At 48.9% G+C, this 141,327-nt stretch overlaps 3 protein-coding genes and 2 long non-coding RNA genes across 8 annotated transcripts in view; 3 read left to right on the top strand and 2 right to left on the bottom strand.

The window, feature by feature from the left end:
* The window catches only part of LOC148052273 (uncharacterized), a 19,954-nt gene extending 15,185 nt beyond the window's left edge, over positions 1 to 4,769 (top strand). The window contains exon 4 of the long non-coding RNA XR_015698707.1: positions 4,638 to 4,769. This is a non-coding gene — a long non-coding RNA (uncharacterized LOC148052273). The remainder of the gene's footprint in view (positions 1 to 4,637) is intronic.
* A 9,531-nt stretch (positions 4,770 to 14,300) lies between these two features.
* On the bottom strand, positions 14,301 to 24,602 carry LOC148052272 (uncharacterized). The gene is made up of 4 exons (XR_015698708.1): positions 24,283 to 24,602; positions 20,324 to 20,465; positions 16,680 to 18,952; positions 14,301 to 14,437 (listed from the first exon to the last, which is right to left on the bottom strand). It is a non-coding gene; the product is annotated as an uncharacterized LOC148052272 (long non-coding RNA).
* Positions 24,603 to 28,074: 3,472 nt separating this feature from the next.
* NDUFA10 (NADH:ubiquinone oxidoreductase subunit A10) lies at positions 28,075 to 72,810 on the bottom strand. The gene is made up of 10 exons (XM_087731343.1): positions 72,673 to 72,810; positions 71,394 to 71,562; positions 70,559 to 70,774; positions 69,647 to 69,733; positions 65,957 to 66,078; positions 63,277 to 63,356; positions 58,469 to 58,523; positions 51,339 to 51,424; positions 43,063 to 43,171; positions 28,075 to 28,536 (listed from the first exon to the last, which is right to left on the bottom strand). The coding sequence occupies exons 1-10, from the start codon at positions 72,751 to 72,753 to the stop codon at positions 28,468 to 28,470; spliced, it is 1,074 nt and encodes a 357-aa protein (XP_087587469.1). The 5' UTR covers positions 72,754 to 72,810; the 3' UTR covers positions 28,075 to 28,467.
* Positions 72,811 to 80,728: 7,918 nt separating this feature from the next.
* Positions 80,729 to 111,623, top strand: LOC104009124 (uncharacterized). 4 transcript variants are annotated; one of them, XM_087733010.1, is made up of 10 exons: positions 80,729 to 80,828; positions 85,090 to 85,277; positions 99,480 to 99,598; positions 103,309 to 103,398; positions 105,246 to 105,360; positions 105,880 to 106,022; positions 106,162 to 106,352; positions 106,746 to 106,855; positions 107,239 to 107,380; positions 107,787 to 111,623. In XM_087733010.1, exons 1-10 carry the CDS (start codon positions 80,788 to 80,790, stop codon positions 109,633 to 109,635), a joined length of 2,988 nt encoding a protein of 995 aa, XP_087589136.1. In that variant the 5' UTR covers positions 80,729 to 80,787; the 3' UTR covers positions 109,636 to 111,623. The 4 variants fall into 4 exon arrangements, with proteins under 4 accessions (XP_087589136.1, XP_087589137.1, XP_087589138.1 ...); XM_087733012.1 differs by lacking the exon at positions 80,729 to 80,828 and adding an exon at positions 81,458 to 81,561; XM_087733013.1 differs by lacking the exon at positions 80,729 to 80,828 and adding an exon at positions 81,523 to 81,625.
* A 1,299-nt stretch (positions 111,624 to 112,922) lies between these two features.
* Positions 112,923 to 137,759, top strand: LOC104009135 (aryl hydrocarbon receptor). Its single transcript, XM_087731196.1, has 11 exons — positions 112,923 to 112,998; positions 113,141 to 113,328; positions 125,732 to 125,838; positions 130,391 to 130,480; positions 131,450 to 131,573; positions 131,855 to 131,985; positions 132,844 to 133,046; positions 133,172 to 133,281; positions 133,620 to 133,761; positions 134,454 to 136,074; positions 137,604 to 137,759. Exons 1-11 carry the CDS (start codon positions 112,958 to 112,960, stop codon positions 137,757 to 137,759), a joined length of 2,913 nt encoding a protein of 970 aa, XP_087587322.1. The 5' UTR covers positions 112,923 to 112,957.
* Positions 137,760 to 141,327: the final 3,568 nt, after the last annotated feature.

Below are 141,327 nucleotides of genomic sequence, written 5' to 3'. Positions count from 1 at the left end.
AAAGGCCGGGTTGTAAATCATTTTCACACATGTTAATGCAATGGTTTTTGCCAGGGAGGCTGGGAAAACAAGGAAGTACATGTATATTGTCCCCACCCTTTTTTAACTTAAAGAAACCTCCTCCCCCTCTCTCCCCAAAATACACAGAAGCAGAAGGGTGCAGGCTCGCCCCCATGTCTCAGCCAGCCTGACCTAAAAGACCTAAACCCCAGCTTAGATCCTCTCTGCAAAAATACCCTACGGCTGGGACAGGATATCCTCCTTGTTACGTTTTAAATGAGGCCTTCCTCCCAAAAACCACAACAAACTCCTCCAAACTGTAATCCTAATCTGGCCTCTTTGACCCACTTCAAAACCATCTCTGAGCTTCATCACGCTGCCGAAACTATGTCCCGAGGGAACATCTCTGAGCTCTGGGTGCATCCTCTACTGAAGCAGACAAACACAAATGCAGAAAAGATGTACAGTCCATCGCTCCTCTCCTCACAGCAGCCCAGATGTAAAACATTTCTTGTGTATCAGCAAAGGCTGTCCCACCAAAGAGAATACAAACACAAGATTCCTCTAGAATGGAGCCAACGAATGTCCCTACCAGTCTGTCTGTTACTGATGCCACATCTGGAAAGAGAAAAGTGGCTATGTAATTGCATGCAAGATATTTTCTGGAGCATCAGCTGAATTTACTTCATCTATCCCAAACCCATTTTAAAAACTCCAACAGCAAAATCAGAGGAACTGAACAGAGGCTTTTTGGTGTGAGAAACAAAAACAAGAAACCCAAGTCAGCTTATTTGAAGACTGATAGTAAAAGCTTATATGTTTTGAGAGTTCGACAGGGGACATGAAAAGAGGAGATGAAATTGTGGAAGGGAAAATTTAAGAGGGAAACTGGTGACAGGTATATTATTGCACACTGAGCATTGATAAATGATAATCGTCAGAGACAGAAACACACCAGCCTTCCTCTTCTGACTTGGGCTAGGCAAGAGGCATGGGTGACTGTTAGACATGCACCAACCAACCCTATCTCTGGCTCACGACCAAGGTGGGTAAGGTGGCCACCACCCCTTGGGCTTGCTGCTGGGGATGAATATTGCCTCTTCCTTGCACTTGAAGGGCCTCAAAGGGACAGGCACAGTGTGCACCAAGTGAGTCAGAGTGGCCTGTGTTCCTGCAAGCTTCTGAGCTCCAGGAGGCCTTCCTTTTCAGGCAGGGTCTGCACTTGCCATGGATGGGAGCAGTTCTCCCTGGACTAGCTTCTTAAAGGACATCAACTAGTGCAGCTACCCTGCTCTCCCACAGATGGGAATTCAGCCCAGCTCATTTCAGTGGAAGTCTCATTAAGGAGGAGGTAGAGTTAAGTGACAAAGAAATCAAGCTTATCAAGGTCCAGCTAGGGATAGTCAGAGGAAATTCAGCAGCCAGAGCACATGCCAATATTGTTAATGCCTTTTTTGTCTGTATCTTAGAGAGAGTTTATTTTGGCAGCTGCAAAGTGTGTTAAAAAAACATGTCCTTCTTGTATAGATTTCACAGACCATTGGAAAGAGCCAAAGCTACTAGAACAAGGCAGCACAGGGATGCTCTGACAACAGAGTCAGATCCTCACCTGGCAGAAGTCCACCCAGCTCCAGCAAATCCAATGGCACTGCCCTGCTTTACACCAACTGAGCATCTGGCCCCAATTCGTTGTTTGGTCTGTTCATTGTTTGTTTTTCTGACATCTCCTTTGGGCTTCTCATGCTTCATCTACAAAACAGTGGCTTTTTAGATGCCGCATTGCTATGTGACTATCATCAAACCCAGCCAGGTTCCATAGCAGTTCAGCAAGTCATGATAAGCTCTTCAGGAGCCAAGCCTTCCTTTTAGTATCAGTATGGTTTTCTCGGCTCTGATATCCCCAAGACTCAGAAGGGATCAGGCAGTTCAAACAATTCCAAGAGCAAGCTTGGAAGTGAGAGGTCTCTGTTTGCCAATGGCCACGTGAGCAAGTTTCTTCCCCTCTCCCAGCACTTCTTCCACAAAAAGCGTTGCTATAGAAGGCTAAAACCCTGAACCAAGCAGGCCTGTGTTCTGGTTCATGGCCAATGGATGTCAGTGACATTGACTAATCGAAAACAATGACAGATTTGAGTTGCTAGCCAAATCTCAACCATACATACGTCTCTTGCATGCTAAAGATCGCTCTGGATGCATGGTGTCCTTTCCAGTGCCCACACACAGCAGATTGGAGTCCGTGAGCCATCAGTGATGGCGTCCTGGAGATATTAGCCTCAGCAGGTCTGTCCCTGCTGGAGAGGTCATATGGATGGGAAGCATGTGCTATGGATGCCATGCTGTCCCTCATCAGTCTGTCAGAAAGCTTTGGTCCTAGCTACTTTCATCCAGGAGATAACCAGCTTATTTCCTGACAAGCTAACCAAAGGGACAACTGCCATAGTAGCACAGGTAGATAAGCACCTTTGTGAGCTCATGGGTGGGTGGTTACAGGAGCCTTCCCTCCATGTGAGCTGGGGATATCATGGTGTACATGATTTTGGGGGTGAGGTGCCATTGCCATGCTGTGGTTCATCAGTCCTACTGCAGGTGGGAATCTCTGCTCACAAAACTCTTCCCTAGGAGGGCCAAACACATCCCTCTGACTGCAAAAGGAAACACCAAGTGTGACCAAAAGCAGCTCCTTACAGGATGTAAATTAGCCTTTAAAGAGAGCAAACTGTTGAGAAAACAAAAAAAACCAGCTTGGTCAGCAGTAAATCGGACATCCTTGGCGCATGTCTCAAGCCACACACAGCTAGGACCATCTGGTGGCAGCGGGCAGGCTAATACATCCAAAGGCAGCTTGCTCTGGCCAGCAGCATGTGACACAAGCTCTTATGTCCCTGTACAAAAGGGCCCTGCAGGTGACACTGATGAGGGTAAGCAGTACTGAAGATACCCTTCACAAGCAGCTCTCATAGCTCTTGCTGCAAAATCATCTCTCTCCCACCTGGGACCCAGACCATTACTCAGCCAACTGCAAGATCCACCTTGTGTCTTCAGATTTGCTGCTGCCTGGTCCTTCCAATTCTCCTCAGATCTTCTGATGAGCCTAACACAGCCACTGCCTTATGAGTCCAAGGCCAGCTTTGGCCTCATAGCAGGTGACTGCAGAGGGCTTCCTACACCTTGACCATACAGTCCAGCACAAAGATGGCTTTGGTGACACATACCCCTTTGCATTTTAGCTTTAGGATGCCTCTTTCAGCTCTGCAATTGCAAGGATCCCACCTATAGCAGGGGAGCAAGGATTCCCTTCACTGCATTTTCAGCACACACATCTTGGGCTTTCTGATTTCAGCTGTGGAAGCAGCAAAAGAGCTGAAATTGTATCCATCATTTTGCTATTGGTTGCTCCATCTTCTCTCCCCCCACTCTTTCTCCTGCCGCCCCCACTTCATTCCACATTTTTCACATTTCTGGGGATTGTTTTTCACCTCCCAATGCTTTCTGGAGCTTGCCCAATAGAAATAAATGCAGCCTGACCATCGCTGGTGGGGCAAGGGGTGGGAGGTTACACTCTCGGTAAATTTAGCCTCTCACTGACAGATTTATCTTCCTTAATCAGAACCAAGTGTAGTTAGCGAGGTTTGTTTTTGTAGACTCAACTTCCCCAAAGTCAGTGCACGCACACCTCCCCCTCCCTCCCCAATTACATAAATGCTTTTAGTTAAGAGCTAATTTCCTGGAGTGTGTGCCAGTGCTCTCTCCAAGCAAACAAAACAAAGACGACACATAAAAAAACCCCTGTGTTTTGCATTGAGAAGGAAGCTTGTCCTAATAAAAGTCCAGCAATTACAAGGTGTCAAAGGGTCTTTTCCCCATTTTTTCTCCCTCCTTTGCACATGTAAGGCAAAGCAGAGATGGGGAGAACCTTTCCAGCCTAAAAACATAGGTTGTCCTAGTAGACCTTGAAAAGCCTTGTATAACAGCATGGAGAGGTCAGTGTGCTGAGGGCTGTTCTGTTAACTGGCTCTAGATGAACTCATCTGGACTTCACCAGACCTTGTCTCCACCCAGGATGACCCAGAAAGTCCCTTTTAGCAAGCACAACCTCAGGATCTCACAACAGCTGGCCACGTGTTGCCTAATGCAGGTACCAAGCCTTCTCAGATGCTGTGATTTGTTTTTTCTCCTTTTGCAAAATGCCATTTCACTCAGTCAAAGGGAACTGAAGTTTTAGTCAGAAACTAAACATGCCTTTCATTAGGGAGGTGAGCCTGGCAGATTCACCAGGACAACCACACAGCTTCTCCATTTAAATCAAGACTGTCTGCTCTTGTCCTTTCCTCACTCTACATTCACATGTTGGCACCATGAAAGTATCCCATCCTGCCACAGCTTGGATCAGCAGGGGGGCTGATCTCGCTAGGCCTTGGCTCCACAGTCCTCTGCTGGGAACAATTTGGAGGCTGTGTGGTAGGAAAGACTTTGTGGACATCTTCCTTCATGGGGCTCCTCCTCTACATCTGTCCACGATCTTGCATTAACATTTCCCTTTCATTTTTCTTCCCATCGTGCTATTAATTAAGAACATTTCTAACATGTGCCAGCCTGGAAAGGAATGTGTTGTAATGACCATTTTTCTTCTGTTTCAGTTTAAAGGATTGTTTTTATTGAGTTCCTGAAATGCAACCAAGCCCATAAAGAACAGATTCGAAGAGGAAAAACTTGAATTCAGACTCCAGTAAGGTTTCATAAACTTCCATTAGGTCTCAGACAGGTGGATCACATGAAGGGCAACCATGACTTCAGTGTCTCTTCGCTTCTGTGTGTCATGCATGAGAAGCCTGGCTAGTGTAAATGAGTAATGTTTCTTCCCTGCTTTCTACAGGCCATGCTGGTTTCCAGTTAGAAGAAAAAGCAAGAAACAGAGAGGGAAGCCCAGGGTATCTCTGCTCCCATTACAATGTCCCCATAGTCATCAAACACTCCTACGGATGTGTCAGCACAGGCCAGCTCAAGATGACCCGTAACAAGATGAGATACTGCAGGCAGCGGCACCCAAAAAGATCAGATCTAATCATGGTCTCTTTTGGCTTTCACACTTACAATTTGTCTGGGATCCGTCTAGACAGAGGCCATAATTAGAAAAGTAGTTTGCTCAGACTTAGTCCATGGAAGCCATCAGAAAGGGTTGCTTTGCTGTTGTGCACTGTTAATGTGTTCCCCTTGGTTTGCTTTCTTTTCTCTCTGGACACAGGAAATGAAGAGGGTCTGGGAGAATAAGATAAGGCATGTAATAAATTGACTTCTTATAAGTCTCTTGGTCTTGCCACTGTTGTCTTGGTTTTTTGCTGTAACAGGGTGCAGATGAGTTTCAATAGCTTGGTTTCTGACATTCATCAGCTCCAAGGTCTGTGGCAAATCCCAGGCAGGTTCCTTGTTCCTTATGCTTATCTGGGGAGACTTGTCTTTTGAATGGTACAGTGGTGGATAACTGCATACCGAGAGATCCAGTGCCTCCCATTGCATCTGATCTGCCTGCTGCAATACAGCTTGACATGGCCAGCTGCACCACTGAGACACAGCCCTCAGCCTCCTGCTGTCACAGCACAAGCATCACTGCAACAACAAGCCAAAATCTGCTTTCCCAGGACCACTGCCCAATCTTGCCCCGCCAGACTGCAGAGTTAAATACAAAGACAACTGGATGTTAAGTCTAGGCCTTTGAAAGAGCAAGAGTCAAATGGATGAATGAGTCTCAGCCAATCTTTTAGCCCTGTTTTGTGCAACAGACTGGAGAATTTACCAGGGGAGCCACAAAGGTGCAGATTTAAGTCTCAACTCCTGCCCTCTGTTGAGCAAGGAGGTGGCAGAGAAAAGTCCATTTCATTCGGTACTCAGACAATAAAAAGAGACTGTCACCCTTCCCAGGAGTCAGCTTTGCCCACGCACAAAGCCGGGAGGATCCTCTGCACTCACCTGCTCCCAGCTAACATTCCTTCCCACCTCTGATTAATGGGAGCACTGCCCTTGCACACATTTGCCCTTGAAGGGCTCAGCATGGGTGTTTAACACTCTCTGTTGCTGGCTGGAATTGATTTCCTGAGCCCACCAAAACTGCCCAAGGGTTATTCTGCCCTAGAGCCAGCTGGCACTGTTGCATCTGGTCCTGTGGGAATCAGCATATCAAAAAGGTCTTGAAAATCTCAGCTGGAGGCACTCCTGTTAAACTTGAGCACGATGACACCTGGCCCTTGCTCTATACTCCAGGGTTTTGCAGGAAGGAGAAGGGGGCTCCTGGGCAGTTGAGGGGGTTGTCTTGTTGCAAGATCTCACTCATTTTTTTACATTTTTCTTTGGGGGGTGCTAGCCTCAAGCACTCAGCTCTCAGCATGTGGCAGAGGTCTGCTCAGGAGCTACTGTGTAGAGGGAACAGGAGAATGATTCTTCTCCAGCATCAGCCAAAGCCAATGCCATACACGAGGCTCCTTCCATGGACACATTACTTGGGACAAGAGCCAGGACAAGGCACAGTTGCTGCTTTTCTGGTTTTGGGTTTGTTCTCACTGAGTTTAACCAGCCAAATCCACCCCCGCTCCCAGCAAACCCCTTGTTCTGTGGCATTTCCCCATCCCAGTGCCTGGGGGCTGTACCTAACCACCTAAGGTTGTAGTCCCCAGGTTGAAGCACTGCTTCCCCAGTGAGTCTTCACTTTCTATACTTTTAACGCATCATTATCGTACACTGTGTGGCATGTTGAGGCCAATGTTGCTCCCCCAGCTTCAATGCATCTGATTGATTTCCACCGAACAGGCTTGCGATGGGACCCAAGTACCTATGAAGAAGTTGGAGGCATCTGCATCATACCCAGGGCAAGAAGAGCTCCTCCACAGCTTGTATTGGGAAAGACCGTGATTTAGGACACTCAGGGTATCCCCACAACTCACTGCCCAGCCCATCTGGGCCTATGAGGATTGCTGTGTAATAAAAATACCTAGGAAACAACATATGGAAAAGCAAAATGCAAACCAGCAGTCCTGGCAGAACTAGCCTGCATGGATCTCAGACGGGAACTCTGCCTGGATTTTTTTAATGCCTTACTGGTGTCAGTACGCAGAGATGAGCCTTGTGCAGCGGTCACAGCCCCAGCTGGCAGCTCCTATAGCCCAGGCAAGGGCTCACGCAGCCCAGCTTTGTATGCCTGGGTCTCCCAATGCAGCAGGGCTGTGTACAAATCTAGGTGGGGTTCTGTTGCCGTTGTAATACCATTAATGTTTTCTTTTCCCATTGGTGCAATTGAGGATGAATCCGTATGTTTCATTTTTGTATACAAAAAAGTTAGGTCAGCCCAGAGGCATTGTTCAAGCACAGGACAGCTTAGCTGGGCAAAAAGGAAGGTTACAGCAGCTAAGAGAAATTGCAAAAGAGGGAAGAAGTAACGCAGAGGGGAGAGGTGCATTTACATATTTTGTGAATTAGCACAGGCTGAGATGGAGTCCCTACCCTGTGACATCTTTAATCCAGACTAGGCATCCTCCTATGTGAAACTCCCAAGACACCATCCCAGATTTTTAGCTTAATAGCAGTTTTTTTCCACCTTGCCCTATTTGGGTGAGCAATAACTCTGTATTCAGGACAGAGCAGCATTTGCTGGATTTCAAAGCTCAGCCTGCAGCTGTCTGGAGCTACAGCAGAACTTGAGCAAACTGCACCCAAGGTTGGGCCCATGAGCTGCCTTTCACCACAGCCACAGCAGTGGGGAATGCTCTCAGGTGCACCGGGGACCAGCAGCGCTGCACGGGGGTGCCTGAGACAGCTCTCACTGGAGCTTCTCTCTTTGTCTCTTAAACAGAAGCAGTTACCTGGTGGTGCAGCCGATGCCAGGACCTGCCAGCCCCAGCTCCAGCTGGGGGCTGCTCCCTCTGCCCCGCAGACAGGCTCTCCACAGTGGTGGAGGTGCCTGTGCAGCCCACCTCTGTGCCATGAACATCAACCCAGAGCGTGTGGGTGCAGCTGGGGCAGCTCCCCATGTGCAACGACAGTCGCTTGATTCAGCTGACGTTGCCCGCTTCTGTCCATCTTCCAGGGGCTATACCAGACCAAAGCACTTCTCCCCCAGCCGGAGACGGGCCCCGGCTTCCAGAGAGTGAGCTGGGAGAGTAAACTTCACTCTCATTTTTTGCTTAATGTCAAAATTCCCTTAATTTCCTGTAGAAAGCAGGTACACATGGGACTATTTTTACCCTGGTTTATTCTTACTTAGTCTTTTCTATATTGCCTCTCACATGGCTGTAAAGAGAGCACCTCCACCCCAGAGCCATGTGAGAGACCGATGGCAGCAGCTGGAAGGGTGCTTTCTCCCTCCACAGCACAGCAGGGCTGGGCGCAAATGCACTGCTGGTAATTACAGCACAGCATCGTTAAATCAATTGCTGCTTGCAGCCCTGCTCCCAGGCCCTCAGGGTGCAGCTCCAGGACAGCGGGGTTGTTCCTAGCCAACACCACTGCCCATACCAGCCCCATTGCTTGGGATACCTCCAGCCAAACATGCTCCCATCCCAACAGCACTGCCCCAAGGGACCTGATGCGTGCTGTCCCTCTCTTACACCACAGAGCAGTTTGGCCCCAGGAAGGCAATAGGGTGCTGGAGCAAGCTGATGGCCCCCAGAGCTGCATTCAGAGCTGAAGCCCAGCCATAGCCATCAACAGGGCAAGAACCAGAGCACTGCACGGCCTTTCTGGGACAAGGTCTCCTCTGCCTGTCTCTGCCTTCAAGCAAAGCCTGCCAGGCAGGTGGCTGGGGAAGGGGATTAGGATGATCAGGAGCTGCTTTGGCCAGGGATGTAAACGCCTCTGGCCAGGATGAATGCTGTGGGTGCTTGCCCAGAGGGTGTTGCAGGCCAGTGGATTTTTTTGGTTTGGATGAGCAATGTGTGAAGGTCTGGGTTTCACTCCTTGGGGGAATTAAAACATAGCCCAAGCCTTGGTGTTTTTTCACAAAGGGGAATCACTGCTTCCCACCAGCATGACTAACCTCACTAATTGTGGCCTTTGTGGTCAAGCAGCAGCTGGGTAGAAAGGCGGCTGCGCTGCAAGGCTGGTCTGGAAGCGGCACTGGGGCTGCGGCCGAGGCTTTGGCTCCTTGTTAGCGCAGCAGTGTGGATGCGAAGCAAGACAGGAGGGGACACAGAGGAGGCCAGACTCTGCCCAAGGGACCGTCGTTTCCCAGAGATGCCTCTCACCCTGCCATTGCCTCCCGGAGCATCTTCCCAATGCTGCTGCTGGCTTCCCCTGGGGAAATCACAGCCTCTCCATCCCACCAGCCCTCTGCAGCCCGGATAACAGCGTGCCATGCTGCCCACAGTGCCAGCCTGCAGCATTTGCTGGCAGGTCCCCCGTTACCATGGCAATGCTGTCAAGGTTCAGATAACATTTCCCTCCATCCCAATTTCTGCTGCCGCTTTATTTTTCCCCCCACTCAGTACTTCGCTAGCCACGCCAGCGCAGCCTGCCTCGCGAGGCAGGCGGGAAAGGGTTAGGATGCTGCTCTGCCATCAGTGCTGCGGTCACATTGCATGAAGTCCTTGCTCAGGAATAACAGCATTAGATCTTCTGTCACAACAGAGGTAAAGCTGAAATCAGCAAGCAGATACTAATAAATCCTCTGCTGTCTCTTCTCGTTAGACTTAATCACAGGGAAAAACCCAAAAGGCCTAAAACACTTGTTAAGTGACAGAGATTTTTTTTTTTTTTTAAAAAAAGAAAAGCACACCGTGAAGAGGGGACAGCCATAGGTACAGCTCCTTGTCAGTGCTGGTCTTGCTATGGGCGCTGCTGCCATGCTCAGGCCCACTGACAGCTCCTCTGCCTGCCTGTCCGCTCTGCTCAGTGCCCCCCATCCACAGCCCTCCTCTCTGGAGAGGCAGCAGGGGAGGTGACACCAGCCTGCATCGCACTTGCATGGGCAGCCCTGCCCTGGTGGTCCAGCCCACCCCAGTGTCCAGCACAAGGCACCTGGGTGAGCAGGAAGCCCCACAGGACCATCTCCCTGGGGCCACGGTCCCTTTTCACCCAGGTGCTGTTTCCTAGTGGCCTCTATCCAGCTTCTCCATAGCAACATCTAGACATTAAATATAGATGCATCCCCAAACCGCCTTTGCAAAAATGCCACCTCTCCCTACTGCAGACAGGCATTTTCAGGGAATATCACATTTCCCCCTTACCCATCTCCAAACGGAGAAGATGGGAAAGCAGCTAATTAGGAGTGGTCTTGCATCATCTGCATCCCAAGCTGTTAGCTAGCTGATGAGCTGCTAAATTATTTTTTTCTCCTTGCTGGAAGAGATTTACCTATGGCTTCAAATGCAGAGGGACAACGTCTGCTCCCCAGAACAGCCAGGCAGTGCCAGAGACCCCACTACCAGAGACTGCTCACACTCAGGGAGGGAGGCAGGGCTGGGGACAGTCGGGACCCCCAGAGGCAAGGGGCTGCTGGCACTGGGTGCAGGGAGGCAGTGGTACCCATCTCACTGCCCTTGGAGGATGGACAAGGTGGCTTCTTCAGCAGGTGCATGGGAATGGATCCTGCAGCAAACCTCAACACAGAGGATGCTGCTCAAATACCTTCCTGAGGATCATTAATCAGTTAATGCTTGTAGAGAGGGGAAGAAGAAAGATGCCCCACAAAGAGAGGAGGACAGCTGGGACTGTCAAGAAGGGCTGAAGAGAGCCCAGCACCCGGCTCTCATTGCCAGGCAGCAGAGAAAATATGAGGCCAGAAAATTAAGAACCATAGAGGCAGGCTGCAGTTGCTGCGCTGGGCAGGATGCTAACGGAGCATAGCTTAGCACTGTACAAAAGAGAGGGTGCAGCATCACCCTCCCATAGCTGCAGTCCCCACCATGTCCTGAAACTTTCACAGAAAAATACTGGGACTTTTCACTCACCTTTTCTGCTCAAGCCTGGGCATTTCCGAGAAAGCACGATATGTGGCCACGCCGTGCTCACCTGCTTCGCGACTCCCCACACCATCCCCAGTGATGCATCTCCAGCAAGTTCAGCAGCAGGGTACGGTAGCTCCTGATTCCTGCCAGTTTTGTGAAAAGCAGACAGCAGGAGTGAAAGGAAAGAAGTGGTTGACTCCCCAGCTGAGGAAGGAGTCAAATCTTCATTGGACACTGCTGGCAGGAAAAGCTGTGATCACATCCATTAGGCACCTGGTGACATGTCCCAAGCCTCCTTGACCCCAGCCCAGGAAGGCTGTTCATGGAATGACAGCAGTGTCACCTTTAGCTGGTGTTTCCAGGCTCTTTCCTACAAAGACACTGCTACCTGATCCTTGTGCACCTCAGTCCTTTAAGCCTGGGGTATGATAGGATAGGGGTGAGGGACCTTTCTGCAGCGAGCGTGGGCAGGAGCTGGTAAAGAGAGGGCACTGGGGATGGTTACCCTCACCGCAGGGTGTGTGCAAACATGGGCATGGAGCGGCTGCTGGACTGCAGAGTCCCATAAGGGGAGGCTGAAGGCACCACGTACTCAAACAGGCTCGGCGGGCATCTGGGCACGACAGTGACGCTTCAACTGCAACAAACCCTCTTTCAGAAAGCCCAAACCTACTCACTGGCAGCATGAGGTGGAAAATCTCCAAAATGGTAATGCGTTCCTCATGCAACCCACTTTGCAACTGAGCCCAGCCTGTGCTCTCAGCACCGGGGATTCAGGAGCCCAGAGACTTCCCAGACCACAGCCCGCACTCCAGTTTCTCACAGCCCCTGCGGGATTTTCCTACCATGCATCAGTCAACTCATTTTTTGAAGCCCTGTAGCTGTTCGGCACCCACAACATCCTACAGCAAACAGGTCTGCTGCTTAATGGCACTCTTTCTGTTACCAAAGCCAGGGAGTCACCTTTTCTGCATGCAATGGCTGGCTGCAACCAGGTATTGGTATTCAGTTGCATGAAGCGTGGCCTGACTCCTCTGGCAGGTCTCCGAGTCAGGCCAACAGGTGATGCTACTGCTCAGTACAAATAGAGTGGTAGAGCAGCACTGTGAGCAATTACAATTGAGACAGCCCTGAATTAAATGGAGAGCTCAGACAAGCGAAGCGATCCCTTATCCAAGCACTGAACCCCATAGAGATGGGGAGATTGGTGCTTGGGTCACCGTCCTGCCTCCAAGCAAGCCCTGTGCTGCTGGCGCTCGGGGTTTTTCTCCTTGCCATCCTTGATTTACAAGAGTAGTATTTTGGCAATCACGCTGAGGATACTGATTAGCTGATGTTGGGACATCGTTCCAGGAAAGGCAATCCATTTATCAAAGTGCTTGCAGCTCCCGGTTCAAGGCAGGTGCAGTACTAATAAATATCGAGCAAAGCAAGTGAATCAGACTCCAAAGTAGCTTAATAAATAAAAGGCTATTAAAAAAAAAAATATCTGCAGATGCTTGTGCCAACCTTTCTTCTCCAGCAGCAGCTCTGGGTGCAGGTACTTCACATTCCTATTTCATGGGGACAACTCACTGGAAGGAACTCTTTCTTTACATTGCGAAATCCAATCTGCAGAAATCTCCAACTGAGATGAAATTGCAGATAGTTGTTTTACTGGGCAAAAACCTGCACAGAGTCCCATCCAGGTCTCAATAACAGCTAAGCACGCCCAGGTCCATCCTCCCAAGCTGACATCCTGAAGGCTAAAGGTCCAACGCATGCTGCAGGCTGCACAGTCATGGGCCAAATGAAAAGTAAGTGCTGTCTGGCAAAGAAATGAGCTGCTAATTTATTGAAACGCTCTGCAAAATAATTGCATTTGGAACCCTTCAGCTGTCCTGGGTTTGTGCCTTCGTGCAGGAGTGCAACTTCAAGAGATGGGACATAAAAAGGAGCAGAAAACCAAAGAGATCTTTGAAGCTGGGGCAAAAGAGCACACAATCAAACAGAGCAAAACTCCCAGCTCCCACCTCACACAGACGAAGCCTCGCAGCTCCTGTGGACAAGTAATTAAGAAACAAATCAGCCCTGTTTGTTTTCATGGAGGCGAGAAACACCTCCAAACCTGGCAGCTATTTCTGCTCCTTCAGACAACTTGCTCACAGCAAGCAACGCGCAGGGATGAGACGCAGGGAGGGAAGAGCGACCACTCCATCCGCTTTCCTCCTGGTACATGGGGTGGATCACATGCCACAGCGAGGTCCTGCCCCACACATTTCTTTTTGTTTCAGGGCTGACCAGTTCTCACTGGGATATTCCTTGGTGGGTGCCTGCTCTTCTCCACCTAGTGTGGGAACAGGGGGCTGGTTTGGAGAGGGTTGTGGAGGTGCTGAAGTCAACTGCAACACAGATCTGGTGTCTGAAGTATACTGGTCAGACCTATTTTTGCAGGATCCTTGTGGTATCAGCACAAACTACGGAGGAACGGGTTGCTTTCAGCTTTCCTCTAGAGCTGCCACACAAGGAAGATGTGATTCCTACTGTGATTACAAAAGCGTTAGGGAGCTGCAAGATAAAAAAGAAAAATCAAGCAAACATAAAACAAATCCCCAAAGATCAAAAGTATTGAAGAGTTTTACCTGGATGCTTTTAAGGAAAAAAAACAACACAAAACCAAAAAAACCTCACAAGCAGATAACTACATAAACACAAAACCTACCTTCCTGAGCAAACTGAGACCCACACAGGCTCCCAACACTTAGATCACAACACTATTTGCCAGGGTTTACCCAGAAACATGAACCTGCCTTTTTCCCAGCCCTCACTTTTAGGAGGACATTTGGCTGTTTCTTTGCCCCAGCTCCTTCAGCAAGAAGGGGAGATCAGCCGTGTGACAGCCACCAAGTTATTTGCTTCTCCTGCTTATAGAGGAGCAGTGCAACGTGTTGCCTGCTCCCTGCCCGCTGTGCCCTTTCTGTTCAGAGCCGTGAGTTTTGACAGGTTTGGGTCCTGGAGCTCCAACAAGAGGGGGAAAGCCCAAAGGCAATGAAAGTGTCCAGCAGCATCACCTCCCTGCTCAGCATCTCCAGTGCACGAGTCCTCTCCCAAGCTAAATCTCTCTGGCAGCATCTGCTCCTGCAAAAGCTGCGGCTGGGCTGTGCAGCCTGGCCCCAGCTCCTTGGGGCTCTCTCCTTTGCTCCTCCTCAGCTTGGCTGGCTGTCCAGGTGAGGAGCGGCCTCCGGGGCCCAGCCAGTGCAGCAGTGACCTCTAGTGACACTTAGGGGACACTTTTCAGTCCCCGCATCTGGGGGGTGACGTGGCCGCAGACTACCATGAAGGATGCTGTCCTTGCAAAGCAAGTCCCAGCTGAGTTGGTGGGGGGGGATCGCCGCTCCTGGGTGGCACTGCCAGGCCCTGATGGGGAAGTGGGTCCCATCACGGTGCCCTGGCTTGTCCCCCAGCCTCCCTGCCACCGAGCTGTCCCTCACAGCTGCGCTGGAGCATTTCTTCTCCTGATGCCCAGGTACCTGTTAAAGTCAAAGGGATGGAAAATTTATCAGCCATATGTTCCTCCCCCGAGTAATCGCCCTTTGCTCCTGTTTCACTGGAAGGCAGGCTTCCCTTTCTGCTCAGGCGAGTCAGCCACGGCTCTAGAAGGGATTTCCTCCTGGAAAACTCTCTACTGAGCAACTGTTGCCTCCCCAGAGCATCCCGACCTGTGCAGGAATCCTCCAGACAGGAGCACAGGGGTACACAGAGCCCAGGGACACTTAGGCTCTTGTGCAACTGCCACAGCCCTTGCTAAGCACCCAAGGACCGTGTCAGGAGACACGGTGTGCTTTGAGCCATAGGAAATCAGCACAGGCAAGAGCTGCACTGCAGCAGGATGGAGCACCTCAGTCAGAGCAGCCATCTCAGCAGCAGAGAGCAGCTATGGGGATGCACCAAAGAATGGGGCCAGGATGTGTGTGGAGCAGGCTGCGTGCCCCAGGGAGCATCCACGCTGCAGGGCTCTGCTGGGGTGCTCAGGGGCTCCTGCCTCAGTATGCCAAGGGAGCACAGCTGGACCTCGGGATCACAAGCAGAGAGCGCTCAGGCTTCCAACTGGATGAAGAGATACAACACAATGAAAAGCAAATGGGAGAAAGCAGCTTGGGCTGAGGAGGAGGAAAGGACTGAGGAGGGAATGAGCGTAATATCAGCCCCGTCATCCCCAGCCCCTGCTCTGCCACTGGTTCCCAGGCACTTTTGCAGCACTTGCAGTCACGCGAGGGCAAAGGAAGGACGGGGTCACTGCTACACGAGTCCAGCAACACAAAGAAGGGTTCAGAGCTCTTCTTGCTAGGGCTGGCTGGCTTCCCTCCCCCCTCCAAACGGGTCTTCTCTGTGCCTCTGTCTCCATCTTCCTCTTGGGCCCTCTCCTGGATCAAGGTTGTTGCACAAAGCCAGAGTAATTGCTCTGCCTTGGAGGGCTCTTCTGAAAATCAGCACATTCAAGAAAACACGTCTTTGAGGTCTTCTGGTGCCCAGCTTTTGGGGCCATCCTGGTCCCAGGGACAGAGCTTGTATTCACGCTCTGCGAACAACAGGGCATTCAGCAGAAATGAAGAGACAGTAAATTCAGAAGTGATGAAAAAAAAAAAGCATCTTTTCACACAATTCGCCTTGGGGAACTCAATGTCATATGATGTGGCCAAGGGCAGGGACTTGTAGGATCAAACAACTGCTGAGCTGACCCTGGGTATTTCTGTTATTCATACCAAAAAATAAACTACATACAAATGGGGAAAGTCTGCTGAGTGAAGCACATGCAAGCACCAAAAGTCACTCTAGCTGTTCTGCTCATAAAGCACCACACTGGAGAAGACTTCCCAAGGAAAGACCACCTTTTCAGGGAACAGGTTCTGGGGACAGCCTGGATGCAGGCTGCAGGACTTCTTGCAGCTTTCCCTGAGGTTCCTGGTACCAGCTGATGCCATCCTGCCTGAGTCAGAAGAATCCTTTGCTAGTGACAGTGGCAACCAGCACTCCCACCACAAGGATGTGTATCAGGACTCGCTCCTTCCAGCCACTCCTGGAAGATTTTCCTTGAATGCAGCTTGATTCCCCAAATCCCCATTCCATTGCCAGGAAGATCTTGGCTCGTCATCTCTGCACTTGCCCTGCAAGGAGCTGCAGCCAGCATTCGAACCAGGTGCTGGGCTCGGGTGTAAGGGCACCTGCAGTTCCAGCCCATGTCCCAGCCTCTCTGGATGGCACCATCAGGTGTGGCTCAAGGTCATGGCCTGGTTCGGTCCTTCCCTTTACTGCAGTTGAGGCAATAAATGGGTCTACAGCAGTAATGTGGTTGATTATCAAAAACAGCGCTGGAAGAGGTGTGAAAACATGCAAAGATGTGAATACACAACAATGGTCAGGATAAAACTAGGGCTTGGAAAGACCAACCCTTCTTTTTCGCAGTCCCAATTTATATCAAGAGTTTGACCTTTTGCTTGAGGTGCAATGGTTTCTGAGATCCTAAGGCATGCCCAGATTTTTTAATAAAAGTACAGTCAGTGAGAGAGACGGAGGTTTGCACTGGGAACTTGTAATAAAACACATGTTGTTTCCCTTTTAAACTGCAGAGGGAGAATACAGGGAAAGGTTTAGAGCAGAGGCTTGACCCTGGAAGAGCGGGTGCAGTAAAATGTTACCTGCAAAAAATCATGTCAATAAAAGCCCCCCAAATACCTTCAATTATTGAAGCTTTCCTATTAGTACTTACAGTACCTTGACACTTTCCTCAGGTGCCAGTGCTGCAGACTTCGGGTACCCAAGAGCACAGCCTGGAGAGCACAGGGGACGCGGACAGAGCTTTCCTCACTGGGTTGAGCCGTCCTGCAGCGTGCAGGGCTGTGTGGTCCCAGGCCGAGGGGCAGGCAGAGGCTTTTCGAGCTGTATTACCTTGACTCCCCTGCACTGCAGAGGAGCTGGGGAAGCAAGAGCAAGGGGAGGTCATGTAAACCAGCTCTGAATCACTGCAGGTTTGTTTTTTTTTTTAAAGCTGGTCAGATAAATGTTTTGAGAAGACACATTAAAGCCATAGCTGCTTTCTCCAGGGAACTATCAGGATGATTTTATTTGGCCAGAGCATGGTAACAGGGTCAGGCTGTCAGCTTCTATTAAGGTTTGGATGTGCGTCACTGAATGGAAAGTGCTTGGCTATATTGCTTCTCATTAGATTGCTTTATGATAAATCTAATCATTAACTTACTACACTTGGCCAATCTGAAGGTTGTAAGCTCTGCAGCTGCCCCAGCAGGCTGCAAACCAAATGCCTTCCCTGGGGAAGGGCAGTTTCACCACGGCAGTGCCCGGTTCGCAATGGCAAATGTCTCGGCAAAGCTGCCGCCAGCTCACAGCATTGACATGGCCTCTCCAGCCAGCGAGGCATTGCCCCCCTTCTGTCCTTGTCCCAGTGGGATACATCTGCCCCACACTTTCACCCAGGGGGATGGTTTCTGGTAACTAAGGGCTACTCGGGTGCTTGACAGCTCGGCCACATGCTGCTGCTTCACACCTCCTTCTGCAGCCCCTCACACATGGGGCACAAGCCTTGGCTTGGCTCCTGCGCTGCTCCAAGGGCATTGCTGAAACCAGAAGTGAAAGCTTCCCCCTTTTTTTTAAGTCAAGCTGAGCAGATGGCTCTTGCCCAGGTTTAAAACTAAGAGCTGGCTTTTGGGGAAGCGCAAGGCATTAGGTCAGTCCCACTAGACAGGCCAGGTTATTCAGTACTTCCAAGCACAGCCCGGTTATCTCATGTCCCCACCAGCAAGGAGGGTGCAGTGTATCCCGAGCTCCTGTGTGGCTGGAGGAGCAGCACCGCATGATACAGCCCTGGAAATGCAACGGCAGGGTTGTTGGCCTGCATTTCCCCAGCTTGTGGATTTGACTTCTCCCCTCCAGCTTCACAGATCAAGCTGCTTGTGACTCCTCCTACACCACATCCAGGCATTGAAACCCCACTGCAGCTGGTACCCACATGTGTAAATGGGGCTGCTGGGAAGCCACACTGGGACTGACCCATTCCAGCACAGCAAGCACTTGCTGCTGCATGAGAAAAAGCAGATGAGACCAGGGTGCCACAATCGGATTTGGGCTAGTGGCTTTCTTCCTGGGAGTTTGGGCAGAAGGTCTGTCTCTCATGCTTTAACACATCCAGATCAGGGACTCACATCCCCCTGCCCCTTCACCTGAAGTAACAGCGCAGTTCTTAAAACTCCTCCAACCACCTCCTCAGTGGGCATATGGGCAGAGAGGTCCAGACCAGCCACAGACACAATTCCTCCCTCCTCCTTCCCCGAGGGCACCCAAGACGACAGCCAGCGCTTTCCCCAAGGACACAGGAGCACGCTGCAGACCTCTGATCTCTGATCGGAGATGAGGGTGACTCAGCTCCTCCAGGGACAGGCGAGGGACCAAGCCACACGGCTGCCGGAGGGACCGCGTTAACACCACGTGGCAAACGTGTGGGACCTGTGCTGGAGCTCCCCAGCCCTCGGCTCCCACAGCAGGCTTGGAGGGGTACAACGCACCACCAGGTAACACTGCGGAGCTGGGGGGCTTACTCTCCACATCTTTTGAGTGCATGTTTGTTTGGCCAAGGCGGGGGCCCTCCCTGCCTCTGCAGTTCCTCTGGATGCTGAGCTTAATCCACTCAGGCCAGTTCCAAGCGTGTCTGCCTTGCATCGGCAACAAGGGCTTTCCCATCTTCACTTGTTTTTATGATGTCATTAATTTATCAAAGACAATTAAGCTGCTCCTGGTTGAGGCATCCCAGACAAGCTGCTGGAGTCCTCCTGCTCTTCTAGAGCAGCTTCTCCAGGACGGGAAGGGCTCCTCCACACAGGGCTCGGTACCGTCAGCCCAGGCAGACCCTCTGGCTGGGAATCCAGCAGCCACTCGGCCACGAGCCATGGGGTGCATCGCAGGAGTCCGTGCCACGTTCCTCAGCCTGGGCTGCACAGGACACCAGGCTGTACCATCGCCATGGTCGCTGCTGGCTAGAGATAAAAGATGCAAATGCGAAGTAAATGCAAACAAGTGCTAAGTGTATTCTACAAGGTATTCAGGGAGCTGCAGCAGGAGGGGTCCTGCTGGGAAATGCAGAGCTGTATTTTGAGCTGTTTGTTATCCCTGTCTCAAAAGGGCATCAGTGGCTCCTGCACACGATCAGATCACCAGGTCTTTGCTGAATCCCAGCACCAGCCAGCCACCTTCTAACATACACAATTGAAAGATAAGGCAGCTTAGCTGAATTTTCTCTCCCAACAAGCTGGGTGAAGTTTCACAGACCTGGATTAACTTGCAGAGTAACTTGGGAAGACCTGGGGACAGCAGCATACACTCAAAGCCTGCGAGGCAGCTGCAGGGGACTGGAGGCAACATGCAGCCTAGGGCACGCACCCCTCCAGCTGCAGCAGACCGAGGAGCAAGTTCTTCCCACCCGCAAGCCCAACACCTCGGGGGTGCGTCAGGATATATCTGAGCAGAGAATACACCCAGGGAGGAGCCGAAGGCTCTCCTGGGATGCTGTGGTAGTTTCCCATGCCTGGGGCTCTCCCTTTTAGGGATTAATTACAGTCACAGCTAACAACCTCTGTCTTTGTTTACACTGGAGGCTGGGCACCCACAGCTGGCACACCCACCATCAATGGGAACCAGGCTGGTTTGGGCCACACTATCACATCTAAAACCACACACAGAGCTGCAGCCACAGACAGAAGGAGCAGCCTCCCTGCTCTGGCTGGGCTGCTCCCCTCCCAGACAACAAAAGGTCTGGTAACACGGTTCAAAGTTCTCCCCGGTACAAAAATGGTCTTTGAGGGTAATTTGTTTCAGCTCGAAAGCAGCTGAAGTTAATTACACAGCAATGAAATATCACGCATTAATATTACTTAACTCCCCTAGGCCGGGCTGCTGTGAAATGCTGCTCTGTTTGAGATCCGGACCCAAGTGCTTTCTGATCTCTAGATAACGTCTTAGTTAAACAAGGGAGAGGCAGGTAATAGGATGCACCACCCACCAGAGACTGGGAGAAGGGGTGACAGAGCATGGGGGCACCCGCCATGCACAGCCTGTGAGCTGGGTGGTGACTGGGGTGTTCAATGCATCCCCAGCCCCTGACAGGTCTTTGAGTCCCTTGTGCTTTCCCTGGGGGGACCCATGCAGCCTCTAGCCCCATGCTTTGATCCCAACTCCTGTTTGAAATTCAGGCACCTCCTTGCCACCAATGCACAGGGCACTTACACAGGTGGATGCTCTTTGTGCTCCATAAGTAATGCTGCTGTCTGGCCTAGCGGTCACCCTGGGAAGTCCCCTGGCCGCAGTCCAGCATGCCTGTCAGCACTTGGCCAGATGAGCTCTTTACTCACCCGTTTTTGAGCAAGAGCTTGAGTGCCCTGGCCAAGAGCATTGCAGGTGTCTCCCTCCATCCTCTGTAGGCCCAGGAAAGTCTGATGAGAAGGATGGAGAGCAGAAGCCATGTCCCGTCTGAAGCTCGAGCTGGGGCAGGGTCTGTAAGGCAGGCAGGCTGGCAGTCAGATGAACAAGAGTTGCCCCGCTCGCTGGTCACCCCAGAGAAGATGCTCTGTGCCCCTCTTGCCTGATGCCACTTGGGCACGTTCTCCTGTTTCCCTGCTTGGAGGTGACATAGGATAAGGCAACAGGGAACACCAGGCTTGTGGACACAGAGGCCAAAGCACTTGCAAAGAGAACCTGTATAGCCCACGCAAGGGACAGGGCTGGCCCAAGGATCACCAGAGCCACCATGTGAAACAGGGCACCTCAAAGCCAGGAGGATGGGAAATCCCAGGGTTGTTCTTAATGTTGGCAGCCAAAGCCAAAATAAAAGCACAGAGTTAAGTGCCCTTCCTATGTGCTCAGAGCCTTGGCTGCCCCAGCGTACCCCACAGCAGTCTGCAGGCCCCAGTCTGACGCTTAGCTGCCCCCAGGCAGGCTGAAGCCCTGTGCTCGCTGCCATCATCCTCTGGTGCTGAACAGAGGAACAGGCTGCATTGCCACCTAATGGGATGTGCTGGGAAAGCCCTGTGCATCCTACTGGAAACCAGCAAGACCAGCATCCTGGAGGCTCTGCAAGAGGTGGAGTTGCTTACCCAGCTCCCTTGCGCCAGCAGAGATCTTCTGGTCGGGGTGTCCCCGGCACTGTAATATTAAACAGTGCAGGGGGCACAAATCGAAGCAGATGGGGAGGATGCCAGCATGTTTGTGTACTCAGAGCTGTGCCAGGAAACACCAGCGTGAGGCAACCACTTGTGACCCAGCGGTATCACAACCCAGATCTGAGCACATAGGCAAAAGGTTTACTGGGTAGCAAAGTCATTTTCCCTTCACTACCTCCACAGTTCGTAAAAGCTGTTTAATATTAAGCTCTTTGGAGGGAGCGGTTACATTGTCCAGTTAAACATGCCTCCTTGCCAAAATGCTGCATGCAGACAGACACCAAGGGGAAAATCAGACCTGCAGGGACTCCAGCAACAGATGTTGAGTCCACGGGGTGGCAACCAGCACGGCTAGGAGAAGAGGAAGCAGTTGTGCCACGAAAGCATGGGACCAGTTGCGCAGAGACTGATGGTCTGTGTCTGCTGCAATCCCAGATTTGCTGCGTGGCTCCAGGCAACTTGCTTCATTTTACTCCACCATGGAGGAGGAAAACCAGTCCTGCAGGAGGCAGACGAAAGCAGCCCTCCCGCTGAGCTCCTCACTGGGAGATGCAGCAAGCCAGCCATGTCTCAAAGCAAAGAGCCGCCAAAACGTTTCCTGGGAAAAGTCCCCACCACTCGCCTTCAACAGCCTTACTGCATGAATGCCTCATGAGAAGGAGCCTGTGGGTGCAGAGCCTGCCACCCCTGCCTGCCCCCTTTGCCTCCCACTAGAGACCTGCACTGGAAATAGCAGGGCTGTGCTTCACCCAGTCTCAGCAGCCCAAAGGGAACCTGAAGGTTACGTGGGAGCAGCCCCAGGACTCACCAACCTGACCTTGCTTCGCACAGGGAAAATTCAGGGTTATCCATGGAACTGGTGGCAAGGTCTGAAGCCACCAACAGGATTTGGGAGCTACTCTTCTCATAGATGCCCAGTGGTACATGCGGATCAGCAGAGAGCTGTCAGACATGCTGGCGCATGTAAGGAAGCCATACTCGCAAAACTGACACACCATCTCCACCCCACTGCTCTCCATCACCACCTGGAGGGCAACACGGCAATGACCTTTCATGGTCCTTCATGGAGAACTGTTGCAAGCAGCAAGGATTCCATCTCTTGAATTAATACACTGGACAAAGTCACCTGAAAGCAATGCTTGAGCTGAATGCCCTGCCAGAAGCGTCTGCTCATCTCCCTAGTCCTGCCTAGGGACTGGTGGTTGGTCTGTATCACCAACTTACAACCTAGCACAACCCAGACCGTGATCAGGAACCAGCAATTAGAGCATCAGCTTTGATGCCTCACTCCAGTTTAATCCTTCACCTCCCTTCTGCTCTGTCAAGCTGCAGTATCTCTTTCTCACTGATGCTCAAAGCAAGCACCCTAGGGGGAAGTCAGCAGGGACTTGTGAGACCTCTCAGACCATGTTGTCTTTGGTTTCTCATTCTCATTGAAGGTACAGCCCCTGCCCCACACCAGCCTGACTTCCAGGACCATTTCAGCTGGCAGGACAAGCCTGGCTCATCCACCTCACCTCCCACAAAGCACTGCACAACACAGGGAGTGGACAGAGTGCATCAGGGCTGGAGCAAAGATTAAAGCCGTGCCATGGTTTTGACGATGGTCCTACCACACATATCACAGGCCAGAAGTCCAAAACCTAGCTAACGCTGCACTAACCCCGCACCTCGCTTCCACCCTGTCCTGCCATGAGTAAGTCAGGCCACCTCAGCCAACCCCCCAAAAGATGCCGTAACTGCTGATAATCTGCAGAGATCTCTCTCCCTCCCAGTTCCCAGCAATGACCCCAGCAGCAGGCAGCTCTTTCAGAACAGAAGATCAAAACCACATCTAGGTATCAACATTAATCCTAAAAGGAAAACAGATCAGCTGAATAGCTATGGCTTTAAGTGTTGCAACCAGGACCAGGACTTTATTCCAGGAGTAGGAAACAGCTTCTGCAGCAGCCAGGGCTTCTAGGAAGGCAAAGCCTTCACGCTCCTGTCTTGGCCGCTGAGGACAACAGGAGGCTGAGTTTTACCTGCATCCGACAAAGATAAAAGCGGCAAAGTATTTCGTCAAGTTCATTCTTTCTTCCCCCTTCAGTGGCTTGGGTCTCCCCTGTAAGCAGGCAGAAGCCAGAACCCAAAAGCAGCAAATGGTGTCTCTGTCACAATGGCAAATCCCACCCTGCTCAGCGGTGGCTCCACCAATTTCTGAACACCCTTACCTCTTACGGGATGACAAAAATCAACCTTGCCTCCCAAAACACCCAGAGACTATGGCAGGGACCAGCAAGTGGGCACAGCCTGGGGGCTGATGTGGGCCATGCCAGGGCTGGACAGGTCATGCCTACTTTATCTTAGCACTGTTTTGTGCATTTTTTTGCATGCATCAACTCCCTTTATACAACAGAAACTCTACTGTGAACTTTATGTGTAAGAATTTGATTCCCAAAAAGGAAATAAGCTTCCACACAAAGTAGCAATCTGGACCGGCCTTCTTGTAAGCAAGAAGAGGACCCAGAAAAGAGCAACCCTGCACATCGGTGGCTCAATAAATCATGCTTACATCACATTTCTTGAAATGCAGAGTGGCATTGCTGTGCTATTCTGGCACCATAATGCAGCACAACCCTGTCCCCCAGAAGAGCTGGTTCCCCACAAGCACTGAGAAGAGGACACCCGCAGCAACAAGATAAGGAACCCAAAGAAACCAAAACCCTTGTTCTGTCACAACTTTTGTCCCGTAGTTGGGAGAAGCACACTCCCATTTAGCGTGCCTGTGACCCCACGCCCAGCCAGATTCACCAGCGATCCTTCCGTGGCTGCATGCTCACGTGTCTCTGCCTTACGCCTGTGTGCAGAGACACAGCTGAGGGCTGGGAGGGCTCTCCTGTAGGTGCAGCAGCCCACATGCCAACCAGCGGATGCAGTCTTTATCCCCCATGCAGCACCACTGTCTGGGATTGTGTCTCCAGGCCATGCTCCATGAACTGCTGATCCACGAGCAGGTGGAGGAATGAGGTGTGGTGTCTGCCTCGCCCGGAGGGAACCACAGCAGCTGCCACAGATTTCCATGCCCAGCTATCTTTGAAGACGCTTGGTACCCAGTAAGCTAACTGAGACAAAGTTTTCTCAAGCATGCAAGATCTAGGTATCATTTGTACCTGGAGTTTTTGTTTGGGAGGGTGGAGAACAACAGCAGGAATCAAATAGTCAGGAGTGGTCCCATCAGATAGAAGCAGCTAGGCTGGGCTCCAGCACCTGCAGAGGAATTACACAGCACCAATAGGCAACATGCTTGTTTTGATCTCGCTGTGAACATGTATTTGGCAAATAAAGACTTAAAGCTGGGAACCAGAGCAGAACCTGCAAGTTTCATGCTGTCCTGCTGCCTGCGATGCTCACAGGATGACGCTATCTCAGCAGCAGCTATGTAAAGAATGCTGCCCTCTTATCAGGATTAAAAGCAAATTAAGTGCTTCTCACTGAGTGACTACAAGGGGAAATAGTTTCCCTTTCTCAGGAAAGCTCTCTAGCATGAGCTCCTTTCTCTAGGGTGATAGATATCTCCAACACCAAAACTGGAGCAAAGCAGTCTCCTGGGTGGCCAAGGCTTTGAGCATCACTGCAGCAAGACTGAGACATGGCACCTTCTCACCAGTGTGGCAGAAAGACAAGCTGGGACCACAGAGCTGCGCCTTTCTGCCAGGGAAACCTAGACCCTACCTCCCTTGGGCCCCGAGGAAAGCATCAGAGAACACAATTTTGAATGCCTATCCCATCTTGCAATCAGTGTTTTTAAAACACTCATTTTGCATACAAGCTAAGCAGGGTCATGGGAAGCAACACTGTCAGATGGGCTCAGTTTTGACCAACATGGATGGGAGCTCCCAGGGCCATGCACCTCCGAGAAGCTTGCCCAAGATCACATGCAAGTCAACAGGACAGGAACATAAGGAAGAGTCAAACCTTTGCATTGACCTTTGGACCTCCTTTTCCTCCAAGGTCTCCTTTAATGCAGATGGCTTTTGAGGTTCTCCATAAATGCTCAGCTCACACTAAACCTGAGCAGGCATATTTCCAGAGAGCAACCTGTCAGGTTACGATGTGCCATCCCACCTCCTCTCTGCTCTGGTTGTTTCCATTAACTTTTGCACAAATGATTCATTTTGCCCAGTCTTTTGTAAACAGCATTCGAAGTCAGCTGGAATTTGTTGTGCACCTAAATTACAATTGCTCAGCGAGCTCTTCCACAGAAGGGATTCATTTCAATCTTTGCCTGTGGGTTGGGGGCACAGCAATACACATCCTTCTCTTGCACTGCAGCAGCTCTTTCCTTTCACAGAACTGGAGTAGCATTGTTAACATCCAAAACTCACCGTTATTAAAACATGAAAGTTACACCTTGAAGGAGGAAGGGGAAGAAGAAACTCACTGGATTTCTTAATTGCAGCCCTGGGCCAAATGTCACTGCTGAAGAGCACAAGGCGGGTAGGGGCAGGTGAGGAGTCAATACCTCAAGCTGAAGTGCAAAGCACGAGGAGGCTCAGACACGTGCAGAGACGCTGATCTCGTCACACCCCAGTTTCAGCTGTCCCCCAGCTGACGAGGAAGCTATTAATGGACACATTGGGAAAGCACAAACGCTCACCCGTCAACCACAGCAAAGGCTAGAGGGGGATGGTTGAGAGACCAAATCTGAAATACGGTAAGCAGAGTTTTTAGAGTGGGACAGGTGTTGGCATGAAATCACAGGTTCCTGAGGCTGAGAGGCAATCTTCAAAACCTCATCTGAGGCTGCAGCGTGTCAAGCCTTCATTTTGGTGGCAGGACCCATTCCCACCCACCTCTTCTTTCCTTTCACCCCTCTTGTGCAACTGAAAAGTGAACCCAAGGGGGGGAGATAGTCGCTGGACTACTGGACTGACCAACTGCAGCCATCAGGAAAGCCGGTGGTTCTGCCCATAAAACACAGCCGATGGCTCTAAGCATAACACCACCATTCCCAGGGAATCTGCCTTTGTAAAGCAGGCAGAATCAAGCATAGGACATGACAGGCAAGAGGCAAGCTTCCCTATGCATTAACATAGGCAATGGGAACTCAGGGTAAGAGGACAGACTGCAGATAATATCACATGCGCACCTACACAGAAGCATGGAGAGGACTTGAGCCATTTTACCTTTTCCAATCTAATAAAGAACTGGAGATAAATTCATCCAGCTGGCATGGCTAGTCTTCAAAAGCCAAAAACTTTACAGCTGGTTTGCTAAGAGATGTTTTTTTGAGGTGTTGGAGTGGGAAGTAGGGAAGAGAAAAATACAGCTAACGCTCCTTCCTACAGCAAGGGGAAGGAAAGTCATTTCCTTCACAGATTTAGTTTATAAACAGTTTTACTTTTAAAGCAGAGTTAAAACCAGGATAATAAAGTATGCTTAACATGCATTTTGTCATACCACACTGCTTGCCATACAAGCCAACACTGCTTTTCCTGACTGGAATTAAACTCCTTTACATCCAAAGCTCAGCTCAGCTCTCAGTGTGCTGCCGGAGCAGGCAGTGAAGCCTCCTAGAAATGTTCTGCGCCCCGTGTGTCCCACTATGGCAAAGCTGAACACAACAGCTTCACCAGCACTACTCACAGCACAAAATGCCTGTCTAGGAGATCCGACACCAGGTTGCATGCACATTGCCAAGTGAATTACAGCACCTGGAGAATGCAGCAATACGGAGATGAAGGACACCTGTAAAACCAGATCTGGACTACTCCAAAGGGAACCTAAAGCCATAGCAGATGTTCTTTTCATCTCCACACACATTACGGACTGCTGCAAGATGGCACTCCAGACAGGTAAAGAGAAGCTAACATCAATTGCTCAGGATCTCACTGCATAGGAGACAACAGTGGCTCAGGCTGGCAGGTCCTCAGGCATGAGAGCACTAAGATACACCTTCCCGGGGGAGGCATGGGATAAGGAAGCACACTGCTGAGCTGCAACACACATAGGTCCAGTGCCCTGATATCCAGCCTCTGGAAGGTGAAAACGCACAAAGATCTTGCAACAGTTCAATAAAATGCTCAGCCTTACAGGACTGACTACACCAGTTCTGCTGCATTCTCATACAAGTCCAAGGCACACTGCTGGCTTGCACCCCAGCACTTGCTCATCGTTGCGAACCACCAGCTGCATTAGCGCAGGGTGGCACAGTGGCAGCAAAGCAGTTAGTCCTTTTGCAACCAGAGGTGAAACTCTATAAAGTCATAAAACATGGAAACAAAGAGCTAAGAGATCAGTGAGAAGAGCCACATTTCTATCCCACTGCTCATTTATTTCAGTATCTAACCAGGCCCCCAAGGCTCTTGTTAAAGGAGTCTTTTCATCCTAGTTTTGATACGGGAAGGGGCATGGGCAAGACTTGGCTGCATAATTCAAAGGCATTGCCCTGAATACTGGAATGCCTGGCAGCACTTTTACTCAGTGATTGAACTAGTTAGCCCCTTGCTGGAAATGCAGAATTATTGCAGACTAAATCTGGACAGCATTGCTTGAACCAATGCCAACGTGCCTCATTTGTGTGACTAACTAATACCAAATGTATCATTTCTTTAAAAAGAACTCCAACTTGGACTTTCAGAGACTTGCAAAAATAATAATTAGGTTTGTCTTTTATACCCGACAAACATTTTGATCTATAGCGCCCATTCAAAGGAAGAAACTATGAGTACAACTGCCAGCAATTATTTTGAATATTTTTTTATACTTTTAAGCACAGATATTTTGCTGTTTAAATTGAGATCAACACTTATTTCCTTCTCTCAATGAACTTTTTTCTGCCTGCCTGCTTTGATGCTGATGTCCAGTAAGAGGCTTTCAAAACATGATGCAAGTGTGGTTTTTTTAGCATGTACACTCTTCTAATGAAACTCATAAAACACCATGCATGACAGAGCAAGAAATTAACTTTGTGAGAGCCAAGAGGATACAGGTTTAATTTCTCTTGATTCAGCAAAACAACAATAATTTTGTGTAATAATATGCCACAGTCTTGGAAGAGAAAGTTCAGCATTGATCTTAAGCCTGCCCCTGTAATACCAGATCACTTTGCTATCACACATTGACTATCAAACATCCAAAGACAAAGCACCCTGAATTCATCAGGGAAGAACAAACCAGAATAAAGTGATTTCCCTTCTAGGAGTCTATTCTCTTATGCTGTAGCTGGAAGATGATTTAAACCAGCATTTTCTTCGTGCTACACAATTGATGCGGAGCAGGCACACTGAACTCGGCTTCTTCTTCACTCAAGTTCTGTGGTCCATCGCAGTTAGGGCTCCAAAGGGAGGCAAACCTCATTTCAGCCAGATCCACTTGTCACCAACATCAGCATTGTAGCCTTTCTTAAAATTGCGACCAGGAAGCTAGAGAAAGCAGAAAGTTCAGTCAGAAACATTTGTCTTTTCACTCTTTATGGAAATTATTAGATTCTTTACAAAGTGCCTCGTGGTATCTGGTAACAGTGGAAGTTTAGGTTGGATATTAGGAAAAACTTCTTCACCGAAAGGGTAGTCAGGCATTGGAACAGGCTTCCCAGGGAAGTGGTTGAGTCCCCATCCCTGGAGGTATTTAAAAGAAGGGCAGACGTGGTGCTCGAGGACATGGTTTAGTGGTGGACTTGGCAGTGCTAGGTTAACGGTTGGACTCGATGATCTTAAGGGTCTTTTCCAACCTTAATGATTCTATGATTCTATGATCTGCAGAAGTGCAACGTGAAATTTTTTTTTACAACATAATGACTAGCACTCATAGAAAAATCAGTCCCTCTGAAAAATCTGAGCTGTGCAGCTGGAGGGGAGGCCCACAAAAAACACTATGCCATGGTACATATAAAAACTAGGCCAAAATGTCAACAGCACACTGGATTCATCCAATTCTTCTCCCCTACACACCCATGTGCCCAGTTTTAGTAAGAGATGACCCCCCTAATCGTAGCATGTAGTAGAGGAATTGAATCAGTCAGTAGAATCTCATGCCAAAATAAGGACATGTTATTAAATACATGAAATATTTCATGCATGAAATACCAAGTTAATTCCTACATTAAATTAAACCATTCAAATGAAATTGCATATTTAGCCTTCAAGAGCTGAACTTAACTTTATTGAAGCAAAAGCAATACCTGCCCATCTTCATAAGCAAAGCCAGAAACCACTACTTGCTGGAAACACTGAAGTTTCTCAAACCCTGTACCCCAATTTCACCGGTACCCTGGGTCCTAAGCAACAGCCTTCACATGCTGCCTCTGAACCTCGCTGACCTTTCAGGCTGCAACTCTTCTGCACAGACCCTTAATGCTACTGGGAGTAGCCTCCGCCTAGGCAGCTCGGGCACGCAGGTTAGCCTGACTAACCTTTCTGTACCCATGGTTCCCAAACCAGGGCTTGGGAAACCACAGTGCTGCTGCACGAAGTCACCGGTCTGTACAGGTCATTACACATCGCTGTATGTGAGAAGGCAGAGAGCTGGGGACTGTAGTGGGAAGCCTTTCCTTCTGACAGCATCTCAAGAGCTTGGGATGGTTGTACAGGTCAGAAGAGCACCATGCAAGGAGCAGTTCAAGTCTACCAAACCAAGAAACACATTGCAAAGGGAAAAGCTGGATGGACTGGAGCACTGGGAGGGGGACATCAGATGTACTAGGAAAGCTGGAGGGTCAGCACCCTCACCAGCAAGGGAAAGCAAATTATCACAGAGATGAGAGCAAACGGAGGGGAATAGCAGTAGCCTAAACAGTCTTGGCATTTGGGAGTTCAAGTTCTAGACCTAGAGACGAGGATCTGTTACCTCCAAGTCTGTGAAAGGACATGAGACACTGAAGCACACGACCCCCTTCCTGGTAGTCCACCCAGCCAACCCATGTCCCACAACCAAAGCCCTCCACAAGGGTTCAGAAGGAAGAGGACACACACAGCTGTGCAGATTGTGCATCGGGACGGAAAGCCAAGCCTGGCCCTCTCAGCCTGCTGCTGTGTGCAGCCACATTGCAAAAACACTCAGGCAGCATTACAGACACAAAAATTCAGCAGCCAAGCCATTCTACCCTCAGCTTTAAAGATTTGGGAAAAGAGGCTGTTTAAATAGCAGCCATTTTAAGGTATTACAGACACAGCACACAGGACTACAAGAAAAAGCCTGCCAGTATGGTTAAAATAGCAAACTCCCCTTACACAGCGTATGTGCTCTCTTTGCAGGCGAGGAAAGCACTCTTCCAGGCCAAGCAGGCTGCATCGGGTCAGCAAAAGCATGCTTATGTGACAGAAGACTCACCACAAGCGTGCCAACAACGCTGTAATCAAAATCGGCTCCTACCAACTTGCTTTGCAAAAGCAACACAAATTTTTAGTGCAGTTTCAGCCTGAATAAACATAAACCAGGCTCTGTACCTGCTAGATAACTAAGCCATGGGAACAAAACCTGCCAGCGACAGGATCAGTGCATAAAGTAGCTACTTTGGCAATTACTCTGAACTGAATGATCCTATAGAGAAAACAGATGTAGATATATTTCAACGTTTGAGTCTCAGGTGTTAAAGCAGTCCCCATCGGAAAGTACTGACCATGACCTGAAATGCCAGAGATGGTTAGGCCGGTCGTAGCTCCAAAAGCCAAGTCTATCTCCAAAACCTCTCGTCCTATCTCCAGGAACGAAAAAGCGACATAACACAGCATTCATCTTTGAGATACAATACTGGAATCAAGAAGCAAACCACCATGAAAAAGCAAATGAGTTTTGTGAGAAGGTCTGAAGCAAGCAAAGATACTATAATAAAAACCTTCCTTTAAAAATAAGCTATCCGCTGGCAGCCTTTACAAATAATTAAGCACAGATCATCTGCTCATCTCCACAAAAACACTGGTTTCACACAGGACCCCTGACTTGTCCTGATGATTTTTCCTTTAAAAAAAAAAAAAAAAAAAGACCCAAAAACTGTAAGAGTATCCTGTTTGAGAGAGCTGCCCCTGCAGAGATAAGCAAGACCCAGTCTTGATGAAATTTATACTCAGGCCACAAAAACAGCTATTTAATCCAGGATGAAGCCTGTTGTTTTGAGGAGGGGGGAATGTTCTTTTTCCTTTTTTTTTTTTTATTTGAAGGTCAGAAAATAAGACACTTCTTTTCCTAAACCATCAAGCTAACAGAAGACTTCTACCTCCTTCATGAGACATTCCTCACCCTGCCTTGTCACAAGCCATTACAAGCCATTCTTGATGAGTTTTTCTAAGGTTTTTCATTTAAAGTCGTCTTTAATATCTTGTCTAAATATCAGAAGAAACCATGCAGTCCTGTTAGGAGTTACTCCTGCTGAGCAAAGAGGAGACGCGAGATGAAAATAAATGATTACTATCTCTGCCCCGCAAATTTACAGCGGTGAGCTAGGGAGGACATCAGACCTGCTGTGACCAGCCTGTATCTATTAATTCTAGTACAAAAACAGCTCTCCCTGGTCCTCTCCAGGCAGCACGTAATTGGCCCTTTGATACTTAAAGAGATTCCCAGATAACTAGATTATTAAAGCAACAGGAGCTCTCTGGGAAAATATGGGAGTTTACAGTTTCGTTTCTGGGTAAATCTGCCCTCTTTAAAAAGATACAATATCAATCCCAACAGAATTTAAATTCATTGTCCAAAACAAATTCCCCATGTGCCTTTGGTTAAAGACATGCAATACATCAAAGCAAATTTTATAATAAGTATTCATCCATACTCCATCATTCACAGTGGGCCTTGGCAAAAGCAGCCAAGTTTTGGGATATGTTACAGCGAAGCTTTCAAAATAGCCCCAAAAATGGGAAGAGGAAGGCACAGTAAACAAATCCTGTACTACCTAACAAGCAGAATGATGTGAATTTATGTTCTGTGCACTATCTGCACCAGGTACAAGTAACACAGATGACTTCCCAAGAACAGGCTCTTCAAAGCTCACATTTTACAGCCATGTCCGTAGTAAAAAAGCTCCACAACTAGGAACAAGGTAGGTCTGTCCCAGAGGGGAGGAAGCTGGTGATCTTTTACCATTTAGTAAGCATTTGGAAAAAATACTGGAACAGGAGTCATTCCTGCTCTTGCAGTCTTCTGCCTCCCTTCCAGCTCCTCGCAGGCCCACCTCCTGCCTGAACAAGCATTTGCTCAATGTCACGAGGAGCCTGGATTAAAACAGCCACGTGAGAAGTGTTGCAGCGATGTTGCACAGCATGGCTGAATGGACTCAATAGCATGATGCCAACAAGAAGAGGTCCTGTGGTACCCAACCTCTCATCTCTCTGCTGCACAGTCCAAGCCAGCTCTTCAGCTTTGCTGGATCATTCCACAAGCTCAATCAACTCCCTTGCCCAGCGAGAAGCTATTCACTCCTTCTGGCTGGGTCAGTTTTCAGTGACTCTGCAAGCTCAGTCAGCTAAACACATACCAGACCACCGCAAAGAAGAGTGGCGGGAGCACTAGGGAAGATCTGGGGATATGGGGCAGGTGGTAGGATGTACTTTTTTTGGTGACAACAAATGGTTAAGTTAGTGCTCCAAACGGCACCCATCTGAAGTTCCCAGCCTGTTCTGCCCACGCCTGCTTAGCCAGCACAAGGGCAGGGATAGGAACAAGCAGCCAGCCCTGAGGCTCCAGTTATTGCAGCCAGAAGAGGTAAACCGTCCAGCCTAGGAAAGAGATGATGGAAGGCAGATAGGACAAAGCTCTGCATAACTCGCCAGTAGCTGGGAGAACACAAAGAGGGACTGAATATTCACCATCTCTTCCAGTACAAGATACAGGTGCCATCAAACGAAGCCAATGGCTTGAAGGACTCCTTGCTGAAGGATACTGCTCACACAAAATTCAGAGGGTCTCGATGGGAAACCAGGCAAGTACTTGGAAGTGACTTGCATTTCCCACAAGACTTGTGCATTATGAGTGAGTTTCCCAGTCAGAACTTTAACGAAAATCAGCAATGTCACATCATTTGCAAGTGGCTGGCACATTCATAGGACGGTCCATGCTTGTTACCTTCAAATCACACTTGAGTAAGACCAAAGAAAAGGTGTGACTTAATGGCAACGTTAAAAATAACAGTAGGGCATCCTATTATGCACGATTAGTTATTAATGACACATTTCCACAGGCAAGTAAAAGGAGCAGCATACAGGGTCAAATAAATCCCTTCAAACCCTCTTAGGTCCTTCACTGACTTCAGCCCAGAGAGACCTATGGAGCCACCAAGAGGCAGAGAAACCAGTTGACCATCACACCAAAGCTCAACCATCTTTCCCACAAAAAGTAAGAAAAGCCACATTGTTATCACAGCAGCCATCTAGACACAGACTTTGCAACAGAAGAATGAAGTCTCTGCCCTCAAGAGCTTACAACTGAAACAGCACTGAACAAACAAATGGGAACAGAGATCCCACTCGACAAGCCCAACAGCTCACACATATCCCTGTGGCAGGAGGTAAACGTGAGCTCCTGCAAGGTCGCTGCCAAGTAACAGATTTTTCCACTCCATGGAAATGGATGAGACTGAGAATCAAGTCTTGGTCTGCTGCATTACACTGTGCAGAACTTAAAGTTGGCAGCAAGGATTATCTCAAGAAGTATGCGATAAAAACCACCACACAGAGCATGAAACTAATGAAATGAGTTGTACCCAAAGGTACAGCCAGCTCAAAAGAATGAAACTGCTCAACTTTAAAAGAGCATCAGTAAAAAGATGAAAACAAGATCATCTCATCAGTTAAATTAAGAACTTTGCCACAGAAGTGTCTGTCAAAACTATAAACATGATGAAAAGCCCTATAAAGTGGTATAGGCTGCAGAGCAGCAACAAACAGCTTCAGCCAGCTGTTTGTTATACGCGGAGGCTGCATTTCATAGCTTCTCAAAGTAATTTCAAACCAGACATGTACAGGTAGAGCTCTGGAGAGTTTTAACAATCTGAAAAGGTCTAGGTCCATCAGTTTAGAGTCTTTCTTGTTTTCCAACGTTTCATGAGCAAAAAGAATTTCCATTTTTTCCTCCTATTCCTGTGCTGCTTTCTACTAACGGCTGGGCTTCACAGCTAAAATAGATCTATAAATAGCATGTTTTCAGCAACGCTGATCAAAGAGCACTTAAAAACAGAGTCATTACTCTGCAAGCATGGGTTCATTCATCAATATCCAAACCTTTTCATTTAGTGGCTCTTTATAACAAGCATAATAATAGCACCTTCCATCACTGCTGTTAGCGAAGACTACTGCTTTTTCCAATAGAGATCCTGACTTCCAGAAGTTTATTGTCAGTGTTTGTTGTTGGCACACAGCTAAAATCAGAGTATCTAGGAACATGCAACTTTATATATTGGCTGTATTCTGGAAGGGTTTGGTTCCTATGTTTCAGAGCAACAGATAAAAAAGGCGGGGCGTGGGGGGCGTCATATCCCCAAACACACATTCAAGGTGTATATGGTTTGGTTTTCAAAGGATTGGCATAGACAGATGTTTGTTTACAGCTTGATTCCTGCCATTCTTTACTCAAAATTCTTAATGCTGTTAACATTCATTATAACCCAAGTAATGAAAGTACTCAAAAGCTTTACTGCATCGAGGTTAAAACAATTACAATTTGCTGAAATTGTTCAACGAATGTTGTCCTACCCTTCATTGATTCATTAAAAGACAGACAAGACAGTAGAAATCTTTTGGAAAGAGAAGTGTCCATAAGGAGGACACAGCATATTTCTTTAAAGCTGAAGTATTTTTTATTTCAAACAACATAAATGAACTTAAGCAGGAATCTGATTTGCAGAAATTAATTTGTGACTTAAATTTGAACAACTACGAACACCATAAACAATCTAATATCCATCTCTAGCCTTGTTTTTACAGGGGAGCCAAGAATAACCAAGCAACAGGGTATGGCTAAGTATTTTGTTGCAGCTTTTTTCCACAGTGCCTACTTGCCCTAGTGACTGTTCTCCGTAGTGGCAGAATAATATCTACTTTGTTTTCTCCTGGCAAATATGTTAGAAATGCCAGTTATACGCTACAGGGTGCAAACCTACCGCAGGAAATAGCCAAGTAGCTATATCCAAGCCAGGTAAAGTGTTATACTAACTGTAGGCTTGCTCTTCTAACTGGACAGGTAAAATGCAAAAAGCCTCTTACAACAGCTTTCCTTATGTTACATCATTCAAGGTAGCAGCAGGTCATAGCAATATCAGTTCTACATTAAAAAGCCCAAAAGCACTTCTCAGCATAAAAATGCTATCAGGAAACAAGGAAGATCAAACACTAATGCCATCCCAAATAAAACTGTACCACCACACCAGCACAGTTAAACACCTCAAACTGACACTATTCCACAGTTTAAGACCCATGGAGATGTTACCCCTGAGAAGCTGAAGCAAAGCAGGGAGAACGAGAGAGAAATCCAAGTATATCCTTCTTACAGATTTGCCAAAACCTTTTCCTGATCTAGAGAATGATTTTCAATATAAGATACCACAATGAAACTGTCCTCTGAGGGTTGGATTTTTTTTTCTAATTAAAGTTTCCTAGGAGATACAGAAGAGTAGAGTGGGAGCAGTTCACCTGCAACTGTTCTCCATTTTGCTTAATCACTAAAAAAAGATCTTTCTTCCAAGCTATTTTCCTTGGAGTTTTATTTTATTTTTTTAGTTTAATAGAGGTCTATCCTGGGGATCACATTCCTACATGGGTTTGGGATTAAGAGGGGTTTGGGAGAGGGAGGATGCACTCCCACACAAAAAAGTGTTTTCTTTCATAGGGCTCAGTGGCAGACTGTCAAGTTTGAAATGGATTATTTTAATGCCAGTGGGATTTTACTGTCTTTTTGATTTACACAGGTACCCAGTGCCTGGGACAGCATGGTCTGTCATCTAAAGCAAAACAGACGCAACTACCAAGACCAAGATTTGAGACAGTCCCACGGTCTCTCAGGTTCCTTCCCCCCCCATATCTGGGACAGATATCCCTGCCAACTGCCCATGATATTTTTCAAGGGACTCAGGGTAGAGAAGCTACACATTTCTAAAGCAGAAGAGGGGCTGTTCTCATGCTCTCTCTGTACATACAAGATTAGTGAGAGTGGAGAAGGAGTGGGAAGGTGGGAAGAGGAGATCACATGCCTATTCCCACCCCTTTCCAGATACCCTTCAGGAACAACTTCATCATTCCTGGGTTTTAGTTATTCTTCAGGTTCTTCTGGTCTTACAGATATTTAGCCAGGCAACATCTTGTTACTTTAGAAAGGGCTGAAAATATTTTTGCAGAGATAAAACAGAAAAAAAAAACAAAACCCAAAAAAACCCAACACTTAAAACTAAGCCTTTCCTAATTTATTGTGTGTCTGTTTTCATTCCTTCCTGGATTCAAGAGCAGACAGGGCTGGGCATTACAGCTGCCAAACACCTCCATTAAAATAAGAATTAGGAAGGGAGACCTTGATCCTAAAAAAATGAAAACTTCATCAAGCCAAGAAAAAATGGCAGGAGAGAGAAAACAGAAGATTGTATCAAAGACAGCCGCTATGGTAACAATCACAAACATGGAGAACAAAGATATCCTAACCTCCCTACTTCTACAAAGGCAAAAGTACCATGGAAGACAACATGCAAGTCGAATTGGTCAAAGGGTTTGTTTGGTTTTTTTTTTTTTAAGCCTGTAGCTTTTCTTGTAACCCAAAATCTACAGCCAAAGGCCAAGATGTTGAGGACTCCGTCATGCAGTATCACCACATTAAACCTCAATGCGTCATTTTGACACAAACACTCCTTGTTGTTGATCCAGACTCTGGCTTCCTGAAAGCTCAAGCATTTCTTTTGTAGTTCAGGGTATTTTAAATGGGGGATTTGTGTGTAAGCCAGGAGTGCTCTGCACTCTCAGAGGAGATAGGAAAGTTAAAGGACTTCCTAACCCTCCCATTTGCCAGCAGCCATCCTCAAACCCTTGCAACCACAGCTGCCAAGAAGGGTCAGGGCTGCACTTCACATGCAACCTGGGCCACATCAAACCCGGAGGAAGTCTTCCCTTAATGTTCTCCCTTTTGGGCTAGTTATGATCTTCACACGATAAACACATGTTCTTGCAATACTCTTATTTTTGCATTGTGATGCTGACAGTTGCAACTAATGTTGCAGGCTCACCTTCCCATCACTGAAAAGCTTGCTGTGTTACAGCTGTTTTCCTGCAACTACCAGGGCAGGCACGCCACACTTGAAGATTCCCCACCCGTGAGGTTGCATCCTTACGAAGAAGAGGGAAATAAAGAGCCTGGGGGAAAAGCATAGGCTTTTCCTCCCCTCCAGCCTGTTGCTGCTTCTCCACTGCTGACACACAAGACTGCAGGGGACTGCCAGCCACACTCTCCCAGGTCCTGGAGCAGAAAGGAAGAGGATGAGGAGCAGGATACGAACACACAGCTTGACAAGGCAGTTGAGCTGGTGCAGCTGCTGTGGAAAGGCAACCACCCCAGCCCAGCCGCATGCTGCTGCTACTTCCCTTCCACAGCTCCGGTATTCACCTAACCCCAGAAATCCATTCAGTTTGGCAATCTAGCATAAGACTAGTCCAGGAATAAAAAAAACATTCATTCCTGCTAGGTTAGCAAGCTGAAGGGACTTGCCAGAGACACAATTATAGGAGACAGATTGCACCTTGTAGCAGTAGCTAGGTTTTTGACTAGCTCAAGCTTTCCTTGCCTCATGGTCAGCATACCTGTATTCCAAAAGCAGTCTTCCACCAAGGGAAAAGTGTGGGGAAAAAGAAAATGAGAGCCTTCTCTTACCTTTCAGTGTCATATTTATTTGCTTTCTTGAGGAGTTAAATGTTAGCCAGAAAAATCTGAGCAACTCATTTTGTCGCTGCTTAATATGGAGCTGCACTGACAAGGATGGACAAAGCAGAATCAATACTACTGTCAAATAAGCCTCTGCTTTCCTCATGTGGTGAATATGGCACACGTGCAAAGTTTATCTCACTGCAGAGAGCAACAATGAGAACCATCACGGAAAGGAGCCAAGGGATGGAGGTTGAAGTGTGCCAGGATCAGCAAATAGCCAGTGCATGGTGAGGAAAAGCAATGAGAGGGTAAAGAAAGGAAAGGAAGTATGTGGCTCACCATTTCAATGAAGGAGCAGGACACTTCAGACTGAAAGATGACAACTAAAACTGATCTAAGAAAGCCTTACACACAGCACATGCACTCACTGGAGCTGGAAGTCATATTGGGATAGGAAGCCTCTTCGAAGGTAATTTGAGAGTGTGGAATAAATTCTTCAACGAATTCATCACAACTGTCTGCTTCGAGGGTAAGGTACACATCCCTGACTTCCTTTTTCTAGTTGTATAAGTTAGGCTAACAGAAGATACAACATTTTGATATGGGATTTGCCTTAGCATAAAAGGAACTTCTAGGTGCCTAGACCTGTCTTGTCTGAAGAAGAATCTGTGTGCCCAAGTACTTGGTTATTTGCTTTCGTATACACACCGGCACATATACTTAAAGAATCCCAGCAAACTATAAAAAGGATAGGATACCCCTCCCACTGTGCAATCTTACACCCTGGAGAAAGGATGGGGGAAAAAAAACAAAAAACCCAAACAAATCCTAGAGAATCACAGGATGCTTTGGGATGGAAGGGACCTTTAAAGGTCATCTAGTCCATCCCTCCTGCAATGGGCAGGGACATCTACAACTAGATCGGGTTGCTCAGAGCCCCATCCAGCCTGGCCTTGAATGTTGCCAAGGATGGGGCATCTACCACCTCTCTGGGCAACCCGTTCCAGTGTTTCACCACCCTCATCGTAAAAAATTTCTTCCTTATACCTAGTCTGAATCTACCCTCTTTTAGTTTAAAACCATTACCCCTTGTCTTACCACTATTGGCCCTACTAAAAAGTCTGTCCCCATCTTTCTTGTAGGTCCCCTTTAAGTATTGAAAGGCCGCAATAAGGTCTCCCCGCAGCCTTCTCCTCTCCAGGCTGAACAACCCCAGCTCTTTCAGCCTTTCCTCACAGGAGAGGTGTTCCATCCCTCTGATCATTTTTGTGGCCCTAAAGAGCATGAGACGCAAGCCACAGTTTTTAAGCATACTACTGAAAACAGTCCTTTTCTCCTTCCGGGTTTCTTAGACTTGTGTTTAAAGACATTGGGGCAAGCCACTGGACAAACAGAGGAGCTGAGTTACGTGAACCAGGGTTGGGGTGAGTAGGCTAGCACAAATGCTTTCTGCTAAGGCTGATGACATGAGAAAGGAGACTAGGTTTTAACCATTTTGCTTTCACCTTGAGTGAACACCAGCAAACACTAGACTCCAGGCTCTGGTACACCTTGTGACAAGCAGCCTGCTTTTTTTTTTTTTTGGTCTTTTTAACCGCAAAGTTTACATAAATGAAATACTGATTATTTCTGTACGACCTGCAGTGAAGGGAGAGGCAGTAAAGACTATTTTAAAGTTCTCCAGCTTTGTTTTCAGAGGTAAAGACATAGGTGATGGCTTGAGCATGAATCTTAGACAGCTGCACTTTTATGTATACAGAAAAGAGCATGCACGTAAAAGAATCCTTTTTTCACCACTCCTAGGAGATTCAGCAGGACTTGCCAACAGCATTCGGGAGTGTGAAGTACATAAGTACATTATTTAAGTACACTGATTCCATTAAACAGAACCATTTGTTTTCGTCTTCTCTGCAAACACATCTGCCTAAGTGCTCCAGCTTCACAGGGTGCACATGGAGTTTGGAGCACTATCCATGGGGATTGTACGCAGTTGGAAGAAAGCAGAGAGATACAGCAGTTGTTAAGAAAAAAAACCCGAGTAGTCAAGTCTTTACTAGTCTGACAGTTCCTAAAATAATGTTGCTTCACTTAAGAATGAACATGCTTATCTCTCATCTACAGAACCTGACTAAAAGGTTACTTTTCCCTTGCCAGAAAAGCATCTTTAGAAGTTTATGAATGCCTGAACAGAACGGCTGAACCCTGCCAGATGACTTCATGGTAATAGACAGAGGCAGAAAGCCACCTCCTCACATGTGAAAAGAGCACTTCTTGCAGAAGTTTAGAGGATATACATAAAAAAGTGAGTTTCTAGTATTCAGAGCTGTATGTGGCTACCTCATTATTTTGCAGAAAGGCACACATACTAAAATCTTGGACTCTGAAGAGTGTTTCCTCCTTCTCGGTTGCTTCTGACTAATGAATATTTTGAACAATAAACAGCCTCTGCCTGGAATTTGCAAATCCCTGAAAACCACCATTATTAGGCAGCATGAATTGTGTGCATGCAACTCTGAAAAGCACAGCAGTTAGCTGCCTATTGGTATGATCAAGGATTTATGACTAGTTATAGGATTGCCGAGGAAAAAATCCCCTATGCAAATCATTGTATTTATGTGGTAAACATCATTACTCTAAGTTTAAAAGCACCTATTTCCCACAAGGAAAAGTTAAAGTTCTGTAATTATACCATAATTAAGTCTTTACTTACAAGTCATGTGAGCCTAAAATCTTTATCTGTCTTCAGATGCAAAAGTGGTAGCACAGCTGTAACCATCCCTGCATAAATATGGGCAAGGTAAGGGTTTACAATTCCCTCTCATTAGACCCAGCAACCTCATAGCCAAGATTGGTACGTTAGAAGTTCATCTGCTTTTTCTGCCTGCACTGGTTGGTCTCATGCTGTATTACCTCTGAATATAAGCCTTGCCTTACAAAGAAATTCACACCTTCATTTGCTAAACAAAGTTGGAGGGAAAAACACAGATCTTCAAAGTTCCAACACAAAGAACTGAGTTCTTAGAACATAAAACGGCAGGTGGGGCTGGCTTTGTGCCAGCCTTCCAGTAGCTTACGGGAAGTAGGAAAACTCAGCATCTTTTACATTGTGCACTGTCCCTACAGACACCCCCCCCCCATCCCTGAAGGATTACACTTGTCTAAGCATTCAGAAGAGAGAAAGATAGTAGCTAGTTTCGCCTGAATTTTAACAGAATGCTTCATGAAATGTACAACTCCTCCTTACTCCAAAGGACATTATCACTTTCCACAGTACTTTCGTGAATCAGGGCCTAAAAGCATGCCTGCAGAAGGGAAATTACATTTTGGCAATGGTTTTTTGCACTGACAGCGCTCAGCTTCTGCTGTCAACTAACTGGCATCAAGCAGAGCAATCCAAAAGCCCAGCTTTCCTTCCCAGGTATTCATACTCCTACTCCTAAGCATCCCTTTGCTACATCTGCAAGGCAAGTCACAATTTTTCCTGGAAGCCAGCTATCTGATGAGCCAGGGCATTCACAGTTTCTTGCCAGCACAAAGAGGAATGTGCTGTTGTACAGTTAGAGAAAAAAAGGCTTTCAGAAGTATTACCCCTGGTTCTCAGCATGCAGCACTGAGGTCACATCTAGCTGTGTGTCAGGCAGCCTCAATAATTCCCAGCTCCATTGCAAAGTGACATTTCAGCCAAAAAACCCCATCATCTTTGGGAAGAAAGGCACCGTCAGTACAGATGGATGTTGCATGCTGGCGACAAGTCATGCAGCAGATCCTTCTGAAATATGTGCTGCACACGCACAGACGTCTCTTGGAATGAAGGACTCCAAAAATCCTTAGTCTAAGCTTGAAGTTTTGGACTTAATGTAAGTGATACCAAGAAGCACAAAATTCTGATAGCAATTTCTCAGATGGACCAGGGAGTTTTCAAACCCGTTAGACAACCTCAAGTAGTACCAAAATACTTTCTGCTGCTTTAACCTTTAGCTTTAGCCCCTTTTACAAGCTGGAAAGGCTACATCTTAAATGAGGCAGAACAGTGTGAACCCAGGAACCTCTCCACTGCATAGCTAGCTTAGGAGGAACAAATTATGTTGAATATTCACAGGGACTTCTGAACTGACTATTCCAGAAGAAAACACCAGTAGTCCAGAGTTACCAAACAAGTCCACAAACCTGTATCTGACATTTTAATTTCAGTAAGAGACTGTATACTAACAGGAACAGAAAAATGGTAGTGTTTTGACTTTGCAAATCATGGTTTACAACAATTTATATAGATCTTCCTTCCTTTGTCTTCAGTGATTGCTTAAAAAAGTGGCAGAGATTATTTCAATCCAACTTGAAAATATACCATCACCTGTAACTTCAGTTTGTCTAATCAGTATTAATTGTCATCAGTTCCACAATTTCTCTAATAAGAATTTACAATACCTGGGCCTTAGGAAAACACCGCGTGGTACAAGAAGACCCCATGCCAGCTAAATAACAATAAACAATAGGGCAAAGTGCTAAGTCAATTGGAAGCCGTTGTCTCCAGAACCAGAAAGGCAAGCAGCTAATTAAAACATTGTGTGGGAGCCTGCATGAGGTGTAAGAGAGCGCTGGGCCACAACAGGCTTTGGATGTGTGCCCACGTACAGAAACACACTATTTAAAGCAACAACAGTTTTGAGAAGCAATGTAACATTTGTACCTCCTCAGCCTACTCCAGAAAAAACACCCCCTGCCTCGGCGTTTTATAAGCGGTTGTCTTCATAGAAGTCGCCATGGGTTTCCAATTTTCTTGTTTGACTTAAGGGATTATTTTAGATTTCAGAGTTCAGAGACTAATCGGGGCAGGAGAAACAAAAACAAATGAAAACCACTTATCCTTTAGTCCACATCTAAAGATCAAAAAAGAAAATCAGCTTACGAAACAAACCATTTGCTTCATTATTCCTCTTGTGGGGAAGCTAGACTTCAAAAAAGGTGGGGATCTGGGCAAAATCCAGAACTTACTCTTAGAAAAGTGTATCCCTGTGCATGAGTGACACCCAGGCTGTGCACAGGACGGTTATTATTGTGCTTACACCTTGGCAGCGACAGTTGCCTGGCTACCATACAACTTCTCCCCTTCCAGTATTACTTACCGATCGATACTCATAATAGATTTTATCATATTCACTGCCTCCAATTGTGATTTCTGGAATGAAGCGAGGGATGGCTGCAGGATCCAGCACTCCATCTTTGTCCTGAACACTGAGGGGGAAAAAAAGAAGGAAAGGAAAGAAAAAGGAGCAGTTAGTCCACATCCTGTCCCAAAGACAGCAACATCAATTCTGAGTTTGACCAAACATTAAAGAACCACTTTTCTGTTACAAAATACTTCCACAGGTTTTGGCTCTTTTCTGGTTATGATGAATACATAGTCCTTTTCCTCACACAGTTCCTGTGGAGTTTGTTTACCCCCTTGCCTCCAGTTTGCTCCTGCTCCAACTTCTCCCCTACTTCTCCATTCCCTCCGCCAGGTTTTTCCTCCCTGGAGATGCTCTGTCATTCCTGGGAGCCTTCTCCATAAGGCACCTGTAGCTTTTTGCTTTCCTATATAAGCAAGGTAAACCCAGTGATTTTATTGAATCCCACACACTATCTTGCTATATCAACTTCATTTAATTGTCTCCTGTTCAGTTAGTTTTCAAAAGTGAACTCTCACAAGGATTAAAGTAAGGCGGTGCTCTTCCCCAAATTCCCATCCTAAATGGACTGGCACTGAGGCAATCACAGCGTTTGGAAGCAGGCAGTGCCTCTAGCATCCTGCCTGGGAGTAACCAGGGGAAGCTTGCTGCAGCAGCTGTAACGACAGATATCAGGATCCACCAAAAATCCACGCTGCACGGCACCAGCACTTTCAAATACCCCAAATTTAAAATGTCTGAGAAGCTGCTAGAAAGCCACCTTTATACATAGACCAACAGTGCCACCTATACACATTGGGGGAAAAAAACATCCATTTGCAGTGGACAGTGACCAAATTCTGAATTCAACACTTGAAACAACACTGGAAACTCTGCAAACTGTGTTGATTTCAGTGAACTGCATTTCTTTACAAATATTTACGTACACATAGAGCACATGGCCTGAGCAATGCAAAGTTAATCATCTTTAAGCAGTTAATTTTTTTCCCTAAATCACAAGTTTTGGGACCTTACCTCACAGCACTGAACAGTTTCAACAAGTAAACTAGTCTGCTAACTTATCCTGAAACACACACTGTAAATTATCCTACTACAGACAAATTAGTAAGGTAATACAATAATCTAGTAAAAGTTGAGGTGGGAGAAGGTAAGGATAAATGCCTTTTTACAAGACCAGGATGAACACCAAAGATGCTTCCTATAAACTACTACATTATCTATCGTCACATATATTAAATGTATATTTCACATGCTAGAAGCCAGGAAAAGGAGCCCTCCTTTGCCTCCTCACCAACACAGCAAGAGCTCTTTTCATGACATGCTAGTACCAGCCCTCCTGTGGGCCACTCCCAGCCTTCCCACTCCAGGACAGCTTGGATGGAAGAGCTTGTCCAAAATGGTGATCTGATGATGCAACTGGTTTTATTTCTGAATCCCATCATACTTTGGGAGGAGTACCTTTGCACCTACTATGTCTCTTCTCTTGGGGTTCTGCCAAGAAGGAATCAGCTCTAGTCCACACTGCTAATTAACCTGGAACTAAAATAGACAGACCCCAGCAGAAAGCAGCCCTTCAGGTACCAGCTCTTCATTCCTTAAGTACAGTCCATCCTGCAATCACACTTGTAATCAGTATGAATGCTACGAGCTTTTATCTGCATTTTCGTTGTGCAGAGAGCAGAGACAGCAAGCTAAGAATTTTGATTTGAACAGGACCACATGCAGGCAACGTTTAAAGACCTTGCTGAGCTCAGGCTTAACAGCAGAGGCTGTGGAAGATCCACTAATCTATCAGTAAATAAATAGCTCCGTCCCTTCTTCCCACAGAAATGGGAGAGTCCACTCTCTGCCAAGTAGGAGCAGATGTTCTGGACCTTACACATCTGTAGGAGAAAGCAGATAAAATTTGTCCAGGCATATATGAAGTATAACTTGACACATACAAACTGAGTCCAGTAGTGAACCAGTCTGCAGTTAATCCATTCCTTCTTGAACCTCAGACAAACGCCAACTGTAGAGGACAATTCCCAGGCACAATTCATTTTAGTTAGTGGCCAAGATGGAAAACCTGCTGCTCTTAAAACTTCTTTGCTCTCAAAACCACTGCCTCCAAAGAAAACACTGCACAACAAAAAAAATGCAAACCTAATGCTACCAAAGATGGCTTCTCTAGCTTCAGCTCTGCTCTGCACCTTAAGAAATAACTTTGAATACTGACTAAAAGCACCACCCAAAGACACCTGCCACAACAATGTGTTTAACCACAAAACCACATTCGCTTGCCAGAACTAATCCACTGCTCAGCAGGAAGCATTTAAAGGCACCTTTTATGTTTCCTCAGTTTTCTCTCTCGCCCAGCACAAAAGTATCACTATTTGTTATTTTCTGGCACTTAACCATATTTTCTTGAAGCAGCTCTCATCATCTAGTAGCATAGCTTCCCAGAGCATGCTTTACCTACCCATAAGATTATGTGACATTTCAAACTTAACTGAGAGCATGTAAGTGACTCCATGGTCCTAATACTGCAGGCACATTAGATTTTAGCTCACCATCATTGCAACTGTCCATAATTCTATTAGCTAGAGCTTTTCCCATTGCTACAGAGGAATCACACTCATGGTAAGTACATTACAGCAATGGGTAGCTCATCTCTTCTCCAAAAGCACCTATTACACACCCACTTCACACATTATGTCCAGCATGACATGCACGAGCAGGTACTGAGGAATCAGGACTGACACATTCCTGCCTCTTTTCAGAGGAGGAAGTCCTGTTTCCCTTACAGGAAGCCTACAGCAAGGACACACAAATTTTTCAGGGAACCTGCAGAAACCTGATGACACACAAGTAACTTAGCTTTTTTTTTTTCACCACTTATGTATAAAACAAAGTCCCAAGATTGCCTACCACAACGAACATTAGAAAATCATATGAACGTGTTTGCTAAAGGTGCAAAGCAGGATAAAGGAAGTAGACTGCTTGGAAAAAAATAAACTAGTCAAGCAAACAAAAAAAAACCCCAAACCACCAGTTTGCATAGCCTGAGCCATGATTTCTGAACAACTGATGCTAGCATAATCACAAAAATTGAAGTGACAATACACAGTATTACAAAACCACAGTTCCTAACTAAAAGCATTCACTGGCCTAAGAGGCTTAAAGCCAGCAACACAAAAGCATCTCAAGTTAAATTCTGTGCTTCTGTGTGAAAGTAACGAGAAATAGCAGGTGGATCCCACTGAAAAAGAGATTATTTTCTCACACACCTTGAAACTAGCTTCTCACCAACCAGTTATTGTGTTTCAGGTTTGCATATGAGCAAGCGGGTGGCATTCATACCTCTGCTATTCACACCCTTATTACCTCAGCCAGGGCTCCTCAACCCCTGCTGTGGTCGGCTTCCCTGCCTCCCCTGGGTAGGGAACAACACGTGCAAGTGAGCCAGTAAGCATGTGATATACTCACAATTTTGCTCATGCTTGTGAGAGCAGGGGAAAGGAGAAATGCTCCTGACTCATGCCACAGGCACAGAGAGCTGGGTGGGAGATCTGGTTCCTGCATCCAGCTCTTACCGTACTGACTTCCTCTGCCCCTGCGCTCGTTCAGCAGGCACACAGGACAGCTGTGGGCTGTGTGTCCTCCATGTGTCTTTCCTTGCCTGTCATTTCTTCCTTGTCCATATTTTCCAGAACTTAGCAAAGGCAGGGCAATGACATACAGACCTCCTTCTGCCAAAGGGACTCAGACTCCACTGTTTGGTTAGGCAGCACAAGTATGCCATGCCCAAGTGAACCATGGCCGCTCCCTTGGTGAAAAACAAACACTTACGATGAACACCAAGAAAGAAAAAGAGCTTTCCATGAAAAGCACATCTGCAAGAGAAGGTGAGAAGGTGCAACAACAGCTCTTCAAATCTATAAAAAGCCACTGCAAAGAGGAAATTACAAAGAACTGTTTCAATTGAAGCAAGAGAGAAGTAAGGTGCCAAAGGAAGCAGTTTTTAATAGTGCCAGAAGTTTTACAATGAATAGTTTGAGATTTTTGGAGTGTCCACAACAAAAAGTTTCAAAAACAAGTCCAATACACTTCTTGCAAGCACTTCTAGTCCTGCTATTTGAAATCAGACAAAACAGACATTCAAACATGGACACCTCTTCCCTTTGCTAAGCACACTCGATTACACTGTGAAACAGGTCTGAAGAGTTGCTCTCCCTCATTCACTCCCATGCTTCCTCGTTGCAATGTTTCATTTAACCAAAATGAACAGAAAGGAAATAAGAGCCAAGCTCTGGGGTTAGCAATAGCTCCAAGAAGCTAAACAAATGTTAAGAGAACTTAGAAAATACTAGTTACTGCACATACAAGGTCCTTCAGTAACAACCTCAAAATATATGTCTGATGTCCTGCCAAACACAATACTGGAGGACTTACTACACAGGGTTTGTGGCACGCTAGTAGTTATTAATGAACAAAATTCAACAGACGAGACTGGCAAACTATTTCATGGCTAGATTGTTTCCAAGTGGAAAGAGATCCCCTTTTCATCAAGATAAAACAAATACCAATACCTATCTCTTTTTTTAAATTAAATTAGTGGTGGCTTAAAAAAAGCCAAAAATTTGCCCATACAAATTATGTTCTGCTATAGCAAATTCTGAAGGAGCTCCAGGGATTTAACTGTGGAATTGTCTGATGAAACAAGTCAAATGCAGTAAGCTCACCACAACAACTGGTAAAGTAACACAGGGGATGTTACACAAATGAGAGCTCTTCATTCCAAAACATTATTTATTTTGCAATGCATGTAGACAGTCACACCATTTCACGGCAAAGGGCACAGATAAAAACACACCTGAGAGAGTGCAGTGGCAGAGGAACTTCTTAAGACATTTAAAAAAAAAAACAAACAAAAAACCAGCAGAGTGATTTCTGTTGGACACAGTGCTTGGATAGGAAGGAAAGATGTGAAGAGCATCCTCTGGGAGATCCCTCCAGCTTACATACATACAAATATGTACGTTCTTAACCTTTTACCAAGACATGCCTCAGTCCCACAACCACACTACTCCCTATTAGGGCAAGGGAGAGAGTACTCGAGGGCAAGGTGGGGAGATAAAAGATATCATTATGCAACTAATTTTATATGGCTGCAGCTCACTGTTTTGATTAGCTAGCTCGCTTGCATGTCCAAAGTAGTCAGAGGCCCTGCTGGGGTTTCTGTGCATTAGACCCTATGTACATGCAATGAAAAAGTTATCCTCAGCCCTGCCCATCGATCTCCTTCCCCCAGACATGCTGGTACAAGCTGAAGGTGGAAGAAGTGAAACTGCCAAAAGCCAAGCCAGCACTAGAGCAGGATTATGACTGCAATGCCCCGCTTCCCGCTACACTGCCCCTATGACTCCCAGGCAGCATCAGATCTGAAATAGCCCAAGTCAGAATGAGTGGGCTGTGCAAAATGCTGGCAGGTCAGCGAAGGAAGCAGTTGCATATGAAAAAACAGACAAATACCTGCTGCAGCCTTCCAGAAACACCCACGAGAGGGCAGTGTGTTGCCAGCATATGGACCAGGCAGCCCACCAGGAAAGTGCTAAAAAAAACTTTCCCAGAGGTAAAATTAATGTAGGCATGGGACACCTGCAAATCTGCAGAAGGCTGGGTACCACAAGAGCTTTCCTACTTGGGCATTAGAAAAACTGAGGAAAACATCAGCTTTAACGTACATGAACTAGCACCTGAAATTGTCATTTGATGCTCCAGGATGCAATTCCAGCACCGAAAACATGCAACAGACTCCCTGCAGTGTTTGTTCGGTCCTTACACATCTATTCCCAGTCTGGCACTGGGCCTGACATGTTTTCATGAGTGAAGTTTGTGCAGGCTGTGACAGGAGACTCATTTCTGTCCTGCACTTCTGGAGTTAACAAGAGAAAAGATTATGTCCAAACCTATACATTCTTATAACAAGGTGCTCTTCCCAGTCTGCCCAACATATTGCCCACAATCTCCTCATTCAGCTGAGCAAGGCATGAGTGCAGAAGTGGCACAGGATCTGTCATTCCACATTTGATCAATGCCGTAAAACCCCCGCACCAAACAAAGACTCAAAGCAAACACCGAGCACACTCATCATCTGTCTGAATATAAACGCTATCTTGACAATGCTATTCTGAAGGCAAGGAGAAACAGCAAAACGTAAACCATAAGAACATTTAAATTAGCAGTTTGTTGCATTGTAAGATCTTAAAGCAACCACACACTGCCAACAGAAGAAATAATTTTGTATTAATTACAATGACAAGAACCTCATACAGGAGACCCTCTCACCCTCCCCCAGGGTTCAATGAAAAATTGAGTCCTTAACGATGCAATTTATTCCCTTCTTCAGCTACAAAGTACAATTTTCATACAGTATCTTAATACACTGCTCTTTAAGTGTATGCTTTCCTTTAACTCCCTCCTACACTCTGCAATTAATAATACTTTCTTAATACCTGTACTAGTGTGAAGCTATGGGAAAACAAGCAACTTAACTGTATTTTCTCTTTCAAGGAAATCTGATTGATAGTTTTGCAGGGTTTAAGTCGCCAGATGCTATCTTTTCATTATTACATGAAGACACCTCTTCTTAGATACTTAAAGGGCACCCAAATAATGACTTGTTTCATAGACTCCACACAACACTGCTCTTCTGTGATCTATCTTCACTTCTTGATAGAAGGGGCACAGAAAAGGAACATTATCTCTAATTTTAGGAGGCATTTGAAGCAACAGCACAGAAAACTAAAAGGCAAAGAATACCAGAAGCCTGCAAAAAAACCAGCTTAACTTATTACTCCAATGCCTGTCACAATAAAAACAAAAATTCAAAGGCAAATATTCAATTTAAAAAAAACCCTGTGTTTCTATTAACCTGTGAGATAATCTGAAATTCATATGACAAGAATATAATTCTTAAATTTTGCTTTAAAAATGCAGTAACTATACTGCACTTACTACCTGCACATTCAGTCTAAAGATGAAGTTCTAGCAAAGTGGGAAGCTTGTCTCACTTCGGTGCAAGGTTATCCCTATTAATAGTTTTACACGTGTAGATATATTCTTTCTATGGGGTTATCCAGACACTATTTTGTTCATCAACATAACTTCAGAGTGGCACTCCTGATGCTTCATCTGTAACATGTATAAAAGTGTCGGTCTGGTCTCACTTTACATACATGTCAATGGTTTGGTTCACATCTTTTGGAGTTTGGAGGGCTACCTCTCTTTTCAGCATTGGTCTGGGGACACATGCAGCCCCACCAGTAGCACTCCACAGCTGAACTGCAGGACAGATAATCATGGAGTACTTGCAAAGAAATATTATAATAAAATTTGATTCTATTCCAGCAAGGCACTTTCCACTATCTGAGTTTGATCTCTTCATATCCAACTAGATAGACAAGGATCTTTAACAACAACAAACACCACCCTTACATTGTTATACTTTACAATTCCCTTTATTATAGAGAATGAACAACAAAACTGCAATACTTCATTCTGTGAATTGGCATTGAAGTTTCTATTTAGGATTATTTACTGGGAGTCTGGGGAAATGAAGAAAAAAGGACTTACTGAGCAGCCACCCAAGTTTGCCTGTTTTCTTCCCCACCACCCACCCCCCCGCTGTTCAGCCAGCTTCTTGATTGCTGGAAAGATTTAAAAACCAGACAGCATAAGAAATTAGACTAGTCTTAGAAAAAAACACTCTAAACACAGCCAATCTAAACAGCACCACTTACAAAACTTGCTACAAGGTCACTCTGTCAACAAGCTTTGCTGAAGGATGTCGTGCTGCCAGGGCAGCAGCAGAACCACCACACCAACTGCATAAATGCTCTATTTTAAAATGAAATGTTTTTCTGTGATCACCCAGGAACAGAAGTGCTCACAAAAATACATTCCCAAAAATAAGGGCCACAGGTCACAGCACTTAGGGAATGCCTGGAGAGTTCTTGTGCTTCATTAATGGAATGGGATCTATTCGTCTGGAGTCTCTTGTCTAATCAATTAGCAGCAGCAGCAAAATGCCACATCATATTACAGTGCCAAGCACCAATATTACAAAAGCCTGCTACTGACTTCTGACAAAAAAAAGTCAGAGTGCACTTTAAAACTTAAGGCTTTAACCATTTTCCCTGAGATCTGATGCTAAGTAACATTCAGTTACTGGAGGACATCATACTTACTAAAGTCTCAAATGATGGAAAGAAACATCATCCTGCTCCAGCCACGGCCCCTTGTCAAACTTCAGGTACTCAATGTCTTCGATTACCTGGAATCAGAAGATAAAAATCACACTAAGAGGTGGTCTGATCAGAACATCCAAAAATCAATGAACACACTCCCCAAAATCAATGAAATAATCAAAATATACTATTAAACAAGTCACCCAGCAAAAAGGCTTCACTGCTAAAGCTGTATTAACAATGCAAATGTTTAGAGCTAACATATCATCTCCCAGTCGTATTTCTGGAGATTGTGACCCTGCCATAAGCACTGGGCGGACACGTGGGAGCCAGCTCTAAAGTTACTGGTGCTTTCAGCCTTGGTGAGCAGAGGATGGCAGGGAATAAACCTGCTGAGAGGTGCCTTGTTTCTAAGTTCTTACCTCATCCAAGACACTCTTCCTCAACCTGTCATTGCGGCTGAAAGGAAGAAAAGAAAGTACAACCCCAGAATGAGGAGGAAATGTAAATAAATCTAAATTTAACACACTTTTGTTGCAAACAAAAACCATCATGCTACATAGGAAGCCTGTTTTTTTTTCAAAATGGTTTAGTTGCATACTAACAGAGACAGGTTGAGGAGCAATTGTGGCACCTGCCCCTTGGTGTTGCTGTGTGTGGTTCACATCACAGAAACCCTGGCATGTTTCAGGCTGGAAAACTCAAACACCCTTGAAGCAGCCATACCGTAGAAGGCTCCCGATTTGATCAGTCATCAAGACCTACCCATGCGTGCACCCTGAGCAGAAAGGAAAGGTAAAACTCACAGCGCAGCACCCAGAATCATTCAAACAAGTAACACCAGCTCAGCAAATCCCTCCTCCAGCATCGCCAAACTTATCAGTCCCATGTTTGAGCTTCATTTACAGCCTGGCTCCATCAGAAAACAGATCGTTGCTGGTCCACTGAGTAATTGTTTAACACGAGCCTGAGGTTATCACACATGACTGACTAGATCTGAAGGAAACCCAAACTAGTCTCAGGAGGATGCACTTAAGGTGCACGATGAGGTGGAGACAGTACCTTGAAGCAATTTGGGAAGGAGTAGATTGTTACCGCTCCAAACATCACTTTTCAGAGGCCTTTCCCAGAATGAAAGGATAAAGCTATGAGGTCATGACTGAAATCCTTATGACAGGCACGCTGTCAATGCATTGACAACAAGTAAGCAGATGCCAGTAATAAAGTGAGTGACAGAATAATAAATGAAAAATGCTTCTATTATTTACTGCACATTAAATCCACTATAATTATTCCCTGCAACCACAGCAAACACTAAATCCCATCTATGACCACTTAAAAGGCAGTAACAAAGTGCCATTACAAAGTAGTTTCAACTATAAAGGTCCACTCTATTACCACTATTATGTTTTTATGGTAAGAAATAAGAGCTTAGATATGACTGCACAATCATTTTCCTTGAGGCATTAATATTTCTTAAAGACTAATTTTTCTGATAAAGACTTAAAAAATACAGTTGACATGACATCACCAAAGCATATTTAAAACTTAAAGCAAGTTTAGATGCTCTTTAACCATTTTTGATCTCTTACAAACAGGCAAAGTTGGCAAACCAGATACTGTAGCTGAGAGCATAGGAAACCTACTTTTCATGTAAAGAAAAAAGCTGATGACAAATCCGCCTGTTGATCGAAAAATGTTTCAGTCTCCAAAAAACACTACAGAAAACTGCACCACAGACATTTAGAAGAGTTTTCAAATTTGTATTTAGAAACTGCTTCTTCCTACCAAACTGCTGTAACATAACTCCCCAAGATAAGCATTCAAAGATGTAAAGAGGAAGAAAGGTGTATGGTAAGTTAGTTCAAATATTCATTTTTTATTTATTTATTTAATTTAAAAGCTGAACCTCCACCATACTTCCCATTAGCTATGCAAAAGCAATTACTTCTCTACTCCACAGCAAAGCTTTGGAAACTCTATGGCTGATCTGATGACAGGACTAATAATAGAGTTGCTAACAACAGGGCTCAGAATATGTTGCAGGGAAAAAGAAATCTGTATCCAAATTAGTTTTGCACACTCTTATTATCATATCAGAACATCTCTTTCCCAGCAGCTTGTTAACAATGGTATCAGCCTCCCGACCAGGCTAGAAAGCTTCTTAATTTATAAGGAATGCCCTGGCACCCCCTAGGAATTAGCAGCAAATGAATGATTTAAACCTGATCGCAGCACAACTTGTAATAAGGTCCAGGAGAGATCAGGTCTTAATATACTGCAGAGCATGGCAAGATTTAGAAAAAATGGTTTCACTAATGAGAACCCTTTCCGTAATCTTTGCAACTAAGCCAATACGAACAGCTTATAATTTCTAAGCTTGTTTCACAGGGATCTGGTGAGTGCTGCTGCTGGAAGAGCTGGGGGGGTGGCAGGCAGCAGAAGGTGGCACTGTTCTTATATCATTTCTGGGGAAAAAGACACCAAACCCCAATAGTTTGCTCTGTCAGCTGAGTTTTCCCCAAACTCCTTCCTCGCAGGTTGTTTCTTTAAGAAAGAGATGGACACAAGGAACAATGCAGGCTACAACCCTACAGAGCTCAGCCCACGGCCTGCAGGAAGGAGCTCAGCCCACAAACACCACCTGCAACTGAAAAATCCATGCAGGCTAGCTCTGGAGCCCTTCGCTTCTGCACTGGCAAAGGATGCGGCACAAAGACGGTCTGTCAGCAGCCTCCCGTCTTCATCATCTTCTCCAGCTTTTACAAGCTGGTGACACTGAATAAAATTGATACATGATACAAAACACTATTCACAAGCACAGAGGAACTGAAATGATTTTGGATAAGTTCAAGTTATTTCCTTTCTACCCCCACCTCTTTTTTTAATATCCAGGGCTTTTAAAATTTTAAACAAACGTATAGCTAACTTCTTATTCCCAGTTTTATCCTCACGTAAAAGCAGTCTGAAACACCCTAATGAAGCTCATTTCAGCACTTATTCCTCCTTTAGCCACTACAATCAATGTTAATTACAATACGAAACCCCGACCAGTCTTTTTAAAACACAATTCAGAAACAAAAGTAATTTCTAATTTGTGTATGTCTGCTATGAGCAAATCAAAGGCCATTAAACTATAAGGTGATAAAAAAAAAAATTAAGCTCCCAAATCACAGAGCAGATAATCTGTAGACTGAAGCTAGCTAGCAGTTAGACATTGCTATCTATCAGCAGGATACACCTGTGTAAACTAACACCCTACAAGCCAAACCCAAATCCCTCCTGCCAACCCTCGTTTCCAAATTTCAACTATTTCATTCCAAAGATAAACTGAATCTGAACAGAAGGGAAAAGACCAACTTTGTTCTTTGAAGTGGAAAGAGTACCAATCTCTATAGCTAACATCTAACAATGAATACACAATACTGTCTTGTACTTTGACTTCAAAATAATAATCCTTCCTCTAGTCCAGATTTGGCCAACCAAACTAAGAACTGCATCAGTGCATACTGATGACCCTATGTACAGAGATGACACAAGATTGCTGAGCTTGGTAGACTCCCTACTTGAGCAGTAAGAGCTTTAGATTGACTTATTTAAACCCGGATTTACAGGATTAAAATAAAATCTCCAGCAATGGGTTTTACTACAAAAAAAAAAATCTAGGGAGGAAACAAACTGCTTTATTCTGACCACTTCAAGACTGCTCAGAGAGAAGGAAGGGGAAAAAACAAGCAAATAATCCCCCCATCCCAACTTTCTCTTATTTCTTCTACCAAACATTCATGGCTACCTTCTTGAAATACCATGATGCTCAAATCTTGTTATCCTTTCTTTTATGATACCCTGAAAAATTAACTATAATTCCTCAATATTCACATCCACACCCTGACCTCTTTTTTTCCACTATTTCAGCTTCTTCCCATTTCTCTATTTTTGTCCCTCAAAAAAAAAATACCTAAAAACATAGCAGAGAATATATTATTCCTGGGAAGCTGATCTTTCTTGCCACAGAGGATGCTTCTTACTGCAAAGCAGAATCCTCACTGTGGCTGCAAGTGTGTGGACTTCAACAAGTGCCTACCAGCTGCTATACACCTTATTCATCTAACCACAAGAGCGCGGGCACCCCAACCTTGCTAACACTAAAGCCATATTTTATTTTTTTTATGCACATAAGAACAATGATGCTGTGCTCTTGATTTTTCACAGGGGTACTCACAAGACTGAAACCTCAGACATTCAAAAGCTACTTGGAAACAGTTTCAGGACTAAGACAAAATTTAAAGGTTTACCCTCTTCAGTCATTTTTTTTTTTCCTTCCTGAAAATGATACAGAAGGATTAATGTCAGAATTGTCAGCTGGTAAATGTTGCAGATAGCCATCTGCATAAATACAGTTGATCTCAGAACAAAGGGAAAGGCCTTTGGTTTTTTGAAGCTTCCAAAACCACCTCGTTTTCAGAGATTTTAGATTTTGCACTACTTCAAATGTAAGCAGTTGCCTCGAAGTGTGATTTCACAGTGAACTTCTATTTATCTGCTGTCACACTGAAGCCAACAGCCCTTTTTGTGAGTATAAACTCAAACTGCCTCACGAATCTACTGGTTAATAATTATAACCTCTATAATCAAGTGCGTAAGTGTCCAGAAATCCAGACACGACAGGGCAGGAGCCAAAATGTAGCACACCACCATATTCTCATAAATGGAACTAAAAGGCCTAGAAATGCACAGCAATGCAGCTAATGGGGGTTAAATTTTTAAGACTAGGAAAGTCCTTATCAATATTTTCTGCTTCACAAAGCTTTTGCGTGGGAACACAAGGATATTAGAGGCAGGCTATTGTCATGCACAGCACCAACTAAAATCCACACTTCACTCCTCCAAACAAAGTCAGGCTTGAGAGGAGAGTTTACTACAGAGTTAAACTGAAACAGATTCATTGCCAACTCCAGCAGCAGGAATGAAGCTCAAAGATCCAGATTTTCCAGCCCCTTGCTCCCAAGATTGCTCTCAGCAACTGCTAGTGTGGAAAAAACCTCCCCGCAGTTTTATTGCTAATCATGACGTCACATGGGGTGGAATATCCCTTTGGTCAGTCCGGGTCAGGTGTCCTGGCTGTGCCCCCTCCCAAACCTCTGCACACCCCCAGCCTAATTGCAGGGGGCAGAGTGAGAAACAGAGACAGCCATGATGCTGTGCAAGCACTCCTCAGGAATAGCTAAAATACTGGTGCATTATCAACACTGTTTCGGTTAGACCTAAAGCACAGCATCATATGGGCTCTTGCAAAGAAAATTAACTTGACCCCAGTCAACCCCAGGCCATCAGTGAGTGAGAACAGCAGTAACAGGCTGCCTCCTGCAACATCTAGAAATGTTCAAACATACTTTTTTTTTTTTTTTTTAAAAAAAGAACTCCACAAAGGCAGTAAGCAGTCAAAAACCTCCCTCACTATGAATGCCAAGTTTGGGCTTATGGATCTTTAGTTACGCACTGACTTGGAGGCTTAGCTAGGAAAGGCTCTAAGACCTGTCCCATGGCAAGATGGAAGTGCCCCCACAGAACTACACACAAACCTCTGCAGTAAGATGGCCTGCTACCTGCTGAATATCATATGCAGTGCAGGTGGGTAGACAGGTGCTGGTATACTGAAACAAATGTTGTTTTCCTTTTGCATCTGATGTGGGAAAGCCTGTTACACTTTCCCAAACTTCTCCCCTTCCCAAACCAGTAAATTTTCCATCTCAGGGTAATCACCCTGCCACTTCCCTCTTCCCAGCTGATTTAAGAATTAATAACATACTGCTGTGCAAAGGTCTGGACCTATTTCCTAAAGCAAAAAGCAATATAACCAGCCTCGTATTTCATTTCCCCTCTAACAGAGAAAAGGAGAGCATTAAGTGGACTCTAGAATAGGTTTATCAGATCTTTCAAAACAAGAAACACAGAAGATGAAGACATTAAAATCAGCAAAACATATCTGAAAAGATATTTTTAGTGCAGCTGGGATCCTTATTGATACTACAGAATTCAAGTGAGCTTTGAGGGATTCACCATGTAACTTTCATCCCTAGAACTGAAATAGGCCCACTACAAACCTGTCCAGAATTATAAAAACCTCGTTGCTCTTCTCAGCTGGGGACAGCAGCTACAGAGAAAAGTTAACAGTGGGGAAGCAAAAGGCTTCTGTTATCCCACTAGTAACCCTGAATGAGCAAGAATGTTTGCTGAAATAAGGCAAATATATTACACCTACTCCAAAAAATAACACTGTGGAATAGGAGGAAGCAGTAATTTCATGTTAATCCTGTCACATAATAACAGATTTATTTCTAGCAATGAAAAGGCAATTTATCTGGCTTGGTCCAGGGCTAATGTGTCTGGCAAAACCATTTGGAGAAAAAACTGCAGTTTAGATACCACATGCTAGCTGATACAGATGAATAACCCAGGGTGACAATGCTTATAACAGCTCTGGTTATCCACCTGTTTGCTATATCCAAATGACTAGCTTTTAGAAAACAACAGCTATTTTATCACATAGGAACCTGTACAACAGCAAAAGCCAACAGGGACAGACCTTATACTGGTAGACAAAGTCTCAGCTGAATGCTGGGGGTGACTTACTTCTTGGTTAGTGCCACTAGTTCCCAAACTGAGCTATGTAGACCCTTGCCCATCCCATCAGCCACTTCAAACAGGAATGCTGACTGAACAGCCAAACACTGCACAGCTCAGCAGAGACTCAGGAAATGTTGCTTCCACCTCCCTCACAGCATTTGCTTGGAAAAACAAACCAAGTCTGGAAACACCCACCATAAGTTACATCAGACAAAAGACACTGTAAAAATTATTAGTGATGATCATGTGGTCTATAGGGGGCTTTGCTTGCTCAGATAGCCAGGTACCTTGGCAAAAGGATGAGGGGTAGGATTTCCACTCTGACAAAATGACACTCGCTCACCGAAATATTCTAGTACAGACCCAGCCCAGATCTTTGCCATAGCAACAAACACTAAATGCATTAAGTTAACTAAGTTTGTCATCTAGGACAACAAGTTCTCTTTACATTTCAATCTTGAAGTTAAAAAAAAAAAAAATCCATATATGCAACAAATTCTTACCTTCTCCACGTCCTCTGCCTCAGTTGCTGTGTACTGCAGAACTTCACTGGTCTCACTGTAAAAAGAAAAAAACTGAATTCCCCTGATACAACTGCTCTACCCATCCTCTCCCCCCTGCTCCAAAATGAAGCAGAAATGAAGTTAAAAGGCACAAACACAGAACCAGAGTCATTACAATTTTTTAGAATGCTTACAGAGTTCTTGCAATACAATTCTCATTAGACTTATAAGTTGCTTCTTCCCTGGTGGAAAAGATGTTTTTAAGGGGCAAATAGCCTGTGGTAGCTACAAAGTTTCAGTTAAAAAAAAAAAATCCCACCTATGAATTTGTTTCCATTTCACTAATGTGGACCCTTGCCCAATTACAATTGCCCAATCTATTTGGAGCCAAGTGAAATTTTCAAGCAGCCTAACCCAAAACTTCTATAGAGCTTCCATTTTGTAACAAGTATATTAATACTTGTGGGTGATTTTTAAGAGAATACATTCATTCATCATTATTTACTAAGATTGAGCTAACTGAACCAATACAATGAAGCAGCAGGCTCTGTAAGTAGAAAATCAGGTAATAGCTTCTTGGTTACAAGATTGTCTTCCTCTTCATACAGCAGCCTTCATAGAAAAGTCACTTGCAGAGCAGTTCCACAATAGGAGCTCCTATATGAACACGTTTCACTACTACATGCACACAGCCATCCTCAGTAACAGTTGTTCCCAAACCTGCTCCAGCTGCCCTGGAAGACCTTTGCTTTAGCTAACAAAAATGTCAGAGAAAATAAAATGGAAGCCCAATGTGCACGGTATATAGAATCATAGAATGCTTTGGGATGGAAGGGACTTTTAAAGGTCATCTAGTCCATCCCTCCTGCAATGGGCAGGGACATCTACAACTAGATCGGGTTGCTCAGAGCCCCATCCAGCCTGGCCTTGAATGTTGCCAAGGATGGGGCATCTACCACCTCTCTGGGCAACCCGTTCCAGTGTTCCACCACCCTCATCGTAAAAAATTTCTTCCTTATACCTAGTCTGAATCTACCCTCTTTTAGTTTAAAGCCATTACCCCTTGTCCTATCTCTATTGGCCCTGCTAAAAAGTCCATCCTCATCTTTCTTAGAAGCCCCATTTAAGTATTGAAAGGCCACAATAAGGTCTCCCTGCAGCCTTCTCTTCTCCAGGCTGAACAACCCCAGCTCTTTCAGCCTTTCCTCACAGGAGAGGTGTTCCATCCCTCTGATCATTTTTGTGGCCCTCCTCTGGACCTGCTTCAACAGGTCCATGTCCTTCCTTTGCTGAGGACCCCAGAGGTGAACACAGTACTCCAGGTGGGGTCTCACCAGAGCAGAGTAGAGGGGCAGAATCACCTCCCTCGACCTGTTGGCCATGCTTCTTTTGATGCAGCCCAGGATACGGTTGGCCTTCCGGGCTGTGATAGCACGTTGCCGGCTCATGTCCAGCTTTTTGTCTATCAGTACCCCCAAGTCCTTCTCCTCAGGGCTGCTCTCAATCCCTTCATCCCCCAGCCTGTACTGATACCGGGGATTGCCCTGACCCAGGCGCAGGACCCTGCACTTGTCCTTGTGGAACCTCATGAGGTTCACACAAGCCCATTTCCCCAGCTTGTCCAGGTCCCTCTGGATGGCATCCCGTCCCTCAGGCGTGTCAGCTGCACCACTCAGGTTGGTGTCACCTGCAAACTTGCTGAGGTTGCACTCGATCCCGCTGTGTCATTGATGAAGATATTGAACACCACTGGCCCCAGTACATATCAAACAACACACAGCAAACCTGAAGAGCACTGGGAAGAATTTACAGACTTTTCACTTAACACAACTGCTTCCAAGTTTAATCAGGATTAAGGCTGGCAATCTAAACGTTGTTGCTCTAAGTATTCATATTATGAAAATAACTTATAACTGCAGCAGTCCAAACTAGCTCCTGGTCTGCATTAACACTGGTCAGTCAAATGAGCTCTGGTAAAAAAGTTCATTAATAAAATGCCTTTTATTCTTGCTAACTCACAAGCTCTTACAGTCAGCCATTCAACTGGTGCTCCTAGTAGGGGAACTACTTACAGTTAGTTCTCAACTTGAGAACAAAGCATAAAGCCTGACACAGCTCTTCAGTCACAGAAAGAAAATAAATGGTCTCCTTTCTAAGGGAGCTGCGGTGACAGCATAGCACACATACTCACATCTTCAATATCAACTGTTGGTAATCAAACAGAGAGGTCAGACTTCACCAGAGTCTTACACTGGCAATTGCATTAACAATGCAGATCAAATCACTTGATACTGTGCTGATTATTAAGGCTTTCATTAAAAGAAAACAGCTACTCAGTGGAAGCAGTATTGGATGTGAAAGAGAATCTTACGGCTTTGGTCCAGGAAAAGAAAAATCAAACTAAAAACAAAAGCTGCCTGTTCAAAATCACCTGCCACAGCACCAGGCTCACAAATCACTATCAAAAGAAACATTAAAAGACATTCATAAACATGTCAGACTAGAAATGAAGCACCAATTTTAAGATAGCCAAATATTCACTGTAAAACACACCACTTCAAGCAGCATCAAGTTGCTCAAATTAAATGGAACAAGATAACAGGGATTTTGCTAAGTAACAAACTAGACTATTTTCCTGCTGCGTGTCCAGAAAAGCAAGAGAACAAGCAAACATAAGCTTGAACATGGGAAATATGCAGGAATTTGTTCAACAGTCTCTTTTTAGCCTGTCTGAACAAGATTTTGGCCATCCTCAAGAGCTAGGGAATCAAATATTTCTTAGTCTGCCTAGAGACTAACAGCCAGGCATAAATATGGTTCACTGCATCAGTCTGCAAGCCAGCAAACAGTTAAAGACAGTCAAAGCTTCTGTATAGTTATCCAATATACAAACCATCAGTGAGGTCCAGAGATGCACAAAGCTGAAGTTTCACGCATTCACAACTCTCCCACATCAAGGGGACAGAGACATCCTTCTTCAGACCTGAGCACAAAGATTGATCTGACAAGCTATTGTAAGCCCATCGGCTGATGAGGTTGCCAACCGGAGGGTGTTTGCTTAACAAGTGTACTGACCATGTACAGAGAAAGGGGAAAGAGTTGAAATCACAGCAGGACCAGCTAGTCTAGGATTTAGCCTCACTAAACACCACGGTGTATTTCTGGGGCTCGATTTGATCCAAAGAACAAGCAGCATTTTTCTCCTCATTAGTAAATTCAAAACAATTCTGCCCTCAGGGGGATGACAGTCCCAAGGCTTCCCACCCTCCCTCTCCATCCTTAGCCCCCGTTTCCTTCCGAGAGCTGTGTGCTGGCTGCTAACCTGTGGGGGATGCACTGGGAGGCAGTTGACCCATACATCGCACCAACAACTTCTCCCCTCTATGAATGACAAGCTCAATATGAAGTTATTCAGTTCAGTTGCTGACAGCGCAATTACACTGGTTTACGCTGGGAGATGGAGCAAGAAAGCAAGAGGAAACAAGCAGGCTACAACATACCTGAAGATCATCTTTGACTTAAATGTAACTCAATAATCAGCTTCATGTACGCACCAAACCTTGCACGATTACAGATCATTTTGATGTAAAGTAGGCCTGGCTCTGTGACCTTTAAGAGTTTCCCTTCCAGAAAGCTATTTGTTTATGAGGGACCAAGACTGCTTACGTTCATGTGCTTTTAGATTTTTAGGACAACTTGATTTTTGATAGAACTCTTTTGCAAGAGCTGGGATAGCTGGCAAACTATAATAGTCTCATCTCAAGTTTACAGTGTACACATTCTTGCTTCCCAGCTAGAGAAAGCCAGGGGAGCCCAGAGAAGAGCACCTTCAGTCTCTCAGAGCAGGTAGCAGTGCAGTCTTTATTTACCAGTACCAACAAGTCCATCAAATCCTTTTCAAATGTGGAAGGCTACCATGTGTATGCCTCATGAGGTAGAGAAACGGAACTAGACAAAGGATCAGTCCCTTACCTGAAAGCCTTTCTCCTCTCCCTCCACACCACTATCAAGAAACTAGCCAAAGCTATGACAACTGAAAGGAGTTTTTAGGAGAGAAAAATTCCAAACTCTCCAAAAAGGCCTGAAAAAAAGCTTATATTGCATCACACTCTCCTCAGGTCACACAAACACAAACACACAGCTATAGCTATGGCATTCTGGACATCACTCCAAGAAAGCACTCCAACCACTGTTGCAAGCTAACAGAAAGAGAAGCAAAAGTGTTGATGCCAACCAGATACCGAATAGTCAGAAAGGGAGACAGAACTTGTTTTTGCAGAGCAAACAGACCAGATTCTTGGCTTCACTCCTGAAGTGCTCTTTTAACTATGAAAAAGTTTATACTTCCCTATATCTGAATCCATGACAGTGAAGTTGCAATGCCCCAAGACAGAAGGATGAAAAAACATACTGCAGATCAAGGCTCATTAGCTTTGCAACATATTAGGTAGGTCAATTAATGAAATCCAATGAATTTACTATTGTACAACACTTCACCCACTCTGAATCTGTTAAGAATCAAAAAACATTGCTTTATAAAGCTCACACTTAAAAAGACTTCATTCTTAATCTTCCAGTATTTTAACACTGGCATCAGGCTTCTCAGATGCCAGAGGTAACTACACAAGTATACATAGCTGTTACACCATGGATGCAATACCCCATCATTAGGACATAATATTGTACCACATAGCACAAGGAGGATTTCTCACATGATATGACTTTATTTGCTTATATTGGCAGAGATTTTAGGATTTGCACACATTTTACTCAAAGACCTAACAGACAAAACATTTTGGTTTGCTAACCTGATCTCTGGTAAGAAGGTTTTCTTGTAAGCATCCTCAATGCTCTGGAGATACAAAGGAGACACCTTTTTCTCATATGGCTGAAAGCAAACAGAAAACAATGTTGTGAAATGAGTTTTCTGTCTTTTCCCACCAGCACAGATTCCAGCCTAAGCAGAAGGTGATGTAACACCATCTGCCACGAGCTCACTCCTAGCAGTCAGACATCCAAGTGAACCACATGCACATTAATGAAAGTTTCAAGAATTTGGAGTGATTAGAATTTCTTTACATGGCATTAAATATCTAGAGTACCCTAAGGAATAAGTCAGTCTACATTAATCACTGCTTTGCCCTGTATTATTATGTCCACAGCCTTAATGAGTGTGAGTAAGATTCTTCTGATAGGCTAGTGAATCTAGAAAGGGAAAGGCAGGTTAAACAGCAGAATGTAAAAGTGAAAAACTTTCTTCCAACTTATTTCAGTTTGTTACAGGAATCACCTCATTTTCCCTGAGTTCACATAACTTAAGAGAACCATACATCAACAGCCTCAAAAAGATCAGCTTTCCAAGGACTGATCAATCCTAGCTACCTGCACATTCAAGGAAGTTATATGTAATAATCCAGAAAATAGAAGACTGTCTGAGTCTGACTTTTCAACAAGAGGACCAACGTGCATCCATTTCCAGAGTTTCAGACAAGTGCATGGCCAACCATCCACTCCAAAATCTTTCTTTTAAATTTCATGGATATCATACCTGCTGTTAAACAGTTCATCGTTCGCATGGCGTACTCTAATGCCACATTTGCAAAATGCCAGGAATTTCTCTACTCTACCATGTGTTCCTTCAGTTCAATCCTAAAATTAAATTACATTTCCTGCTTGAAATGTTCATCCAAGATGCCCATTATGTTGGAAGGATCTGTGTCTCTGCTTGTCGGCCCACTGGAGGGCTTTTCTTTTTCCAGTGCCCTGCAACAGCAGCATGCTGAATACCAATGAAACACTCCATCTGTCAAGAAGGCAGAATTCCCAAAAATACTATCCCCAAACAAGCACTAGTGTTCAGCAGTGCCACTGCCCCAGGGAAGTTACAAGTTACACCAGCAGTTTATGCCAGAAGGTCTCAAAAATGCCACCGACCTTTATGCTCACAAAGGCAAAGAACTCACGGGTTCCCACGATGCATTAAGAAGCTTCTAATTCTGTCACTGAAGTTGCTACAACAAAAAAGCTATGGTTTTCCTATACAAAAGTGTCTTGTTCATTAAACACAGAAGGATGTTCAGTCATGGCCTAAACTGCTGGAGGGCAGAAAGGGAGAGCATTCGACCAGCAGACTAAGCAACTTGGGCCCCGCAGATCACAAAGCAGCAAGGGCAGCCTTCCATTTATGGCTCTGAAGTCACTTCCCTTTGGCAATCGTCAGCCTCCCTCTTAAATGAGCAGGAAACTGCAAAACGAAATGCTACTAGCTCACCCTAGCACACTAACATACGCACACATGCTTTGAGAGAAGCATTTAAGAGACCTGAGAATTTTTTAGTAATAAATCAAAGTTTTATTTGAATCTATCAGGCTTTCCACAGTTAAATACTTCACTTGACTCAATTTCCCTTAGCCTTTGAACAAGGTACAAGGTAAACATCATTTAATCCTCATAACACATCTGAGAAGAGTTATAAGCACATGTCCAAATACCACAGAAGGGAGAAGAAAAAAACCCAAACCAAAAACCGTATTTAGATTAGTCATTATACAAAAGTACCCTACAGCTTTTCTGATCCAAGACTATTTCAATAACCCAGTAATCCAATATGCTGATTTAATGAGAGAGGTAATTCGAAGACAATGCTACAGAACTAAGGTTTGGTTTTTTTGCTTTTTAACAGTAGTCTCCATCCAATACCATGACTTAAAAAAAAAAAAAAAGGCATCTTGGAGAGAAATTATGCCACCCTCAAATGGTTTTGAGAGCAAAAGTGAGAATGACCCACAATTGTCAAAGATCAACAATAGGTAAGAGTCACATATCATGACCTCAGACTAGACTGAAGTTGCACTAGTGGCAAGAAGCAACTGTATTTCTTATCAACTTTATATTAGATTAGGCAGAAAGCACCCTGGATTTTATATCTCATGCAATACCTATAAAAAATTCGTTTTAAGTTTAAAATTGGTGGTTTCGCTGTGTTAACACAGAAGCGCCAAGCAGTAATTTTCTTAATCTCAGAAAGTTAACTGAACTTGTGATCACAAGTGACCCACACATTAACATCAACACAAGTCTGAAACAGCAGTCAACTGGGGAAGCTGGAGAAGGGGACAGCCAGTTGGGGCTTTCAGCACTCAGGAAGCACGGGTAACCTTGGAGTGTACTGCAAGAAGCATATTACCTGGACACAACTCCTGAAACAGCGGCTACAAAGGCTGTTTTTTAAGGGCAGATGATTTTCACAGAGCTTCTCATTACAGAAATGACAGCATATTGATGCAGTCAAAGTTGATTTTTGCTTTTTCTAGAGCAAGCATACCAGAATACCCACACAGTCGTCACCAGCACACAGTTCTTACACCTAAGAGGATGAGAAGCTTTTCAGAATCAGAATTCCACAGCAAACCCCACAGGACTCATGCATAAGGGCACAATTACAATAGACTTTAACAGGCAGTAATAGTGGCAAGAGATAAAATTACCTCGCCTTTCTCTTGAATCCTCTTCTGCACCTCTGGGACGGGCATATCTATATAGATGACCAAGTGAGGTGGCAGGAATTCACAAATGCTGATCTCTTTGATCTCCTTGTAGTGATCAAGACCTGTATAAAAACCAAAACCAAATACACTGGAGACCTAAAGGAAGACCAGCTAAACACATACACATGTTGCAAATGAGGACAAGTGCAATAGGAACAGCATTAAAATTATAACCTATTAGGTAATGCATCTGCAATCATTTCTTGAGTGTTTTTTCCTGCATTTGCTAAACACATTCTATTTGCAAATAAATCACATCCCCCACCCTTGTATTGGTAGTCTCCTCTTCTTGGCTGATACAGCAAGTTTAGGGTAGGCTTTTCCTCAAATAGGATTCACAAAGTTTTTAAAATAAACAGTCTTCCAGACACAGAAAGTAAAACACAATTAAACTAAGAAGCTACATGCACTGAGATATAATAATCTAACATCAGTTATATCAAAGAGGGGATTTATTTCTGACTTAAGTTTAGAGAAACCTAGGTTTTTCCTCCATCATTTAGAGATGGCCTCTCAAAACATCAGAGAGAGATTGCGGTGCTCAGGTCACCTGAGGTGACCACTGGCTGGGGCTGCCTTCTGCCACAGCCTCATACACAAAAGAAATGGCCCCAACGTACCACAAAGATGATAGTGTGTCAAAGGTGGTAATGGAAGAGTGTCACATGCTTCAAGAAGACTTTGCAAGAAGTCCTCTATTTCTCACCATGGGGGGAAACCCCAGGACCAGGCAGGCATTCGCCCTGTCCTCCCATGCATACACAAAGTCATGCTGAGGTAAAACAAATATTTTAAGAGGCCACCAACCCAGCAGTGTCCCTCTTCACCTGTACTGGAGGCATACTCTGCACTACTGTTAACTCAATAGCTCTCTGCTCTATGCAAGGAACAGCAGATCTTCTCTCCAAAAACATGACAAACAGACTCCACTTCAGAGGACAGGACTGGAGGACCTCACCTTCCTATACAGAAAAACTTATCTGAGAGGAGTTGGTTGGGTCTGTGCAACTGTGTTCTTCTACCACATCAATAACCTAAAGCATTTTTGGGGTAATAGTTGGTGATTAGGAAGACACACAGGTTCAGGGGAAGCATCTATTCAAATTTAAGTGACACGAATAGCACAGGCTCCATTAAACCTAGCTCAAGTGCAAGCTTTCCTCAGTAAGGCTCACTGGCTTAGCTAGAAACGTAGTACCAGGCTTTCAAATTCAAACAGTTTGTGAAAAACATAAAGCCCACTGCGCTTGGCACCACAGTAAGCAGCAGTCATCAGTATCTCTAATGAAGATGTTTGCTGTTTAAGGATTTCAGTAGAACCCATTACTTGCTGTTGGAATTTTATATTAAATATAAATTGCAGGTTGCCGGGCTTGCTTTGCCTCACCAACACAGAGCAGTAAGATACACAGTTCATTATAACCAGCTCTCAAGGTCATTCATCAAGAAGTTACAACTTACAGCAGGTGTTAAAAAACAAATATACACCTCCTAAATCTAAGCCAAATCAAACAAGACAGCAGAAACATGAGGCAGTCAGGGAAACAATTATCTTCACCTCAGGAGTAGCCAAAATGCCAGATTTGCTAAGAACAGGCAGAAACAAGAATTTCAATAGCAATTTACTAAGGGGTCAGCTGATGACTGGGCTTTATAGTTATTTTCTACAGACTTTCAAACTTTGATTCAGCTGTAAGTTTGCATGTTTTGGCTGTGGCTGGTCTCCTACGTATGTCACGTAACTGCTCCATTCCTAGCCAAGGGATGGAGACTCCATGCGTCTGCTCACAAGGCACCAGCACAGTAACACCGCGCTGCTCAGGAGTTCAGTGCCCATAACCCCAAACCACAGAATCACTCAGGTTGGAAGGAACATTCACAGAGCATCTGGTTCAATCATTCTGCTCAGAGCAGGGTCAACTAGAGTAGGTGGCTCAGGACTATGTCCCACAGTGTTCCGAGTATCTCCAGGATAGAGATCCCACAGCCTCTCCAGGCAACCTGCTCCAGGGTTTGACTACCTTCAGAGTAGAAAATGTTTTTTTCTTGTAAATGGAACTTCATGTATTTCAACTGGTGCCCTTTGCCTCTTGTCCTCTCGCTAGGTGCCACTGAGAAAAGACTGGTTCTAGCCAATACTCCTCCCCATCAAGTATTTTATGTATATAAATACCATCAGGTATTTATGCACATCCCCCTGAGCCTTCTCTTCTCCGGGCCAAAAAAATCCCAGCTCTCTCAGCCTCTCCTCATACATTGGATGCTCTAGTTTCTAAGTGACCTTCATGGCCCTTTGCTAGACTCACTCCAGTAAGTTACTATCTTTCTTCAACAGGCACAATACTTCAGATTTGGTGATCTCCTTCCTTGACCTGCTGCCAACGCTCTTCTTCATGCAGCACCCGGGATGCTGGTGGCATCCTTTGCCACAAGGGCACATTGCTGGCTCACATACAACTTGGTTTCCGTAAGGACCCCCAGGTCCTCCTCTGCAAAACTTTCTAGGCAGTTGTCTCCCAGCATATACGAGTGCCTGCAGTTATGTCCTCCCAGGTGCAGCACTTTGCATTCCCTTTTGTTGAACTTCATGAGGTTACCATCCAAGCGTTTCTCCAGCCTGCCCAGGTTCCTCTGAATAGCATCAAAAATATATGGTGTGTCAATCCTTCCCCTCCCAATTTTGCATCACCTGCAAATCTACTGAGGCTGCACTCTGTCATCCAGTTTAAATCCGGTTTGGCCCCAGTATCCTCCCCTGGGATACACCACTAGTTATTGGCCTCCAGCTGGCCTTTGCATTGCTGATCACAACCCTCTGAGCCCAGCAGTTCAGCCACTTTTCAATCTACTACCCACATATCTAATCCATACTTCATCAGTTTGTCAATGAGGAGGTTATGAGAGACAGCCCTGAAAGCTTTGCTTAAGGTAAACAATATCCATTGCTCTCCACTCATCCAGTGAGCTAGCCTTCTATGAGGAGCTGACTATCAGGTGTTTAAGTATGATTTCCTTTTCATAAAACTATGATGACTATTCTCCATCACCTTCACATCCTCCATATATTTGGAAATGGCTTCCAGGAGGATTTGCTCCATCACCTTCCTGCAGATCAAGCTGAGGCTGACTGGCCTGTAGCTTCCTGCATCCTCCTCCTTGCCCTTCCTGAAGACAAGAGCAACATTTGTGTTCTTTGAGATTCAAAAGGGAGCTGGTCATTTAAGGCAAGTAGGCCAAACACTGTTGACCCATTATTTACTTCCCACCTATTGTTGCAAGATCACGGTCTGCCCGAAGGACCTCTAGTTTTCATCAGCATGCTCACCCACATTTCCACGGAACTACATGAGTCTCTGGCAGACAGGATACCAGTAAGCAATACACAGAATATATGTTCTTTAACATATAAGTAGAACCAAAGCCTTGAATTAAAACTGGAAGTCTCATGGCTTGAGGTTGGTCCTTGATCCACGGAACAGCAAGGTGCTAAGCATCTTATGAACAACTCTGCATATTTGAAGGAGTCCACCTTCCAAGCAGGCTTTTTTGTTTCTTTTTTAAAAACTGAAATACCACACTTCTGGCTGAGATTATGGCAAAATAACTTCCTTTTGCATGCAAGTAACTTACATCGCTTGTGGATATAGCCTTGTTTAAACATTGCATCCAGAAATACGAAGTCGCTGTAGGGAGAGCGCTCCATCACCACACCTTGTCCTGCAATTGAAGGTAGGTTCCAGTCAGCAAGGCCCAAAGAGGCTGCTGGCAGCAACATTTAAAATTAACGACAGCACTGCTCATATGGTCAATTTTCTGAATGTTTTTCTAATAATTTTAAATAAAACAAAAGAGCAAGTTTCTGGCTCACACAAACATACTGGATATGTATGCTGAACATGCCTGTCTCACCCATACATATACTCTCCTACTGTGCCTATCACTACAGTAGCTAAGTACTACTATATTTGAGGAGTACGTTCACATTTGTGTCTGATACATTCTGGCATTCACATCTTTTCTTTTTTTTTTTGGAAAACGCTTACTAAAGCACAAGCAACAGGTAAATCAGAGTTAGTACAGGAAATGTTTTCTCACCAGAAGACACTCAAATTATAACAATACCACCACAAAAACAGTATTTAATATAATCAAAAAGCCTGAACAGAAGACACCATCAGGAACTAAGTCTAAGGAGAGTTTTAAAAAGGCTGTACAACTCACAGCTCTCTTGCTATGTTTAAAATGTCTTTTTGAAAATAATCATCAGGGGTTGCCAAATTAAAACTAATGAAATTGGTAACTGGTACATATTTCCTTCACTAGAAATGATACAAGATACTGTTCTAACAAAATATGCAGGGTATTTTTATAAATGGACTGTTAACCTGTACTCACTAAGGGGGAAAAATATAAAAAGCTTAACAAAATAACAGCCCTTCATTTAAAAATGCACATACTAGCAAAGCACTTCAAAACAGCTTACTCACAACTTAGACTCATAAGTTAATTTAGAAGTGAAATTTATTTACTGTGAAATCTAACCTGTGGTCAGCAAATGCTCCAACGCATCAGCGTACTGTAAAACACGGTTACCAAACAGCCAAGCTTGTAGTCGATAAGAGTGTCCATCAGGGCATTTCGGATCATTGTAAAATCTCTCTAGGTTACAGAAACCATTAAATTTCTCATGCAGCAATGTTCCATCTCCCGTGATTCTGTCTAGGTAATGGATGTCTGCTTCTGGGAAATATTTCATTCCTGACAAAAAAGAAACCCACAACCGACCACCAATCAAAATAATAAGTTCTGTTCATTTACAGTAAACGTCTATTCAGCTCATTTAGATATATGTAGATTAACTTTAAACAGCACTTGAAAACAGCACAAAATTCTTTCGTCAATCACATCACAGAGGGCACACAAATCCTAATTTGAAGTATCGCCACTTTTCACCTCCCCAGTGGCAGCTGAGCTGTCATTCTAAGCAGAATCTTTTTGCAACCAGTCCTCTAATCACCTTGAGGCTCTGCATACACCCATGCAGAAAATCCTAATTCTCAAAGTGCTCAGTGACTCCACCGGAGCTAGGAGCTCAGTGAGCAACCTGACTTCGTTAGAATTAAAATTTCATTCACAACAAATCATACTTACACAAGTATCCCGCAGATCTGGCAAGCGTCCCATCCTCATTTCAAACCTCACCAACATTTTATTCTCCCCTTACCTATAAGCCCTCCACATTAACTGTTGCAATGCCCAACTAGTAATTTCCTAGTCAAGAATTGCTGGTTTGGTGAGCTAACTTTCTTTACACAAGAATGACAATCACACTGTCAAATTTACAAACTATTACAGAAATAGGGAAAATAAGATGTACCTAGTTTTTCTGCTATTTGTTGTGCAAGCTTGCCCTTCCCAGAAGATAAGTTCCCCTCCACTGTGAAGATTTTGCTGTATTCAGTGAACTTTTTTGTAGCTCTGTCTCCCAACATATAAGCCAGCCAACCATACTGCAAATTCTGCTTGGAGCTGATATGAATTCTTGCCTGAAAAAAAACACAACAACAGAACTAGCATATTTTAGTTTTCTTAGCTGAACTAGGCATGCTCAAAGCACAGCTTTTTCAGACCTTCTGCACACACAGAGGGATACACACTCACACATCTAATACAAGGAATTTTCATACAGTAAAGTTAGCACTGCCATTTCAGCTCAGCAACTGAAGTAGTATTTAGGCTGAAAAGCTGTTTATGAAATGCAAGACTGAGAAGACAGAAACCATGATACAATTTTCAGTGTGCTTAAAGCTTGAATCAGGACTGCTCTGCCAGAACTCTGCTCTGCGTCTACACAATGACTGAAACCTCCCAGACTTCCTGAAGGCCACAGACACAATGTGCCCTGCATTCCCAAGGGAGATCCTAGGGCTTTTGTCTGCATTTTTGTCTATTTGTTGTTGGGCAGAGATTAACATTAAACCCTCTCCCACTCCCTTAGGAGAGTTACAGCTTCGTTTCTGCACAACACAGTTCCTGGACAAAGGTGGAAAGAAATACCCACCTGATCTGTAAAGCTGAAGGCAGTACCTTACTGAGCCCTGCTCAGCAAAGCCGCCCAGAAACCTTGGTAAAAGCTGAGTAAGCCTTATTTTGAGCAATGTAGCAACCTCACTTACGCACATGAGATTTTATCTTTATTTAACATTCTTCTCCTTGCACCTCCAGAGATCACATTCACAAGGTCACTGGGTCACCCCTCTCTGGTCTCAGGTATTTACTTGTGCCTCTACCTTAAATCGCGCCTCCTCTCCGAAGCCCCTGCGTTCGCCCATGGGCAATGTCCCACCCGCTTCCCCCGCCGCAGGGCCGTTCCCAACGCTTCCAGACACACGGCCCCCCCCCGAGCACAGGAGCCAGCTCGGAGGCCCAGCCCCGCTCCTAACGGGCAGAGAGAGGGCGCTACCACCACAGCCCGCGCAAGCGGCCGGCCAGTCCCGTCTCCCCCCGCCCCCGCCGCCGCCGCCAGCCCCGCGGGGAGGCCGGAGCGGCCCGGGCACCCCAAGGTGAGCCCGCCCGGCCGCGCTGAGGGGCGGCCGCTGCAGCCAGGGGAGCGGCGGCCGGGCGCAAGGACCTCCCTCTTCCCCGGCCCCGCTCACCGCCGGCACGACGGCGCTCCCCAGGCGGCCCCGAGCGGCGGCGGCCGCGGCCGGGCCGAGCTTGGCCAGCCACAAGGACATGGCGGCGCCGAGGAGACGCGGCCGGCCCCGCCGCGACGGATAGGGGGCGGGCGCGGAGAGATGACGTCACGGAAGAAGGCCCGCCCCCGGCCTCGCCCCCCTAACTCACTGGCCACGCGCCCGCCGCCCTGCGTGGCCTCTCCCTCCAGCAACAGGCAGGCAGGCAGGCAACCAGCCCGCCTGCCTGCATGCCTGCCTGCGTGCACCGGCTCTGCCTGCATCTCCCTGCAGGAGCTGGTAACTGCGCGACCGGCTCCCTCCGCTCTGTCTCCTCCGGCACCCGGCGCCGGTGCTGCCAGACCCTGGATAGCCCAGCCGGGGCAGGCAGGCAGGCAGCAGGCAGGCAGGAGCACATTGCCTCACAGATGAGCATGCCGTGGGGTGGGAGCTCCAGGGGCGAGAGAGGAAGCCCTGCTCTTTCTCTGGCACCGAGTTTGCCCTGGGGAAGTCCTGGTACAGGCAGAGCTGGCAGGGGGCAGGCAGCATCAGGAGCAAGGAAATCCTGGCCTCTCCCGCACGCAGCAATCCTTGGCTTCCTTACACCTGGAAAGTCACTTCCTTGGCAAGTGGTGTTCCCTCAGCAAGTCCCAAGGCACTGGGAGGAGAACCGGTGGTGGAACAACGACACTGCTGCACCAATGTCCCTGGTGGCTCCTCAGACATTGACCCCTCGGCCAAAATGGATAGGAGGTCTCCTGCCAAAGCCCCTCACACTCCCCCTGTCCACTGGGTCCATGAGTCAGGAGGAGTGGGATGTCCAGGGCCTGAGCTTTGGGGAAGCAAGCCATGTCTCGCTGCACATTAACTGCTTATTCCTGGTTCTTCTGCTGCAATAGGATGCGACCGGACACCAACCGTGTTGTGTCTGTCATATCACTTTCCATCAGCTGCCATGTAATCGGATGTGAAGGATGCAGCTCGTGTGCTGCCCCTGCCTCCTCACCACTGGCCGGGGACATCAAAGGCAGCCCCGATTCCTGTGCCCTCTCTTACCTGGTGGTGGGTAGGCAAGACCACCGCTCCCCATTCTAGACTGGTGGGTACCCGGCTGTTACAATGAAGGCCCTGGTGTCTGGCTATCCACACCGTTCCAAATTTGCAAAGCCAAAGAGGCAGAAATCAAGATCTACCTCCTTCTCCAGCTGTATGGGAGCCGGTGATCTGGGACAGTTTCCAGTTCCCCATCTAAAACACTTCCTACCCTGTGCTTCAGGCCTTTGGTTTGGGTTGTGTTTGTAGCCACTGCTAGCTGGGGACAGCGTGACACCTTCCACGCTGGCACTTTTGAGTGATCCCATCCCTGTCTGGATTCTCACTGTTCTCAAAGAAGCGGATGGTGAAGGTCCACCAACCCACATATGCATGTCACTGTTTGTGATGCCACCAGCTGCTCCCAGCCTGGGGTTGCTCGGCCACCACGGAGAGAGGACCCCCATTGCTCTCTGCAGAGAGAAAGGTGTCTGCCTGGTGCTTCTCACCATTGTTCTCTGCTTGTGGCAGAGCTCCCTGGGCCTCTCTCAGCAGGGAAGCGGGTGAGCTACCTTGATGGCCTCCAGAAATGAAAGATGGACTGGGAATGGAGACCACAATGAGATGGCAAAGAGAGGAGATGGGGGATAACTCACCAACGTGTGCTTCTGCAGTCAAGACGTGCCCGGCCTGTTTGCACAAACCCCGCAGCAGGCTCAGGGCTGAGGTGACAGCAGCTGAGGACATGTGCACGCACCGGAGCTGGCTGGCTGCCGCTCTGGCCCACCCTGCCACTCCTGCCTGCGGCTGGGATGGTGGATGCTGGAGGAGAGGGGATGTCTTAACCAGATACATAGGGCAGGAGAAGATAGGTCTGGGAAACCACCTAGATGCCCACACAGCAGGCAGACGTGGCGGTGGCAAGCCTCACTGCTGCTCTTGGAGGTTTTACTGATACTTGCCACAAGATGGGGCTGGGTAATGCTGAAGGAAAGCTGCTTTCTCCCTGCCCGCCACCATGCCTTGTCCCACGGAGCCGTGTTATGAGCGTTATCTTGCCCAGGGCTCACTGGAGACTCTGGGAAAGGTTGCTAACACTGCCGACATCTCGAGGTATCACATTCAAAGCATCTTCTCTGGAAAAGCTGCTCCTGTCTCCGTACTGCTGCAATGCACAGTTGCTGGAAACCGTGTAGGTGGTTTTGCTTCTCCTTCTTTTTTGGTTTTGTGCTCCATGTTTGCCAACAGGAACACTCTGCTTCAGGAAGTGTTGAGAGCAAATTTGCTTTGAGTCTGGAAAGATCCATCTGCCCAGCCAGCTTGACCCCCCGTGTTGGTGAAGGAGTGGAAAACAGCACAGAAACCTCTGAATGAACCAGAGGCTCTGGCTTTCTAACACTCAGCTCTTGACCGAGCTTTGAGATCTTGGAAATGCCTTGTCAAAACAAATGGGGAGGAAGAACAAGGACCAAGGAGATGTCAGGGTGGGAAGGGACGGCTGTGCCCCATACAAGGTGTCTCCTATGTACTTAGGACCACGCTCCCTGGGCTGGGGTTTCTTTTGTTTGCTGGAAAAGAAACTCCTCCAGAAAAAGGAGCAAGTGGAGGCTTTGTGCTGCCTTGCAGAGCACGTCCACTGCCACTCCGGGCCAGCTTGGAGAGCTGGGTGGGCAGAAAACCATTGCTATCACCTACAGGGTTAGTCCCTGCAATGCTCTGCCAATGTGGCAGGGCTCGGCGCTGCTCCCTAACCTGTGACCGGTCTCTGCCCAACTTCTTCCTCCATAATCAGATTTCTTCGTCTATTAATTTCCTGGTTTCAACCATCACATAATTCCCAGCCTGTTGCCTCCTTGAGGACTTGTATCACTTGTGGGTGAGCCGGGCAGCTCCCCGTCGGTGCTGCCAGGGAGATGGCCATGCTTCCAGCCCTGTCCTGAGCCTCATCTGGCAGAGGCTGTGGGGCCTGTGCCAGGGTCCCCCTTGGTTCCCAGCTCATCATCTCCTTTACTCCACCATGAGCCCTGGCCCTCAGATGCTGCAGGGTCATGCCCCCATGGCTCCCCTGGATCTTGTGCCCCTTCACTCCCCAAACCCTGCCTGCCTGTGACCCTGGGCTCCATAACTACCCCTGGCCCTGGGGGCTCCTCAGCATTGACTCCTACCCCCTCCTCACCCAGCCTCTGGGGCATCTTTGTGACTCCCTGTCTCTGTCCCAGCTCCAAGACCCCATGCCATGTACCTGCCCTGGCTCCGTGTCACCCTGATGTAGTCCAATGGGTGACCCACAGCACCTGCAGCATAAGGGACACCTCCCTCCGTGAGGGATGTTGGTGGACCATCTGCCAGAGCTCTGTGAGCACCAGCAGGTCTTAGTGGCCCCGGCCAACCTCACCCTCTGCTCACGGCTCTGTGGGCTCCATTTAAGCTCATCCCCAAGCACCTAGGCTTGGTCTTAGGCTGTACCTTTACCTGTGTCTGTCTCTGTCCCTCTCTAACCTGCCTGTGCATGGGTGGACCTTGGACCTGCACTGCAGGTAGCCTTCTCCCCAGTCCTGTCTCCCAGATGGACCTTGGACCTACGCTGCAGCCTCGTTTCTTGTTCAGCCTCCATCTCCTGCTGCTCCTGGGCTCCCGCAGGCTGAACCATACTCCTTAGCTCACCTTGCCTGGGGCTGTCACCGAGACTGCCCATGCTGCCACCACCTCCTCCCTTGGGTGCTCCTTTAGGGAGGGACCCATGGCTCATCCTGTCCCCAGCTCTCGTTGCTCTTTGGCAGGGAGCTGGGATGGAAGGGGATGCTGTCACTCTGCTGAGCACTGAGTCTTGAGCACAGCAAATGCTCAATTACACACTGGATCTGTTTCGATACTAGAGATGAGTTATTTTTTTCCTTTTCAGCTTGAGCATCTCCATGGCTTCTCAACCAAACAAGAGGGTCTCCTTTCTGCTATCTCTTGCTGTCCTTAAGGCCATCACAGTCAGACTTACCTCTAGGGATACTCTGGCATTGGATGGCCAAAAATCAGTGTCCTGCTGAAAGCCAGTAACACTTTTGACCCTCCTAGCTATCCACTGGAGATGATGAGTGTCATCAAAGATAAGGCAGCTTTACCAGTTTTTGCTGGGTGAAAGTTTGCTCCTATGCTGCCCTGATTAGGTTTAGGCACTTTTCTCATAGAGCATAACAGCCAGCGTCTCTCCCTTCACACATCACTTATTCCCAGACCCGTGTTTTCAGGAGCAATGGATACAGACAAACTGGTATAAACCCACAGATGCTCATTTCTGCCTTTTGCTTTGATAGAGATGCAGAGCTGAGTTTCACAGTTGGTGAAACCTGGACCCAGGGATGTCCACAGCAACCTTCCTCCTGGCTGCAGAGCAGGCAGCCAATCTCCAGGTGAACTGACTTGTCCAAGTGGGCCAGTTTTGCGTCAGGGAGATTATTTTCTTCTGCCTGGGCTGCTGTCTCTTTCAACATTGATACACTCAGTTGTCCAAGTTCCTGCTGTGCCCTGCTTTGAGTGCTTGACCAGCATCTCAAAGCTTCCCTGCCTGCAGGTGAGCCCACATGAACAGGCGGGGACAGCCCCGGTCACATCCTATGTTGTTCACCCACAGGACCATGTGCTTCAGATTACCTCCCTGCTGAACCACTTTGGTGCCTCGTGCCTTTCCTGCGCCAGGTGGGTTGTTGGACTGGAGACCTGCGGAGGTCCCTTCCCACCAAGACCTCCATGAGTCTGTGTACAGTGGGTGATGAGCAATCCAAGGCAGGTGAGCAGGGAAAGAACAGGTATAGCTGTATGGTTTTGCTTCTTGTTCAGTACAGCTCCAAGCACCTGATTTTGGGGCCTGGAGCTCAGGTAGGACATTCACACCCCCCTCCCTGCTGCATTCAGTAGTACCAGAGACACTCCTGGAGTATTCCTGGGTTTTAGGCTTGAAACATGTGCAATGCCCCAAGCCTGACTCTACCTTGCAGGAGATGCCTTACAAAGCCTATTTGCTTAAAGCTGCTCTAGGTCTTGCTCCATCTCTGACACAAAGTCCACCCCCAGTGGGTGGAAAGAGGTAAATCGGGTGGTTTTTCCCAGAGGAAAGCTGGTAGTAAGTATAGGACAGCAATGTAGAGCTGCCTGGCAAAGGCACTGGGGTTTGTAGGAGCTGGGGAGAAGTCCAGGAGGAGAGCACTGGGGGCAAAGAGGGGCTGGAGGGCTTTGGCCTAACAAGAGACCATGTGTGCGCTTCCCACATCTGGGCATGTCCCATGGGCTGTGGAAACTGCCTTCCCACAGCCCTGCCACCACTGAGACATGCAAGAGCTGGGGAGCCTGCGGTGCTGGCGGCTGGGACACCTTCCTCCCACAGCTTCCCTTCTCCACTTGATGGAGACACTGGAGTGCAATTTCCAGGGCTGAGCTGAATCTTTGCCTGCCTTATTAAGAAGCACGGCTAAATTACAGAGTCTCTCCGTATGGTCTAGGAAAAAAAAATGTATTAACACACTTCCCATCAAACTGACATCAGCTCTGCTGACCTGGGACATGTTTTATACTATTGGCTGCTTCTGCTTTGCCTCTTGGCAAGAAGCAATCACATTTCATTTCAAGAATTTATCCCTGGAATTTGCAAACGGCTTAAAAAAAAAAAAACCAACATACGTCTGAGTCTGGCTTTCTATCCTTAACAGCTCTGTCTGCAACGTGCTGGCATGTCAGGCGAGTCTTTCCAGTGAGAGGGTAGGAAAATCTCTGCAGTGGAGGCTGCACGGCTGTCAGGATGCTGAAGGGGTGACCAGGGAAGGGGGTGAGCTCCTGAGGACCATCGGTCCATGCTCCTCTGTACCCGCATGGGAATAAGAGCTGTTCACACAGCGCCAGGAGGTCAAGCTCTGCCCGATCAGTGCTGGAAATTGCTGTTTGACACTGACATCCTAAATGGGGTGTGAACGGTGAGTCAGCTGCATTTGGTGATGGTATGAGTTACTCATCCAGGGGAGGGTGGCGGGAAGGGGTCATAGGGGTCTTACAGGACAGAGCAATAAAACAGCAGGCTGTGTTCAGTGTAGCTTACTGTAAAAGTGATGCAGGTGGGAATATGCAGTCCCACGCAGACACATAAATCACGGGTCTCTGAGCTGAGCCTTACTGCTCGGGAGTGGCATCTTGTCCCTCAAAATGTCAACTCAGCAAGGATCAAAAAAAGGAAAGTGGTGAGAAAAGGTGGAGAGAAGAAAATAAAGGACATCATTTGGCACCAATATGAACCCACAGTTTTCTCATTGTCCTTCTTGTCTCAGAAAGGACGGAATGGAAGAGAAGGGCAAACAAGGACAATCAAAGATCCAAATGACCATGAGTGGTGGAAGCCAGGCTTTAAAACTAGATCAGAGGAGGCAGGGCTTTGTGCAGTGACAGCTGGGCTGTGCAACTCATTGCTAAATGGTGCTAAACATTTACAGGGATTCAAGGGGACCTGGAAGAGCATTACTAGGCAGGAATCATATCTGGCTGAGGAAACCTCCTGGGCTGGAAGTAGTTGGAGGCCAGGAAAGTCCTCAGGGAAAGTATCATATTTCCTTGCCCCTTCCTTAGGACAGACTCGCCTCCCACCACACCACCACTCTGTGCCGTGGCACATAGCCGCCTATACCACCAACCGTGAAAGCACATGGTTGTTTACCATAGTTTCCTGCCACTGGGACATAAACAGGCTTGATTTTTAAGACAAACTATTTATAGTAAAAAACAAACCATGGTTAGATGTGATGTCTCTGTGTCTGTTTTAACAGTCTGTCCTTTGTGTTCATGGTTGCCTGCCTCTGTCACCCCTGTTTTCACACAAGCAGCTGAAGGTCGCTCTTGGGTGGAAGAACAAAAGCTTTGGGCACCATTTACACAAGGAAATGCAAAGCAAGAGGTAACAGGCTGGCTGTTCCTGGATGGGGACCAGCAGGGAGATCAAGCTCTGGGAGGTGGGGAGGCTTATCCTGCAAAGCCCTGGAGCCATGGCACGCAGAGGTACCTGCAGGGTTAGGAAAAGGGGAGGTTTATTCCATGGAGCGGGACAATGAAGGATTTCATTGCATCTTTCTGCTCAGTTTTTTGTTTTTTTACTGGTGACTGCATGACAAAACATCTCAATGTTGAAACAGAGCAGTAATTCAGGTGCCTCCAGTTCCGTGTTGTCTCTGGCTGAGGCTGTCAGGCAGGACTACATCTCCCATGCTACACCAGCCTGACTGCTCCGGGAGGGGCTGGGGCTGGCAGGTGTGCTGCAGGAGGGACAACACAGCCACCAAGCATGATGCGTGGAGACCAGCAACGTGAGCCTGCGGGTGAACATTATCCTGCAGGCATTGCAGCAGGAGAGCAGCACAGGAACTGCTCTGAAGTTGTCATCTTTTGCAGGAAAAAGTGGCGGCCCATCAGCATGGTGGCTCACAGGATTTGGTGGCCCTCTGTGCACGCTGGCTAACGGGCACAGTGGCCCATAGGCACAGTGAGCTGTGAGCATGGCGACTGTTGGGGCACAATGGCTCCCCAGGCCCAGTGACCCTCTGGGCACAGTGACTTAAGGGGCACACTGCCTCCCCAGGCACGGTGACCCTCTGGGAACTGGCCCATGGGCACAGTAGCTCCCTGGGCAGGGTGGCCTGTGGGCAGGGTGTTTCCCAGGATTTGGTGGCTCCCTGGGGATGGTGGCCCACGGGCACAGGATTTGGTGGCTCCTTGTGGATGGTGACCCTCAGCGCACGGCGGTCCCCGCCGACGGTGGCAGCTGTCCCCTCTGCACGGCGGCTCCCGGCCACGGCGACCCAGGGACCGGGCGCCTCGGATCCGCCCTCCCCCGGCCGGTGCATCGCCGGGGGCCGGTCCCAGCTCCCCGGGGGGCGGTGCGGGGGCCGGGGCGGGGAAGGGGCCGGGGCCGCCCCGCCGCCCTCCTCCCCAAACCCCGCCTCCGGGCGCGGCCGCCCGCTCCCCCCCTGCCCGCCGCCGGCTGCGGGCTGCGCGCCCGCCCGGTGCTCGGCGCTGCCGGTGCTCGGCGCTGCCGGCGGGATGTACGCCGGGAGGAAGAGGAAGAAGCCGGTGCCGAAGAGGTGGGTGCAGGGAGGGGGGTGTCGGGCGTGCTCCGGGGAAGCTGTTTCCCCCGGTAACACCCGGGGGCGGCAGCTTGGCAGCAGCTGGGAAGGTGGAGGAAGCTGGGGCAGGTGTGTGGGATCGGGCAGGGTGGCAGAAAACCGGTCTGCGAGAGCCAAGCTGGTTGCGGGGAACTGCGTTAAGCTGCTCTGATGAGAGCATTGAAGAAGCAGAAGAGAGAGAGACAGCATGCTTGGGCTACTCTGTTTTAATTAGGGTTAATTGGAGCTAATGCTTTGTAGGCTCTGGCATGCTGGTGAAAAAATAAAAATCTCAACCATGATTGTCCTGCATCCCCAGTGTTGCTGTGAGGAAGCTCGTTGGGGAGTTTGAGATGCTCAGCTGTTCTCTGGTTTGAGTTGCGGGGTGGCTTATGTTTCAGCACCTGTGTAAATCAAACATACAGCAATTACTATTTACCGAAAGAGTCCTATTCCCTATTAATTAATTAGCATGCTGCTCAACAGCTGTTGCATAATGCCCCCCTGATGTGTCCCTGGAGTTTCCTGGCTTTGGGACCCCCATGCCTCCCCCCATAACCAGCTCTGAAGTCGCACCAGCCTGTTGACCTCAGGTTACCAAGTGTATAGGAAATAAAGGTGTATATATATTTCTGGGAGGCAGTGGGGGGAAGCAGATGAGCTGAACCCAAGCCTGGGATGAAGGAGGGAGCAGCAATGTTCCAGATGCATGGTGAGATGTTAAGCTGAGCCCAAGCCTGGGATGAAGGAGGGAGCATCAACATTATAAATCTGTGGTGAGAAGCTGAGCCAGAGCCTCTCTTGGGTTTTTATTAGGGAGTGTTAAAGAAGTGTGAAAACGCAAAGGGTAGTTGCTCTGCCTCAAAACTTTCTCCTGCTCAACTCAGAGCAGCGATTCCAGCCCCGTGGTGGGGCTGGTGTGGCCAGCCTGAGGGTTTGGGCTGGATTCATGTGGCTCAGGGCACGGGAGAAGGCCTCTCTTTGGAGCAAAGGGGACCTCGATCCCTGGTACTGCAGGGCCAACCTCAGGAATCGAAAGAGATTATTTTCTTCTGTGACTGGGCAGATCTTGCAGCAGGGTCCTACTGGGAGAGGCCAGGCGGAGCAGGGCTGGGAGCAGCGGGATGTGCGGCCAGCCGGGTGGGGAGGGAAGGATGGGGTTAGGGAGTTCTCTGGTCCCTCTGCAGTTTGTTCAGGGCTTTTTACTTATTAAAAAAATTAATAAAAATTGGGAGACAATATATCGGCTCAGGCAACTTCAGCTGTTGTTAATAGCTAATATCACTCGGTACTTGCCAGCTTGCAAAAGTGGTAAACTTCCTGCTGGGTTCCCCGTTCAAAGGGCAGCTGAGGAAAAACAACACTGCAGCAGTGGTGCAGCCTTTGCCCCACTGGGAGCAGAGCTTTCCTCTGCGGCTTTGCTCCAAGCCCGTCTACACAGGGATCAGCAGCTTTTCTCAGCAGCTTCACCGCAAACTCTGTGGCACGGCCGTGCTGAGCTTTGTATTGTATCCGTTTTGTAAGACTATGCCACATTTAGAGCTCTTGCAAACAGGATAGGGGCTCAGACCTCTTTAAAATGCTTTTTTCTTGCTTGTTGCATAGGTGTTGAGCTGCTTCATTGAACGCCAGGGTTTGGTGTGTTGTGCTCGGGTAGCAGCGCTCCCCAGGACAGCTTTGCCTGGTGCCTGGGGCTGGCAGAGACTGCCAGAGCTTCGCCCTGCAAAGAGGGGGCAGCTGGGCAGTGGGGATGGAGACAGTCCTAAAGGCAGGGAATTTAAACAGATTTTAAACATCTTAGACCAAGCTTCACTCTTTCTGTGAGTGGGGGAAACGTCATTTGCTGCGGTGCTCACCTGTACAGATTCTCTGGTGGCTAATAACGTGATTGTGCCCCAGGCCAATGCCTTTTCCTTGCTAAGTGTGTACGATGGGGGCTGGTGGTTTTCCTGGCCCTGCCTGCTGGCTTGCACAGACCTCAAGGGAGCTTCATAACTGCCTGGCAGAGAGTGAAAAAATTTGTCAGAGATGAGCACCTGGAAGCTGTTTCCCTGTGACATCCCTGAGGATGGAGAACTGTGAAGCCTCTGGCCCTGGGAGTTCCTGGGTGCAGCGTTTGCCCATGGAGATGGGCTGCCAAAAGAGCTGCCTGGCATCACCAGAGCCCTTTTCCCTTTTTGTCATCCTTCCCCTCGAGGGTGGCCATGAAGCGTGTTGTGTGCTGCAGCTGGGGACATGCAGGATCAGAGATGTTGGGGTGCCCTCCTTTAGCCTTGTGGAGCTTTGCTGCTGGCTGTGTCACCCCACATGTCTCAGCCAGAGCACTTTCAGCGCTTGGCTGGACTATCCAAGAGACCCTGTTACACCTCTGTGTTTTACCCACTCCTATAAAGAGCACCACTCCTTGCTCATATCCAGTCTCATTTTCTCTTCTTTCTGGCTGTTTGTTGGCTAGATTTGGATAGTGAGTGGGCAGAGGACTGTTCTTTAAAGGATATCTGAGGAAACCCAGAATAATTTTCTTTACCTTTCTCTTTTTTTTTTCTTTTTTATCAGAGAGAAAGTCAAAGGAAAACTATTTCATTTTTTCCTTCCTGATGAGTGACTGTGATTTCAAAAGTGTTTAAGCCACTGGCTAATGGAGTACATAAAAGCACCAGTGCCAGTGTGTCTTGCCCAGCCTATATGGACAGGTTTGGTGATGAGTTGTACCCAACCACCTAGAGAAGCAGGGTATATCCTTCCCAATGCTTATGTTATAAAACAGCATGATTGAGCTTTTCCGGAGAAATGCTACAATTTTCCATCTGTGCTGAGAAGACCCCTTGGTAGCTCTCTGCAATAAAAATTCAACAGGCACCTTACGCATTTCATTTAATACTCATTTCCTCTCTTGTCACACATGTGAGCAGTCCTGCCAGATGAGATTTGAGAGTGGTAGTAGAGGGGAGAGCTTAAATTGCTGCTAAATACTGGCAGATCCTGTTATCCGAAGCTGCTTTATGAAGCAAGGATGCCTGTGGAGACTGAGTTTGTGGTTAGACAAATTACATCAAAACAGTATGAGTTGCATGTTAGGGGATGCAATCTAGTCAAATATAGAGGGAGAGTCTGAAGGGTTTTTCTTCAAGCTAGAAAATTCAAATTGACATTAAAAACCAAAGGAGACAAGGTGACATCTCAGACTCATTAAAGCCATTAACTAACCTCTTACTGTTGTGACTGGGACTTCAGTTACAGCTTGTGAAATAACTGCAGCTGATGGAGACAGGTCCCCATATGAGCTTAAGATAGACGAGCTGCTCTCATGGACCCTACTCCTTCTGCAGACTGAAGGTTGGTCTCAGAGCCTAAGTTTGGCATCAGATATTGGTTTAGGTTGGAAATGCCCATCTGAAAGGATCAGAAATCAGAAGATTGGAAGAAAGTAAATTCTAAAAATCTACTGTTTTCTAAGTGCTGTTCCCTAACCACCCTATGTAGTATCTCTTTGTCCAAGTGCTGTCATTGTCTTTCACTTGTGCTTCTTTTTGTAATGTTAGTAAGTAAGGCAATGGATTCAGGCTCTGAGCAGTCAGAGGAAACTTAGAAGAAGCTAACTGAAATAAATTCAAATAAACAAATCATTTTGGACCTTCCCACTTTCCATTCTTGCTATCTGTTAGCGTGCTCATTGCCAAGGACTACTCTGAATCCTCTGAGCAAATCAAGGTAGTGCTTGCCATGGTGAGGACCTGGTGTGAGCATGTGGAGCATGGCCAGGGAGGGACCTGCTGCTTGGGAGGGGTATGAGATGAGGAAGAAGAGGAGAAAGGGCGGACAGAGCAGAGTGTGGGTGGAAAAGTCTAACCAGACCTCCAAGAGATGCTCTGATGGCTTGTAGATCTCTGCCCTTGGTGTCCCTTTCCTTGCTAGGGCTCAGTGGTGGGAGCAAGGCTGTAGTATCGAGCTGAGCTGTCTCAGCCAGGCTGCATGTTAAGGTGCTCATCTGAGGATCACCCCACACTCCAGCTGGAGAACATCACAGCCTGAGGCTGCACAAGGTGGCCAGCTGGGATGGCCATGTCTCCTCCATCCATTGGCTTGTGGGCTTGCTGGAGCTTGCTCCTGCTGCTGCCTGGCCTTACCTTGGCCATTTGATGTTTTACTGTTGTTGCGGCTGCACTAAAGTCAACACTGGGTTTGGAAAGAGCCTGTCAGGTGGGCCCAGTTTGATTAAACTCTCCTTTGCCTCTTCCAGCCCCAAACCACCACCCCCTGAGGGTGTGAAGTCCAACCCCTCCAAGCGGCATAGAGACAGACTCAACCAGGAGCTGAACAAACTGACTGGCTTGCTGCCCTTCCCCGAAGATGTACGCACCAGGCTCGATAAACTCTCCATTCTCCGACTGGCTGTTGGATACCTGAAGGTGAAGAGCTACTTGATGGGTAAGTGTCCGTGTTGCAAGGGGCAAAAAGCTTCATCCCCACTGCATGGCTCACATCCCACCCCAAGCCATGTTTGCCTTGAGATGGAGAGTTGTGTCTCCTGAAGGTAGGATGATGATGAGTTGTGGTATCAGACCCTTGTTTGTTAATGCATCAGTGTTGGATCTTTAGCGGAGGTACTGGCCTGAAAATGCCCCGGAAAACCGGGGAGGAAAGTACCTTGTCTCCAGAAGTGTGGAGGAGTGGGCAATGGTTGCTGAGAGGTGCTATGCTCATGTGACATCTACCCCTCAGACCTTTAGCTGCCATGACACAGATTTTATCCATCTCCCCTCTCAAAGGAATCCCCTTCATTTTTGGATACCGCACACCCAAATCTAATCCTCTTCAGTCAGTTGTGGGTGCTTGGTGTCTCGGAAAAGCAACATCCTTGGGGAAGTGAGACCACCTAGTTCAGTCGTGGAAACTGAGTCGCAGAGGTGGAGAGCAGGCAGGTGAGCGATTCGGGAGAGGCTGGGGGGGGAGGTCAGGAGCAGCACAGGGAGCAGAGGACCTTGGCCTCGTCAGTTTTGGAGGGGGTGTTTGACAGAGAAATGGCACTGTGGATGGAGGGGAGCAGTTGGGTGCCTGCCCAGCAGCTGACACCTCCTGCAAAGCTCCTCCATCTACTTCTCATTAGCAGCCATGCCACCCCTCCTTTATGTCCCAAAACCCTTCTGTGTCCCACTCTTGCCAGCCTGTGGTCAAGGGACCAATAGTTAAAACAGTGTGCATCTTGCTGAACAGCCATGTTTCCCTCATCTAGTTGCAACTGCAGTTTATAATTAAATTAAACTGAAAATCCCCAGGATCTGTGGGCTGCTGTGTGTCTCCTGGGCAGGCGGGGGTAGGAGGTGTTGCACAGGGTTGCTCTGTTGAGGGTGGCAGGTTAGCCAAGGCTGCTCCTAAGGCCCTTGTTTGGTTTGGCATCCCATCAGCTCATTTTTCTCCCCTTTCTTCCTTGGCAGGGGGGTCTCATATGTTGGTGGTTTACTGCTGCGCTTGCCACCCTGGCCCCACTGCAGTCAGCTGTGGTGGGTCTATTATACTTCTCTAATGAGCATTTCTATGAGATTGAGGGTGATGCCTCATACCCAGAGACTTGCAGGATGGAGGGTTGAGCTGATGCGCCTGGAAAACTGGTCTCCTTGTGTTTGCCTCCCTGCAGCCCTGCTGCTGTGGAGACCCTGGTACAGGGCAGCAACCGCAGTGGGAGAGTGATTATGGCTGGACATTGCTGCTTTTTTGCTTCCACTCTTGGCACCAGGGGCTTTTTGGTGTGTTTCTGCTCCCATGTGCATGTAGCTCCCTTCCTCCTGTTTGCAGGTCACAGCTGTGATTGCCCTCTGGATTTTCAGCAGTCGTTGATGTATCCGAGATAGTTACTGCTGGTGAAAATACTTGTGCTGGGAGCTCCAAAATTACTGTGCAGACCTTGGGTTTGAGGACCAGGGATCCTTCGTACACACTACACATCACCTGATGGGGTGCCACCTTTATGAGCAAGAAAAATACTGCAAAGAGGAGGCCAGCTGAGCTACCCTAGGTGCACAGACCTGCTGGCCACCCTCTTGCCCCAGCCATAGCCCAGGGAAGTTTTGTGCTGATGTGCTCATGCCATAGCCTGCTGAGGAGCCTCTCCCAGGCCCAGGAGCTGCAGATCGTTCAGCTCCTACTCCTGAAGTGGTAGGTCACGCATGGGGCTGCAATGGTGGGATCTCTCTGGCAGAGCTGGTTTCTCAGGTGGGAACCAGAGCAGCTCCCTCCTGCTCCTCCAACTCCCATCCCTGGGGCAGTGTTGGAGCATCACAACAGTCTGTTGCCTCTGCAAAGGACTTGAGGGTGGCTGGTGGACCACTCAGTGTGGCTGTGAGTGTGATAGACCCTCGTTCTCGCTCTGGAGATGCTGGCTGTTTGGCCCCAGGCACTGGCCTGACCTCTCTTGTGGTGTTAGCTGTTCCTTGGGCACCTCTGGCACAACTTCCTAAGTGCTGATGGCTGCTGAAGGCTTTGCTGACTCTGTGCTGGTACCAGCTGACTGTGGCTGAGTCAGAAAGGCTGTGACTGGGGAGGTCCTTCCTTGGAGCAGGACCCCAAAGGATATGATGGGGGTGTGAAGAGGCACTTTGCCGCAGAGGGAAAATGTCTTGTGCTGGCTGCCTTTGCACAAGCGGGTTGATTGCTGCATGCACAGCATTGGATGTGCTTTGGATGCTGTTGGGCCTCAAAGGCAAGGCTGAACTGACAGCAATCCTTGCTGAGGTCTCTTCCTCCACTGTCTGCTTTTTGGGGGACAAACCTGGGAAATAGGATTCAGTCCCTGCCTGTCTGAGATGCAGGGTGGGTAGCTGGGTAGGCAGCCTAATGCCATGATGGCAAGATGTGATGATTTGGGGATGTGACATGTCCTTCTATCCAAGGTGGTGCTGGCATAGCATTAACCTGCATTGCTTTCTCCATGGACATTCAGAGAAAGGCAGCAATCAGCCCTCCTTACTGATACAGCCAGACTCTGCGGCACCCAGCACATGTCTGGGCTAAGAGGGGAAAATGGGGGTGCAGAGCCTGGCTGGAAGGGTAGTCACAACACTCCAGCAGGACATGAACTGCAGGCTGCAGTGCAAATAAAGCCTGAAAGGCTGCCAGGGATTGCTTTCATAACCCACTTACAAAAGTGGTTGCTGGAACACCACGGAGCAGTGCTTGAGGGCTGGGATGACTCCTGCAGCTGGGGGAGGCACGGACTGGTGTGTGTGCATGGCATGGCATGGAGAGAGGGTCAGGATGTATGGACAGGGACATGTTTCATCTCCAGTGCCTTGGGCTTGATGGAATGGGTGATGGACCCTGGTGAAGGCAGAGCATGTGGAGGGCAGGAAGCCATCAGCATCTTTCTATACTTCGAGGCTCCTATGACGTCTTCTTCCCCTGAGAGTGAATAAACTTGGCTCCCTTAGCTTTTGCCCCGTACCCAGTCCCTTGGGGCTCTCCCAGGGCCCTCTCCAGCTGGGGATGCTGGTCCCCAGGAGGGGACCCCTATGCCAAGCTCTCCAGCTGGGACCCCTGCCTCCAAGCAGGAGTGGTTCCCACTGGTTGTGCTCAGCATGTGCTTCCCAGTGTGAGAGCTGCTTTGGAAAAGCAATCATCATTGAATGGGTTCATGTTTGGTGACAGCCTTGCCCCTCCTTGGAGACCTGTTCTGCCAGGCCAATTACTCCCATTTTTCCACTATGCCTGTGATTTCCAGCTCCCTCCCCTTGCTTTGCCCGTGTCTGCCCTGAAGTTCATCTTGTTTGACTTCAGATCATCCCACCGATTCATCAAGGTCGACCTCAGTTCGAGCCCTGCCTGATGAAGACCCATGTCATCTGCAAGTCACAGCAGCCTGCTCATGGTGTATCACATCAGGTGTTTTGGGGCGAGATGGTGAAAGCCCTTGTGCTGTGCTTTCCGGTTCAGTTTTGCTGTCGTCTGCTTTCTGCTTCGTGCAGGCTCCTCTCCTGCAGCAGGAGAGCATGGCATTGTCTGGTGAGCATCCCTGTCCTCTGCTGCCTCAACCTCTCTCCATCAGCAGCCCAAGCCCATTGTCTTGTCTCCAGGCAGCTTTAATTGGTGCCAATTCAAGCATTTCTATTGAGTCTGGGCACTTGCCCTTTCTCCTAGGCAAAGGGTTAATAGAATCTATGTGGAGCCAAAGTATGTGGTTATAACCAGTCTGTCAGGGAGGTGGATGCTGGCAGGTGACCCTGGACGAATGTCTGCCTGGGCTGTGCCACAGGTTAAAAGTAAAAATCTCATGTACTGCTAGAGATGGTTCTTGCAAGAAACGCAGCATGTGCCAAAAAGCCCATCCGAGGCTCTGTGTCCTCTTGGCTTCATGTCTTTGGAGCAGACATTCAAGTCTTCGGGGCAGGAAAGGCAGGAGGAATTAGCTGCTGCCCACTGTTTGGTGTCCTTCTGCTACATGGCTTTTTTTGGAAACTATCTCAGGAAGACTCTGCAGAGGTGACAGGTCTTTGGCTGGTTTCTTCTTGGGGGTGGTGGTGGTGGAAGGATCCACACACCTTCCTCTCCAGATGGAGAGGGTTAAACTGTCCTGCAGAGTGTGCAACACCCACCTGAGTTATCAGTGGAAGTTCACTGGTGTTTGGCCTGAGTTGAGCTGGCCAGGCTTTGTGCTGGTGTCCAGAAGCTCACTTTGGCCGTGACAGGTTTGTGTGCGGGCTGAGCTTGTCTGACTGCAGCTCTTGGTCGGAGCTGTTGAGTTATCTCATTTTGACCTGCTGCAAGGCCACCTGAAGCAGGAAAACCAGCACACAGGCTTCCCTGGACAGCTTCAGAGACCTGTGTAGGTCCAGCATGTGGGTTTTGCTGATAACTTCCCAGGAACATCAGGTTTTCCTGGAGCCTTCCCCTCTGATGCCAGTGGACAGGGCTGCAGTAACCAGCAGGCTCATAAAAATGCACGTGGCACCTGTGGTGCTGGCCCAGGTCAGTATAAATCACCTGCCATGCAGATGCCATGAACAAGCAGCAGCTGGTGGAAAAGGATCTGTTTTAGAAATGTTTTATAAGACCTCCTCTAGGCAGGACAGAAATGGTATCAACTTCTGTGGATGGGCTGAAAGCTCAGCAGGGATGGTTAGTGTTTTCTGACAAGCTCTACAGCTTTTCTGATCTTTTTCTGATCTTGTGCTGGTTTGGGGGTTGACTGTTCTTCATGGAAAAAATGACCAATTCCTGGTGTTTCCACCCATTTGCATCTCAGACCAAGCATGGGTCTCACTTTGAGGGAATGAGACCAGCTACGATTTTGCACATTGGATTTAGAGCTGGATTTGCACAGATTTTTGTGCATGCTGTAAATGTTTGCACAGTAACTTTTGTAAGGTTGCTTTATCTGATGGACAAAGCAAACAGGATTTGTGATGTGTTCATGTTAAAAGCTCAGTCATTTAGAGGTGAGTTTTGCAGCACCACACAACTGAATTGGTCATCCTTCAGGAAACCATGCTCTGGGCTGGCTGGGTTAGCCTCTGAATCTGTCCGCAGGCTTGCGTTTATACCTAGTGTCCAAACTCTCCTTTCAGAAAGGAAATTGCAAGTGGGCTCAGGGTGATGCCCTGAGGATCCTCGTTTTCTTGTGCTGCATTTCTCATGCTCACTTCAGCCATAGGACTGAGCTTCCCTGTGTTGTCTGCAACTTGCCTGGCTGCTTACACGAGCAGAAATGTGAGGAAGCGGTTTTCAACCTTCTCTGTCTTCTCTGATATTTCTGATATGTGAGTGCTATGTGCCTGTGGCCTGGGGACAGACCCATTTAATGGAGTTTAGGAAGTCAAGCAGCAGGGTCTGGGGCAATGTCCTGGGTGGGACAGAGTGGAAGGCAACCCTTAGTGGTTTTGGATGCTGGTATCAGTGCCTGCTTACATGGTGGATACTAGGGAAAGGGACTTGTTTCATGTCGTCTGGGTGGGATCAGGCCCAGGTCATCTGGGGCCTGTGCCAGAGCTCTGCCTGCCTGGCTGCTCTATGTAGTGGGCTGGTGCTGAGCAGGGTGTGTTGGCTGGGGTACCCCTTCCTGCTGGTGTTCGCCCATCCCCATCAACAAACTCAAAGCAGAAAAGGAATCAATGGCCAAGCTGTCCAGGAAATTTGCTCCCAAATCTCAGACTGGTGTGAAACTTGCATGTCCTCTCCTGGATATCCGTGTTACTCCTCCGTAATGCTGTTTTTAGCTCACCATCACCTTCCTCGAGGTGTGAGGAAGAGCTGGTCATTGGGCACCAATGAGGGCGGTGGCCAAGGCCACGAGAACTGTGGGTCAGCAGCAGATGCACAGGAGCTTCTGCATCCTCCCCTCTCTCACCTGGGGAGGATCATGGTTATCACGATTTATGCTTGGGGTCTTTAGCTGGATAAACAGGCAGCAGGATTGCAGCTGGAAGCTCACAAGAATTTAATTTTTGAAAGTTGAAAGAAAGTGCTTTTGGGATTTGAACTTGGTTCTGGAGCATAAGGCTGTTTGGAAACCAGGAGATGCTGTTGCAGGGTGGTGACTCACTGGATCATCTTTTAAATCTGCTGTGTTTTTAAACGTTCTCTCTCTTCTGTCCATGCTTTAATGAGAAACCAGAAAAACTTGTAGTTTGCTGGAAATGACAGGCTTCAGGCATTAAGAGGAAAGCTCTTGAAGCTCCGTGCCTCTGTAAGCCCGTTTGGGGCATACACACATCTGCAGTAATTTGTCTGTCCCCTGGTGCAAGTGCTGCAGATGTTGCACAGCTCTCTTCTGCCTGTTATCAGTCTCCCCTGAGCAAATTAAAAAAAAAAAAAAAAAAAGGAAATTTGGCATGCGAGTTTGGAGTTAGGTGTTCAGGGAAATCATCTGGACGGGCCATGCTTGTCAGCTCCTGAACCACTCCTTCCCCTGGGGTTGGGTGGGACTGGACTTTGAGATTGGTTGCTAAAATCTCAGCATATTTTAGCCAAGCTCTTCCACAGTACGAAAGTTGTCAGGATTGGTTTCCCTGCTCTCCTAGGAGTAGCGTGGTAGTTGCATAAACCACTGCTGGTGAAGCTGAAGGCAGCAGTGTCTCGGGCTTGGCGTATGGCAGATGTGTGCCTCAAGCCATGGTGGCCCTCAGGTGATGTGTGCCAAGTGCCAGCAGGACGGTGGTGGCTACGTCCCCCGAGTCCGACTCTTCCCCATAGTCAGGAGGAGGAATAGACCCAAAAGTCCAGATTTCCCTCTTCCTTTGCTTTGCAGCATGCACTTGTCACCAGCTTGTGGCTGATGCACACCTAGGGGAACAGCTTGTCCTGTGCAGTTGGCTATACCTCAGAGGGGGACCTGCTGTAGTTGAGCAGTCCTGTGTTCACTCTTCTCCTGAACTAGATGAAACACCTCCATGCTCCCAAGGTCAGAGCCTGCTTTGAGCATCAGGAAAGTTTCAATCTTGCCCAAGGTTATATGGATAAAATATGGCAAAGTGGAGGTTCGGCGCTTGGTCTCTTCCAAGCTTTGCTCATCAGATCCAGCCTTTGAGTGCTGGTAGATAGCAATGACAACTCTGGTGCTATCAAAACCTGCCTTAAAGACACTTAAAGGTTTTGTCACTTGTATAAAAAATGGCTGAACCTCACCACCAGACCTGCACTGAGCTCGTCTGCAAACCATTTTGCAGTGGTTGCTACTTGGACCCATGTCTGATGGTCTCCCAGATAAATCTGGAGTGACTTTTCTGATCCTTGTCTCTTTGAGAGTAAGTGCCCAAGCAGAAAAGCTTGTCTCTATGTTCAGTGTTGCTGGCTGCCGTGATGCTCTGGGCTCTGTATGGTGTTTCAGGAGCTCCACTTGCTGCAGTGAGATTTCATGAAAGCTTGGATGGATTTGTTTAGCGCTGAGTGGCTTGGAAAACCTCCAGCTAGCTGGAGGTCTGTGCTGGGGTTCATTTCCTAGGGTTCACATAACAAAAGAAGCAGCTGCTGGGGGTTGCAGATATGGCTTTGCCAAGGGTGAGAGCAGCAAGAAAATGGGGCTTAAAATGCTCTGCGAGGTGGAGAGTATGTGTTTAGGGTATGTGCTGCCATGCCCTCTTCCTAGATTAAGGTCACCCAGGTGGTGAGGTCTGCAATAGAGAGAACCAGTGGAAAACCCTCTCCTGGTACGAGACCATGCTCTGGAGGTTGGCAAAGCTTGAGATGACTAACAGCTCATAACAAATGGCAAATAGTGGGGTACCTCCCTGTAACCCTCTGGCCCACACCCAGACCAGTGTCAGCCTGGGGCAGGAGATGCCATTTTCCACGTGTGTGTTTTTGAGAATGTGTGGTCCGCACACGTGTCCTTGTTCTGTTTCATCTCCTGCCGAACCTCCACCAAACACCCAGTCTGGGCTGCTGCCCAAGCATAAGAGAGGGCAGGATAGTGTCCTGTGGAGCTGTGACCCAACCACCATGTGGCAAGCCTGTCTCCTTTGCAGTCTTCACTCTGCACCTTGCAAGCACAGCTGGAGACCTAGAGGTATGCCTACAAGGCTATTGAGCATTTTTGCTTGGTGGAGAGAAGTGGTTAAGGCTGCAGCTAGGAGCTGCCCAGGTGGGACCAGCTTCAGGGGCTGTTCTTCATGCTGGTGTGCCAGAGGTGGCAGGTCACAGGCTATGAAGAGTAGTCAGTGTTGCAGCTGACATTTATATATATGGATGTATTTTTAGACTGTGCCCATGTCATCGTTGCAACATATTTAGGATGAACCTGGGGAAGGTCTTGCATGATGCAGCCTTTCCCCTGGGCACCTAGAGCTCTCCAGACAGCCATGATGGGATCTTCTGCTTGTTCTGTGCTGAGCAAGAGGTCATCTGTGCCAGGTCCAAGTGGTCCTGGCTGCTACTTTTCAGCCACAATGACAACCTCTTAGCTCCACAGCAAGGCCTAGACCTGCCACTTGCAGGCAAGCACTTGAGCATCAGCAGGTGACAGTGCAGAGATGGATCCCATGAGGATGTGCTGGGTGGCATGGTCCTGCCACTATGGGAGCTGGAGTCCCAGTGGGTCTCCATTCACCTGCCCATGGAGGAGTGCAGGATGAATCCTCCCAGGTTTCTACTTCCCACCAGCAGTCTCAGACATTTGGCTTTCCTGCACTGGTGCAGTTAGGAAGGTTAGATCCAAGATCCTCATCTGCCATCTGTGCCAGGGACTGCTCATGGTCCTGGGAAACCTGCTCCAGCTGACCCTTCTCAAGCTGGCCTAGGAGATCTCACCAGGACCATTCCCACCTTTGCTGCTGTGCAACTCTGCAGTGCTCTGCTGTGGAGCAGCTAGCAGTAGGTTTCACTGGGTGTTCTCACTGTGGTCAGCATTAAATTAGCTTTTTTTATTCATCTCCTTGTTGTTTGCTGTTACCGTGGGCCAGAGCTGCAGGGGTCTGGACCTGAAGTAAGTGATGCAGTGAAAGGAGTCAAGCTTAAAGTCCCTCCCTGGGCAAGATGCTGCAGGACCATGTGGGAGCGTTTGCAGCAGCAGCAGGTTGGAGAGGTTGGTGTGGGCTTCAGGGCTGCCAGCGCTCCCCTGGCCATTTCTGCACTCCTCAGAAAAAATCTGGGTGACTTTTTCTAATAGGTTTATAATCTGTGGTTTTGGCATTTGCCTGTTTTCCTTGGATGGCATGAGCCTGCTCTGCTTGGCATGATGCCTTTGTTAAACAGCTGAGGCAAAGGTTGGTGCTAATTTGATGGAGTTTAGGATCAGGTCCAAGAGGAAAACGGTTGTGCATGGCTTGGTGTTGCTGGAAGAGCTGGGAATTCCTGGTTTCTTGATGCCAGGCAGTTTGAGTCTGTTCAAAGAGAAATGCTTGCTATGGGTGAAGTCCATCATCTCCCACCAGTGTAACTTGGTCCATGAGAGCAGAGCTGACTCCAGGACTTTTTACCATTAACTTTTTTTTAGTGACAGAACTATACCAGAGGCAAGGGATGTGTTAGCCTCCATGACTGCATTGCTGTGTTTTTCTTCATGAATGTGATGAACAAAAAGTGAAGAGATTAGATTGCTTCGCTCCTTTTTCTTTCTTTCTCGTGCCTGAGGTCTTTCCTCCACATTGGAGGGCTTAGAAACCTCCTTGCAGAGGCAAGAAAGCCTACCCAAAGGGATGACACATCCTGATTCATTAATGCTGAAAATGTTACTGATCCTGGCTGACATCTCCCCTGGCTTCCTTTTGAATGAAAACCTTCCAGTCTTCGGGCATCACACCAGCAGCAGGAAGCCTCCTCCAGTGCTCTGGCTGGTGTAGGAGTTCAGGACAGAGCTGGATTTCCCCCTCCTGTCTTAAACATTACACACCAGTAGCCTCTGTCCCAGCACTTTGAAAACATAAATGATCACCAAATTGCTTCAGCTAATGCCTAGAATTTGTCTAGTAACTGCAGATCAGTCTTGTCATGGTCTTTTTAATCTTGCGTTATTTCCCATTAATTCTCAAAGATGCACAGCAGACTGAAAAAGCTGGGCACAAACAGCAAATGTGCATCGTCCTTGTATCTATAGTTATTTCTTTTACTGTGGTATATTATAGCTTGTATACATGTTGGACCTGTTTCTTAATGGGATCATTAACTTCATGGTCTCAGCTGCTTCATGTGGAAGTAAGTGTCAACATGTAATGGCCCATTACAATGAATGTGTTAAACAGGGGGTGAATTAGCCAGCTTTTAATGTGGCTTGCCACCTGCTTTTTCCTGCCTTGCAGCAGGCAGGGGTCTCCTTTCTGCCATCAGTTATTGTCAGTGCATCTTAGCCATCCGCCCCTTGGAGGCATGACTTCAGCAGGCTGAGGGACCCAGGGCTCTCGGTGGGATTCCAGGGGGTGGCATCCCCCCATCACGTAGCCTGCTCTGCTGGGGTGGAGAAGCTTGGCTGTCGGTCCTCCCTGGTCCTGGTAGTGCCAGCTCCAGCTTGACCTTGCCGCAAACTCTGCTCCAGAGTTGCAGCATGTCCCGGAGATGCTCTCTGCATCACCTTCCCCCAGCTGTGTTGGGGAGCCAGTGGGAGGGGAAGGAGGCTCCAAGCCACCACCCTGTGTCATGGGGAGACAGAGCCAGCATCGCCTGTCATGGGATGATCATCCTGCAAGTTGTTTCTGGTGAGCGTGGGTTTATGTGCTGGTGAAATCCCCCAGAGACTAATAACTTGTCTCAAGCAAATGGGGAACATTTCAGGACTGATCCCTCCCTCCCATGAGGTTACCCATGTTGCAGATGGAGTGAGGGTTTTTTTCTGCACTTTGATTAAAAGTGGTTGTTTTGGGTTTTGTTTCTTTTTTTTTCTTCCCTTTCCAAGTCAAAAAGTGACTGGGAATAGCCTCTGTACCCCTGGTGGTTACATGGGCCTGGAGTCCTCTATCTGGATGTGCTCAGGCACCTCTTGGGATTGCTCCCAACCCTCATGGTTCTTGGCAATTTGAGTGAGGATGAGTTCAGAGACCTATTTGGAGGGGGAGAGCCACAGGGACACTTTTCTCCCAACTTGTTGCTTGAGAAGAACACCTAGTCATGACATGTTTGAACATGAAGAAGGTCACCACCTGAAAATGGGTACAGGAGGTCTCCAGATCATCTAGACCACTGAGGAATGGCTGTGGCTTCTGAGAGCTCGCTCCACCCCTGGCCGTCCCCAGCAGGGTGGCTGTCACTTGAAGCAGAGAAGCCCTTTGCAAGAACAAGACCGGGCCACAGGTGTTGAAGTGATGACGAAAGTAAAGGGAGCTCATGTCACACATTCCTGGATTATTTTGGTGGAGATTGCCATGTGTTTTGCCTCATGCACTGACCTCAGCATCTCCTTGGCCTCTGGATGTGGATGGCGAGGACTGAGCTGGATGTGAACACCAGACCAATACTTAGAAGCACCAGTTACAATCCATGCCCTGCAGTTAGGACCTTGCAGCCCCTGTGCAGTGATGCTTTATGGCAAAGCAGTTGGCAGACACCATCTCTTTGCATTTCCTACCCTCTCTCTGTGCTCCAGGCCTTCTCCCCAAGCCAGGTCACCGTAGTGTGCCCCATGGGAGATAGATTCTGCAGGATTTTCTAGCTCAGCTGTGCAGAAATGGACCACTCTGTGTTTGAGAGTAAGGGAAGCGAGCGTCTCTGATGGGAGATTAAAAGCGCCTTGCTAAGTCTGGTGGGAGAGCTGGCAGAAATAATTTTGCTGGAAAGCACAAAATAAGCAAATAGGTGTTTTGTGTTGGATTCTGTAAGCCCACAGCAGCTCTCCCCAGCTCGTTGCATCTCTCCCTGCAGATGCTCCTGGTGGACACTGGGAGAGAGCTGGAGACCACGTGCTCTCGGGACGTGCATCCTCTCAAAACACTCTCTGCCCTTTTGGAGCTTTGTTTTGGAAGAACTTGGTTTCTTTTTGAGTTACCCTGCCAGCTTGCCTCATTTCAATGCTTTAGAGAGGAGTCAACCCTTCAAAAGAATCCAAATTTAAAAAAAGAATCAATGTTTCATTTTAAAACTATTCTGCTCCATCATGTGCAAATTGAAGCCATACCCGTGGTCCAGATGGGCTTTGAATGTTTTTCCTTGGGGATCGCTTGGCAATCTGGCGAGGAGGCTTTTTGCTTGGTGACTGCCTCAGACCTGCCTTTTGAAACTCCTGCTTTCCTTGACTGATGAGCAAACTGAGCACAGTGACTGCTTTCCTGGTGTTGAACCTCATCTTTCCCAACCTTTCCCAGAGGTTTCGTGTGCCCTTGCCTGGCTGATCCGCATCTTGCTGATTTGGAAAGTGTCTGTGCAGAGGGTCGTCCCCTGCAGAAATGGGAACATGAGCTTACATGGGGGGGGGCAATGCAGATTTGTGGCATGGGCTAAACTGATGCACAGGGGAGCTGTTGGGGAGGGGAAGGCATGTCCCGTGGGAGGTGCCCACAAGGTGGGCTTTCCTCCAGCGAGTGAGGGCACAGGAAGGAAAGGGCAGAAGATGCAGCTGCTGCCTGAGCATCTCCAAGGAGCACTCAAGGTTTGGGGGAGGCTGCAGTAGCCCAGTTCTATCAGTGACAGAGGTCGAGGCTAATTCTGCTTGATGGGCTCAGAGCATCCTCTCCACTTTTATTTAAACCTGTGTGACTGCAACAGTGTGGCTTATGCAAGACTTTCAGCTAATTATCTTTAACCATGCACCTAGCTGCTGAAAGCCTGCATGGGCAGGTGCTTGTTGTCACTCAAGCTCCACATGTAAAATAGATGTGAGCAATGTTTTGACCTCAAACTGGTTTTTAATACAAAAAAGCAGATCTGTCAGGGAAAATGCTTTTGCACATTGATGGTTTGATGAAAAGCAAAATGTCTCATATCAGCAGTTTCAGATGGTTCTAGGTTTGGAATTGTTTTGGCTTTAAACTCTGTGCAACTGGGAAGAAAAAATAACAAACTTCAAAATATTTCAATGGTGAGGTGAGAGATTCTGCCTTGGAGAAAATTAAATGTGTGGTCAGACTTAGGATGGTTTGGGGTTTTTCCTCATTTCCTACTGCTCCCCCAAATTCAGAAGACCTTTTCCGTTTGGATCCAGCCAAGATCATGCAGCACCCTCAGAAACCCAGGGCTCAGACGGGGCAGGCAGTGATGCTCTGCTGGGATGTGGCTGTGCACAGGGCGCGTGAGTTCTGTCTGACCATGGGGCGCTGCAGGAGCTTGTGGCAGTGGCAGAGGTGGGGTGGTTCCTGCATGAGGGCTGCTTTGAGGTTTTCCTGAGGGTTTCTGGTTGAGTTCACGCACAAACATGCCTTGAAAATTGTCCTTTTGTTGAAAGCTCAGTTTGGACTGAGGTTTTTCAAGGATAATTCCCCAGCAGACGAAGTACTACACTGGGGATGTCCCTGGGAGCCACTATCCTTGTTCCTGTTCCCCGAACAACCGGTTTTCTGTGTGTCCCATGATGCCCGAGGTCCTGCGATGGGGGCAGGATGTTTCATGTTGGCTGCACCCACGGGTGTTGCTTTGAAGGCGTCTAGCGAGGTAGCATGAAGCAGCACGTGAATCAGCCTGGGGAGGTCATGGCAGCGAGTTCGGGGAGCAGAGAGCTGCTCGGGTGTCTCCCTGGGAGCACCATGACCACCAACCCTCTGATCTGCTTCTAAGCAGCCAAAAGTGAAAGGGAGAAAAAATATGGGTGCTTTGATGGCATCTCAGATGGTTTGGGAAGGTTTGCCCTTGTGTTTTGTCAGCCCTGAAGGGCAAGAAAGCAGACACTGTGACACTGGGGTGGCTTGAAGCCACCTCCAGCTCTACCAGGCTGTAACCTGAAGACTTCTTGCTGTGTTGGGCGGTGTTTCCTAGCCTGGGCAGCCCCAAAATGCTCTCCTCCCCTCTATCCTTTGCATCTCTGCCTCAGACCTTGGCAGAAGCAAGGTTTCCCAGAAATGGGACCAAGCAGGGGCTGTTATCTCTTAGAGGAAGCATTGGGCAAGTTAGGGATGGCTCTGTGAAGGGTCTCTGCTCCAGCCCCCGCTAGTCTCATCTTCTTCCAGGCTGGGTCCACATGCATCGGGTAGTGTGGTGCAGCCATGCATGAGCAGCACTGGGGTGGGGAGGAGGAGGGAGAGGCTCCTGGCTTGCCCCTTGCATGCTGATTTCTTGCCCTCTTACTTGCAGCTGCAGCTACAGATGTTGGCGACTGCGTGCTGGATCAGCCCAGAGCCCCAGGAGGGAATGAACAGACAGACCCACAGGTTGACAAAGAGCTGTTTCCTGAGGGGGAACTGCTGCTCCAGGTATTGTACTATAGCTCAGTCGTTCGGGGTCTTCCCTTGGCTCCCGCCATCCACTGGGCACGACGGCTGGTCTGTGTCTGCTGAACCGTACAGCAGCTATGGGGCGTGGGGTCCCATCTGTGGAGCCAGAAGGGACCCTGCCTTGCCAGGAGCTGCTTCACTGTGATTTCTGCAGGCACTGAGCACCTTGGGACAGGGATCAGTGACACTGCCTGGCTGGGATGGGTCCCCATCCCTGCCATTCCCTCCCACCCCCCTCTGCAGTTTGCTGCCACTTTGGTTACATTGCAGCAGCTCTGTAGGGGCTGTACCATAAACTGCATCTGTGAACAGAGCAGGGCTCAGGGTGGTGGGTTGTGCCCTTCTCTCAAAGGCATCAGGCGCTGTCTGCACCTGTAGCTTGCAGGTGTTAGCTGTCACTGAGCCCAAACCTGGCATTTTTCCTTGGGACCCACTACAGCTCAGGGACCCAACGTGCACAAGCTTATCCACCCCAACCAAGAGGTGCAGGGGTATCATCTAACAGTGTAAGGATTGATCCCTGATTAGTCTCCGAGGTGGTGGATTCCTTGTAGTAAATGCCAAGAGGAGAATGGTGATAGCTGCAGGATAAAGCATCCGCCAGGAACTGTTTGCCCTACCTGAGGTGTTGCATGAGCTCCCTAGGATGAGTTCACAGCCTGCCTGGGATGGAAAAAGCCCAGGTTCAGTTTGTGGGTTGCTGGGGGGGGAAAAAACGGAAAGATGGATCTTGGAAGACAGTGGTGGACAAAATCAGTGGGCAACAGGAGCTTTGCTTTTTAGAAAGGCCACTATGTGTCTAACGAAGTAGCTCTCAATGAACAAGGAGCTAGTGAATCAGGTGGCCAGAATGCCATTTGTTTGGGCTGCAATTTATAAATGTAAGCTGGAAGGAAATGAGATAGAAAGGTCACATGGAATGGCTGGTTGCAGAATAAACATCTGGGCACGTCAACTTGGGGCTGCAGGGCAAGTCTGTACAAGACCTTTAATGTTTCCATGGTTGTGTTCCTGACATTGCATCTGTCTGTGCTTTCCGGGCCTTCAGTCCTCCTCTCCCTTCTTCCACCTCTTCAAACACTAGCAGGTGGATGCTTGGCTCTCCTTAAAGTCTCACTTTGGTGCCTTCAACCCTGCTCCTGCACAGCGTTACACGAATACCCACCATTACAGACAGGTAGGCAGGTGTGAGCAGAGCTCCAGCAGGAGCCCCCATGGGGGATTTTGCTGAGGTGGTGACTCCTGGGAGCCCAGCGTGACTTTTGGCGATGAAGCTTCGACCACATGAAGTCTCTCCCATGTGGGCTTCGCTCCCAGGAGTGGTCTCAGCTGAGGAACAGCTGGAATAATGCAATAGCCAGGAGGGAGACCATGGTCATTCCAGTCCCATGATGGAGTTGCTCCTGAGTGCTCTCCAGGGGTTTGAGCTGGGCCATATGGTGGCAATTTGTTGAGCCACCAGAGCATTGGCAGCCTTGGGTGATTGAAGGCATCTGGAGAGCTTGTGAGGTGTTAATGCGACAGAAATCCCCTAGCTGAGCTGCCTGATGGTTTGGGTTTGGGGTTTTTTGTTTGGTTGGTTGGTTTTTTTTCTCCCCCAAAGAGCATTTTAATCAGATACTGTAATTTGCAGAAAACTGACTCAGGGCCCCTTGGGGGGCTGCAGCACACGCAGGAAAGGGACTGGTCCTGCTGCAAGCTGGCTCTGTACAGTATCAGGCAAAATGCTCAACCCAGCAGCCTTTTAAATAATCCAAGTTACTAAAAAAAAACAGCCCACGTGAGCCTCAGAGTGTCACTGTAAATGGGTAAATGCATGAGCTATGTCAGCAGATTGCTTCTGCCTCCTCTTTGCATGGGGGGAGAGGGTGAGCGAAGCCAAAGCAGCAGCATGGGTGGCCGGACCCTTCTCTCCAGCCTGGTCTCGAGCAAACGGCATGTCCCCATGGTCCCCCCCAGGGGCAGCTCAGCATGGCCAAGTTGGGCAGTGAGGGCAGAGTCCATATTTGTGACAGGTCCTGGCCTGATGCTTATGGGACCTGCTGAGACTTCTGCCCACATCCTGATTAAACCCAGACTTCCACTTAGGGTTTTCTTTTCCTAATTTCTCTCCTTTAATTCACTAATAAATTAAATCTATTACAGACAAGAGCAGGGGGCAGGAATTACTACCTAGTGCAGTGCTTCCCTGGATCTTCGTCTTGCCTCTTTTTCTGGGTATTCACTTGATGCATGAGCTCCCCTCCCTCCACCCTGGCCATGATCTCCCATATTTTTTTGAGTAGTTTCTCTAATTTGGCATGGGTTTGGTCTTTTTCAAGCAAGGAGCTACCAGTTGGGTATGGCTTTAGCTGCAGGCCATGTGTGTGTAATTGCAGAGTGTGAGGCAAGAAGTGAAGTTGGCAGATGGTATGAGCACAAAGATGTTTTATATAGAGATTAGGTTTTTTGTGTTTAAAGCCTTATCTTCTGTCATCTAGAACATATGCAAGAGGAGAGTAACTTTCCTGGTATGGTGTCTCATAGCGGCAGTTCAATGCCAGGATGTGTTTGAAGGCCTTCAAGAGCAATGGGGCCTCTTGAGACATTTGTCAGAACCAAGAACAAAGTCAGATGAGAAGGGGTTGTGGCCCTGTGTAATAAGAGACAGATGAGAATAGGATGCTGTCACCTCCTCGAAGATGTGTCAAACAGTCTGCATGCTTAAAAGGACCAGGGGGTGCCACTTCAGACATCACAGATGTGATGTCAGCGCCTTCACACATCTGGGATCTGAATTTCCAGATTTTTCTGCCTTTTGGCTTTCAAGGTGGGTGTTGTTTTTAGCTGCATTACCATTTTTTAATGCTAGCGGTGACTGGATTTATTCTTACTTCATGTACTTTGTGATGAGTTGTTCATGTACCCTTGGAGCTGAGAGCAGAAGTCCGAGGGACAGCAATGTCCTCGGGTGCTAAGGATTAAAAGGCAGGTTTTGGGGCGTGATTGGAGAAAGTGTGGGAAGAAGACATACAGAAATGCAGAAATAAGCTTGTATAACCTCCTAACTGTAAAATTCAAGGTGAGCAGTGATGCCCAAAGTGTCTTTGGAGGTCATCCTTAAAATGAACAAGTGGATAAATAGGTCAGGTCGGTGACTGACTGGAGTTTGGTTACTGTCTCTGAAGGCTTCATTATGCTTGAACTGATGCTAGGATTCTCCTGGAGTTGCCAGGCTCCTGCATGGCTCGGGGCAGTCCTTCCTCCCAACTGCCTGTTGGTGCTTGTTGTTGAGGTTGTAGGCAGGTTCGTTAGAGAAAATCAGATCCACAGAGGAGTATAGCTATACCCATCTGTTACAGCTGGATAGGAGGTAACTAACTCTAGGTCCTCCATGAAACCTCTCCTTAGCTGGTCCCTCCTGATGCAGGAGCTGCCCTGAGGTGAGAGGGCTTCAATGATGGATCTAGAAAAAGTGGTCAGTCCACCTTTGATCATTGGTCATGCCAACCCTGAAAAAAAACCCTGACTAACCAGGATTAAAAGTCTTGCATGGTCACAAGGTGCTTTCCTTTTTCAGGGGGGTTCCTTGTTGACAAAGAAGGTCCCTTCCTGTCCCCAAATGCTTAAGAAATACCTGGAGAAGTTCATCTTTAATCAATTGAATTGAAGCTAGGGAGAGTAACTCTGGGCTCAACTTATGCTTTCAGGCACTTAATGGATTTGTTATTGCTGTGACTGGAGATGGCTACATCTTCTACATCTCCTCTACTGTGCAGGACTACCTGGGCTTTCATCAGGTGGGTACTTTCATCAGGTGGATGCAGTGCAGGTCTGGGAAGGAGGTGCCGATAGCCATGCCAGGGCTTTCTTTTCTCCCCTCCCAGCTCCCCTGAGTCATTTTTGATGTACGTTTTCAAATGAGTCATGATCTTTGGGGGCTCTGAAAGCCAACAAGCATGCTTGTGACTTTAGTAGGAACAGATGCAAGCTGAGCAATGGCAGCCTCTATATCCTCTTGTCTTTGTGTGTAAGAGGGATGTGAGGTTTTTCTTGTATCATGCTGCTGGGCACATATGCTCTCACTTACAGAGGGCTGAGGGTATCACGATGGTGAGCAGTGTCAGTGCCCTGAAGTGCCGTGGGTTACACAGGATGCCAAGGAAAAGCAGGGCTCTCCCCACATACAGCCTGTTACCTCCTGTTCCCCTGACGTCCAGCTGCTTTGGCCAACGGACTGAGTCAACAGGAGGACTGTGAGGCTGCCAAACCCATTTTGTTGCATGGGTTCCTGGTGCACCTGCAGAGACTGATGTGTTTTCTTCTTTGTCCTCTCTTTGCACCCTTGCCCAACTCACTGTAGAAGGATCCTCATGGGCTGATGCCCCAAGTCAAAACAGCTGTCAGAGGCAGGGAGTGGTCTTCTCAAAGTACCTGTATGTCTGGTTAAGCAGGAGGCTCTGCTCTGGCACGTTTCTGAGGGCAGGGACATGGCAGTCAGTGGCCTGAGCTGCCCGTGGGCTTGGCAGGGTCACGCTGACCACCCGCTTGCAGCACCAGGATGGGAAAGTCTGGTCTAAGACATGGCCTTAGAAGGAGGGAGCTGTGTTGGGAGGCAGGTGGTGTGAGGACTTGCTGGTGTTTCTGTGGCATGGCCAACCTTACAGCCCATCTTTCCTGGTGGCCCAAAGTAGGAAGATGGTTTGCACTGGGATGCCAATTCCCACAGGTTTGGAGTTAAAAAAAAAAAAAACAACCACAAAAGCCTTTTTTGAAATGGGAAAACTCCCTACATAGGTCTGAAAAGGAAAAAAAAAAAAAACAGCTTGGTTTGATCAAGATGTTTTGCTCAACCTGAAAAGATTTTTGACATTGATGTGTGGAAGAAATCAAGTTGCTAATCTGCAGAGAGCTAGGGATGGCAACACAAGAGAGATCTTGCATGCTGTTGCAGACCAGCAATTTGTTCCCCACAATCAAACTACCGTCTGACAAGCCACAGCTTTTCTGGCTCTTCGTCTGAATTTGGTCCTGGGAAGATACTAGAAGTGAAGACGTGCCACACAAATGCTGCTGCTGTAGCGTTCACCCCGCAGATGGAGAGCAAAGCTTCTCAAAGAGCAGGGCCTCCCATGGCAGGGGAGGGAGCTGGAGCTTCAGCATTTCCCATGGACCCTGGTTAAGGGTCAGGAGTCAGAGCCAGTGTGAAACATCCTTGGAAGGACTGGGTGACACCAGGAGAACCTCAGCCTTGCCGGTGTGGGGAACAGGCTGGAAAGCTCTGCTTAGCTATTGCCAGGGGATGCTGGGGAAACAGGCAGTGTGACAGTCCTGAGCAGCCAGAGTTGCTTGGACATGGCCATTTCTATTGCTTCTAGAAACCTCAGAGCCCTTCCCATGATTTTCACAGGCAGACCCACTCTCTGCTCCGTTTTCCTCATTCCTGACCCACCCTCCCTAAAAGCAGCTGGTTCTCAGTCCTTGCTCTCCATGCGGTACACAAAGCTGATTGTGTTTTCCTGTTTCTTTAGACTCAATCACTCTACTTTTAGTACCCATAAAGGAAAGCCTCCTGCCGTGTCTTCCTCCAGACCCTTCTGCAAGTCTGGGCAGGTGTTGACGCTCTTCTCCCCTTGTGTCGTTCCAGTCAGATCTCATCTACCAGAGCGTGTACGAGCTGATCCACACAGATGACAGAGCCTCCTTCCGCTGCCAGCTGCATGGGCCACCAGTGTCTGGCAGCACCCAGCATGCTGCCAATGGTGAGTGCTGGGGCGGTCCCCAGTGTCAATCCTGGGGACCAGCCAGACGCCTCTGCATGGCCACCCAGTGCTGGAAAACCCTTCTGGTGGCATTTATAGCCACCAACCACAGCCCTGTGCTGAGGAGCATCCCATAGCCTCCCCCTGGGACTCGCAACCGTCCCAGGGGTTGGCACAGCCACCTGTCACCAAAAGCAGCCCATAGCAATGACGTGCTGTCTTTTGCTGTGCTGGAGGGCTGGAGACATTTCTTTCCAAGCCTTTTTGCTTTTCAGCGTTTGAAATCCTATTTATTTCATTGGGGGTGGCTTGTTGCCTTGCTCCTGTCTGGGAGGCAAGCTGAGCTTATGGGGACCAGAAACCATTGTGAACTGGTAATTTCCCATGGCAAGGTCTTACCCCTTTTGTGAAGATCATGGGTTTACTTGAGCAGCAAAGTCTCCACCAGGAGCAGGTCTGCAAGGCCATGAGTTCAAGGTGCGCAGCTTGGAAAGCTTCATTTTCCCTTTGGTTTCCCAGTGCTTCCTGGTGACCAGCCACTGCCGGCTGGATGCAGTGCCGCATCCAGCCCCCAGCACCTCCAGCCCGAGAAGCCCTCCTTCACGGAGAGGAGCTTCACCTGCCGCTTCCGCTGCTTGCTGGATAACTCCTCGGGATTTCTGGTAATGCAGGCCCACGCTGGGACACCCCTCCACCCCCAGTGTGCTCCCTAGGGGCCAGTCGTGTCCCGTAGGGGTGGGAGCACAGCCAGTTCCCATTGCCCTGTTCTCTTCACACCTGCACTTTCTAATCACCTCTAAGGCCTTGAATTTCCACGGGCGCTTGAAGTTCCTTCTCGGGCAGCAGAAGAGGGCATTGGACAGGTCCCCACTTGCTCTCTTTGCCATCGCAACTCCCCTCCAGCCACTCTCCATCCTGGAGCTTCGGACCAAGACGCTGATCTTCCAGACAAAGCACAAGCTGGACTTCACTCCCATGGCCTGTGATTCCTGGTAGGGCATCTCTCACCTTCCCTGTGGCAAAATCCCTGGTGCTGGACAGGAAACCAGAGCCTGTGGGAGCAGGGCACTTCTGACCCAGCTCCGGTGGCAAGGTGTCTGATGCTTTTGTCCATCCACTGCAGCCCCCCAGTAACACAGGGAGCAGATTAACTGGGCGCCAGTACTTCTTGGCTGCTGTGTTTTAGCCCAGCAAACCCAGCACGGAGTGGTTTTGTGGAAGAGGGGATGCAGCTCAGCCCAGGATGGAGGGTTGCACCACCCAAAGTGGGAGGCTCTGGCTAGCTGCCTGGGCACTGGGCAGGGCATCATGTCTGGCTGGTGGGGTGCAACTGGGGGATACCTCCCTCCATCCGTGGTGTCACTGCGTCTCTGTACTGTTTCCAGGGGGAAGGTTGTCCTGGGGTATACAGAAACGGAGCTGTGCAGGAGGGGGTCCGGGTACCAATTCGTGCATGCAGCCGACATGATGTACTGCGCGGAGAACCACGTGAGAAGTAAGTGCTGGGGGGAGCAGCAGCGCTGGCTGGGCCGGCTGGCGGGGTGGGTGTGTTTGTGGGGGCCCTTGCAGCACCTTGGGAGCACCTCTCCCACCGGTGCAGCTCTGACTGTGCCAGTACCATTGCTCCGTGGTGGGCTGTCTGTCCTGGATCTGGAGCAGCTCTGGTAAAGGCTCTCACCTCCTGAGTGGTACCTGCTTGATGAGCTGGCAGGGGAGCAGCACCGCATGTGGCATCACGTACTGGCTGCGTCCTGCCTATTCTGCCCCCATAGCATAGGTGCAAAGTGATGCTCAACATTGTGGCATCTTGCCCATGCCATTTGTCTGCCCCCGTGGAGTAACCGTGTCTGTGCTGCCTCTCTTCTCTCCCTGTCCCAGTGATGAAGACGGGGGAGAGCGGGCTGACTGTTTTCCGGCTGCTGACCAAGAAGGGCGGCTGGGTGTGGTTGCAGGCCAATGCCCGGCTGGTGTACAAAGGTGGCAAGCCTGACTGCATCATTGCCCGGCAGCGAGCCCTGTCGTGAGTATCACTGGGTCTCCAGCTGTGTTCTGCTCTTGGTGTGGGTGTCCATGGGGCTGCTCGGGACATGTGGAGGCAGTGAGGGTTGAGGAAAGGGTGGTTGGGTTGCACGGTTGGCACTTGGCAGCATGTGCTCTCCTGTAGCAGGAGGGCATGAGCAAAACAGCAGGCACGCTCACTCCTGCCTGGGGTGAGCCCTGGACACATAGGCCTTCCCTGAGCCATGCAGACCTCCCCACGGGCTCCCCAGAGCCCCAGTCCTCCACCAGCAGCATCGTAGCCAGCCCAATCCAGCACCCTTTTCCTTAGAAAAGCCAGGGCAGGCTGTGAGCTCCTGTCTCACTGTTGGGAGGGTGGTTTTGCCTGGCTCATGCTGTTTCCATCTCTTTTTCCTTCCGCCCTGAAGGAATGAAGAAGGGGAGGAACATCTGCGGAAGAGAAACCTGCAGCTGCCTTTTAGCTTTGCCACAGGGGAAGCAGTCCTATACGGGAATGACCTTCCCGAGTTCCTGGACTCCTTCCAGGCTAAGGAGGAGTTGCAGACACAGGCAGACTCCCACACGGGGCAGCGCTTGGTAGACCCTAACTCTCTTCTTGGGGCCATGATGAAGCAGGATGCGTCCATATACATCTCCCACGCTGATAACGTGCCTCAGTTCTTGCCAGATCCCATTGCTGAGCCCAATGGGCTGAGCCAGAATGAGGAAGTCAGTGATGCCAAGGAGGACAGCGACTCCCTCCTGGTTGTTATCAAAACCCTCTTTGAGAAGAGTGAGGTGGACGGAAATATCTGCCAGACCCTCCAGAGCCTCAGTGTGGACAATGCAGAGCTGCAGCAGTGGGAGGAGGCTCTGCTCAGCTTGGGTGAAGAGGAGGAGCCACCAGCTCAGGAGGTTGGTGAGAGGCTAGGCACCCAGGTGACATCCTATGTGGAGCAGATGCTCCTTAGGGAGGATGCTGGGAAGAGCATGGACTTCCCACACTGCAGTGTGTCACCCTGCAATGAGGAAAACAGTGCTGCAGCTCATTTCCAGCACTTCTGGGCAACTAATTCAGCGTTTCAAGCCCCACCACAGCCCCAGGCACCTGGTGCACGAGGCCAAGATGCTGTGGTCTCTCTAGTCTCTGTTACGTCTGAGGTCATCTCTGCTCAACCAGAACAGCAGGTCCCATTTAACCCATCCGAGCTGGTGGGAGGGACTGTTCTGGATGTCCTGGTCTCTAACAGCAAGTCCTCTGTAGCACTTCAGCTGGCAAACCCAGGACAAGTGCTTCAAGCTGAAGTTACCACCTCTGCTCCTGTAGATAACACTATTCCTGATGATCAGAGCCAGCCTGGGTGTGAGCTGGTGGGCTCAAGCTGCCTGCCTCCATTGCACTCAAATGCCCTGGTGTCTCGGTGGCACAATGTCCCAGTCCAGACAAACCCAGCCAACGCTTTGGGACAGAGCACTTCTCCTAGAGGTTGCCCATTAGAGACTTGGATGGCCACAGCTCCGAAACAGCTGGAAGCAGCAGGAACACACCTGGAGTCAGGAACTCTGCTGGCTGGCAGCCCCAAGAGCCCCCTGGGGGCTGGGCTGTGGTTGCTGCCCTCCCAACCTGCTCCTTGCCCTGCACAGGGCTCGCATAAGTTCTTGTTTTCCAGGGCTGGGGACCTCCATGATGAGGATACTGCTCTCCCTGCAGGAGCATCACCACCCTTAGGAGTCAGCCAGCTGCCAGGGGATGGTGGCTTCCCCAAACAGCCCCCTATACTCCCTGTGGAGCCCAGCTTTTCCTGGGAAGGGGAGCAGGACAAGTGGTTCATGCAGCACCAGCCATGGCTCCCGCAGGCTGGGACAGCTCCTCAGAGATGTGGTGGGGCAGGTCTGGTGCAACACAGCAGACTCCTGCTTGGGTCTGGCATGGGTCCCAGCACCCACCAGCTGGACCACGTGTTGCTGCCTGAGTGCCAGTACAGAAATAACCTTTTTGGACATGAGAGTGCCTTTCTCAGGGATGTCTCTAAAATATCCCTTCCCCAGCAGCTGGGCACTTTGCCTTGCCCCAGTGAGAGCCACCCTGGAGCATCACATTTCTCACCAGGCTCAGTTTTGAGGTGCTCAGCAGCTCTCCCTGTGAAGGTGGATGCAGGAGTGCCGCCCTCCTCTGAGCGGGGCCCTGGCTTGCCATCAGCATCCTTTGCGGGTGGGCAGCCACTCTGTGCCTGTGAGGTCCAGCTCAAGGTGAGGTGCGAGGGCTGCAGGACCTGAGGGGTGCACCGGCTCAAACGGATGGAGCAAGGGGTGGTGCTGGGGGGATGCAGGCACAGCATCAGTTGTAGGCAGCCTCACTGTGAACTAGGAGGCACATTTTGAAAAGCCTCACTGTTTTGAAGCCTCACTGTGAACTGGGAGGCACATTTTGAAAAGCCACCAGCAATTATGAGCGCTTGTGGCCATGCACACCTGTGAGTGGTGGCTCATGCTTCCTGGTCACTCAGAATTTTGTCTTCCAGTGCCTGAAACAAGGTGCCCTAGCAGAGCTTTCAGGCAACCTAGGATGAAATGTTTTGCGTTTTTTCCATGAAAAGTCTTTCAGGGAGATGCAGCCCTGCCAGCAGGGAGCTTTGTCAGACTCTTGGGGTCAAGGAAAGGACCTTCTGCTTGCCAGTCCATGCATTCCTGGCAACCTCTTGCAGACAGACCTGCTGACCTTACAGGCACCACAGTACTGAATTGCTGTTTCGTGATGCAGCGTGGTCTCCTTATTGGCTGTGTGTGTGGGCCACCCTTGTCATGTTGCTGTTCAGTACCCTGCATCGTCTCAGCCCCTCTGCTCTGCATCTTGCTCCTTCCCTCCTGTGCTCTCCATCTCCTCTCCTCCTCCCGAGCCCCTGCTGACCCAGTTCCTTTAGAAAAGGGGATGTTACCAAGCACTTTGAGAAGCTCAGCAGCATTTGAAGGGTCTCTGTGGGAGGTGGAGTTGGTGAGAGCAGAGGCAGCTTGGGATTTTGGGTGCCTCAGCAGCCTTCCCAGGGAGTTTGGGAGAAGCGGGTACCAGGCTGTGACATTCCCTTACAGCAGGGCAGAGAAGGTCCAGTGAAGCTCCCCTTGAGTTTGTCACTGGCTTGTCCTTGCCTTCCTCTCCTGTGCTCAGCAGTGCCATCAGACGCAGTTGCTCAGGATGGTGTGGTTTTGCCAAAGCAGTGAGAAAGAAAGGCAGGAAGGGATGCAGTGACTGCTTTCTGCTTCTCCACTTCGGACCAACTTTGTGCCCTTCAAACTGTTGTCCTGGAGACCAGCACAACCACTTTGTTGAATTCTCTTTCTTTTGTATTTTTTAACCTAAGATGTGAATTTTTTTTTTCCCACCACGGGGCAAATTCTCCCGGATCCATCAGGGAAAACCCACAGGAAAAGCAATGATGGGGTGGTGGGGGTGAGTGGGTTTGGTTCAAGACCAGACCTGGCAAGCCAGGTTGGTCAGAGAGGTGAGAGGTTGGGGACCTCCACATCTTTCCCTTGCACCCATCACCCTAAGCATCATGTCTGCTTCTCATACCAGCATTAAGCATGTACTGTTTGCCAACTGAGTAAAACCAGATAATTAGTGCAGGGCTAGCCCAGCAGCAAGCCTGCATGTGTCCTGGTGTGGGGTGGCCTCATCTCCCTGGGTCTCTTCCTTCGTGCCCTGCTGTGGCGGGGCTCCCAGGGCTGCTTTGCAGCACAGGATGGTGCTCAGGAAGGGTCGAGCTCCTGGCTGCAGGCTGGGAGCAGAGTGATGCTGGAAACGTGCCAAACCCCTCCGAAGTGGCCTGGAGGAGCACCTAGGATGGGGCAAGGAGCTGACTGGCCCAAATACAGAGCCTTAGAAATCAGCAGACCCAAAAAGCAGCAGGATGGGCTCCGCTCACCAGCCTTTGTTGCCCTGGCACCTGTAACGCAATGAAACGGTGCACGGCCCCAGCCAGGGGGTGCTGAGGGCTCCCGGTCCTGCAAGAAGTGTTCCTTGGGGCAGGGGCACCCCGCCAGGCTCTGCTGGCTGGGGCAGGGACAGACCCCTGGTGCTCTGTTACTTGTATATTACCTCTTTATATGTTGTGTATGTGCATATAACATCTATTTTTGTGGCAGTGTCTCATTTTACGCTTTGTGATTTCTTTGTATTGCTGTTGGCAGACGGATGATGCTGAGGAGAAAAAGATGTCCTGAAACTCACCCACTGTATTTGGTTACATATTAAAAGGCAATTTGCTTTGTATAGTGGTGATGGTTTGTTTTGACCTGAAACAGTGTCTCTCCATTTCCCTCTTGACTGAGCAAGTATTTGATGAAAAAGCCTCCTTTCGGCTTAGCCCCGTGTCTGATTTCTCTAGGCTTTGGCTGAAGGAGGAGGACAGTCCTGGCTCACCCCCTCCTCCTGCACCTTGGGGAGACACAGGGCTGGGATCACAGACTGGGAAGGGCTGTGCTTTGCCTTGTGCAGGGTAGTTACAGGTTACAGGCAATGAAAATACAGGTTGCTGCCCTGTGTGTCTGCTCTGACCTTGCTCTGTGCCTGGCCATGTTGCTGTATGTGACTCAGTGGAGCATTTTGGAAGGACAGAGCTGGGGGGACCGTGGCTGGGCATGCACACACCCCCTGCCTCTGGGTGAGTGTGCAGCCATGTATGCCCAGCCTAGGGTGTGTGTGTGACACACATGTTCTCGCTGTCCCCAGCCACTGTGGGCATGCACAGCAGCAGAGGTGTGACAGTGTCCCCCCGTTGCGCCCCCGACTGCCCTGTGCAGCGGTGGGGCTCACAGGCACGGTTACGCTCTTGACACTGACACTCACGCACAGCTTCCCGGGTGTCACTGCCATGCATGCTTGTGCACAGACACACGGACACACACCCTGATGCAGACAAAAACCCTTGCAGTGGCATGCAGACAGTCACGCTGACAGTCATCCTGGCATGCCAACATGACTGCAGTGACACAAGTGCTCACACCCCTCACCCACGTGGGTGGTGGGGCTCACTGCCCCATTTCCTCCCCACATCCCCCCTCACTCCCCAATCCTCCTTCAGCCCCCCACATCCCTGCTTATCCCTCCCACCTGTCATTGCCCCCACGACCCCACGTCCCACCCATCATTGTCCCCACATCTCCCCCATCTCCCCTTCACTCCCATCCAGCTGTCATTGCCCGCAACATCCTCCCTCACCTCCCGATCCCCCTTCATCCCCCCACATCCCCCGCTCACCCCCATCCACCCGTCATTGCCCCCACATCCCCCTTTAACCCCATGCACCAGCCATCACCTCCACATCCCCCCTCCGCCCCATCCACCCATCAGCCCCATCCACCAGCCGTCACCCCCACTTCCCCCCCACCTCCCAATCCTCCTTCAGACCCCAAATCCCCCCACGCCCCTCAGCCCCGACTCCCCCCCAGCCCCCCCTCTCCCGGGGCCAGGGCGGAGGCGGGGCCGCCCCCCTCCCGCTGCCGGCGGGGAGGCTGCGGCTCGGTGCGGTGGCGGCAGCTGCCCGCTCGGGGCTCTGGGGCGGCGGCTGCCGGGGGAGGCTCCGTGCCCTGCCCCGGCCCGGCCATGTACGCGGGTCGCAAGCGGAGGAAGCCGGTGCCCCGGGCGTGAGTGGGGGCGAGGGGAAGGGTCCCGGGGAGGGAGGGAGGGGGGCAGGGGGGACGCGACCCGACCCGACCCGACCCGACCCGACCCGACCCGACCCGACCCGACCCGACCGGCGCCCGGTAACGCGGCTCTGCCCGGCAGGGTGCGGCCGGGGCCGGCCGAAGGCGGCACCTCCAACCCCTCCAAGCGGCACCGGGAGCGGCTGAACCGGGAGCTGGAGCGGCTGGCCGCGCTGCTGCCCTTCCCCGAGGAGGTGGTGGCCGGGCTGGACAAGCTGTCGGTCCTGCGCCTCAGCGCCGGCTACCTCCGCGCCAAGAGCTTCTTCAGCGGTAAGGGGCGCCGCCGCCGGGAGCATCCCCCTTTTCTTCCCCTAGAAGTGCTTTTTTTTCCCGTTCTAACACCGGATCTTCTTGCTTTGCAATCTCAAGCTTCGAGGCTTCAGGATGCATCGCGCCTCGGCAAAAGCAGAGCTCGCACTCGTTTGGAATTGGTGGGATCTGGACAGATGAAGTTGATTTTGTTTGTGGGTTCCGCTGAAGTAGAAAATTGAGGTTTAGGCTGGAGGGTTTCAGCGTGATCCCGGGCTGAGGCTTTGGCAAGCAGAGCTGCGAGGGTACCAGCGTATTGTGCAGCCCAGCTGGAAAGTTTCACAATGCAAGTGACTTTTTTTCCCCTGTTATAATAGACTGATGAAATACTCAGTGTGCTGACAATGAATGATAATTACCTGTGGTGTGGTTACAGTTTATTTGGGAACCTTTTAAAATAGACCGTGTTAAAGGCATGTCTGTATTCTACTGGGCTATAATTGTTGTAATTAATAGGAGCCCACAGGAGGGTATTTAGGCAGCCCTGGATTTTCCTGGTAAAATAGCAGTGGCTTGAGAATGCTGCATATGCCGTCAGAAACACCATAATTTTTCTTTTTAACTCCAAATCATTGAATGTATTGAATGCCCCCCCCCTTTTTTTTTTTTTTCCCTTTTCCATTCTCTTTTAAACCCTGCTTGTGGGATTGGCAAGCGGGTAAAATGAAAAATGAATGGCCTCGGAGAGGAGTTGTTTGCCTTGTAGCATCAGGTCAATTTGTTTGACTGTATCAGCTGTGTTTTCGACAGTGTTTTTGCCCTGGTAAGGAGCTCTGCTGCATCAGCCTTTGCGACGCTGAATGTGTTGCCTGAAACCCATCGTCTGTGATGGTGCTCTGAAGCAGAGGAGGACCAGCGTGCTGCTGGTGTTTCTGAAGCATGCTTGTTCTTGTGTGGGGTGGAAGTCCACAGCGCAGTGCGGGCCTCACTCTTCCCCTGAAACGTTAATAATTTAAAGTTTTCTGCTTAAAGAATTTGTAAAACTGGAAGGGTGGTAGTGATTCCTTAAAATGTCAGTTTTGAAGTGGCTGGTCTTGTTGCAAAGCGTCACATGAGGAGTTGCTTTGGGGCTTGTCATCCTTTCCAGGGTGATTGTGCCGGGATGCCGCCCAAGCTCAGCTGGGGAACAGTGAGCACAGGATGACTGGGGGTGGTGGTCCCCCTGCCCTGCGAGCATCCTGCTAGGGCTGTGCCTCCTGGGGTCCGACATTCCCGCATCCCCCGCGCAGTGGGTTACTTTGGTTTTGCATTGCGAGAAACTGGGAAATCCCATTCTGAGATTCTCCTTCATTTTTTTCTTTTTTTCTGTCATTCCATCTGGTTTGATTTCATGATGCCAACTTCCCAATCACAGAGTGCGTGTGTCTGAAGCCATGGGATGGCACCCACCTCTGTCTGGTTTAAGGCAGGTCACAGTAATTCAGGTGTGGGAGGGAAGGAGGAAAGCCTCATCCTTTTAGATGCAAATAGTGATTGCAGACCTTCCTTGAGTCTCTTCTGCAGCTTTAAAAAAAAAAAAAATCTCTAAAAGGAGCTCTGGGCAAGCCCATCTACAAAATGAAATCATTTTAAGTGACTTTAGTCCCTTTCAGTGTGAATGCTAGGGTGATGTTGCTCTCTGACAAGCTGTGCTGGAGCTGAGATGAAGTTCAACTTTGGACAGCTGCTGTTCAAAATACCCTGCTTATTCCTTTCCCGCCTTTTTCTTTTTTTTTTTTTTTTCTTTTTCCTTTTCCTTTTTTTGGTCATCTGCATGTTTAGGTTTTTTTTTCTGTTGGTCTGTCAGGGAGCAGGGTTAGGAGGGGCAGCCAGGTCTGCCTGCCTGCCTGCTCACTGCTGAGCTGGGTGAGCTCACCTGCTCCAGCTCCCACTCAGCATCCTTGGGTATGTGAAAGGGGATCCCAAGAAGGCTGTTTTAGCTGCTGAATGCTGACAGGTTCTGTGCGAGATTGGATCGGAAAATGCAAGTGGTTTGGGGTCTTCTTGTGTTTATTGAAAGCAGCCAGCCTGTCCTAGAGCCGTCAGGAGGCAGCTCAGAAACAGGCAGTGCAAACCCTCCTATTGACCGGGGAGGAAGGAAGAGCTGGCCTCTCCCTCGCTCAAGTGTGTCCCTGCTTGAGCACTCCATGAAAGAAGACCAAGGAAAAGCAAGGGCAGAAACTAGAGTGTGCTGCAATGCCTTGTGAGGAGAAACACCTACGCAGCATGTCTTCCTGGAGCAGGTCTGAGGTGGTGAGAATGATCACTGGCATCAATTCACCCAGCAGGTTTATGCCAGCTGCTGTTTCTCCAGCCCCCTTCTTAAATAATTTGTTGTATGTCTCCTTCTCCTGGCTATTTGAAAGTTAATTATTTTTTAATTTTTTTCAGCATCTTGATTTTATGCATGGCTTGTGTATGGGGAAATTGGTATTGGCATAAGTGACTAAAGCACAGGTGGGTTCTAGATCTTGGTCACTGGTAAAATCTTTGGGAGCTTCTCTCATTCTGTTTTGGGCTCCCACTCATCTTCTGGCCACATGATAAATTCTTTGAAATGCAGAGCAGGCTTCACAGCTCTCCTTAAACACGTACCTGCGTTTCCATTCAGTGGCCAATCTGCACAGGTCAGGGTGGATTGACTGAGCTGTGCCGTGGGAGCAGACCTGCTGTTTAGCTGTTGGAGATGGTCGAGATACTGCATGCAAGAAGCATCTGAGTGTGCTTTTATCTGAACAGTGGAATTTTGAACACTGGTTTGGGGAGATACTGCCAGGAGGTCTTTGATTTTTAAAAAGACATGTTTTTCCTTCATGCATGCAGATTTTATATTTTATATGGCCTAAACTGAAACTGTCCCTGCTCCCTTTCTGCTCATTTGGAAGCATGACTTTAGGCCTGCGGTTAGGTGATAGAAATCAGAGGACTTAAGGCCATTCAGTGTTTTGTTCTTTAATCTTTGGAGTAGTTTAGAGACCATCAAACATTGTCTTTGTTAAACATCGTTATTTATCTAAACAAACATTTCCCAAGAGTGACCTGCCAAGTACTGGGTTGGGTGTCTCTGCTGTGAAGCCCCTCATGCCGGATTGTCTCCTTCCAAAGGACAAGAGCATCCGTGTGTGTGTTTGTCTACTAATTCTGTTCCTTTTTTGCGGTCTGGCAAATCTTTCCAGTTTAACTAAGCGGGAAGCAGTTTAGTGCCAGGAGTTTGCCACGCGTGTTCAGCATCTCTGGGGAAGGAAGGTACTTGGCCATAATAGCTCTTGGCCATGGTCTTCTGGAAGGAGGCACTGCTTTTTGCCTTGTACAGCAATAATGATATAACACTGTTTAGACGAACACTGGGCTGCAAATTGGGCGGACAGGCGTCCTGATGTCAGAGAGGCGGTTCTCTCTGATTTTGACCATCTGAAGGACCCTCTGGCCCTCAGGACATAAAGTAGCAAAGTGCCTTGGGATTGCAGAGTGCCCACCCCAGGACAGCAGATTTTCCTGTGGCATAGTGCAGGGCCAATGAGGATGGTGGGGAGCCAGCTGTGCCACCAGCAAGCACACACCAGTGTGCCACGTTTGATCCGTGGTACAGTGGAATAGGCTTCTCCTGTGATGGAGCAGCACTGCTGTCCTCTGTGAGATGCCCAGGTGCCTTTCTTTTACCCTGTTGCCTGGCTTTGCAGCTCAAAGTGTATACAAACGCTTTCGGTTTGTGGGAATGCTGCTTACCATGACAGAGGTGAACTTAAGTGCGGGACCAGGGCCATGGGACAACTTAAGACGTTGAGAGAGATATCCTGCCAGGCAGGTGGACTCCAGTGAGGAGCCCAGCCCTGCCCATCCCGCATCCCATCCTGCTGGGTAAAGCAGCGCTGACCCAAACCCAGCACCGTTAGCCTGGACCAGGATGATCGAAAGGAGATGAAGTTGGCTTCCAAATCGAGGGTCCTACCCAAATGTCAGTGCAAGTTGGTGTAAGGGCTTCTACCTTCTCCTTTCCTATCCAGGTCTCTTTATTCCCCCTTGGTGAGACAAATATTTTTAATTCTTGTTCACTGTCTTAACCTTCCTCCCTGCTCTGCAGGAGGCTCTTTCAGTGCATGTGGCTTGGTAGAGGTGGGAGCATGCTGCAGGGCTGCCACTGCCAGAGCTGAGGAACCAGGCGCAGTGGTCTGCATCTCCCCTGAGCCCGGGAGTCCCCTTCTCTCTCTCCTCTGATGCTGAGGACCGTCCTTAGAGCAGTGCAGTGAAGCCAAGCCACCGAGCAGCCTTGTTCCTGCCATGCTCCTCTCCCTCTCTCGTACCTGCGGCCGGCGCCACCACGCCAGGGTCTGCACGGCATATCATACCAGATGAGCGCCGGCAGCTTAGCCCGGCGGTGCCTGGCAGGCTGCTCCCCTCTAATCCCTCGCTATTCCTCCCCTTGATGCTAGGGCCTGGCAAATGCTGCTGGCTTATTGGAGGGGTCCCCCTGTTTCTTCTGCCTTCCTCACCCTCTGGAAGGGGGGGGAGGAGAAGGGAAGATGCTCCAGGGGAAGGTTTGTTGCTGGGTCTTGCCCTGCATGGTTATTTGTTAGCAAAAAGGAAGATGCCTCAAAGGCGCCTTGTCATGTGGCTGTTGGATAACATCTGTGTTGCTTGGTCCACTTAAACACCCAGTGGGAAGTCAATTGGCAGACCTCAGAATGGGCAAGGGCTCAGTTTGGAGAAGTCTCTCTCACAGTTTGCTCCTGCAGCATGTTGGGAAGATTGTCCAAGCTGTGCTTCTCATCCTACAGTGACCCAGGCCCTTTTAGGGTGTGAGAGCTAGCCCGCCCTGAGCATTCGCTTGCCCTTGGGACCAGCTTGGTGTCCCCAGGGGGTCCCATGCCTGTCACAGATCTGTGCCGGTGTGGCTCTGGTCCCAGGTGCCTGCACACCAGGGCTTTGCCAGGACTCAGTGGTAGCCTGAACTGATCTCAGTTGGGCTTTCATGGGTTGTTTTGGAGGGCTATGATGCAGCATGGCTTTTCCAGCTGTTCCTCAAACTGAAGCTGGGGAGGAGGCAGCACAGGGCAGCATGCTACTGGGAGCACAGATTTTGCTCACTCGGCTTAAATCAAAACACTTTTGAGATTTCTGTGGTTGCTATGGCACCAACATCCAGCAATTGACCTGCAGCCTTCATTTCACGTGGGGCTCTGAATCAAGTCCAGGATTTATAAACCATAGGATGAAGGGTAAGAAAAGCTCAGTCCATGGTGCTAAGAGGTGTGCGCTTGAACCTCACTGCTGAGCCTTGCTGTAAGCCAGTAATGGGCTAACTCTGCTTCGAAATGGGGGTCCTCAGGGATGCAATGCAGATGCACCTCTGCCTGTGTGCAGCATCCTACCTGGAGAGCTGGGCTTGCCAGCGGCCAAGGCACGGCCTCTGGGCAGCTCAGGTTCATTGCCGGCTGGGAGGAGGAAAATACCCTGGCATGTATTGTGGCATTAGAAATTTTTGGCTCAAGATGGATTATCAGCTGCACAGTCTGCCATCGTGGATCAGAGGGTACATGTAGGCTTCATTTTGGGCTGTGTGTGGTTTTGAGCTATGCATAGTATGCTTTATACAGAAGGTTAGTGTTGTATATCCAAAACCCAAGCAGTTTGCCTCACCCATTATAAAAAAATAATGCTTCTGCGGGTGTTGAGGGTTTGGGGATTTTCCCAGAGTCCTCTTAAAATCTCAGGTGGCACCTGCAGGATCGATGTGCAGCCTCAGGGCTGAGCCTAACCCATTAAACTACGTACGAATCCAGACAGTTATTGCTAGAGCTGTGATGGCCCAAAAATAAAGCCTAGTCCTGTGATCACCCTGCTCTCTTAATTGCCTAGGTAATGAGCTGGCCTTGGAGGAGCAATTTAAGCTGGGAAAGTCTTATGACTTCCCTTAGGTAGGCAATCTTCCTGCTGCATGCTTTTCTTGCCAAATATTTCTCCTTGGCTCTCATGAGAGTAGCTGGTAGGAAGCTGTCACAGGTCCCTGGGGTTTACACTGGGCTCTCGGTGGCTGCCTGCTCTGCTGTCTACAAGCAACTGGGGTCTCTCAAGGGTTCTTCAAATGCAAGCATGGGAGCAGAGCTGGCAAGAAACTCCAGGTTAAGGTTTTGGGCTGGGAGGGCACACACATGAAGCTCCTGGGGGACGAGTGGGAGCGGGAGCATTCAAACCACTATCGATGCTGCAAGGAGGGAAAGCCTGGCAGGTCCTTGTCCTCTTTGCCTTGGTTTAAACCTCTGCATGTGCTTCTCCCTTTGAGATCCAAGTGCCTTCAGAGACGCAAAAGAAGGCTACGCGTAGTCAAAGCCTTCTTGCTTTTAAAAGTGCAATTAGATCTTTTAACAGGATATCCATTATTCACCACGCGTGCTCATGGAAGGTGGTGTATCCATACTGTTCAGGCAAGGGATAAATAATTCATCTATTTAATGAAATTTGTGTCAACGGGGAGCTGTGGCAGGTATTATGAAATACTAAGTGAAACTGTAGTATCCATTATGAATAAGCAAAGGGAAACTCAAGAAGTATTTGCTGGTTGCTAGAAAATGGGCTCCGTACAGCTCAGTGGTGAGAAATGAACCAATGGTTCATCAGGTCAGAGAGGAGATGGCTTTGCTGCCCCGTTTCAGCAAATCTCTGCCTGCTTCTCTCAACATTTCCGTGATGCTCTTTCCTTCTAATGCATTTCACACACCCCACATCGGAGGAGCTGCTGGCTGCATCCGCTAAGTCTTGCTTGTATGCGGAAGTGGAATAATTTTGCATTGGCTAGGAAGAGCTCAGTTCATGCTCAGCAAGAACAAGAAAAAATCCCAGAATAGGATATACTTTACTAAGTGCATGTTCCTGTTCTTTGCTTCTCAAAATAGTTGGACACATGTAAGCTTGCTGTAAAACATGTGGATTAAATGACAGAGCAATGATCAGATTTGTCATGCTGACAGCGTAGGTGCCATCGGAGAAGCCAGAGAGGAGGTCACAGTGCTTCACCTGCCTTCACAACAGCAATTTAGCTTTCCACCCGTTTGAGCGTGGCGACCAAGAAGGCATTTGGGCCCAATTTTGCTTCCTTAGCATCATGCCGTTGTTCTCTGCATTGCACGCTCCTGCTGAGCTGTGGCTGACTCATCTGCGGGGTTCCCACCAGTGGAAACGAAAGCTCTTGTGCTGGTTTTACTGGAGCATTGCAGAATTCGTGTGTCATGCTGGAGGGAGAGAGTTGGGCTCTTCCTCGGCTTTTTTGGGTGGATACACTTGCTCTCATGGGTGGATGGGGCATGTCGTGGAGGATGTCCCCAGCAGTGCCCCGGGGAGGGGGGCAGGCAATGCAAGCCCATGTGAGCAGAGGGACCATGCAACCCAAGGAAGGAGGGAGATAGGTGACATCTGATATGGGTGACCTTAGGCTGCTGCAGTAGGAAGGGGAACTTGCCTGCTCCCATGCTGCCAGAGGGCTGTGGCAGGCATTGCTTGCCTCCTACCTGGGACCCGTGTGAGGTCATCAGCAAAACTTCTCTTATGCTAGGGGGAAGACCCCCCCTTTTTTTGTTTTTTAAGGAAAATATCATTCTTACTGGGTGGAAAACACTTTTCTGTGTAAGCGACTTCTAGATTAAAAGTGAAACAACCTCAGTTTATTCAAAAGAAACCTGAAGAGATTTTTCCCCTACGTTTCCAATATTCTGCTGTTTATTCCTGCAATACATTCCTGCAATAAAGTGCAGGAAAACAATTTTGAGGGGCTATTTAATTTGAGGGTGTGTGTACTGAGCAGCAGAGCTGCAAGTTCCTCTGCCCGAGTGTCTCAGGGCTGGAGACATGGGTGGGAAAAGATGATCTACAGATATCTTACGGTAAGTTTTTTACTCTCATGTGAGTGGAAGACCTGCTTTTCAGGGAATTAGCACAAATGACAGAAAGAGAGAGGTGGATAGAAGGCAATTTCATTAATAAATAAATCAACCAATCTCTCCTTCCCCGGGAGAGTGTCTGATACACACTGGGGCATTGAGCCCTACAGCAGAATGCTTGCAAGGGAGCACCATTACCAAAACCCCTCTTCTCTCTCCCTGCCCAAGACCTGTGCAGACGAATAATTGCCATGTGGGTGTCCCTGCCATCACTTGCAGCTGCGTTTGGTGTTTTCTCGCCTTGTTTAAATGGTGCCAGCAGTGGTGGGGAGACACGACCCCTCGCTGCTCTTGAAGAGCCATGAAGTCATTGGGTTTCCTTCTGCTACTTCTCCTGCATCAACACCTGGAGTAGATTTAGGACCGAGTCATCTCGTTTTCCTCCTTTGCAGTCAGCGGCCAATGCGAAACCCTGTTCCCACTTGGAGGTTTTGCTGTGTGGAGGGAAGGGGGCTGGGAGATATCCTCTCAAAAATGTTAATACCCACTTCTTGGTGCAGAGATTTCTCAGGTCTGCAAAGCCCTGGCAGGTTCAGGAGTTCACTGGCAAACCTGGTAGGCGGCGAGGTGTCCCTTCAGCATCACGTGAAACAGCTTCCCAGGCTGGGCACCAGGGGAAGCGTCGTCCTGAAGATGGAGGGAGGAAACTCACGCCCTTTGGCCCCCCAGACCTCCTGCTCCTGGGGAGGGTGACAGCACAGGGCCAGGCAGCAGAGACCTGGCGAGCAACATGGGCACCTGTGTGTGAGAAAGCATCCTCCTCCTGGGGGGAGGCAGGTGCAGGCAGGGAGCTCAATCCTCAGAGATGGAGCCAGGTGGGGAGAGATTTTCTTCCTCTCTGCTAAAAGCTCTTTTGTGGCAAAATAGCCTGTGGGTCCTGGCAGAAGATTATTTTTTCTTTCTTTGAAAAAATAGCAGGAAAAATGTGCAAGCTTTGCTGCTTTCAGGTGACCAACTTCTCTCTCCTCACCTTTCTCCTTCCACAGCTGGCAGTGGCAAAGGTGATGCTGGTGGCTGGAGTGAGGGAGCCCAGGAAAAGCCACTTCTCTCCTTTTTTTTTTTTTTTTCCATTTTTTTCTTTTTCATTTTTTCTTTTTCTTTTTTTTCTTTTTTTTTTTTTTTCTTTTTTTATCCTGCAAATGCCTGTCCCCAGTTACACAGTGAGGGTGAAGACTGCAGCTTGTCTCCCTGCCCAACGTGAAGGCAAGTGCTGTATTGGGAAGGCCACCTTTCCCCCGGTGCTGAGCTCGCCCCATTCCTGCCTTGCCCTTCCCCAGGGTAGCCAGGCAGGAGGGGAGGATGCTGTGGTGGCTCTCCGGCTTGTCTCCGCTCCATCAGGCTGATGCGCTACGACAGCTCTGCTGAATTGCTGACCCAAGGGGCTGCGCAGGGCTATTTATGGAGAGACAAAGCTGGGGAACACCAGGCAGGAGGCCAGCCTGAGAAGTCCGCAGCCAAGAGCAGGTCATCTTTGGGGTTCCTTGGGTGGCTTGGATGGAAAACTTGCTGTTGGGTGAAAGTCATGGGGAAAATCCCCATGGGGATTCTGGTTTATACGACAGCAGCCCTTTGGCCCCAGTGGTTCAATCCTGTTTGCAGGAGCAGGCTGGGTTTACTGTCAGGCATCTGCGCAGAGGACAGTGGGCCATCCTCTGATTTTAACTTGTGTTTCCTCTGGCCCCACAGCTTAGGAGCAGCCCAGATGCTGATAGCAAAGTCTATTTTTAGGCAGCGGTTGTGATCAAGTTTTCCTTTTGCAGGGAAATATCAAACCATTAAACCAGACCTCTGAGTAGAGGGCAGCACCCTTTAGCTGCTCTTCTATCACCCAGGTTTATTTTTATCTTGCATCTCCAGCGCAGCAGTCTGGGAGCTAGCAGAAGAGGACTGAAGACCTTTAATAATTCATAGCTCCTACATTTTGATCCCAGGGATCAGGAAAGCGAGTTGCTGGAAGGACGCTGCCAGAAACCTGCTCCACGCACACCACAGGACCCTGCCTGGGCAATGTGGCCGCCATGCTTGCACACTGCTCTGCCCAATGGCCTGACTGTGCCCGGGACTTTGTGCAGGCTTGTTGGGCTCCAACCCAAGCAGGGGACCCCGGGCCGTCCCTGGGCAGCAGCGCTTGCAGTGGGACAGCAGTCAGGGTGGGGGAGCAGTTGGGATGCAGCAACAGTGTGTGCATGTCTGCCCCAGCACGCTCAGGACCGACGCACTGTTGTACAAACGTGTGCCATAAACTTAATCCTGGGCTGTCAGCTCCTCGGTATTTAGATAGCTCCTGAAATAATCTATGCGGGCTGAGCCTGAGGGGAATTTCCCAGACCTCCCAGAAGCAGGAGTTTTGCTGTCATATCAGATTTTTTCTTTTGATTAGAAGCAATATTAGAACCAGGACGTGCTTTGCCTTTGGTTATGGATCAATGTCGATCTTTGAGATGGTCCTGTGTCTGGTGGAAGTGCATTTTGTCCCAAAAGCCTCACATACATACCAGTGAGGCTCTGCAGACCACAGCATCCTTTTTCCCTCCCACCTACCTATGAACCAATGCTTGGCAAACACCCATGGAGGATGCGGAGGACTTTGGGATGGAAGGTGAGTCCTGGCAGTAGAAGAGAGCAGGTCTGCAGGGGATGGCATTCCTTTGCTACATGCTTGCCTATCCCAGCAGAGAGATGCTGACAGATGGGGGGACTCCACTTTGGAGACTGAACCAGCCCCTCCGCTTGTGGCTGCCTTGTGAATATGGGCGCTGCTGGGTTCAGCTTCGGACCTCGTGGTCCTGGAAGGCTGAGAGATGTATCTGGAGTATCCACCTTTCACACCGGCTGGGAAGCTGCTCACCTACGAGCTTCTGCACGCAAGCACTGAGGTCCTTCAGGATCTGCTCCATGCGGATGGAGGAGCTGAGTTTCAGCAGCTGCTTTGGCAAAGCACAAGGTGAGCTGAGCATTACAGAGCCTAGTTTTGTTTACACGCTGGTGCCTCGTGCCTTCTGACTTGCTACTCTGTCTTGGCTTGTGGCTTTGCTCCTGTTGACAGCTTTATGGGGTGTTAAATTACTTCCAGGGTCCACTTGATGCTCCTGCTGCATCTGAGCGTGGCAGCTCCTTGACACATGTAGCACAGGAGCCGGGAAAAGCAAATTCAAAAGAGCTTTTGCTGTCTCTGAGCAGGAGCAAGGGCAGGCTGCAGTGGTAGCTGCTGCTGGTGCCTCACACCTTTCCTCCCAAGTTCTGGTGGGAGCAGCTGGTTTATCAGCAGCCAAATGCTGCCTTCTGTCCTCACGGTGCTTGCAAGAAGCTTCCCGGCTTTGCTGCATTCTCCGCGGTCTCCTGGACAGGCCTGCCATACATAGGCTTGTTGTCATCTTTAAATATTATACACCCTAAAATATCCCTGGGATTTGTTCTCTTGGGGAGCACAGTACAAAATTTACAGGCACATCTTTTAGTTAAACTGACAGATTTCCTCATCCATATTTATTGTGCATCAATTGCTATTAGGTTGCCCGCAATCTCGGATGTCTACATTCGTATCCATGTGTGCGTTTTTCCATGTTGTTTTTCTCCCACTGTGAGCTGTGGCTTGCCTTAATTTGATTGCATAAACCCGCTATGTTGCTGAGGTGTAATGAGACATCGTCGACCGGACTATCCAGATTGTACCCTTCAAAATGGCACATTCCTTATCCTGGAAGAGAGTGGGGTTTGCCGCAATGCCTTTCACATGGCTTTCACTGCTGTTGCTCGGCTGTCCTTCGCAGAGTCAGGGCATGCATAAGCTGATCTGTTCTGGTTCAGCACTGCAAAGAAATGCTGGGTGCAGTGACTCCCCAGCAAAAGCAGAGCTGCTGCCATGCCCCAAGAGCCAGTGGGGTGTGCGTGGTGTGGCACCAAGGGCTGGCTCTTGCTGTTTGCAAGGAGTGGTGTGAGGCGTTGACCCTGTGTCCACAGCAGGACTGGGGACCTCCGTGGTTGCTACTGCTAAATGATAAGAGAGATTTCCAGCTGGTGAGCTCACTAAACATGTCCTTTTGTGCTACTGGTTGCAGGTAATTGATTATAAATGCAGGACCTTGTAGTTATTCTGCTGATGCCTGTCTGATCCCTGGCCTTAACTGCTCTTTACTTGTAGGTTTTTAAAAGTCTAGGGGTGGGACGGGGGGCGGGGGGGGGGAAGGAAGTTAAGGATATTGGTTGTTAAAGGTCTGAGAGGGGAAAAAAAAAGGGGGGGGGAAGTTGTTGAGGTTATTGAGTGGGTGAAAAATGTCCTGTTAAAATCAACTCTTTTGAGGGGTGAAGCAAAGGGCTGGCAGTGGCAGTACATCACAGCTTCCTCTGGCAGTGCATTGCCCAGCTTTGCAGCCAGGTCCACATTTTGGACGTTAATGGTGGTGACTTGTGTGTGTTACTGCAGCACTGAAGTCTCTTCCCTTTGCTTGGTGCAGTTGCTCTAAAGAATCACAGTGCCAAAGAAGTGGAGAGGGACGGAGACTATAGCAACGGACAAGCTCCAGGCTCAGCAGCAGTACCAGAGGGCGAGCTGCTCCTACAGGTTAGTGCTCCTTTCTGGCCACCTCTCCCTGGTAGACGCCTTCAAGGGATTTTCCTCTTGTCCCCTTTCCAGCTCCTTTGAATTTTGCCGAAAGAGCAGGCTGTTCTGTTATTGATTGCAGGATGTTTTGATGAAGCAGTGATTTCACATGGTGTAGCACGTGGTGTGCTTCTGACTGGGCAGAGGTTTAAGACCTCTTCAGGTCCCTGAGGCAGAAACTGTGTTGCTTCTCCTCTCCTTTTCCCATCCTTCCTGGAGAAAATTGTCACCTGTAAATCGTTTGGGTGTCAGAACCCCCTCCACCTCGGTGGAAGCAGTGCTAAACTTCTGACCACAGAGATTCAGCTCTTCTGCTTCTCTGCCCTCATATGTAAATGGGCCATAGGTGTGACATGGGAGCCAAGCAGAGCAAGACATTTTGAGTGTGGTTTTCAACATGGGCACACTGGTCCCGACTCAGGGATGTTGTCCAAACACTGGTGAAAACAGGGAGGAAAATGTCATGGAAATCTTCCCTGGTTTTCAAGTAGTGATGCATGACATCGAGTACATAGATAGGTGCTGATGGGCCATATCCTCAGCCCATATACACAGAGTACATGGATGTATCCTGGGAGCTCTGCAGGAGGCATATAGTTGGCTCCTTTGGTGACGCTGGAGGCAATGCTGGAGCATGGCTGGGCTGAGCCTGCTGCTTCCATGGTTTATTGAGAGATGCCCGGAGATGACCTCCTGTCTCCAAACCGTGCATGGTGAATAGGAAGAGGTGAGGCTCCAGCAGCGTGAGGTCCTGCGAGGACATGGGTCTCCCCTTCCTTCACCGCCTCGCACCCAAGCATGGGCTGCAGCGCTGTCCCCTGCCTGGCTGTCATCTAGAGCAGGGGGAGCGTGCTGGTCAGCCCCAGCTCATTTCCAAAAGCTTGCTCAGCTCTTAGCAATAAGTATAATTACTGTCCTGCTTGAGAGCTGGGGAGCCAGGATCTCAATGTCTAGTGAGAGAAATTCTAAAGCCAAGGTGATTAATAACCAAAAAACTGAGGGTTTTCTGCTGTGGATATAACAAAAGTGTGCTCAGCAGGGCTTGCTGGGGATTGATGTCCTGCTTATCAACTTGATGCCGCCCTTGGAGAGGTACCAAGCTGGGTGTTAAAAGCTCTGGGTTTATGTTTGGCTCTTCCAGGGGCCCATCTGTGTGATGCTGGACACAGCAGGGGCTCAGAACCTGCCTCCGTGCCACAAGGAAACGCTCCTAACATGTTTAAAAAACTACTTCTACCTGGTCTGTCACCTTTGACGTACAGACTTCCTTTGTCTGGCTGCAGGGTATTAAATCAGCCTGCTGGTCAGTGCAGTTAGGGAAGGACAGAGTGCTGCAAGATGTTGCTTGCTGCTGGCATGGCAAAGCAATGCCTCTGAAGCTGCTCAAAGGGTTAAAGTGCATTTGGCAACACTAATTAACCTCTGCAGCAGATTCCCACACACTGAGATCAACCCCAGTAAATAGAGAGAGCTGTTTGTGTCGGAATAAAGGGAAGGAGACGGGGGAGAAACGCAGACCTGGACAATGAAACAGGAGTTGGCAGCAACAATAGCTGGACTTGGCTGAGACTCTATGCTAGACCCTAATTAATTCTGATGTCTATACATTACGAAGTGGGGGAAGCAGGCCAGGGCTGGCTACTGTAGCTTCCTTGCCTGCAGCCAGATTAGTGGTACAGGATGGCTTTGGCACTGGACAGCCATAGGGCTTCTGGGGTCCACACTGCAGGAGGACTTCTGCCTTCTAGAGGGCTCCTGCTTCGAGCTGGCAGGAGTGTCCCCATGGGGACCTGTTGCCCTTAGGGAGGGGTGGCTGGGTGGTGCTGTGATAGCTGTGAAAGCTGTTTGGCTTCTGGGGAGCTAAACCGGTGATTTTCTTGGGTTTTCATGGCCTTTGCTCTTAGGCAGCACCGTGGGCTTGAGGTGTTTGCTGGAAGTCTACCGGGATCATTTCAGAGCTGGGGAAACTGAGTCACAGAGCAGTCACAGACTCCACTCAGGGTCAAGGGGAGACTGCTGTGGGCCTGCTCCCAGCCCTGGCAAAGTGATGACATGATCTTCAAAGCACTGGGCTCTGCACCACCAGGGCTTGCCCCCCATGGTTGGCAAAGGCTGATGCAGTGCCTGCAGTGCTTAGGAGCGCTTTGAGGTGCTCCTCTGGATCCTGATGGTGCCTGTGCTAGCAATGCTCTTTTGCAGATCAGCTCCTGCCTGGTGCCAGTGAGCAGGGATGAAAAGCCAGGGCTCCTGGGAACAGCAGCTGCACTCCCACACTGGTAGGGAAGCTCCTATGCACCTTTTAATCTTCACGGATCTCCAGGTGCAAAGGACACTGTCAGCCAGCACCCTAGTCCCTTCTCCCGTGCCCTGTCCTGCCAGCCCTGGGGCTGCTGGCTTGGAGAAAACACTCAAATTACTTCCCAAATTTGTTAAGCTGATGAGCTCCTCTTGAGGAAGACGGAGGCTCCAGTCAGCTCAGCCCATTCCTGCCTGGGAATGCAGTGTTCCCTTGGATGTTGACTTTGCAGTCCTGGAGCTTGAGGAGAGGATGAAAGGGCTGGTGAACTGTAAAATGTGTAAGAAGTTGTGTAGCATTAAAAATTCATTGGAAACTGGGTTGATGGCTGCATTTGCTATTTTCTGTGGGGAGGGCTTTGTGCTTTGAGCCTGCACGGGCAAAGGAGCTTGAGTATTTATTTTGTGAAAACAGAGCATGGCATTCAGCCTGTTTGGGTGGAGGGCGTGCACGAAGAAGCACGTGCTCCAGGATGGGGTGTTTGCAATGTGTAAATCTGTACACCATGCAGAGAGAGAGTTCCAGAGGAAGAGGAGCGTCGCTGAGAGCATCTTGTGGCTAATGTGTACATCCCAGGCGTGGGTGGCTGCAGGCATCCCTTTCCCCCACGAACACTGATGCTTGGTCCCTTCGCTGCCCTGTGGTGCTTTGGAAGGACGGTGCTGTGCAGGTTGGATGAGCACCTTGCAGCACGTTGTCACTGGGTGTGAGTTTGGGGTAAATCATTTATTTGCCGAAAGGAAAAGGTACCCTGAGGTCAGCCAGCTATTCTGTGGTTTTCCCCCAAGTCCAGGGACCAGACTCAGCCTGTCCTCCCTCAAGCTTTGGAAGAAAATGGCTTTTCAGAAATCAGATGTTTTTGCTATGGTTTCAAAAGCCAGTCTTATGCTTTAGCTTTCACATTTTCTGTTTTCACTAGTTAAGGCTCTTTGCAGTGTTGGGTTGGCCACTTCGACCACAGGGTGAGTGATGTGGGAGGAGGCAGTGGGCAGTGGAGACAACACCTTTCCAGGCCTTGTTCCTTGCCCATGGACAGCCCAGGCAGGCACAACACAGTCCTTCTCTGGGCCTCTCCTCTGGCACCTGGGCAGGACAGGAGGGTTGCAAACAAGGTCAGGAGCTGGGCAGGTTTCTCCCAAACCAGGAGTATCCCCATCCACATGGGCCAAGCAGCAGCAGGGAATGCCCAGCCAACGCTGCCAGCACACAGTGATCTGTGGTGGGTTTGCGCTCCATTGAACATCCCCCGGCTTTTCCAGCCTCATACTGTCCTAAGCCACGTGCGGCTGCCAAGACCCTCCCAGGCTATGGGGAAGATGGGAACTACCTGAGCGGAGCCACCCAGGTAGATGCAGGTCAACATTAAATGCAGCTGACATGAAATGCTGTTTTGATTCAAGGTTGTCAGAAAGGCTTGTTTCTGCCAGAATACCAGAATGGACCAGTTCCTGATGGTGTCTGGTTTCGTTCTGCAAGCTGTTCTGAGATATTTATTTGCTCTTCGCATAGGATGAGTATAAATGTCCAAGTCTGAGTCTGAGCAAACGCTCCTAGGATGGAAGCAAAGTTTTCTATCAGTTTGGATTAGGGTACGCTCGGGCAGCTGTATGGAAGAGCTACGTGACCTCAGAGAAACCTAGCAAAAGGTACCATCTGTTTTCTTGGTGAGCACAACTCTGCCGGTGTTGATCCCCATTTTTCTCTGTCCAGCCTTCAATGGAATTTGCCCAAGCAAGGCAGAGCGGATGATAATCTGAGAATGAGCTGCAGGCAGAGGTCACTGCTAGGTAGAGCAGACTCGTCAGGTCTGCGAAAACCTGTGTTTAGGCTGCATGTGCTCTGGCACCTTGGCAAGGTACATGCATAGAGGCAATTGCAAGAATGGAGGTCTCTGGTGCTGTTCCCATCCTGCAGGAAGGGTATGAAACCAAGAAGCTGCTTGAACAGTGCATTGGTGGATTGGGTGAGAGCCAGGGCAGTACCCAGTGTTGCGACAGCAAGATGCCATTGGGAAGAGCTTTCTTTCCTTCCAGGTTTTCCCATGCTTTGTTTCCTCTCCTACACCTTTCTCTTGGTGGGGCAGTGGCTCAGCTGCCTGCCAGCTGGGATCAGCCAGGACTTGAGTGACCAGTGTCCAAGCAGAATGAAACTCACCATCCAGCTAGAAAAGAGTGATGCAAGTGTGGCATGTACCTGCCAGTCTCCTCTCTCCCCTAGGCGCTCAATGGCTTCGTGCTGGTGGTGACATCGGAAGGACTGATATTTTACTCCTCACATACAATTCAAGACTATCTGGGATTTCATCAGGTTGGTGGGACGCCTCTGACTTGCTGTGGTGGGTTTGCAGAGTGGATTTTTCCTTGGTGGTGGAGAATAGCCGAAGTTCCCTGTGAATAGGAAGCTCTGCAGGGATCACAGGCTCTTGGGGGACTGTGTGGGGCTTTTCCTTGGTCTTGTGAATTTGGACCCCATGTTGCCACACACGGTTGTGGGGAGGTGTCAAAGCAGTTTCGCTGGCCCACAGACGCTTTCTGCCAGCCACATTGACAAGCTATGAGGTTTGTGGCCCTGTTGTGTAATGCCGTGGTGAGATGTCTGGGGTTCTCTGTCCAGTGTGCCTTTGGGCACCCACTCCTCTGGGTGACCCGTGGCAAATCCTGTAAGGCTCCAATGCTTGTGGTTATCTGAGCACCCAGGTAACCTGGAAGGCACTAGGTCAGATTTATGGGGAAGAGGGATTTACCTACAGTCCTTTAGTTACTGTGGTTTGGTGTTGCTCCCGCGCAGCTGTCTTTCCCCAGCATCTGGGGTAGATTAGGACTGTCCACCTGGGCAGAGGGAGCAAGTCCTGGAGCAGGTGTCTCGTTCTCTCAGTAACAGTGTAGGGCTGAGGTGGCTTTGCTGCTGTTTTGTTCCCAAACCCATGTTTTCATCTGATTCTCTAAGTCAGCACTAGAATTTTGGAGGACACCGTGTTATGGGGATGAGCTTGTCAGAGGGGAGCTGTATTGCTGATGCTAGTGGCTCTTTAGGATGCGGGGGAGGTCTGGTCCAACATGGGCAAGGGGTCCTTAGAGCCAGATGTGCTGTCTGTTACCACCAACATCAGCTCTGGTGGAAGGTGTCAACCCTCATTCAGCCAGGGACCTAGTTGAGCACCAGGGAAATTGGGTGAGATGTGGCCCACTGGGGCTATGACAGGCTGTTTCCAGGTGGGATGTGAAAACTGGTGCCTGGGGGCAGGCCACAGAGCTCATGCATTGCTTTTTCCTCTAGACAGATGTCATGCACCAGAGCGTCTTTGAGCTGATCCACACCGAAGACCAGCAGGAATTCCGGCGCAACCTCCACTGGGCACTCAGCGCACCCCATGCTCCCGAGGGTGAGCCTTCTACAGAAGGTAAACGCAGGCTGAGAGCCAGGTATCCTGGTTGGCACAAGATGTGTAGCCCCCATGTACGCCGGGGAGCCCAGCTCCCTGCCCTCACTTGCATGGGACTGGCATCCTTGTGGCTCAAGACGTGGCTTCATCCAAACATTGTGGCTTTCCCTGAGTTTCTGTTGCTATGCTCTGCAAACTGCCACAGTCCTTGATGCTGGAGACCTCCAGCGCTTTCTCGGGACCTCCAGCCCTTGCTGGGCACCCTTGCTTGCTCCTTTCCCAGTCCCTTTCTCCTACAGGGGGGAAGAGTCTCGGTTCTGCTGCCGTCACCTACAAGCCAGATCAGCTGCCCCCAGAAAACTCCTCCTTTCTGGAAAGGAGCTTCGTGTGCCGCTTTCGCTGCCTCCTGGATAATTCCTCCGGCTTCCTGGTGAGTACAGGCTCACCCCAAGGGGTCCGTGCCACTGCTGGAGCATAAAAGTTGGCCTTTAAAGACCCAGTGCTCCTTTATGCCATGTGCAGCACCCGCCTGTCTCAACAAGGAGATATTTCTGCTTTTTCTGATTTTTTTTTTAAATATTTCAAAATTTTTTTTGAAAATATATTTTTTGAGGTATTTCCGGTATTTCTGATTTTTCATAGGTTTGGTCTGTACCTACAACCTCTCTGTGTGGGTTTTGTTCCTCTCTTCTCAGAGGTGCTGAATCTTGAACGAAAGTGCTTTTCCTCCACACATTTTGCCAGGTTTTTGTGTTAAAGGCATCTCTTAAGATCAAGTAGGTGGTGTTCATCCCTCCTCCTCTCTGCTGCAAGTTAATGGGGTTCTTACCTTCATAACCACAGGTGTAACAATGCTGTTTCTCTCATCCTGCTTCAGTTTGGAAACTCAATATGAAGAAAAAGTCCTGGTTGTCTGTTGTTTAGAAGCAACACTATGATCCCTGATGGGGCTGTGATATAGCTCAGTTAAAATGCAAAGCGGCCCATGCATTGCGTGATGCCCTGATGCAACTGCAACATGTGCTCGGTCCTGCAGCTGCTGTGCATCCAAGCCCAGGGCTGGCAATGAGTAGCTGCAGGGGGAGAAGGCAGTGGGCTGCTGCTGCTGCGGGGAGCTCATCCTCCATCTTATTTTAGTAGGGAGCACTGGAATCACAAGGGACAAGTCACAAGGGATTATTTGCATTAACTCTGCAGCGAGATGGCTTCTTTTCTGTGCAGCTCTCCTCCCTCTCTTCTCTCTGCACCGAGTTTTCTGTGTGACACTGAGCTTTTCTTCTCTTCCCAGGCTTTAAACCTTCAAGGCAGGCTGAAATTCCTTCACGGGCAGAACAAAAGGTCTGAAGACGGGTCTGCACTGCCACCCCAGCTCGCTCTTTTCGCTATTTCCACCCCCTTGCAGCCCCCGTCGATCCTGCAGATCCGAACCAAGAACATGATCTTCAGGACAAAGCACAAGCTGGACTTCACCCCCTTGGCGTGCGATGCCAAGTAAGCAGCAGAGCTGATTTGAGGGGCGATGCTGCGGGCTTCCAGCGTGCCAGTCCCTACCCTGCCTGGGTGATGTCCCACCCCAGCTCTGCCTCTGAGCTGGGTGCATTCTCGGTCTCCCACAGGGGGAAGATCGTTTTGGGCTACACCGAGGCGGAGCTGCGGATGCGCGGCACCGGTTACCAGTTCGTCCACGCTGCCGACATGCTGTACTGTGCCGAGAACCATGTCAGGAGTAAGAGTCCCTTCCCTGGTCCCTCGTGCCAGCCTCTGAGGCCAATGAGTGGACTGGGCTATGGGAAGCTCCATTGGCTGCTGTGTCAAGCCTGGCAGCTCTTTCCCCATAGGATGCTTTGCTTTATGCCTTGCTGTGATGCTCATGTCGCTGCAGGGGGCTTGGGGTGGTGTGTAGTGAAGGGTATTTACCTGGGATGGTGTCCTCTGTCTGTGCCAGTCATGCTACTGCTGTGACCCCACCTGCTTATCCCGGCTGGAAATGACAGCATCGCTGGAGGCAGCCCTGCCTCCGGTGACGTGCTGACAGCCCTTGGCACGCATGCTTCCTCCTGGCAGTGATGAAGACGGGTGAGAGCGGCCTGACGGTCTTCCGCCTGCTGACGAAGGAGAACCGCTGGAAGTGGGTGCAGGCCAATGCGCGGCTCGTCTACAAGAACAGGAAGCCAGAGTACATCATTGTCACGCAGAGACCCCTCGTGTAAGTGTCATCTGGGTCTGCCCAGGCTGGGATGGGGACAGGCTGGCTTTTTTCCATCGGTGTGGGCTCTGGGATGCCCCAAGCAGGGCAGGATGTTCAATTCATCATTACTTCTTGTGCGTTTTAAAGGAGCAGCCACAGGATACTGTGCTTTGATGCTGTTCAGCCACATCCCTCTCTGCAAGGCCACCCCACAAGTACGGGAGAGCGCTGAGCAGTGAGTGCCCTGCACCTCACATCCTTGCCCTGGTGTCTTGGGCACCGGTCCAGACTTAGCCTGAGGAGACTGGTGGCTGCTCTCCAGCAGCTGTAGGGACAGGTGCGTGCAGGAACAGCAAGGACCTCAAATGTGGCTGCCATGTGGCAGCAGCCTAACACCCCTGTCCTAAGGGGTGGCTGCAGCATAGATGAGCAGGGCAAAGGTGTGACTTCTGTCTGGCAGAGCTCTGTTATCCTCTTGGTTACGCTACAGATGTGTGTTTTTATGATGTCTGTATATATAAAAATATGTATGTGTATGTGTACGTAAATGCATACATAAATGTATATGTGTGTGGTTCTGCTCGGTACATGGATGCTGGTCATAGCAAAGGGGCTTTGGCTTGGAGGAATCACAATTATCCATTGCAGAAGCAGTTCACAGCATGCGTTTGTGCATATACAAGCCCCAGTTTCCTCTTCCTACCCTGCAGAGATGAAGAAGGAGGAGAGCACCTTCGGAAACGGTCCATGCATCTTCCCTTTACCTTTGCTACAGGAGAGGCGGTCTTATACCAAAGTGCTTACCCTCTCCCGGGCTTCCCTGACCCTTTCCAGAGCAAAGGGAAAACCAGCAAGTCCAAGAAGACCTCCCACAGCCACGGAGGGTGCTCCCAGAAGGATAGAGTTGACCCCAGTTCCCTGCTGGGCGCCGTGATGCAACAGGACAAGGCGGTGTACATCTCCCATCCAGCTCCCGCACCTAACCACTCCTTCAGCAGCAGCTTCATGGACCACCTCGAGGACACATCCTTGCTGGATGCAGGAGGAGATGCCTGGAGTATGGATGCTACTCCAGGTTCTTCAAGCGGGCACAGACTCAAAGAGGAGCTGGTGGATTTGCAGCAGGAGGACCCTCTCTTGGCCACCCTGGACTCGCTCTCAATTAAGGGTGATGAGAGCTGTTCCAACAATGAGCTGTTCAGTGCACTGGAGGGCCTGGGGTTGAATGCTGAAGACCTGGAGCTCCTGCTCCTGGATGAGAAAATGGTGATGGTCAATATGGACCCTGACTGCACCCCATCTCTGAACGACTGTCTCGCCAGCAACAAGATTCTCTCCTACATCCACACCACTCTGGTGAACAAGCACGGGGGAGGACAACAGGTCTGTCCCCTGCCAGGCACATCCCCGAGCCCACGTGGAGGCACTGCTACATACCAGGCCCACGTGGAGGACGAGGACTTGCAGTACCTGCCCCAGCACGTGGTACAGCCCGGCATTGCCCCAGGCCAGCCCTCTGCTCCACTGTGGGAACAGCCCCTCCACGCTGTGCCAGGGCAGCCACCCCTGCTGCTGCCAGAGCCAGCTGAGGAGGAGGAAGAGCCATCTGATGGCTCACAGTGGAGGCCAGCTGGGGAGGAAGGTCTGCTCCGCTTCCTCCAGCTGGCACGGGGCACCCTCCCGTGGGACAAGGCACCTGGCTCACCCCCAGGAGCCCCCTGCCTGCAGAAGCCACCCAGGGCTCGGCAGCTGGAGGGTGACTTCCTGGCCATGCATCCCACCCAAGAGGATGCTCGCCGGTCCTTCTCCCTGCCCAGCCAGTCCCAGGGCCACGTGCGACCACACAGCCAGCTGAAACACCGTCACTTGCCAATGAATGTGTTGCGTGGCCACAGTCCTTACTCCACTACGCACCTCCTTCCCACCAGCAGCCCCAGCCCATGGCAGGACTATGTTTGCCCGCTCCTGGTGTCCCCAGCTCAGCCTGGTTTTTATAGCATCAGCCAAGACTTGATCTCCCAGCGTCAGGGATGCTTAAGTCCAGGGCCTGGCGCGCCAGTGGTGCGCTTTAACCTGAACAGATTATGCAGCATGGAAGCTATGGGCAGCAGGGGGTCCCAGGAAGAGATGGGTCCATACTCTGGGTTTTTCCCCCCCTCCTCATACCACCTTAATCCTGAGAAGCAGCCGAGCCCTGTTCCCTCCATGCCCCAGCACCCTTTTCCGAGCTCGTCTGCAGAGCGCTTCAGGAGCATTGGCAGCCTGTTGGAGACTCCTGTGAACTCCTATGGGACATACGCCTTCACGCTGAGCCAGGAGAGCAGGCACACGGTAAGGGCTTCTCTCTGCTTTCGTGCTCAGTTTTTTCTGTGCTGGAATTTCCTGGGGGTCTCAGCACAGGGAGGTATGCACTGCCTGGTCAGTAGACAGGAATCACCTTCCTCTAGCTGGTGCATGGCCAGAAAGGAAGACTTCAGGGACTTTTCTTTGCACGAAGAGTTGAAGAGCAAAAGAGCAGAGTAGGCGTTCTTCCCTTTAAAAGGTGTCTGTCTCTGGGTCTGATTTCCATATGGTTTGTTTAATTGCCATTTCTGTACAGGGAGTAATTCCAGCTATGCACTGGTAAGCTTTGAAGGGTGGTACAAAGCATGTGTGAGATAAAGATCTGCTGTATCAGTGTCTTTCCCTTGTGGAAGTGTCCACTGGCCTGTACACAACCCCTATCGAGAGCCCATCTGGCTGCTGCTAGCCCTCCAGCATCACAAGGCAAGGTCTGCAGCACTGGATCTGAGCATCACGGTGCCCTTCAGGGCTGTCCTTAAAGCGACTCTCCTGGGATTGGCACCAACAGCCCAAACCAGGGCTGCTTGGGGAGGGCACAGGGAGTGAAAACTGCCTGGCCCTTTTCCCTCTCCCTGATGCAGATGCCATGCATGTCTGTAAGGGACATGAGCTTTCTGGGCTGGGGCTGATAGCATGGAGAGCTGGTCTAGGTCCTGGAGGAGCCCCTCTCTGCAGTGATGCTTCCCCAGCCTGTAGCACAACCAGGCAGGGTGAGATGTCAGGGGTGGGTCTGTCCTGCCTCCCTGCTTACCCAGCTCTGCCCTGGTGAGTACTGTCCCCAGGGCAGCTTGTTCCTTGCTGCCAAACATCTGCTACTGGAAGGGTGCCCTGCTGTCTCACAGGGATCTCTGTATTAACCTCTGGGGCCATCAGATGCTGTCAAAGCATCTTCTGCTTCTTCCTGAAGACCATACCTTGCACCTCAGGTCCTCCCATTCTCCATCTCCTCCAAATCGATACACCAGGCAGCTTCTGGCTCTGTTGAAGACCTTGACTCTGGTCCTGCCTAGGGATTTGGGAGCTTGTAGGACCAGTGAAGAACAGCCCCAACACATCTCTAGAGCTCGGTGGCCACCTCATGTGGCTGGCATGTTTTTGGCTTGCCAGGAGGAGTGCAGTAAGGGTGCAAGACCCAGGTGCTTGCTTCAGAGGCAGTCCAGGTGCCTGTGATTCACAGAAAGGTTTCATGAGTGAGCTGCAGGGCTGTGATACTTGCTCAGGCTCTGCAAAGGTCAATTAGCAGGTCAGCAGGTGAAAATTAGTGCCAGGTGCACTTGCCCTCTATGTGCTTTCAGCCTCTTGTCAACGAAGTGGTGGGTTGGCATTTACAAGAGGGGACATGGGGAAGGTGTGGGGATGTGTATGGGGTTGCTGCTAAACCCCTGTATCACTGAGGGTGGTAGGGCAGGAGCAGACCTGCTCCCCCTCTTGCCAGCCTCCTCTGGGCACCAGCCCTATCAGTACTAACAAAATGCTGGAAAATGCCTCAACACTCTGTTTTCTCTCTCTTCTCCTAGCCCGAAAGCAGCTGTGTTTTGCCCAGCACTCCCATGGGACTCCCCAGAGACTGCCCGATGCTGGGGGAGAGCTCGGCTGCCCCCTGCCAGCCGCACCCCCAGGCAGAAGTGCTGCCAGATCACCCTGACGCCTCCAGCAGCGACTTCTGTCTCTAGGAGAGAGAGATCAGACTGGACAAAGCAGGACTATTCCCTGGGGAAGGAGCTGCCTTCAAGTTGCAGATAACAAACCTTCCCCCTCCCATGCTCTTGATGTTGGTTGCTTTGGCTGGGCTGTGTTTGCTTGCTTTTTTTTTTTTTTTTTAAATTATTTTCTTAGCAACTTCCCCACCATCCTGCCCCTGCCAAGGCTCCATGTGCCAGTCCCGTGGAGATGTCCCTGGCCTGGGGAGGGCAGTAGCAGGCAGCAGGGCTGGAGGGCAGGTTTCCACAGGGCACAGGAGCGAGCTGGGCTGTGATGCGGGTCAGCCGGTGTGTGTAGCCTTGTCTGTATCTCGTGGTGTCCAAGGCTCGCGTGGCTCTAGGTCAGTTGGAGGATCTCAGAGCACATTTGTCACTTGCCATCTCTCATCCTACCCACCCAACCTCCTTGCTCTTATTTCCCTGGTGGGGTGAGTGTCTGCCCATCCTGCCTGCATATCTTACTGAGAGTCAACTTTGAAATGTTTGGGCCTTTTATGGTCACTGCTGTCTTTTAAATGGCATTTGGAGACTAACTGTGGTTCTGGAAAGACAAAAAGGATTGCTCTCTATCGGCAGCCAGGCTGCTGAGTTGAAGGTGTGACGTTTGTGGCAAATCCCGCAGTTTGCCAAGAAGCCAGGGAGCGAGCTCTCCATCACACCAGTCTTTGCAGTTCTGCTGTTAACAGAGTGCATTTTTTGGTGCATTTTGCCAGGCTTTTGGAAACCTAGGCTGCTTCCATGGCTGTCACTCCGCTCCCATGGTTTGGTAGTCCCTGACAGTGTCTGTGGGAGGCAGCCCCACCCTGAAGGACAGGCGGGTTTCTGATGGCTAACATCATGAAGCTTCACCAAAGCTTTGCAATTACATGCATGATCCAGCACAAATGCAAGACTTGTGTGTCCAAAAAAAAAAAAAAAAGAGAGACAGGAAAGGTTTTCACCTCTGGTATTAAATTTCCTGCCATCCCAGCCAGGCACCTGTGGCTGTGGCCATGTTGTACAGATATTGCCTATTTTATAAAGAAAGTAAACCCTGACTTGTGTTCTTGTGTTGCACTGGTCCTTCCCCACCACCAGGTTTCTCTGTGTCCCAGGTGTTCCCATTTGTTAGGATCTAGATTAGACCTCCTGTAGCGAACATGCTGGGTATGACGTGCCCAGGTTGGCTGATAAACAGTTTTTCTCCTGGGTGATGGGATCTGAAGTACCTGAACAGGCAGCGGGGGTCATTCTCAAACAGCAGGAGCAGGCTGGCATATAAGCCACGGCTTGCATCTGTGCCTAAAAAGATTGCAGATAAGTAGTGGAGCTGCCTAACTTAAGGAGAAGATTTCAGATTTACTGGGAAAAAAAAAATCAGTAAGATAAAGAAAATAAGTATAATGATACTTAATTTTAAGTACTGATAGAGTGATATTTTCCCACAGAAAATAAATACAGCCTAGACATATGTATATAATATGAGTTGACCCATTTATTTTTATGCCACTCCAGTGGAGGAAAAAAAAACCTCTTACCTTCCCAAAGTAGCATCCCATGGAATGGGACAAAGACACTGTTCAAAAGAGCAGAAATACAGCAACCCTTTAAAAAACCTGACAAAGCAGCATCCGTCTTCCTGCGTATCCAGCTTTGGTTTCATGTGAACTTTCTATCCTTTTCATTTCAATAAATGGTTTTGGACCTCAGCCCCTGACATCTCCCTTGCTGGTTGTGTGTCTCTTCCCTGTCTCAAGCACGTCAGGGTCAAGCCCGGGTCCTGCCGCTGGTGACCTGGGACAGCAGCCGCATGCGAGGGAGGCAGGCAGGGCTCACCCCTGCATGATGGAGGCGGTTGCAGTTGTGCAGTTGAGGTGGTTAAAAAACCTTCTTCTGTGTGTTGCCCTCCACCAGAGGGAGGCAGACCCCTCAAAGGCTCCTACAAAGGAGCCTTCTCTGCTTTTCTGTGTTCCTGTGAGTGCGCTCAGGTCATTCAGTGGAGAGAGCCCAGCCTGGGGACCTTTGTCCATTGCCTTTGGTGAACAGCTGAGGTTTACGGGGCTGGAGAATCGGGCAGCTGAGCTTCCACGTGAGTTTGGGGTGCAGTCTGGCTTGGACACTAGGCTCTGGCTCCTGCTAGCCCTGCCTGTAAGAAGCCCTCTGCTCAGGGAGATCCGAGCTCTGACGTTCAGCCCCCAGAGAGGAAAATTTCCTATGTGTATGATTGCTCTTGGTTCTGTATTGTTGTCCCCTCTGGCACTGGGGACTGCCACGTGCAGGACGTGTAGCCTGGAAGAACTGGAGATGAAGCCATCGTTGGGATGGCAGGCAGCCAGGAGTGCAGCCACCCCACCCCAGAAGCGCTTGCAGCCTTTGGGATGCCAGGCGCACACCACCCATCTTCCAGCTCCTGCCATGGACGTGCCTGCAACCCCTCAAGTACCTGGGAGACACTTTCCAAAGTGCTGGAGAGGTTGGTGGGCTGGGCTGGGCTGGGCAGGGCAGGGCTGGACTGTGTGGTGGGCACAGCTGCTGCCTGTCTGGTTCATGAGCTTTATCCCTTTATCACGGCAGCATCTTTGGCCCGCTCCTGCGGGTGACGCCACCTGGTCTTCAGGGTGCGTTGTGGATTTGTACACCCTGGTGATGTGGCATTTCAGAGGGCTCATGAGGCAGCCTCGAGGTTGTGACGTCTCTCTAGAGAAAGCAGACTTCATGTGCCCATTCTGTCCTTTGGGAAACAACAGGCACATGGAGAGAGGTGATAGGGTGGGATGGTGAACCCCAGTCTTTCATAAGAAAGAAGCAGGTTAAAAGCAGCGGACAACCTCAATATTTAAATCTCAGTAGGCTTGGAGAGCTGATACCCAGGAATATTAAAATAATTAACTGAAACTCTGATCTGGTGATCTGAGTATCTGATGATTTTAAAGGAATGGGGAAAAAGCAAATATTTTGCCGATATTTAGAAAGAATCAGGTGGGATAACTGGAGACCAGCTGGTCAGGTGGGTTTATATGGGCCGGGGCAAATTCTCCAGAAGGGCAGTCAGTTGCTCCAAAGTGAAAAGGTTGCTCTTGTTATTCAGTGTGATCTTTATGCAAAATAAAATTTAGGTGTTTTTGCTGGGTTTTTTTCATTTAAAAAAATTATCAGAAACAATTTTGAAATGAACTGAGAAATTTCATGGAGAAGACTGAGCATGCGGTTATGACAGACTTCTGCGAGAGCTTTTTGCTCATCCTGCATGACTTTCTGATTTAAGAAGGTATCTGCAATGTGAATATGCAGAACCAGAAGCTTCCTCTTGGCCAAGCCAGGGAAGTTCTCTTTCATACAAGAGTTTAAATGTGAGCTTAGCTCAGGTTTGGGATAAAAGTGCCAAGTTTTCTATGAAATCAGTTGTACGGCCCTATATATATATAAAATACATAATTGTATAGAGAGATATATAAACATAAAATGTATACGCCTATAAAATATCTATATAATATAAAATGTCTTTTAATACAAACTAGCTGATACTCTTCCCCTGCATTGTTTTTTCAGTCTGGAAATTAGA

This window comes from Nipponia nippon, unplaced genomic scaffold (genome assembly GCF_047370975.1).
Source record: "Nipponia nippon isolate SJK-2023a ecotype South Korea unplaced genomic scaffold, ASM4737097v1 scaffold_5, whole genome shotgun sequence".
Lineage (NCBI taxonomy): Eukaryota > Metazoa > Chordata > Aves > Pelecaniformes > Threskiornithidae > Nipponia > Nipponia nippon.
Note: the sequence above shows the minus strand (reverse complement) of the source record. Positions and strands in the feature narration are given on the sequence as shown.

Bases quoted from the DNA above. Each gene is read 5' to 3' on its own strand.
- NDUFA10 (XM_087731343.1), bottom strand. From the start codon at position 72,753: ATGTCCTTGTGGCTGGCCAAGCTCGGCCCGGCCGCGGCCGCCGCCGCT. The intron at 69,734-70,558 runs GTTAGATTTCAC...CTTCAATTGCAG, and splicing joins GGAGCATTTGCTGACCACAG to GACAAGGTGTGGTGATGGAG. The intron at 63,357-65,956 runs GTAATTTTATCT...GTTTGCTTTCAG, and splicing joins GGATTCAAGAGAAAGGCGAG to CCATATGAGAAAAAGGTGTC.
- LOC104009124 (XM_087733010.1), top strand. From the start codon at position 80,788: ATGTACGCCGGGAGGAAGAGGAAGAAGCCGGTGCCGAAGAG. The intron at 106,353-106,745 runs GTAGGGCATCTC...TACTGTTTCCAG, and splicing joins CCCATGGCCTGTGATTCCTG to GGGGAAGGTTGTCCTGGGGT. The intron at 107,381-107,786 runs GTGAGTATCACT...TCCGCCCTGAAG, and splicing joins GCCCGGCAGCGAGCCCTGTC to GAATGAAGAAGGGGAGGAAC.
- LOC104009135 (XM_087731196.1), top strand. From the start codon at position 112,958: ATGTACGCGGGTCGCAAGCGGAGGAAGCCGGTGCCCCGGGC. The intron at 113,329-125,731 runs GTAAGGGGCGCC...TGCTTGGTGCAG, and splicing joins CGCCAAGAGCTTCTTCAGCG to TTGCTCTAAAGAATCACAGT. The intron at 133,762-134,453 runs GTAAGTGTCATC...CCTACCCTGCAG, and splicing joins GTCACGCAGAGACCCCTCGT to AGATGAAGAAGGAGGAGAGC.